The 144179-nt window shown below is 34.5% G+C and overlaps 5 protein-coding genes, 2 long non-coding RNA genes and 3 pseudogenes across 8 annotated transcripts in view; 8 read left to right on the top strand and 2 right to left on the bottom strand.

Moving 5' to 3' along the window:
* Positions 1 to 285, top strand: part of LOC137811171 (putative disease resistance protein RGA4) — a 5971-nt gene extending 5686 nt beyond the window's left edge. For both annotated transcript variants that reach the window (XM_068612798.1, XM_068612797.1), the window contains exon 3: positions 1 to 285. This exon is cut by the window's left edge. The gene's annotated coding sequence lies outside the window, so the exon portion shown is untranslated.
* Positions 1 to 2201, bottom strand: part of LOC137811173 (uncharacterized) — a 4140-nt gene extending 1939 nt beyond the window's left edge. Inside the window, exons 1-2 of the long non-coding RNA XR_011081039.1 lie at positions 1980 to 2201; positions 1414 to 1509 (exon numbers count right to left, since the gene is read on the bottom strand). This is a non-coding gene — a long non-coding RNA (uncharacterized lncRNA). The remainder of the gene's footprint in view (positions 1 to 1413; positions 1510 to 1979) is intronic.
* A 16512-nt stretch (positions 2202 to 18713) lies between these two features.
* LOC137809304 (uncharacterized) lies at positions 18714 to 25044 on the top strand. The gene is made up of 9 exons (XM_068610434.1): positions 18714 to 19116; positions 19444 to 21895; positions 22063 to 22240; positions 22326 to 22532; positions 22602 to 22862; positions 22963 to 23646; positions 23728 to 23805; positions 24622 to 24717; positions 25036 to 25044. Exons 1-9 carry the CDS (start codon positions 18714 to 18716, stop codon positions 25042 to 25044), a joined length of 4368 nt encoding a protein of 1455 aa, XP_068466535.1.
* Positions 25045 to 26899: 1855 nt separating this feature from the next.
* Positions 26900 to 30535, top strand: LOC137811172 (putative disease resistance protein RGA4). The gene is made up of 2 exons (XM_068612799.1): positions 26900 to 30283; positions 30368 to 30535. The coding sequence occupies exon 1, from the start codon at positions 27025 to 27027 to the stop codon at positions 30256 to 30258; it is 3234 nt and encodes a 1077-aa protein (XP_068468900.1). The 5' UTR covers positions 26900 to 27024; the 3' UTR covers positions 30259 to 30283; positions 30368 to 30535.
* Positions 30536 to 35939: 5404 nt separating this feature from the next.
* Positions 35940 to 39511, top strand: LOC137811169 (putative disease resistance protein RGA4). The gene has a single exon (XM_068612796.1). The coding sequence runs from the start codon at positions 36104 to 36106 to the stop codon at positions 39392 to 39394; it is 3291 nt and encodes a 1096-aa protein (XP_068468897.1). The 5' UTR covers positions 35940 to 36103; the 3' UTR covers positions 39395 to 39511.
* Positions 39512 to 76408: 36897 nt separating this feature from the next.
* LOC137811168 (uncharacterized) lies at positions 76409 to 78327 on the top strand. Its single transcript, XR_011081038.1, has 2 exons — positions 76409 to 77107; positions 77248 to 78327. It is a non-coding gene; the product is annotated as an uncharacterized lncRNA (long non-coding RNA).
* Positions 78328 to 79720: 1393 nt separating this feature from the next.
* LOC137811167 (putative disease resistance protein RGA4) lies at positions 79721 to 83655 on the top strand (annotated as a pseudogene).
* Positions 83656 to 103774: 20119 nt separating this feature from the next.
* On the top strand, positions 103775 to 112513 carry LOC137809303 (putative disease resistance protein RGA3; annotated as a pseudogene).
* Positions 112514 to 114997: 2484 nt separating this feature from the next.
* LOC137809302 (uncharacterized) lies at positions 114998 to 119703 on the bottom strand. The gene is made up of 3 exons (XM_068610433.1): positions 118809 to 119703; positions 115410 to 115555; positions 114998 to 115129 (listed from the first exon to the last, which is right to left on the bottom strand). The coding sequence occupies exons 1-3, from the start codon at positions 119701 to 119703 to the stop codon at positions 114998 to 115000; spliced, it is 1173 nt and encodes a 390-aa protein (XP_068466534.1).
* Positions 119704 to 127310: 7607 nt separating this feature from the next.
* On the top strand, positions 127311 to 131027 carry LOC137811166 (putative disease resistance protein RGA3; annotated as a pseudogene).
* Positions 131028 to 144179: the final 13152 nt, after the last annotated feature.

Raw genomic sequence — 144179 nt, 5'->3', positions numbered from 1 at the left:
TGTATCTTGGAATCGACAGGACTCCCTACCTTGTACTGTTTGGTTTTGTGCAGAGAAGTTATTAGATCTTCATTGTGTTTAAAATTTACATACTAAGCTGGATTTATTTGTTATTGGCGTACGTTCCTAATTGGTTGCTTAGTGTTCTACTAATAACTAAGAGCTAGTGTGTTGTTTACATAAGAAGAATCTGTATTTTCTCAATGACTTTGTGGTTGCTTAGTGTTCTACTAATAACTAAGAGCTAGTGTGTTGTTTACATAAGAAGAATCTGTATTTTCTCAATGACTTTGGTAGAACAATGAATGACTTAGACCATTAATAATTACTCTTAACATGATTGTAGGCAGGAAAGGAAATGGTTTGATCAGTCTCACTGTGGATCACAATTTATTATAATGTTATATGTCATAAATATCATTTTAGCTGCACCTATAGAAGACTGATAAGTCTGATCTAACCTTGAGTGCCACTGCTAGGTATGGAATTTTTCCTCTCCTAAATTAGATAAAAATTAAGTAAAAACTGGAGAAAATGTAGTTCTCGGCAAAATTAGCTTTATTTCACAAGAGATCATCTACATGGCTAACACAATATAATTAGGCTCAGGTTGAAATCCAAATTCTTAGGAACATTATCAGCATGAGATCCCTTTTAATAATTTCTTACAATGCAATTTTCCTATTGTTTTTTTTGCTAAAAATCTGCATATATTGTGTACCACTCCTACTCAAGGAAAAACCTTTGGTTTTGATGCCAGTCTCCAAAACCCAAATTTATAGTTAACATCTACCTTGCTTCCTCCATCAAAACTATAATGCCCACAGAAAACATTATTTAAGAATAGATTTTATGTCTCTGGTACGCACATCGAGGACCAAATTAAACATGAACTCAATGATGAATCTTAATGGAAACCTATCCTTATAAGAAAGTCCCCCGTCTTGCCTTCATGAGTTCTCAAACAATAAAATATTCCTCTATACATGTTTTTTATAGGTTAGAAACAAGCATATGAACGGTTAAACCTGGTTAGTAACTATAAGATTTCCCTATCTTTATAGCTAAACCCAGTTTGGTAACATTAAATTATTGTCGTGACTGAGAATAGATCATCTAATCTGCCATTGTTGTCACTCCTAACAAGTACAAAGTAATCTAAATAAAATATTCCTCTGAACTGAGAATAGAGTAATTTGACATTGTTGTTACCAAGTACAAAGCAATTGAAATGAAATTTCATCTCTCCAACAAAAAGTATTCTAAATGAAATTGAATCATCCTCATTGTCCAACAAAAACATGTCAATCTTCCAATAGACTTCATCAATCACCTTCGCTCTACCTAGCTTAACATGCATAGATTTCATCAATCAATATTTGTCTAAGCCATACAAAACAAGAATATACTCACGCAAAAAGAGAAATGCCTTCTTTATCTCGTCCTGACTGGCATATTCAGGAACACCAAGAACTCGGCAGTAATCTCGGTCAGCCGAAGAAGACAATGCTGGAACAATACAAGCAGAAAAGGGAAATCAAATGAAAACCTCAACGTATAAGGCATCACAAATCACCAATATTAATAAAAACAATGCAATTCACGTTCGATTCAACCAAACCTGTTGCATGGAAATAACGACATCTAAACTAAACGGTATTCTCGAAATCAGAGACTCCTCTGTTTTCGTGACAAAACCGCAACTGAAACATTTAATTCCGTAAAAGAATTGTAGAAAAACTAATTATTATGCAAAATCAAGATAAATTCAAAACGTGCCCCGAGCCAGCAAAAACGATTGGCCAATCGACAAGAATTTGCTGAATGATGATTCTCCTTTATCCACGAGCAATTCTGAGGTGACAGACGAAAGCAAATGGCGCCGATAGTGCATTGGAAGAATCGATAGTGTGAACAACGCCAGAGAAAAAGGAAGAGAGATTTTGAATAGTTTTGGGCTTTTTTGTTCCTCCACTTACCGGCGTTAAACGCGTGAACATTCTCTTTCTCTTTCGCGTGAAAAGGCTTGTGGATTAGTAATATCGCTGCGCAATAGAGAGGGAGAGAAGGGTGTGAGGCCAAAAATCTGCTTAAAAGAGCATCGGAACATCGATCAAGTGTTCTCGGCGACTATTCCAGTGGCAATGATGCGCGTGCTCGGAGTTTACCGCACCGGGTTTAGGTTCGGGCTTAACGTTAACGGCAGCCAAATTTTTAAAAAATATTTATTTATTTAAAAATAAATTTGTTAAGAAAGTCTTTTATTTTATTTAGATTTTAAAATAATCCTTTAAAATTTAATCAAGTTAACAAAACTTCGTTATTTTATTAAGATTTTAAAATAAATCTTTGTTAATTAAATTCATTGACCGGATTATATTCATCTTCACCAAATAATCTCTGTTGAATTTTTTTCTTCATAATATATATTTTTTTATTGCTTTTTCTTTATAATTGCTATGTAAATTCAATAATCACTATGTCATTATTATTATTCATTTTATAAGTAAAAAAATTAATTAGCTTTTTTATTTACTAATAAATTATCACATTTTACATTTATTCTTTTATAAATATTTTTGTTCTTAGTGATCTTTGATAAAGTATCTTCTTACTTAATTTTTTTATTATCTTTAATTAGTTATGTGAGTGCAATCCTCCACAAGACCAATAATAAATATAATTTTATATTTAATTATATTTTATATTTATTTTTATGAAAAATGAATTTTATTTTGATTGTTATTATTTGTTAACATCTTTTTAAGTTATAAGTTGTCTAAAAAATTTGGTTCACTAAAATCTATATTAATTTTTTTTATAGAACGTTTATATATACATTATATTATTTAGAGGTTAGAACCTAGTTCAAAATTGTATTTTTTTAATAAGACAATTTATTGCTTCATATTGGAGTGGCGTTTCTCTCTCTAAATGAATAAATTAAGGTTCTACATATTTGTAACTTTCATTGACATATTTAGAAGATAAAAGAAAATGATAGAATGTTGCATTGTTTCAAAGATTAATTTATTAATGGGTTATGGGTTTCCTTGTTGACAACTTATTCTTGAGTTACAACAAGAACAAGAAGAGATTCCATCATTAAGGTGATAGAATCTTTTTGAAGATGTTAATCTATTTTTTAATACATTTATATACTTTTCATTCTACTCTGGTAAACTTCAAAATAAAATATACCTGCAATCACTATATTTAAAATTGGTTATTGGTTAAAACCATCTCCAGATAGTAAATTATTAGAAATACATTTATTATGATTTCTTCTACTTTTAAAGCCTCAACTAGAAAGTAACTGATACAAACATACCTTTAAATTTTGAGAAAAGATCTGAAAAGTGATTATTACTTTTATAGCCTGAACTAAAAACTAATTGATAAAAACATACCTTTGAAATTTTGAGAAAAAAAATCTGAAAAGTGATTATTAAAATTAATTGTGATTGAATTAGGCAGTATATTAAGATTTATATATAACATCTATTTTTGTAAAGGAGACAAAATATTTATTTATTGATATGAATTTTAAGATATTAATTTTTTTTAACATGATGCTTACTACTTTTAGAATTATGTTGCATGATAATTATAATATGATATTTTTTTTTATAAATAATATGTTACTTAATACTTATAACATGATCCAATATATTTTATCTTTAGTTAAAAGTAAATCTTCAACGAATCTCTTATATTAAGGATCGATCAAGTTGAACATGAGAATAAGTTTTTTACAAGTGATGTGATAGAAATTTAATAATAAGTGATATAATGGTTTCATCAAATCTAATAAGATATATTTTTTAATATACTTTATCATATTAAAAAATCAAATTAAAATTTAATATCATATATCAATTTATAAGATGAAATTTACACTTTCACTTTAATATATATTATAATTCTTATTTTTAATCAATCTCCAAAACGAACATAAAGATAACATAGCTATTGTTATGAGTTTAGAGTTTAATATTTAAAAATAACATATTAGAAAGATTAATTATCAAATACAAAATTTAATTTATTTTTTAATTTTAAATATATGGTCAAGGATAAACAAAAAACTTAAATTTTAAATAAAATATTAACTTTTTGAAACTTGTAAAACATTTTTATATTATAACATATTTTATAAAGTATTGTAAACTTTAAAATGAGTTAAAAAAAAATTTAAAAAAAAATGGTGATAATTTAAAATAATAAAATATGAATAATTTGATTAAAGTAGAAAAATTATAAAACTAAAACTCGCAAAAGACGTATAAAAGTTTGAAGATATAATATGTTTAGGTACACGTTGAGAAATAAGAAAACTATGAAGATTTAGAAAAATGTTGCTTTTTCTCTTAAAGGGTTTGATTGGCTCTAATGTTAGGTTGTCATTCACAATCAACTTTCATATTCTAATTTTTTTATTTACCAAATACATTAAAAATTTATTTTATTAATAATTTATCATAAGAAAGTCATTTTGTGGTTAAGAAGTATAAGGAAATTAGGATATTGATTTAATGGTGCCCATGAACATCTCCAACACACGCCACTCTCTCGGAAATTAATTTGTGAAGGGAGTATTAAAGAGTGATTATAAAAAAAAGTAAGTAAAAACTAGTTTTTATTTGGAAGAAATAGTTTTAGATTTATAAATATTAAAATTTGGAGTATTTTTTCAGAACATGTGTTGAAAGTTTTGAGCTCTTAAAATGTTGAATATTTACCAATTAAAATAATTATCTATTATCTGAAGGTGTGCGACATTTGATATGTCTGAAGATTTTGATTATCAACCATTGTCCAGAGCTGGTGGCTCTACCAAGTAATATAAGTCAACTAACTGCCATTTGGAGGGTCTGAATCGTGGATTGCTCCACGTTACCCTATGACTTACAATGTGTCCCCTCCCTACGAACTTTGGATATATTCGATGACAGGTGTACTTCATCGCCAGACTAGCCAAGAGACATGACTTCTCTTCAAAAATTTCAGATGAATATGAAGCATTAAAAGAAAGAAAACAAAAACTTAATTGGATCACGAGAAGGAGTAAAGAAGGGAAATTGAAAGAAAACATATCGCTCAAGCTAGAAGATTTAGCTCATGTTAAAATTATCCAAATTAAAGCAGTACTAATCTAGCTTGTCCAAGCCAAAACAACACTGAATGACCTAGTCTGAACTAGATTGACTTGCTTGAGCTAAATTTCATTAAATAAATTATAGAACAAGGTTAACACAGAGGTGGTGAAAAAAAAGTGAGGATTTTAGAAAGAAGTTAGTAGAGAAGAAAAAGAAAATTCTCTTCTTAAAATAAGAAATTGCTAGCCCTTCTTATGCAATCTATTATGATAAAATGTATTTTTGGTGATTATATATAATATTATTTTTTCTATGGTCTGAAGCCATGAAATTTGGGTATTTAGGAAAAATAAAATAAAGGGAAGGCATATAGAATGCACAATGATTTCATAAGATGTTAGGATTAGTTAAATAAGTATTTTATCTGTGATAAAGAAATGAATGAATCGCGATCCTGCACGATTCACAAAAGTCAGTGCGTTAGTGTAGATTCAATTACGTATATAGTGAAATAGTAACATAAGTGAGTGCGTGAGTTTAAATGTAATATAATAAATGTATTTTATAAGGTTAACATAAACGTAATAATGAAACAGCAAGATAACTAAGTGAAAATGTTATCTAATAATCAATTTTATAAGGTTAAAATAAATTTAAATTTACTTTATAACATCAATTATAACTTATTTTAATATCAGTACACACAAGACGGTCTATAAAAAAACAGAATAGATCTTAATTTAAAGAAGCATATTAAATGGTGTAATGTGAACAAACATAGACCGTCTAGTATAAAGTAGAACTCTAAATCATAAAAAATATTAAGGAAAACAATAAACTACTTCGTTTGCGTCAAACTTATTCATTATGAATAAATTTCAAAATGTTCAACCTAAACAAAATAATGGAAAAGTTGTTGTTCCTAGGTAAATTTACATATTGTGTGTTATATATTTTTCTATCTTGTTTTGACATTGTGTTCCTGCATGAGGAAAAAATTAAGAAAAAGTATTGATTTCAGTTATGACATTTATTGCTAACATTTGATTTTACTGTCAAGATAATGGCAGAAATGAGAAAAGTAACATGTACTTCTGACCAAATTGAAAAAAATAACATGTTATGGAACACTTTGGATTACATATAAGGATAAGAAGGAAGAACTTTGTTTAGTTATATATCTCTAATAACACTTGTTGACACCTAATTGTATCTTCTACTTGTTTTTTTTCCCTCTTATTATTTATTTTATTTATCTCCATTTATACTGTCTTAATTATTTTTATTCATCTCCATTGTGTTAAGTTTATTAAAATTAATATGGAAAACTTATAAAGATCTCACTTCTTTTTATTTTTGTTATAGGTATCTATTGTATGAATAGATACAAAACTTGCTCAATAAAAAATGTTCATAATGATTTTGGGAGAAGATGGACTCATGAAAAGCTTAGAATATTGAAAATATAAGATAACTCTCTACATTGTAAAACTCCCCCTTTATTCTGTAAGACTTATACGATTTTGTAATATACTATAAACAAATGTCAACCTGTATTGACATATATTGATATATACAAGAGGTTATGTTATGATTATATAATAAATGTTTTATCATATTTATAAATATAATAAAATTAAAACTATTAAGTAATAATAGAATTATAATTTATTATTTAATTAAAATTAATTTATGATAACAAAGGTAATTTAGTCATTATATAAATAATATTTTTTTTCTTTAATCTCTCAATATTTTTTTTAGTATAAAAACCAATATGTTTTTTCCCATCATGTTGATACGAATAAATAAATAAAGAAAATTAAGTGGACTCACCACTTGTTTATTGAGCTATGTGTTTAGGCTAATAGAAGAGTGAGTGAGTATAGTAAAAGAGTGGGTGCAGATTGTAAAGTGACTCACCACTTGGCATGGGAAACATGAGTATGACATGAGAAGCATGTACGTAAACATGAATCTTCCTTAATGGAGAGAATCTTCACCTATTAAGAAGTGATAATTTTCAACCTCTCATTTGAGAGGAATATCTCAAATAAAAGGAAGACACTTGTTAACCTCTCATTTGAGAGGATCATGAACATGGAACATGTGACGTCACGTGTCACCTCGTCATTTGAGAGTTTTTAGGACAAGTCTCCTATAAATAGGAGTTGTACCTCTCTTATAAAGTTTAACTTGGAATTAGTAATGAAATGTTGTTCATTTTTTTGCCATTCTACTTGTTCCATAGGTTAGTTTCCTCCAAGACTTAGCATATATTCTTTTTTAATGAGTTTGTCTCACCTCTCACTTTCACAAATTCCTAACTCCATTTCAATCGATGGAAACTCTTCTTGGGTTTCTTTAATGATTTGACTCCTCAAATCTTCTTCATCATTCATCCAAAGAAAAAATTACAATAATCACTATTAGAAAAAGAACGTTTTTCCATCACAATCTAAGAAGAAGAAACGATAAACAACACATGAAAAAGGTCTTAAGAAAAAAATGTTGTATAGATATAATTATAAACTAATATTTGTTTGTACTTATCAAAATTAAATTGATTTTTTTTAACTTAAATTTAACAAATTACATATTAGAAACCTAAAATTTAAAGTTTCATTATAGTTTTAATTTAATTTTTTTAAAAGTTGACAAGTAAATAAATTAATCCATTTTGTTTTGTTATTGACCCACTATGTTAGCGAGCTATGCGGGACAAGTCATGACAAGTTAACAAGTGGAACCACTTATTTTGATCAATCCACTTTTTCACCTCTACTTACAACTTTTTCACCTCTACTTACAACATCATCGTCTTTATGATAACAAATGTCACCACTTTTATGTTTATAACACCTAAACTATATTATATATAATTATTATTTAATTATAAATTGGGAGTAGATTTTTTTGCAATAATATTTTTTTTAAAGAAAACATTAATCATAACATAATCTCATAGATATAAATGTATGCCAATATTTTTCATCTTTATAATTATTCATAGTATATTATAAAACCATATAGGTTTCACACAATAATAAGAGTTCTACATCATAATAGAACTATCTATATATTTAAATACTTTAAATTCTTCATGAGATTCTAGAGGAGATCTCCTGAAACATTTCTTAATAATTCTTACTAAGCAGGTTTGTTTTGCTTATACTCGTATAACAAGTTCATATCAAAAGAAAAACACAAAAATGAGTGAGGTCTTTGTAAACCTTAAATATCAATCTTAATAAATTTAACATACAATACAAATAACGGGGTTTATGACTGGACCTATAACCATAATAATGGGGGTCTATGACTTGAGTTATAACCATACGACTTAATCTTACTTTATCACACATATGGATCCATATTCCACTTTTGATGATCTACTTTGAACATCAAAAGTTACTTGGGAAGTGATTAGGTAATTGAGTATTTCTCATAAAAAACATTGGTACAATAATAATTATTTTTCTTGAGAATTATGGCCATTTGTTAATAAAAAAAAAATATATTGACTACCTAATATTGACGATGTTGAGCATGTATCGGACAATTCCAAATTTGCCCTATGAATATCATAGTCCAGGGCGCTATTTTGAACTATCCAAATATTCACCTACTTGGAAACATTTTAAATCTCACTCGATTCCCACCTTTCATCCCACAATGTATCAAACTTTGACTTATCAAATACAAAGACTCATATATTAACATGGTTTTAACTCAATGTGACAAATTTTATGATTCTTTCTTCTCAACTAACATATTCTTTAACACTTTCAAGAACCACATAACATAATGACGACGGTTAAGATATGTCATATTTATCTTAACAATAATCTATACACATCATTCAAACATATACAAACAAATATAAAAATAATAATAAAGCATACAAACCACTTTCTTTTATCTAAACACATTAAATAAAAAATAATAATTACTTTTACTTTATTTTTATTATTACTATATATTTCTTTGAATTGAAAAAAATTATATTACAGAAAAATAAAATAATAAAATTCCTTATTATCATTCATATTTTATTTATTTATTTATTTTAATACTTCTTATACATTAGATAGTTCTTTTAGACAATTATTTTTTAATAATTAAATATTATATTTTTGTAATTAATTAAATTTTTAATTTTTTTTAATTTCTTAATTATATTTTTATTTATTTCCTTTAATCATAATAATTTTTCAAAAATGTTTTTAATTATTTTCAATGTTCAGACTTTATATCTAAATAGAAAAAATATATGTATATAAACTTTTAAATAAATTAATAATATATATTTTATTTTTTCAAATAATTTTTTTTAATTTAGATGGGATTTATAAAGTAATATATGTTTAGGTGAAAATTAGTTAGAAATATTCTCTGAATATAATACAGTTAAACAATATTTTTGTTTAAAAATGGATGAGATTCATAGTACTTTTCATTTATTTTTTAGTCAATTTTTTTATTTTATTCTTATCCGTTTATTGCGGGGGGGAATGCTTTAGCATGTGAATGATTACATTTAAAGCTGTCAAACAAAAGTCACTTTAATTTTATTAACAAGAAAGAGTTGCGAAATTTGAGAGCGAAGGAAGAAAACAACAACTTTTTCTTTATTTAATGAAAATTGATCATTTTCTAACATCAACTGTCAGCACTCTTTCCCGTACTTCCTTCTCCTCAACCACAAACAATCATAAAAAAAAAACTCTCCTTCAGGCTTTACTGGAATTTGTGATTGAAAATGGTTGGTTATTAATTATAATTATATTATTATTATTAATTCTGATTTTATTATCTTTAAATTATTATATCGTTATTATTTTATTAATGATCAGTTTATAGGTTATTAGTATTTTTATTTTATAGCTTTCAGTAATTGTAATTTTATTATATATATTATTGAAGTAAATTAAAATGTAAGAATTAGTTTAACAGAGTTTTGCAATCTTATGCAATTACATTCAATCAGTTTCTACAATCTTTTGTCTTCTCTTATTTCCTTCAATTAGTTCCTACAACTGATATCAAGAGTCACTCTGTTATCATGAACTCTACCCAATTATCAATCCCTATCCTTGATGGAAAAAAATTAAAATTGGTGGTGTGTGCAGATGAGAGTTTTGTTTGATTATCATGAGTTATGGGATGTCGTTGAGAGTGGAGTGTCTGCATTAGTTGACAATGCAACTGAGGCACAACGAGTAGTGCATTGTGACCAGAAGAAGAAGGACAAGAAGGCTTTGTATCTCATCCATCAGGGATGAATGACGAGACGTTTGAACAGATAGAGGGAGCAACAACTGCAACTATGTGCAACCTGTATCCAAATACCAAGAAGGAGCTGTTTGCAGATTTGGATGACTCATTTCGCACACAAGTGAAATTCGGTGATGGCAGGTTCGTTCCGGTGACTGGAAAATGGCGAATTCTTATTACATTGAAGAATGGTGATCATAGGTACATCTATGATGTTTTCTATGTACCTGATATGAAAAGTAATCTGTTGAGTATGGGACAGTTAACGGAAAAGGGTTACGTGATGCACATAGTTGAAAATAAATTCTCAATTTTTGATAAAAAAAAGGTAATTTGATTCTTAAAACCTTTTTATCAAAAAACCGCATGTTTCCACTAGATATTCATATGGGTGATTTCAGGTGCTTGAATGGAATAATGAATAATGAATCATGGTTATGACATTTATGCTTTGAGCACTTAAATTTTCAGAGTTTGGAAAATCTCTTCAAAAGAAATTTAGTGAATTGTTTTCCACATATTCATCACCCTGATCAATTGTGTGAGACTTGCATTTTTGGAAAGAATCACAGGATACCATTTGTTAAGGAGCTTTGGCGTGCGAAATTTCCTTTGGAGCTTGTTCATACAAATGTTTGTGGCCCGATGAACATATCATCAATTGGAGGTAATAAAGTATTTTTTAACCTTTATTGATGATTTCTCAAGGAAAACCTGGATTTATCTATTGAAAAGCAAGGATGAGGTATTCCACTACTTTAAAATATTTAAAGCATTTGTTGAAAGACAGAGTGACAGACTAATTAAGATGGTGCATAGTGATGGAGGTGGTGAGTACAAGTCTAATGAGTTCAAGAGGCACTGTGAAGAACTTGGGTTGTAGCATAACATAACATGTCCCTACACACCCCAACACAACGAAGTTGCCGAGAGAAAGAATAGAAAAATCATGGACATGACGAGGAGCATGCTTAAAGCGAAAGGTATGCCAAATTATTTTTGGATTGAGACCGTAACATGTGTAGTATATTTTATAAACATATCACCCACTCAGAGTGTTCCTAACACAACTCCGATTGAGGCATGGAGCGGATTCAAACCCAATGTGCAACACTTGAAGGTATTTGGGTCAATTACTTATGCTTATGTCCCCAAGGCAGCAAGATCGAAGTTGAATGATAAGGCAGAGAATACCATTTTCATTGGATATAAGCATGGAGGATACAAACTGTACAATCCAATGACAAAGAAGGTGATTGTTAGCTGTGATGTTACATTTGCCGAAGATGAGAAATGACAATGGAATGCAGCAGCTGAAATGGATTTGAAAAAACGATATATTTACGTTTTGAATGATGATGTGGAAGATGGAGTCACTCTTGAAGCACCTGAAGTTGCAGCTCCAATTGCAACTATGATGGAGCGACCAAGAAGGCAACAACGACAACCTGTAAACCTTCAAGGAGTTTCCAAGTTTTAACGAGGCATTTTCATAAAGACTTGTGTAATTAGAAGCACTAACGAAGACGACCGCTAACCCAGCACACTCCAACACACAAAAGACATGTGAATCAGCCAGGATGAAGCCTTAACCGGCATACCCTCCCAATACCACTGACTTTAAGGATCGGTCAGGATGAAGCCTTAACCGGCATACCCTCTCGATACCTAATGGCAAGTGTCGGCCAGGATGAAGCCTTAACTGGCATACCCTCCCGATACCTAACCACAAGTGTTGGCCAGGATGAAGCCTTAACCGACATACTCTCCTGACACTTCAATCATACGGTTCGGCCAGGATGAAGCCCTAACCGACATATCCTCCCGACACCTTAACAAGTTTAACTTGTTCAAATTTCGTTATGGTATTAACGAACGCTGACTGTTATATTTTGTGTTGTGATTAAGTATTCAATTAAGACCGACCTCGCGAAATAACTTGCACAAATTTACAAAAACGAAGGCGGTTGATTTCATGAATGAAAAGCAAAGGAGAAGGTCATACCCCGACCTTGGAGGAAAAGGAAATGACGACCACAACCCGACCGAGTAAGTATAAATGTTAAAAACCTAAGCTACAACTTTCAGCATCCTCGCTCGGCGAAAGAGCAGCAGCCTCCCGCAACTTCTCCACCTCTTCTGCCGGCAACATCCGACCGTTAAACACGCCCATGTTGGAGTCGAAGTTACCGGCAGGAGGGGGGCCGTTGTAGAGCAGATGAGCTTGTCGGACGGCTGTTTCAAAACTTTGATTGATCAAGGCCATCGTGTCATCGATGGTCTTATCCAGCTCAACCTCCACCTTTTCCTTCTCCACCTTCAAGGCAACCATGTCGTCTTCCAAGGACGACACCTTCCAACCGGCCTCCTCCAAAGCCTTCTTCACTTCAGCATTCTCTGTTGCCCTCGCGGCCTCCAGCCTCTCGAGCTTTGTGATCCGCTTGGCATCGAGCTCCCTCTCGGCAGCCTGCTCCGCCAACCTTCGCTCATAGGCAGTGTTGGCTTCGATAGCTTGCTTCCAGTTGCCCAATGCCTCCAATAATTCACGCTTGAGGCGCGAGATCTTCTCGATTTGCCGGCTCCGGATGTCCACCCCCAGGTGGGTCAGCATAATCCCTCGGCAGGACATCTTGATCCCGCTTCGGATCAGATCATCCTCCAAAACCGAACGGATCATCTCTTTAGTGGTGGGAGACAGGTCCATCCTCACCCTGTTGCAAAAACGCAAGTCACCCCGAAACAAAGATAGGGGTGACTTGGAAGCGGTGTCGACCGGCACAGCGATGGCAGTGGGAATAGGTCGGTCGCACTCATTAGTTGATGCCAACAGCTTCACGGTGCAGAGGGGGCACGAGCATCTCGCCAGGAGCGCGCACCGTGCGAGCAATGTTTCCCTCCTCGCGCAGTCTTTTCTTTGGATGTTGAGAGGGCCTAGCCTGACCGACATGAGGATTTGACTGGCCCTTTTGTTGAATGGCCTTGTTCTTGAAGGTAGCCAAGGACACACCCGCTTGTGAGGTTTGCTTGTCCTTAAATTCTGCATTAAAATAAGGAAACGTTAAGATACAATTCAAAATCCCCGACCGAAGGCATAAAAAAGTAACATACCCTTAAAGGCCGCTCGACGATCGGGCACAGTGTATAAAGAAATAAGCTCTCGTGCGGGGAGCTTCCTCGGAAGACTGTCGAAGAGCAAGAAAATATCCCGCTCGACGTCAGTTGGATCGGCCGGTCGAAGCCAATCCTAAATCTTTGTTGGTTTCCTAGTCCAAGACATAGGAAACTTCGACTGACCGTCCTCTTCACCTTGAAGAATCGATCTTTGAAATTTTTGTAAGAAGTGGTGTAGGCTTTGAACAAAATGTTGCTCGCCCGGCTGACCAGTGAGTGCCAACTTACGGGGTTAGATGGCTGATAGGTATAGAAGTGTAAGAAGCAGGTAGCCGAAGGGCGTAGGTGGAGGAAGTTACATATCAGGCGAAATACCTGCATGGACGCCCACGTGTTTGGGTGTAGCTGGATGGGGGCTACGTTGAGCGTTTGAAGGACCTCATTGTAAATGTATCAAAAGGAAGGTTGATATGCAAGTCAGAGAAAAAACAGGAGTACATGAAAAAAGAAGGGGTATCAGTCGATGATCTCTCCCAGCAGACTCTATCGGTTGGTGAACCAAAAATCGAAGGCCACGATAGAAGATCGTGCCTTTGCTTTCAAAACGGGAGTTTTGTCTAGAAAATTGGCTATAGAGGTCTCAGTCTGAAAAACAGTCGCGACGCCGAGTACCTCAGGGTTCACCCAAGAAAATCCCTGGGAAGCGCGGGGCCCTTCAGGGGAGTCCGACCGGTTGGAAGCACCTTCCGGATCGTCACCCCTGACTTCCTCCATCACAGGGGGAAGCATTTCGTTCCCCCCTACCGAGATAGTCTCGGATGTGGAAGAACCAAATTAAGATGAAGAAAGGGATGAAGATGAAAGGGGTATGGGAACATACGGACGAACCGAAGAAGAAGACGTAGGGTGAGACAAAGCAGACATAACTAATCTTTGGAAGGAAGACAGACGCGACACAGAAGAACGAGAGGCACTCGAGAGTTAGAGCAAGGTTCGGGAAGAAAGCGTGAAGCTTCAACACTTTTAAGGTCTCTATTTATAGTCCAAAAGAGTCTTGGGAGACGAAGCGTCACAATTCCCTCAACCGTTAGATCAAGGAGATCCAACGGCTCACAACGCTCGCCGCCAAAAAACCCATCATAAATGCACATCACGTCACCCCCTCAGACGTTGTCAGACGTCGCGTCGCCACAACAACCACCCGACACTTCACCATTTAGACTTTTCGGCACGGTCATCCCTCGAGCCTGGGGGGCAAGTGTCTTGGTATAGACCCAGACGACCGTCCAAGACATTCCAAGTGAGTGGTCGGTCGTCCCTAAACCAACATGACCAAGACTTCAATGTCGAGTCAATCCCAGCAGACCATTGTTGTAGACCTGTCGGTCGATGCTAATCCCAACAGTCCAGGTCAGCGGAGTTAACCCGCAATTAGAAGCTAATTAGAAGGCCTAAACACGGTCCAATCAACCTAATCCGGCCTAACAGGTAAGGCCCATTAGGACCATATAAATAGCACAGATTCCAAGAATCAGGTACGTCATCATCTACAGTGCTCTGACAACCGAGCGCTTGCATCCTTTGCTGACTTGATCGTCGAAGTGCCTTCTGCTGGTACCATCCGAGCTTGTGCAACCGAACGACTGCTAGGAGGAAGGAAGAACTTGAGGAACAGGGAGCTGCGTGGAGCCAGACGACCGACCGAGACCAAAGAGTGAAGAATAGTTCTCTAGACCGTGTACCCGTTCGAGAATAGAATCAATCCGATCAAAGATATTCCATTCCATGGTCAAGAAACACTACTATTAAGGAATGACATTCTAAAATAAAATAAAAAAATCAAATGAAAACTAAATTAAAATGTTTAACGACTGACAATAATCTTGACAAATTAAAATAGTGCTGTATCTGTTATACCAATTCTTTGCCTAATCCTTTGTTGGTTTCAGCTGTTCAAACAGCAAGTATCCCATACTCACCCTTCCCTGCAACATAATCTTTGCCTTTATGTTCCTAATGTCAAGTACATGTTAATTGCCATGAAATTTTCAAAAATTATTGATACTGTAAACAAATGCTTTTTGGCTACGTTGCCGCTTCTCTTATATATATGTTTGATATATTTGATTTTTGAGGTTGAATTACTTAGAGGGTTCATACACTTATGTTATGCCAAATTGAAACTTCAAAGTTTGCCACTTTTCTGTTGAATTATTTGTTTAGTGCCATATATTCGTTTCTCTGATACAATGTACTATGTTCAAACCATCATATACATGCATTTGCTGATTGTGATGTAATATTTCATTGAAGCTGAACATTTTTACAATTAGTTATATTTTTAATTTACTTTTGAAAATGTATAGCATGAAGCACCAAAGAAAAATAAAATATTCATAAATGATTCATGATAAATCATTCAAAATCATGATAGGATATATTGCTGACATAACTATAGGGAAATGTTGCATATGTTTCTCAAAGTGTAAATTATTTTTTGAAGTTAAATAATCTTCAAATAAATTTTGCATTAGCATTTTGTAATTTCTCATAATACATATCTATATATTATATATATAACATAAAATTGTTCTCACCATCGGATATTCATACATATTTATATAAAGTTAAGATAAAATAAATAAAACTCGTATGGATTTTAATTTCAGTCACTTGACTTTGATACATATTTTTTTTTTCAGGAACAGTGTATACGTGTGACTATATCATTATGTCATACATATAACTTTTAATCATAATAGAAAATTGAGAGAGAAACTCTGACTGAGAAACAAAACCCAAAAATCACATAAGTCATAAAGATATAACTATTCAATTCCGAGTTTTTTATTTTATAAAATAATAACTTCTTTTTTATTTTTTTGCAATTTGGTTAATGAAAGATCATATTGAAGAAGAATATTAAAATATAAGATGAGGGATAGAAAATTCATGTTACATGTCTTTTAATTGAATTTGTAATAGTTCTAATTTAGAAAAGTTTATCAATAAATATCATGAGACTTTATATATTCAAACTTGAGAATTAGTAAAATATAGTCTTGTAATTAACTTGATTAGTAATAATTAGAGTTAGTTCATGCACATAACTATTCATTATCACATGAACCAAGAGAATTGTACTTTGTATGTATTTTAACTACAAATTTTAGCCAACTAGTTCCATCTCTTTCATACCTTAGTAACTTCTTGAACTCACCTTCACATCCTATAAATAAAATATTTCTCTATTGTATTCTTTATATTTGAAACTTATTATTAAATAAGCTTTGAGTTTGTTGAAAATTCAATTTTATTAACTAGGTTCAAAGTGAGTGTTTTCCATTAGAGAAAGAAAATGAGTTGATTAAACCAGGAGGATGAGATTTTCAAATCTTTTTTTTAATAATATCCTTTCTTAGAATTTAAAACTTCTTTAAGATATAAAAAATTAATGCAATTATTATTGAAAGCAAGATTGATATAAGAATTGATTGTAACAATTTTTCTTTTTTTTTTAAATTGTTTCAACTCGAAAATGAGAATAGAATTAATTTGATAATCTAAAATTCATACAAGAATTAGATAACAATATAAATAGACGGATAAAGTAAGAGAAATATCACATAATATATTTATTTTGGTTCGAATTCAACCAATATTACCTCTAGTTCTCAATTTTTCACTCTTGAAAAAATGGTTCCATTATCAATCAAATCAAATGATCAAATGTTTGTGCAAAACAACACACCAATTAGAAACACGATGACAAAAATAAACTCTTGAGCACTCCTAAGGATATCAAACACTTTAATGATATCAGCCTTAATCCAACCTTAAATTTCCATGTCTTCCTTCTGTTGAGAACTTTGAAGATGATTGATTCTGTAGATGAGGTGGATGAGTTGTAATTCTTCACAGAATCTCCTTACCCTCTTACTGCTTTGTAATATTTTAGGCTTAGACACATTTCTTCTTATAGAATGACTATGTTGTATGGATTTATTCTTTTATGGATACTTGTAATTTCAATAACATATCTATACCTTTCTATGTTATCACTTTTCTCATGTAAATCAATCTTTTTTTTCACTTAAACCACTTCAACATATTGGAACCTCACAAGATTCAAACCATCAATCATCAATATTTGTTTTACATTAGTAGATACACTAGTACAAAAAACTTCATTAACGACTCCCTTTAAAGACGGTTAGAAAAGAACCATCGTAATAAGCGAGGCGGTGGCAGTTTCGTAAATATATTGAATTTTTTTTGGCTTTTTAACGACGGTTATAGCTTGAACCGTCGTTAAATGTGGATGAGGACGTTTTAACGACGGTTCCCTGAACCGTCGTTAAAAGTGAGTTGTTTTTTTAATTTTTCCCTTACCAGCGCGCCTTCCCTCTCTTCATTTTCACATTCCAGTTTCCCTCTTTCTCTCATTCTCACCCGCACCCAGTACCTTCACGCCACCGCCAGTGTCGCCGCTCCACCGCCCGCGCGACCTAGCTCTCCACCCTAGACCTCGCGCTCACACCGACAACCACCGCGCCGCCCCTGCTACTCGCGCGCCCCTACTACTCGCGCGCCCCTGTGCGCTCCGTGCCGGCCCAGCTCCCCGCGCCGCCCTAGACTCGCGTGCGCCCTAGCCTCGCGCGTGCCCTGCCGCGATTAGCACTCACCCGCGCCGCCTAGCCTCGCACGCGCCTTGCTTTGCCGCGACTAGAGCTCACCCACGGCCCCCTGTGACCAGCGTGGCCTCACGCTGCCACAACCCTGCAACCAGCGCCGCCCCGCTCAACACCAGCGCCATCTTGCTCTACCCCTGCGACCAGTGTTTATATTTTGAGGTTAGTATATGTTTATTTATTATTTAATTATGTATTAAATTTTGATTTATTATATTTTGAGAGTGTTTGTTCTGATTTAGATATTGATTTTATATATTGAATGTACTAAGTCTGAGTCCGAGGGTGTCCGACCTTCGGCAATCTGAATTTAGTTTTTCATGATTAGATATTGATTGCATATATTGAACGAATTTATTCTGAGTCCAGAGGTGTCCGACCTTCGGCAGTTTTGATTTAATTTTCAATGATTATATATTGTTTTGACATATTGAACGCATTGGTTCTGAGTCCGGAGGTGTCCGACCTTCGGCATTTTTGTTTTATTTTTTCATGATTACATATTGAAAGTATTGGTTCTTAGTTTAACAGTTCTATGGATCGGAGTTGGATTAATACATCACGAATAAGTGATACTTACGAAAAAGGGGTGGAAGAGTTCATACAATTCGCAGAACATAATGCCGTTAGTTATAATAATGGAGTAAGGATAAGGTGCCCTTGTATCAATTGTTTAAATGGAAGGATATTGACTGTTTCTGAAATTAGAGAACATCTTTTGTGTGATGGATTTTTGAAAAGTTATACGACATGGACGTGGCATGGTGAATTGTTAGACTTGCCAAGTGTGCACGGAGGTTCGGAGGAAGTTCATTTCTCAATGGATGATAGATTAGAAGACATGATTCGTGACGTGGGAGCAGAATCATTTGCTAATGTAGTTTTTGAAAATATGTCTAATGATGCAGAGACTCCTTTGTATCCTGGTTCAACTAACTTCACACGATTATCAGCAGTGTTAAGGTTGATGAATTTGAAGGCAATGAATGGATGGACCGACAAAAGTTTTACAGAATTGCTTCAATTGCTTAAGGACATGCTTCCAGAAGGAAATACCTTGCCCAATCGAAATTATGAGGCGAAAAAAATACTTTGTCCAATGGGTATGGAGTATAGAAAAATACATTCATGTTCTAACGATTGTATTTTATACAGAAATGAGTATGAAGATTTAAGAAGATGTCCCAGGTGTGGTTTGTCACGCTATAAGGTTAAGGTTGGTCAGAATGATGAAATTGATGAATTGACAAAGGAAGGTCCTCCTGCTAAGGTTGTTTGGTATCTTCCGATAATTCCAAGGCTTAAGCGTTTGTTTGCAAATGCAGATGACGCTAAAAACCTTAGGTGGCATGCAGATAATAGAAAATGTGATGGATTACTTCGTCATCCTGCTGATTCTTTGCAGTGGAAGAATATTGATAAAGAATTTCCTGAATTTGGAAAAGAATCAAGAAACTTAAGACTTGGATTGGCAACTGATGGAATGAATCCCTTTGGAAATTTAAGTAGTAATCATAGTTCATGGCCCGTTTTGTTAGTGATTTACAACTTACCTCCTGCGTTGTGTATGAAGCGCAAATACATGATGTTATCTATGATGATCTCTGGTCCAAAACAACCTGGAAATGACATAGATGTTTATCTTAATCCATTGATTGAAGATTTGAAATTATTGTGGAATGAAGGGGTTGATGTGTTTGACGCGTTTAAAAATGAATCTTTCCGATTGCATGCGATGTTGTTTTGTACTATCAATGACTTCCCTGCATATGGGAACTTGTCAGGTTATAGTGTGAAAGGCCATAGAGCATGTCCAATATGTCAAGACAAGACATCTTATGAGCAGTTGAAACATGGAAGAAAAACCGTGTATCTTGGGCATCGTAGATTTCTAAAGAAATATCATCCGTATCGTCGATTGAAAAAAGCTTTTAACGGATACCAAGAACATGACATTTGTCCCACTCCCTTAAGTGGTGTTGAAATTTATGAAAAAATCAAAAATGTTAATGTGACTTTTGGAAAAATGAAGAAGAAGCAAACGGTGAGTGAAATATGGAAGAAGAGATCAATCTTTTTTGATCTTCCGTATTGGTGTAAGTTGGATGTTAGACACTGTCTAGATGTAATGCACGTAGAGAAGAATGTGTGTGACAGTCTAATAGGAACACTTCTGAACATTAAAGGCAAAACAAAGGATGGTGTGAATGCACGTCTGGATTTGATTGAAATGAATATACGAGAGGAATTGGCACCGAGAGAAGTTGGTAAACGTACATACTTGCCTGCAGCGTGTTACACTTTGTCAAAGAAAGAGAAAACAAGTTTTTGTGAATGTCTTAAAGGTGTTAAGGTACCACAAGGCTACTCTTCAAATGTGAAGAGTCTTGTATCTATGAATGATTTGAAACTAATTGGCTTAAAGTCACATGATTGTCACGCTCTGATGCAACAATTATTACCAGTGGCTATTCGTGGAATCTTGCCCAAAAATGTTAGGCATACAATCACTCGACTATGTTCATTTTTCAATTCCATATGTAGTAAAGAGATTGACTCTCAGAAGTTGGATGAACTTGAAGAAGAAATAATTGTTATCTTGTGTCAACTCGAGATGTTTTTTCCTCCATCTTTTTTTGATATTATGGTACACTTGGTTGTTCATCTTGTAAGAGAAATCAGATTGTGTGGGCCAGTTTATATGCGATGGATGTATCCAGTTGAACGATACATGAAGATTTTGAAGGGATATGTGAAGAATCAATGTCGTCCAGAAGCTTCCATTATTGAAAGATACATTTCAGAAGAATCTATTGAGTTTTGTTCCGAGTACATGTCAAAAGCCAAATGTATAGGAGTTCCTGAAAAAGCTTGGCACTCTCGTAGATTCATAAGTAAATCTTCAAGAGGTGTACATGTCATAAGCAAATCTAGAGAAGAGGTTCTGCAAGCACACTTGTATATCTTGAATAACACTGATGAGGTGTTACCATACTTAGATACACACAAAGACATTGTCAAATATAAAAATCCAAGACAATCAGAAAAATGGGTGTTAATTGAGCATAACAAAACTTTCATGTCATGGTTTAAGCAACAAATAATGAATGATCCATCAGCATCTGAAACATTAACATGGCTTGCAAACGGTCTCAAATTTGATGTTTTATGTTGTTCTGGCTATGAAGTAAATGGTTGTTTGTTTTACACAAAGTCTCGAGATGATAGGAGTACAGTGCAAAATAGCGGAGTCACCTTGGAGGCAGAGTCTATGCAGTTTTCAACTGCAAAGGATCAAAATCCTGTTGTGGGATCAATGCCTTATTATGGTGTCATAGTAGAGATTTGGGAAGTTAATTATACCAAGTTTACTGTACCTGTTTTCAAATGCAAGTGGGTTGACAATAAGACTGGTGTCAAAGTTGATGAATCAGGAATGACTTTGGTTGACTTTCGAAAGATAGGTTATCATGACAAACCATTTATAATGGCACATCAAGCTTCCCAAGTTTTCTATATCCAAGATCCTACGTCTGACCACTGGTCTGTTGTGCTACATGGAAAAAAACAACATAATGACCCAGAAGATACAAACAATGACATTTGTGAGATTGAATCACTTACAAGAACGACCATCAATAAAGAGTACGAGGATGTTGCTGATGTTGTACATGCAACTCGAAATGATCATGATGAAGGAATATATATTTGTATGTACATGTGATTCATGTTTAGTTTTACAATATATTTCATTTTTATTATATTTCATATTCTTGATGCTTATTATATTTTTTTGATAACAGGAACATGGCAGATGATAAAGTTTCCCATTCAAAAACTGGTAGAGGACCTACAAGATTGAAGAATATGTTTAAGAAGATTAGTAAAGATGACAAAATACCTTTGTCTATTGATATCCACACTGGTGTGCCCACTAGGCAACATGCAAAGAAATATAGGAGTTATCTCGGAGTACTTTCTCGTGAAAGGATCTCTATCTTAACTCAGTCTTGGGATCACGTGACTGACCACGAGAAAAACATGATTTGGCAAGATATTCTGGTATGTAACTGTTTTTACTTTGCTAAATCTAAAGTTCTTTTATACTTTGTTTTTGTTTATGAACTAATTCTTTCAAACAATGTAGACACATTACAACATCCCGAATGTGGAAACCTTGAAAGCGAAGGTTCTTTCAGATGTGGGTGTCAAGTTTCGTCAGTTTAAATCAAAATTGACAACAGATTATATATATGGGAAAAGGAAAGAAGAAAATCCTTGTGCAAAATATGCATCCATTGATGAAGAAACTTGGCAGCAGTTTGTCAATATTCGACAAACTGAAAAATGGCAGGTTAGTATCACTTTTATATTTGAATATAGTTTATATTAACGTATTACTAAATTTTGAGTGTTATGATAGGAGGTTCGAAACAAAGCAAAAGCCAATCAGGCACATAATGATACCCCACACCTATTGTCTCGTGGTGGTTATAAGTTGCTAGAGCAGAGGATGCTTGAAGAAAAGATTAAAGCACGTTCTACTTCCATTGAGGAAATGAATAGTGTAGATTCTTTAAGACCTCCATCCCCACCACTCCGACATGAGATGTGGAAGGGTGCCCGTATAAACACATTAGGGACATGGAGTTCTAAGTCTACAGAAGAAACAGTTGAACGCATTGTAAGTTTGACAATTTCTTTTCAATGTGTTATTTTAAATTCTATGTGTTATTTTAAATTCAATGTGTTGAAGTTTGTCAATTTCTTTTCATTTGTTTTAGGATTCTCTTAATGAGCAATCAACACAGGGGACTTTTAAACCATGTGGTCGCAATGATATTCTTAATGTTGCTCTCGGACGACCTGAACACCCTGGACGTGTTCGTGTAGCTGGATATGGGGTTGGGATTCGGTCATACTTTGGACCTCCATCACACAGCAAGGAACAATTGTCCAATGAACCTAGCCAAGAGTATTTACTACAACTACGTGAGCAGTTAAAGGCTGAGGTAACTCAAGAGCTTAAAGAAAGCTTCATGGAGGAGTTTAGTGCGCGAATGGAAATGGAGTTCAAAAAGCGGTTGGAGGGTTTAGGACACTCACAGCAACCACCTACTATGGTAGAAGATGAACCACCTCCGCCTCCTATTAAGAAAGTCAGCACTAAAGGGAGTTGTTCGGCAGTTGATCTATCAGGGGATGACTTTGGCTCAACTAGCCAATGCGAATTATATGTTGAGTGTAATTCCTCAACCCGATTCGTTGCCTTGGGTAAGTGTTATGAAGGGGTCACAATGTTACACAATGTGCCTCTTTCTTCTAATTTGATGAAGGTCACGGTGGAGAAGGTCCTTTATGGTGATCTTGCAGTTCCTGTGTCGACATCAGAGGTGACAATTGTGGCAGAGGCATTACATACTTTCGTTGCCTGGCCTAGACATCTCGTCAGACCTATAGACTCTATGGTATATATTTGCACTAATACTAATACAATTATGATATATTACATTCTAACTAATTTAAGTATTTTTTGTTTTGATGAGTAGCAGGAATCTAAGACAAATTTGCCTCTGGGAAAGAAGAAAATAGTCTCCATTGATGATCCTCTGGCGGCATTGGTGGAAGTTGCTACAGCTTTAGATACAACCGTCTTAGAGGTTCCATGGGATGCCAATGTTTTTGGAAGGCATAGTAATCTACCGTTGTACGTTCACATGTCTGATTTGTTGGACCTTGCATCCGGAGATCAAGAGATTAAGATAACAGTTCTGCAATTATGGATGATGTAAGTTCAAATTTTAAATTCTTTATACTTTTGATTTATTAAATATACTAGTACTAACTTATTGAAATTTAGGTATCTTTCTGGATTATGCTTTGATGAGGGGAAACATAATATATATGGGTTTTTAGACCCTCAAATCACTCAATCAATTGGAAACAAGAAGTCGGAAACACAAACATACATCACCACTGCCTTAAAGAATGGTGGAAAACACATTTATTTTGCTCCGTACATCCATGAGTAAGTTCTTATTTATTAAATAAGTTTTAATAAATTATTGAAATAAGAGAAACTAATTAACTGATTTGTTATACAGGCGTCATTGGCAACTATTGATCATATCTGTTCAAGATCATACCGCTGCATGGTTTTGCTCTTTGCATAAAAAACCTCCTGCCTATTTTAAAAACATTATAGATAGGTACGACAGTTTCATTTAACATTTATTATTACTTATATATTATATAATGTTATGTATTCTAACATGAAATCTTATTATTTTAGTGCTTACTCTGGATATAATATGTTGTGTGGGAGAAGAACTTCAAATGCACAAAAACTCACTTGGATGTACCTTAAGGTATTTAAAGTATATTTGTTCACTTAATTTAATGTGTTTCACTCATTCATTTAATACATTTATTTTCACATGCAGTCCAACAGGCAACCTCAAAATTATGAGTGCGGTTATTATGTTATGCAGTGGATGTTGACTATTTTACAAGCTGAAATTATGAAAGGTTGGGATAAGGTAATACCTCAATACAATAAACACTTTAAAATTTGAGATTTATTAATCATGCACTAATTCAAAATATTTCAAATGTCACAGTTGTTCAACGACCAACACCCGCTAGATTTAGAAGCATTGGAGTATGTGAGAACAACATGGTCAAAGTATTTTGTAACCATGTATAACACTCTAGTATAGATAAATCATTACAATGACAAATTTTTTCATATATTACCAAACTTTTTTGTATTATGTTATAATTTGTTGTATGTAATTTTTATATTTAAATTATGATTTGAAATGTTTTTATTTTCTGGAATTGAAAACTTTATGCAGGTTATTTGAGATTTTTTAAAAAATAAAATTTTTTATTTTTTTTAAACAGTACTTATAACGACGGTTCCTAGAGGAACCGTATTTGAAAGTCACGTAATTTTTTTTTGAAAAAATAGAAACCACTTATAACGACGGTTTTCACAACCGTCGTTATAAGTCCATACCTTTTAACGACGGTTCCCAGAACCGTCGTTAAAAAATCATATCTTTTAACGACGCCTGTAATAACGACGGTTCTGGAACCGTCTTTAAATGTCGATTTTAACCGTCGTTAATTTACCTTTTTGTACTAGTGATAATTATATTGAATATATTTAAATGTTTTTGGTGAAACACAAATTTAAAATAGAAAACTGTTTGAGAAATTTTAATAAAATAACTTAAAAGGCGATTTAACCAGAAAATTAAATTGATCAGAAATATAAAAAAAGAAACTGATTTAATGTTGCACTCCTTTTATTAAAAATGGAGTATTCTACATCAAACTTTGTGTTTGAAATTCTCCAACAAAATAAAAGAATAAAGAGGAGATATAAAATTGTTTTTATATTATTAAAACCCTAGTTTTCGAAGTAATTTACAGAAAGAATTTTGGAGTGACTTTTGATCATAAACCAGGTACCTATTCACATCTTGGGGTCAAAATCACTGTATCAAACTCTTTATGTAAAGTTCTTGACATTTTCATGTTTTACACTCCTATAAATTATCACATTTTGATGTTAGTCTTTTATAAATATTTTTGTTCCTACTGGTCCTTGATAAACTATTTTCTTATTTAGTCTTTTTTTTATTGTCTTTCATAGTTTTGTGATAACATGACCCTTAGCAAGACATCATCACTTAAATAAGACCAACAAGTATATTTTTATTTAGTCCTCGACAAATTATATTTTGTATTTAGTTCTACAACTGTGACTCAACTGTGACTCATCATCCAATTCTTGTCTATGATTATGTTGTCTTAGAGGTAAAAACAAATTAAATTGATGAGATAAAAACAAATTCTCTAATAAAAAATACAAAATTATATACCAACTTGAGGAAACAAAGCAAGTAATAATTCAACAATTAAATTGATTGAATAAAAACTTGAATCTAAGTCTAGATGCGATAAATAGCACGGATAAATCACAAGAAGAGATAAATAATTACTGTTTGAAAACTAAGCTCAAGTTCTAAGGTGTTCTGTTGTGTTAATGTGTTTTATTATTTTCCCATAATAAATTCTACTGTAATGTTATTACTATTGATGACATTATAAATTCTAAACCCTCCACAATCGTCATAATTATATATATTATTTTTCTTGTTTTCTATGCTTAAAACATTACTAGTACTTTTACTGATCACCATTGTCATCAGAATAAATTTTTACTGGTACAATTTTTGTTGTTTACTATGCTTAAATCATTACTAGAACAAATTTAAATTTAAATTTAATTAAGAATATCTAAATATATGAGGTAGTTAAAATTAAAATATATTATTATTATATTATTAACTTAATTTTCCTAATACCTAATAAAAAAATATGTTCATATAAAATTTAAAATAAATTATTAATATATGTTATCGTGTTTCAAATAATTTTTACAGTTTCGATGGGTTTTATAAAGTAAGAAATTTGAAACTTTCGAAATCAATTATTTAAAATCTCTTTTCAATAAATTTATCAAACAACACTTAATTATAATTATAATCGGGTATATATATATATATATATAATCAACTACAAAATTAATCCTAAATTTGTCGGTGAACACTGTAGCATGACAATTATTACATTTGAAGCAGTCAAACAAAAGTCAGTTTATTTATTTCCCACCACTCTGTCTTCTCAATTATTTTGCATATCCAACACAACTTAAGCACAGAAAATTAAATGAGTTTCAAATCAGTGCAACAAACATTTTTAAAGAAATTCTTCATCACTCTTATCTACCTCTCTTCTCCAACCTTTCCTTTATTCAACTCTCCTTTCTTCCTATGGCCGAGGTTTTACTGGGAGTCGTCATTGAAAATTTGGGATCTTTTGTTCAAAAGAAACTCGCAACTTATTGGGGTGTTGACCAGCAGACTCAGAAGCTTTCCAGCAATCTCACTGCAATCCGTGCTGTCCTCAGAGACGCTGAGAGAGAGCAACTAAGAAAGCATGCTGTGAAGAATTGGCTGCAAAAACTCACAGATGCAGCATATGTGCTGGATGATATCTTGGATGCATGTTCAATTCACTCCACAAAGATGCACTCTCATGATCGACATACTTCATGCCTATCCCCTCTCCATCCTAAGGACATTTTCTTTCGTTTTCATATTGGAAAGCGGATGAAAGACATCACTCAAAGATTTCATGACATTCATCAAGAAAAGAGCAGCTTTAATTTAGAATCTGGGGTCACCGAGGTGGAAACAGTGGATGATGATTGGCGCCAAACTAGCTCTGACATTACAGAACCTACACTCTATGGCAGAGACCAGGATCGGGAGCAAATTGTAAAGTTTCTTCTGGAAGATGCCAGTAACAGTGAAGACCTCTCCGTCTATCCCATAGTTGGTATGGGTGGACTCGGCAAAACAACACTTGCCAAGCAGGTCTTCAATGATCACAGGGTATGCAACCATTTTGACTTGACAATTTGGGTTTGTGTTTCTGATGATTTCAACATCAAGACAATACTACAATCCATCATAGAATGTTGCACTGGACAAAACCCCAATCTCAATACCTTAGAAGCAGTGCGGAAAAGGGTTGAAGAAGTGTTGCAGAACAAGAGGTATTTACTTGTTCTTGATGATGTGTGGAATGAAGACCAAGAGAAATGGAAGCAGTTGAAGGGGAAGTTGTTGTGTGCAAGGGCAGCAAAAGGAGCTACCATTTTGGTCACCACTCGACTCCAGGAAGTTGCTTCTATCATGGAGACGCATCCTGCTTACCATTTGACAGAATTGTCAGGAGACGACAGTTGGTCATTGTTCAAACACCATGCGTTTGCTCAAAACAGAGAAGAAATAGAAGAGCTTGTGGCAATTGGCAGAGTGATAGTGAGAAGATGCGTTGGTTCGCCACTTGCAATCAAAACACTGGGAAGTCTTTTGCGTGATAAAAGTGAGGTAAGCCAGTGGGAAAATGTAAAAGAAAGTGAGATTTGGAATATACGAGAGGAAAGTAGTTCTATGACAAGCGAGGAAAATTCTATCATGCGTGCTTTGAAACTGAGCTATTCTAATTTGGAGTTGTCTCTTAGGAGATGCTTTTCTTTTTGTGCAATTTTCCCCAAAGATTTTGAAATAGGCAAGGATGATCTAATTCATCTCTGGATGGCTAATGGGTTTATTAAATCTGAAGGAAGTGTAGAAGTGGAGGATGTTGGAAATAAAGTGTGGAAAAAATTATACCGTAGATCATTTTTTCAAGAAGCAAAGTCTGATGAGATTGGTATGATTAGAAGTTGCAAGATGCATGATCTATTTCATGATCTTGCCCAGTCTATTATGGGTGAAGAATGTGTGGTTATTGAGAAAGGAAGGTTCACTCAGTTGCCAACTAGAGTTCACTATCTAAACTTGTTAAATTATAAGGTGTCTGTTGATATTACTGCTTTCAGGAAAGTTGAATCCTTGCGGACTTTTATGGATTTTGGTGATATTGGCCTGGTGCCATCAAACAATTGTCTTCGAGTGTTACGTACACGTCATTTTTCGTTACTCAAGGATATAGGACATTTGAGATACTTGAGTTTGGAATGGAGTTTGGGATCAAGCTTATATAACATAAGTTTTCAGTTGCCGAAATTGCAAATATTGAAACTGGAAGGCTTCCGTGACCTTAGGCTGCCCAAAGAATTGACGCAATTACAGGATCTAAGACATATTATGATTGATGAGTGTGATGTAAAAGAGATGCCTCCGAATATTGGCAAGTTAAGGAATCTAAGAACACTGAACACTTTCGTTGTGGGATCAAAGGCAGGGTGTGGGTTAGCAGAGTTGCATAGCTTAAAGCTGGGAGGCAAGCTGAGCATTGAAGGCCTTGAGAACGTTCCCAATGAATCGGACGCTAAAGAAGCAAATTTGATTGATAAGAAGGACTTGAATGACCTAAAGTTGTCATGGGGTGGTAGTGCTAATTCAGAAGGTAGTAATGTGAACGTTGAGAGAGTACTGGAAGCCCTGCAACCTCCCTCAACTCTGAAGAGTTTTTGGATGGAAGGATATAAGAGGAGACAGTTATCGAGTTGGATGAGAAATTGTACAGTTCTGAGAGACTTGGTGTTAGTTAAACTCTTGGATTGTGACAACTGTGAGGAGCTTCCTCCACTTGGTAAACTACCACAATTGAAAATACTAGACGTGCGGGGAATGAAAAATGTGAAGTGGATAGGTGGTGAGTCGTATGATGGTGTGGAGGAGAAGGCATTTCCATTGTTGGAGAAATTGAGTGTGGAGAAATTACCAAAATTGGAGAGGATGTCGAGGGAAGAAGGAGTAGAGATGCTCCCTCGTCTTTCTGAATTAACAATTGATTGCGTCTCCAACCTTAAATTTCCACGTCTTCCTTCTGTTGAGAAGGTATGTATTTGCGAAGCGACTTCTTTCATGGAAGGGGTTGTGGAGAATATGCCTTGTTTAAAGACCTTGTTTGTTGCAAACATTAAAGAACTGGTGGTATTACCCGACCAACTACAGCATCTAACCATTGAAAATTGTAATGATTTGGAGTATTTTTCAGAACACGTGTTGGAAGGTCTGACCTCACTTCGAAATTTGAGTATTAAGAACTGTAAGAAATTAAAATCCCTATCTGAAGGTGTGCGACATTTGACATGTCTGAAGACTTTGAGTATCATGGATTGTCCAGAGGTGGTGACTCTACCAAGCAATATGACCCAACTAACTGCCCTTCAGTTTGTTAGAATCGAGGGTTGCTCCACATCACCCTATGGCTTACAATGTGTCCCCTCCCTACGAATTTTGGTTATATTATATTGTATGTGTACTTCATTGCCGGAGTGGGTGGGAGACATGACTTCTCTTCAAAATTTAAGGATTTGGTACTGTAGGGAGTTGAGGTCAGTACCGAGTAGCATTCAACGCCTCACCAACTTGTCTTCTTTAGAAATATACGGATGTCCTTATCTGGATAAGCGGTGCAAGAGGGAAACGGGAGAGGATTGGCAGTACATAAAGCATATTCCAGAAATAAAACTCGTCACACTCTGAGAGGAAAAGACTTCAACATTTAGTGGTAAGTGAATGATTGTATCATTTTCTTTAATTTCTCTTCATTGTGTGAGTCTATGCATACATTAATGTTCGTAATTGCGTGCAGAAAGCATCGAGCGATCATCTCGCTCATGGAACTGCTTCAAACCTGCCATCAAAGTAGATGAGTAAATGACTGATAAATTTATAAAATGCAGATTTGAAATTTCCCTTTATATTATTAATGTGCTTCAATTAATCAACTGTTGCTGTTATTCTGTACAGCTTTGAGTGATATTGGTGGATGAATTGTATATATTGGTGCTGAGTTTAACAGTGCCCTGTATGCTACAATCTCTGAAAACATCAACTTGGTCTGCCTTCTACCTATGTCTTTTATTTTTTTATGATACCTTTAAGTGCCTGTAAGCAAAGGTGCATTCATCATGTACATCTTTTAGTACGAAGATGGGATTACATTCTACCAATCATTCATCCATTGCTATCCTAAAGTCAGGATTTCTAACTACTGCAGGATTTAATGTCTAAAATTTCTCTGCTATGATCCTGCTGCTTATATTTCACACTTCCATGAACTATACTCAAATAAGATTAAGGGGCCTTAAACACCAAAATCTCTAGCACTTCATAGAGAAAAGTCCCTTTGTTCCATGTTTTTTCGCTTCACACTCATCATGCATCATATCCAAAACTGCATGCTGTTGCTCTGTATAGCTTTGACTGATATTGGTGAATGAATTGTATATATTGGTGCTCAGTTTAACACTGCCCTCTATGCTACAATCTCTGTAAACATCAACTTCGCCTGCCTTCTGCATAAGTCTTATATTATTTTTTTTTACTGATTGCGTATTGTTTAATGGATTGAATAAATTTTTCTTATACAAATGAATGTTAAAAAAATTTGAATGATTATTTAATGCAAACTCATTTATTTAACCTAGATTTTGTGGGACAAATACAGTTTATAAAAATTAAAATCCATTTAAAATACAGAGTACACAAAGTTTTATCATGCAAATTTTTGTGGATAGAGACTTGTGGACTTAAAAAGAGAGACTCATCTGTACGTAAAATATACAGTAATTAAAATATAGTTGAACAAATATGACTCAGTTATTTCCAGTTCTAAAATAAAGGGTCTTTATGATAAATTATTTGACTATAATAGTTTTTATATTTAAAGAATTTTTTTAGTTAAAAGTATTCTTTAAAAGTCATATGTTCAGGTATAAATAACTAAAATGTTACTTTTTTTATTTCTATGTAGTAGTGCTTATATGTATGTTTTATTATTCACTCAATTGTTTATCGTTGTATTATAAATTACAACAGAATTAAGAAAAAAGTTATAAAATTTTGTGATTGATTTAATTAATTATAATAAGTTAAAATTATTTTTTAATTAAAATTTGTAAAATTATTATTTTGTCATTGTGTTAAAAAAAATTAGAATGAGAGTTGATTACTTATTTATATATATTATACGACTTTACTTAAAATATTTCCCCCGTGATATGAGAATTCGGTTGAAAAATAATTATAAATTATTTGACACTGTGCTTACATATAAAAATGTAAAAAATATATATTTAAAAAATAAATTTGAAGATTAAATAACTTAAAAAAATTCAAATTAAAACCGTAATTTAAATAAGTGTATATTAATTTCAAAATATTTTCATAATCATATTTACACCTTAACTTAAATTCATATAAATTTTAATCTCTATAAATTTCAATCTCATATATACAAATGGTGGATTAACCTATTTTCCATTTCGAATCAATTATTCAGATTGGAAATGATATATATGTTATTTGATCAAATTTCTTTTCTTTTTTTCAAAGACATATAGAAACAACATATTCCATTGAAAATTATGTTTTCTTTTTAACTAAACACACACTGTGAAATCAATACCAAAACAATTGATTATTTATAGAAAATATGTACATATTTCATACAAATTGTTTTTTAAAAAAGTGAAAATCTAAGTTTTAGATTAAAAAGCCAACTTTAAATTCTATTAAAATGTCATATTACATTTACTGGTTTGCTTAATACAATTATCTAACTTCTCTATAATTGAATAAAAGTTTTATTGTTATACAAAAAATCATATCATTCTTATTAACTTAATCAAATCAAATTTAGTTATTTTTAATAATCATAATTTTTAAACTTCAAAGTTTCTTATCTTATTGGATTGAATGTAATCAATAATTTATAATATGAGAATTATTTATTATTTTATTAATTGGATCACAACAAGACATAAACTTTTGGTATATTATAAATGATTTTTTTTATCGGCAATAATAACAGTGCTATAAATGATGAGTACCTAGTAAAAGTGTGTAACAAATTAAACTATGACTATTTAATCTTCATGCAAACCACATTTCAACCATGGATGACGTGTATGGAAATAAAAGTGTTTGAGAGTTTACTGGTTGATGTTTATACCAATACAAGAAGAAGGGATTTTTAAAAAGGCAAGAGTATATTTTTAATGTCATCTCCTCTAGATGTCTTTGCACGACTTTCTTCACACAAATGCAAGGATTGCTCCTCTAGATGTATTCACTCTCGTGTCTCCATTTCTTTGCACAATTGCTCATACACACTAAAGAGTAACTTATCTCTCTTTTCCAAAAAAACACTACTCCTTGAATACAAACACAATGTAAATTTGGATGTGAAAAGTCTTATTTTATTTTATTATGTTTTTTTGGTAGACACATGATACAAGAAAATGATTAATTTGATAAGTTAGAACACTTATCACATGCAATACGTTGCTAAATAGACATATGCACACTATGAAGAAGAAGAAAATATAAACAAACAAATATGCATGAAAAGAGGTCCTAAGAAAAAAAAAAGTTTGTATAATATAGTTACAAACTAATATTTCTTCGTACTAATCCTAATTAAAATGAAAATGTTTAACTTAAATTTAACAAATTAGATACTAGAAACTTAAAATTTAAGTTTCGTAATAATTTTTTTAAAGTGAACGAGTAAATAAATTAGTTTATTTTACCTTGTGAGTGACCCCTTTATCTTGATCCAATAAGTCCAATTCCCTTTCTCACCTCTACTTACAACACCACCATCTTATTATCTTATTATTATTATTATTATCATTGTTATTATTGTTGTCACCATCATAGTTGAGGCAGCAACTTGTTTCATGGAAGGGGTTGGGGGAGAATATGGGTTGTCTAAAGAAGCTGCTAATTGCATCCATGAAAGATCTGAAGGTACTGCCATAGCAACTGAGTAGGGTGTGGGTGCACTACAGGAACTAAGGATATTGGGATGTGAGGAATTGTGATCAGTACCAAGTAGCTTTCAATGTCTGAAGAAGCTGTACAACAGGGAAACGGGGAAAGCATGGGTAAATTTAGTTTGTTTGACTATATGGTTGAGTATGAGTGTGTCATGTCCAAGTGACCAGAACTCTTTTTCTATTCTCACAACTGCATCTTTCATTGTTTGTGATTGCATCACATGAGCAATCTTTGGATTCTACTTCTTAAAAATATGAGCAATCTCTTCGTTGCATCGACTTGAGACTGAGTGACTGTGTACAATGATTAATGCATTAGTAGTTTTTTATCGAATCAATTCTCTTGGCTCAAGGTTGTGTACTATCATATATTCCCTATTAATCAACTATTGAATCATTCATATTGATACGAGTTTTACACCTATAATCTTCTATTAGTTTTTGTCTCATTGACTTAAGGTTGTGTACTTAAGATTTGTGTTGATATAGTATGATTGAAATCAAATGATTATTCCTACATGTTTGTGTCTTAAATAAACAGTTCAGGATACACTAATCTCGAATGTCTTGAAACAAACTCTTGATAAATTAGATCACTCTAGTCATGCCATCCTAAAACTTAGGGGATAAGTCAATAACGTTTGAACTTGTACATCACACTTGTTGGAAAGATCATAATTAATTCTCCCCCTTTGGTGTAGATACAAAATGGACACTTGCACAAGCAATAAGCAAACAAAGAAAATAGAACAAAATAGAATAATGACACTCATGTTTCCACTAAGAAAGTAGGATTACAATAATTGTTTCTCTCACTCTATAAGGATAACACTCAATTTCACCTAACAAAGATGGAATACAATGTTTCTCTAGCATCTCACTAGGATTTATAATCTCACATTATGGTGGATATCAATTCTCTCAATGTTGTTCTTCTCTCTTGCTTGCATCTCTTTCTCACAAGTTCCCTTTATATAGAGAAAGAGAGGAAGACTTCTTCATAGAAAAATAATGGATAATTAATGTTTGTCTTATTTTCAAAATACCTTGAAATACTATCTTCAACTTTCTAGGCTGAGCTTCAAAGTCTTCAAAGAGATATAATTTCAAGACTTTGGAATGTCATCATTGAATATACTCAATGGATCAATTACCAATATTCATTGGTTATGTCCCCCATTAAATTAAGGAGGGAGAGATTCCCAACAACATTTAACTACGAAACTAAACAAAAGGGAGGATTCACTTTAAAGGCAGAAATCAAAAAATAAAAATTAATTAAAAATAGAAAATGAGATAAAAAAAATTACATTACTCTTTCTTTATATAGTTTTCTTTATATAGTTGCAAAGATTTACAAAGAATAGATTTAATCTATTAAAATAGAAAAATCGATATTTATAAATATAATTTATTAATATTTATATTTTTAGTATAATAAAATAAATTATATAATATGAAATAATAATAATATAGTAATAATAATTAGAGCTTTATATGTTCTTTTTAGTTTCTTTTTCTCTTTATAATTATTTTATTTTGCCTTTATACGAAAAGTTAAACCTTTTCAAGTGATTCTTTTGTAAAAAAATAATAGAATAATGATTGTTAAAATAATAATATTGTTATTATTAAAATAAAAACAGTAAAACATTAGTAAAATAAATCTTGATAATAGATTTATAAAATAATTATAATAATAAGATAATTGTAAACATAAAATAATATAAATAATAAACAAGAATAATACAAATAGACAAAATGAAATAACCATAATAATAATAATAAAATTATATTTTATTATTTATTAAAATTAATTTATGATAACAAAGGTAATTCAGTGTTTATATATAAATATAATTTTATTTTTTTTATCTCAATATTTTTATTATTATAAAAACCAATATGATTTTTTCCCATTATATGTTTTATGCGGACATGAATAAAGAAAGAAAATGAATACAAATAATTTATTAAGAGTCCCGATCGTGTCACATAATAGTCAATCTAATAAACACGTGGACAATAGAATTAATAATTGTGCAAAAAAAGCCTTAAAAAATATTTTGTTAAATAATTAAATAAAAAAAAATTGTTGAATGATCAAAACAAAAATCAATAATATATTAAGCTGGGAAAACTATTATTATTTTGACTTACTGATGAAAAGAAGCATAGATGAGATAAAATATGATAATACACCTATTCAGCATTTGGTAGTACAGTCGGCAGATAACGAACCCCACATAGAGATAACTTACACATAATTTGAAAAAGTATTTTCCCCTAATTAATAACTTATAAATAATTCTGTATTTTTATTTTATGAAATATATTAGACAAAAGAGTTGACTCATTCTATGAACACTCTTCGTCAACAAAAGCAAAGAGGGGCCACTTGGGAAGGAAGAAAACAACTTTTTCTTGCCAATTGATCATTTTCTAAGATCATCACAAAATATCCTTCCAATCACTGTTAGCACTCTTCCCCGTACATCCTTCTCCACAACCACGATCATCCAAAAAAACTGTCCTTTCTGCAAATGGCTGAGGCTTTGCTGGGAATTGTAATTCACAACTTGCAATCTTTTGTCCAAGACCAACTTGCAACGTTTTGGGGTGTTGACCAACAGACTCAGAAGCTTTCCAGCAATCTCACCGCAATCCGTGCTGTCCTCAGAGATGCTGAGAAAAAGCAAATAACAAGCGAGGTCCTCAAGAATTGGCTGCAGAAACTCACTGATGCAGCATATGTGCTGGATGATATCTTGGATGAATGTTCAATTCACTCCACAAAGATGCACTCTGATGATGGACATAGTTCATGCCTATCCCCTCTCCATCCTAAGGAAATTCTCTTTCGTTTCAATATTGGCAAGAGGATGAAAGACATCACCCAAAGATTTCATGACATTCATGAACAAAAGAGCAGGTTTAATTTAGAACTTGGGGTCACCGAGGTGCAAACAGTGGATGATGATTGGCGCCAAACTAGCTCTGACATTACAGAACCTACACTCTATGGCAGAGACAAGGATCGAGATCAAATTGTGAAGTTTCTTCTGAAAGATGCAAGTAACAGTGAAGACCTCTCCGTATATCCCATAGTTGGTATGGGTGGACTTGGCAAAACAACACTTGCCAAACAGGTCTTCAATGATCACGAGGTATGCAAACATTTTGACTTGACTATTTGGGTTTGTGTTTCTGATGATTTCAACACGAAGACGATACTACAATCCATCATAGAATGTTGCACTGGACAAAATCCCAATCTCAATACCTTAGAAGCAGTGCGGAAAAGGGTTGAAGAAGTGTTGCAGAGCAAGAGGTATTTACTTGTTCTTGATGATGTGTGGAATGAAGACAAAGAGAAATGGAAGCAGTTGAAGGGGAAGTTGCAGTGTGCAAGGGCAGAAAAAGGAGCTACCATTTTGGTCACCACTCGACTCCAGGAAGTTGCTTCCACCATGGAGACGCACCCTGCTTACCATTTGACAAAATTATCAGAAGACGACAGTTGGTCATTGTTCAAACACCATGCGTTTGGAGCAAACAGAGAAGAAATAGAAGAGCTCGTGGCAATTGGCAGAGAGATGGTGAGAAAATGCGTTGGTTCGCCACTTGCAATCAAAACACTGGGAAGTCTTTTGCGTGATAAAAGTGAGGTAAGCCAATGGGAAAATGTAAAAGAAAGTGAGATTTGGAATATACGAGAGGAAAGTAGTTCTATGACAAGTGAGGAAAATTCTATCATGCGTGCTTTGAAACTGAGCTATTCTAACTTGGAGTTGTCTCTGAGGAGATGCTTTTCTTTTTGTGCAATTTTCCCCAAAGATTTTGAAATAGACAAGGAAGAACTAATTCATCTCTGGATGGCTAATGGATTTATTAAATCTGAAGGAAACGTAGAAGTGGAGGATGTTGGAAATAAAGTGTGGAACAAATTATACCGTAGATCATTTTTTCAAGAAGCAAAGTCTGATAAGCTAGGTATGATTAGAAGTTGCAAGATTCATGATCTATTTCATGATCTTGCCAAGTCTATTATGGGTGAAAAATGTGTGGTTATTGAGAAAGGAAGGTTGACTCAGTTGCCAACTAGAGTTCACTATGTAAGCTTGTCAAATTCTAAGGTGTCAGTTGATATGACCGCTTTCAAGAAAGTTGAATCCTTGAGGACTTTTATGGATTTGGGTGATATTGGCCTGGTGCCATCAAACCATTGTCTCCGAGCATTGTGCACAACTTCTTATTGGTTGTCCCCAGTCAATGATTTAGCACATTTGAGATACATGAGTTGGAATAGGGGTTCGGGAGCAGGCTTACATAACTTAATTTGTAAGTTGCCGAAATTGCAAATATTGAAACTACAAAATATGAAGCAACTTAGGCTGCCCAAAGAATTGACGCAATTACAGGATCTAAGACATATTGTGATTAATAATTGTGAGTCAATATCAAAGATGCCTCCGAATATTGGCAAGTTAAGGCATCTAAGAACACTGAACACTTACGTTGTGGGTTCAAAGGCAGGGTGTGGGTTAGCAGAGTTGCATAGCTTAAAGTTGGGTGGCACGCTGAGAATCGAAGGCCTTGAGAATGTCCCAAATGAATGGGATGCTAGACAAGCAAATTTGATTGGTAAGAAGGACTTGAATATCCTACACTTGTCATGGGGTGGTAGTGCTAATTCAAAAGGTAGTAATGTTGACATTGAGAGAATACTGGAAGCCCTGGAACCTCCCTCAAGTCTAAAGAGTTTTGGGATGAAAGGATATCAGGGGAGACGGTTATCGAGTTGGATAAGAAATGGTGCAGTTCTGAGAAACTTGGTGGAAGTTAAACTCTTGGACTGTGAAAACTGTGAGGAGCTTCCTCCACTTGGTAAACTACCACACTTGAAAAGGCTAGAAGTGAGTGGAATGAAAAATGTGGAGTGGATAGATGGTGAGTCGTATGATGGTGTGGAGGAGAAGGCATTTCCATCGTTGGAGAAATTGAAGGTGGAGAATTTACCAAAATTAGAGAGGATGTTGAGGGAAGAAGGAGTAGAGATGCTCCCTCGTCTTTCCCAATTACATATTGGTGGCATCTCCAACCTTACATTTCCATGTCTTCCTTCTGTTGAGGAACTTCGTGTTGAGAAGATTGACGAAGCGGCTTCCTTGATGGAAGGGGTTGTGGAGAATATGCCTTGTCTAAAGACCTTGTTTATTGGAAACATTAAAGGACTAGTGGTATTACCTGACCAACTCAGCGGGTTGGGTTCACTACAGGAACTACACATTCAATGTTGTTATGATTTGGAGTATTTCCCAGAACATGTGTTGGAAGGTCTGACCTCTCTTCGAATTTTACACATTTTATTATGTTATAACTTTAAATCCTTATCTGAAGGTGTCCGATATCTAACATGTCTGGAGAGTTTGAAGATCAGGTATTGTCCAGAGCTGGTGACTCTACCAAACAATATGACCCAACTAACTGCTCTTCGGATTATCTCAATCATGGGTTGCTCCACATTACCGTATGGCTTACAATGTGTCCCCTCCTTAAGAACTTTGAATATAACAAATTGCACGTCTACTTCACTGCCGGACTGGCTGGGAGAGATGACTTCTCTTCAAAACTTACACATTTGGGACTGTGAGAAGCTGAGGTCAGTACCGAGTAGCATTCAACGCCTCACCAACTTGTCTCTTTTATATATAAGCGAATGTCCATATCTGAAGAAGCGGTGCAAGAGGGAAACGGGAGACGATTGGCAATACATAAACCACATTCCAGAAATACAACTTTTTTCCAAAACGAAACCGACTTTTTTGTGGTAAATTCAAGAGTGTTTTGTTTACTTCTCTCCCTAATGTGTCACTCTGTCCTTCAAAAATTGGGTAGCCTTTTGCGTAGTGTATATACTGAATAATAAAACAAGGTTTCAGTTTTACCCACTTTTATGTTTGATGTCTTCCCATTTCATAAAATGTATCTTATGATTTAGCTTAGACAGTAATGTTTTTGTCCAGATAAAGTAGTAAAAGGAAATCAGTTTTTTTATATGCACTTTCTAGGTGATATAATGCCTGTTATAAAATCATCTTATTCTTTCTTTAACCTCTTTTTTTTTCTAGAATGAAGATATGGCTCGTATTCTTTTTAATGCTCTACCAAATTCATATTAACACTTCTAGGATGTTATTTCGTTTGGAAGAGATCAAACAATCACTTTTCATGTGCAGTGCTCAATTCAAATAAAGAAATCTCAAAAAGCGGAAGATATGACTACTAAAAATAATGCAGAATGTTTGAATATTATGTAGGGCAGATCAGAGAAAAGAAATTCCAAACTAAACAAGCATAGATCTAAATCCATAAATCAATCACAAAGCAAGTTTAAATGTTTTCATTGTCATAAGAAAACATGCCTTAAAAAGGATCTACCCTGAGAGAAGAAACAAAAACTCAAAGAAATTTCAAGATTAAAGTGATACAAACACAGCTACTACAGAATATGAATTGTAGTGTCCTGATTTTCTCAAATTCTGAGATTAAAAATTTGATCAAAGATATTCCATGGTCAAGAAACAGTACTATTAAGTGTAAGCAATATATATGTTTGATTAAAAGTTTTGGACACAAATCAATGCTAAATTATCATCATTTTGTTTTACACAAGTTATTAAATATAGATGTTATTCTAGCTACTCATTTGAAATGTCTATCTCACTCCAAATGTCACATTGGCCCAACTTTTATATTTGTGAAATTTTTCTTTGAATATGATTTTTGTGACCAAACTTACTACATTGCTCCCTTGTTTTCTTATCTTATGTATCATCTCCCATATTGGATGTCAGAACTTTGAAGATGACTGACCGTAGATGAAGTGGATGACTTGTATTTCCTCACAGAATCTCCTTACCCTCTTAGTGCTTTGTTATATTTTAGGCTTAGACACATTTCTATGTTGTCTGGATTTATTCTTTTACGGATACTTGTAATTTCAATGACATATGTATACCTTTCTATGTTATCACTTCTACGTTTCCTTACCATTAAAAGGCACAAAGTCTAGTGCTTTTTTAAACCTTCAGATTGCATCACACACAACTTCAACTTCTCCAACTTCAAATTCAGAAATGAGGTTCTTCATTCTTCAATTGATTAAAGAAAAAGCAAATATCAACTTATACACCCAAAATAACATAAAGCGTAAGTGGAGAATGAACTTCTTGTATCTATAAGCAAAGGTGCATTATTCATCATGTACGTCTCTCGTCTTTTAGTACCAAAATGGGATTACATTCTACAAATGATTCATTCATTGCTATTTTAAAGTCAGGATTTCTAACTACTGCAGGATTTAATGCACAATCTCATGTCTAAAATTCCTCTGTTGTGATCCTGCTGCTTATATTTCACACTTTCATGAACTATACTCAAATAAGATTAAGGTGCCTTAAACACCAAAATCTATCTGTATGCGTAAGACATGTACTATAAAACTTTCTATAATGCAATTATTTTCTTTAATCTTGCTTTTCTATTATAATTGTTATGTGAACCAATATGTTAAACTTTTTTTATGAGTTTGAGTTGAGGTTTTTAAATCTTCGTAAACATCAAGTTTACATAGACTTTTGGGTTGACAACCTTGATTATGATAGAACAAACACATATATAAGCTAAACAAAATATAATGAGAACATAATAATAATGGAAACTATACTTATTTTTATAACATGACAACCAGATATCAATTTAACCACATCATGTGAAAGAAGACTACCATATATAAAATTTGGCTGCTGATACTTACAGGCTTACCAAATCTGACAAAAGACTAATCTGGCCACTTGCAAGCCTAGACTTCCCAAATTACTGAAATCAAGATTGAAACAAGGATAAAATAAACAAATTTAGGAGAGGAACTAAATAAAAAATGATTGTAGAACTATTATCTGAATAAGAAACAAGTTGTAACTTTCACCGTTTTGTTTTTCTTTTTCTAGTTTCATAGAGCATGAGTTGAAACCATAATGCCCTGCCTACCAAGCTATTAAGGGTAAGCAGTATTAATAAGCCTAAAACGTGATTGCCAGAATGAAAACAGAATAAGGGTAGCACCAGACTTTTAGAGTTTTAGTTTATAAATTCCTTAAACAAAATAATTTTACGAACTCCAGTTTACTTTAAAAACGTTGAATTAAATTTGACATCTTATAATGTCTAAATATAGCAATCCAGATTTCGTAAGTAAATATAGTATAGTAGTAGATTCTATTCATTAACAATGCTCAATTCAAAATAAATAAAAAATTATCAATGCTCCAACAGTGATCTAAAGATCATATAGGAGGTCCTAGAAGCATTAAGAGGCCAAGTGAAGCATTCCTAATGATTATCATAAGTATTAGTTGAAATTAATGGCGTTGACATGCATATCCATTTTTTATTTAATGATTATATCCATTTTTTATTTAATGATTAAAACATAACTTCTACTACCCCACAGATAATTCTAGCATACCTTCTTCTGTCTGGACATTGGTTGATCAACCAAGAGTTGCTGAAGTGCACCAAGATCACTGGCACTGCAATGCAGTAGGTGCAAAGTTACCCATGAAACAAAATAAATGTAGTGCAATGCAGAAAATGCAAAGTACAGAATAAAACATTGGACAACATAAATACAGGCATTGGAAAATGAGGGCAAGTTTTTCATGAATAAAATACATGATGAATGTAGCTATCTCAATGTATATAGAATTGGATGCAAGAGCAAATTGGTATAAAATTGGTTTTGAATTTGTTTAGGATCAAATATTGTTTACTGAATTGTTTTGAAAGTGTAAGTGGTAAGAGATATTTGTGATTGTTTGCTTAACATGTACAAAATTCTATTTTTGAATGGTTTATTTAACATGTATAAAATTTGATTTTGAAAAAATTGCTTACTAACACTAGTATGGACACTCATTAATTTGATTCAAAATAACTGCGTAGGCTTAAAATTTGGATTTAATTGTTTGTGTGTGCAATTCTACAAGGATATATCTACTAGGCGGCAAGATATCATTTGAGAAACAGAGCATATCGATAAGAAATGGCTAGTTACTAAGTTTTGTATGGTCGCGGTGCTACGAGTAGCAGAAGATATTTGCAATTTAATAAATGGTTTTGGTTGGTAGTTTGTTGGTTTAAAACCAAGTAAAGATGCACTTATGTATTTCTTCTGCCACTGTCCTTTGTCAGTGCCTTCACATATAGAGAATCTTGAAATGAAACTGGAGAATGAAGATAAGTTCATATTCTTTTTAATGCTCTACCAAATTCATATGAACACTTCTAGGATGTTATTTCGTTTGGAAGAGATCAAACAATCACTACCTTGTACTGTTTGGTTTTTTGCAGAGAAGTTATTAGATCTCCATTGTGTTTAAAATTTACATACTAAGCTGGATTTATTTATGTTATTGGCGTACGTTCCTAATTGCTTGCTTAGTGCTCTATTAATAACTAAGAGCTAGTGTGTTGTTTACATAGAAGAATCTCTATTTTCTCAATGACTTTGGCAGAAAAATGAAAGACTTAGACCATTAATAATTACTCTTTGATATGATTGTAGGCAGGAAAAGAAATGATTTGATGAGTCTTATATTATAATGTTATATGTCATATATATCATTTTAGCTGTGAAGAGTTGAGGTCACTACCGAGTAGCATTCAACTACTCACCAACTTGTTTTCTTTAAGGATACGCGAATATCCTTATCTAAAAAACCGGTGCAAGAAGAAACAGCTACTACAGAATATGAAATTGCAGTGTCCTGATTGTCTTAAATTCTGCGATTAAAAATTTGATCAAAGATATATCATGGTAAAGAAACACGACTATTAGGTGTTAAGCACAAATCGATGTTAAATTTTCTGGACACAAATCAATGGTAAATTTTCTGGACATAACGGAATTTTCTGGGCACAAATCGATGTTAAGCACTCATCATGAAGTGTCAAATTTCACGATACAAGTATTTGATAATGGGTATGATTATTTCGTTTACTTTAGTTGGTAATCTTTTACTGTGACGTACGGTTGCTTACCAATTGCCAATGGGCAAGTTTCCGATGACAGCATGCTAGTGGATGTGATTTTAAGTATGTTTGTAGGACTTTTATTTATCATCATTTTGTTTTACACAAGTTATTAAATAGAAATGTCTGTCTCACTCCAAATCTCACATTGGCCCAACTTTTATATTTGTCAAATTTTTCTTTGAATATGATTTTTGTGACCAAACTTACTACATTGCTCACTTGTTTTTTTATCTAACGTGTATTCCATACAGGATGTCAGAACATTAAAGGTGATTGATTCCTTATATGAGCTCACAGAATCTCCTTCAATACTAACTCCTAAATTTTACTCAAATGTATTTTTCTTCAACCATGAAATCTTATCCTCTTAATGTTTTGTAACATTTTAAGCTTAGAAACATTTCTACTTATAGAATGACTATGTTGCCTTATTCTATTTTATGTAATTTCAATCACATGTAAAACAATCTTTTGACTTAATCTACTTTAACATTTAGGGACTTGTAAAATTCAACCATCAATCATCAAAGGTACTTTTTTACCGTAGTAGATAATTATATTTGAATGTTTTTTGTGAAACACAAATTTGAAATTACCTGAACCTGATGTTCTCCGTACCATGAAAATGAAATTTGCGAGTCATACGAGAAACAAGAAGGTTCTTCACTCTTCCATTGATTAAAGAAAATGCAAATATCAACTTATACACCCAAAATAACATACAGCGTAAGTGGAGAATTATCTTCTTGAAACTGTGTATTGTAATTTGGAAGACAGCGATAATAATTTCACTTTCATATGAATGAATCATATGACTATATATACGATATTATTGCGGAAAAAAAAGAAAAATTGTTCTGCTCTCACCGGTTTATGGTTTTTATGTTACATGCTTATGCTGTTATTAATAAAAATCTTTATAATACGACATTCAATTTTAAATTATCATAGAGTACTAATGTAATACTACCCAGCATTAATACAACACATTGTATTTTCTCTGTTAAGGAATTCCAATTCATGAATAGTAGCAGATCATATGCTTTCTGTAGAATTCAAAACTTCTATTTTTTCACATGAGTTCACTAGATATTACACAACAACAACAAAGTAGGTATACGAGAGATACCTGATACAATTGATGCCATATAAAGAATAGTATCTATATGAAAATTTTCTATATAATTAACTTAGCAAAATCAGATTATTGAGTTACCAATTTTCCATCTGATAAATGAAATCGACCGATTCTTGACTTAAATTATAGAATGAATCAATGTTTTGTAGAGGGTGGCTCTGAAGTCGTTCCCTTAACTTCTGCTTCTGGATTTACGATTCTAGCCACTCCAGAGGTTCCAGAGTTTGTCATCTTGAACCTGTGTTGGATGAAGGCCATAGCTTTTTCTGGCATATCAAAACCTTCTCTTTGTCAACTCCATACTCAGTCTTTTCTTTGCAACATATCCATTATTCTTACAACAGGGACCAAGAACACTGAAATCAGGTTGACAAGATTAACTCTTATACAAATCTTCCTATTTTGGGCTGGACTCTCTGGGCTTCTCCTCAAGGCAGATACTCTCGGCTTCTCCTCACATTGGCCGCTCTCGGCTTCTTCTCACATTGGCTACTCTCGGCTTCTCCTCACGTTGGCTGCTCTCGGCTTCTCCTTACGGCGGGTACTCTCGGCTTCTTCTTCACACAGATGGGGGGTGTACCTGCAAATCGCTCCGATGCCAAAGTCAGAAATAGGTTAACGTTTTTCAGATAAAAATCACTCTTACCTTTTTCTTACGTTAACCTCCTATTTATAGGATTTCTTTAATGGGCTTTCCACTTTAACTTTGGACTTTCTTTCCACACCATTTTATTATTTACGCACCCCCTAATGCAGGTTTCTATCTTATTTGGTCCTTATTATAATAATATTTATATTTTGTCTTATTCTTTTATTGTATAACCTCTCGGTTATGTGTAGTATCTAGCTTTCGGCTAAAGCTTATCAACACATCACTTGTGTATAACCTCTCGGTTATGTTTGGTATTTAGCTTTCGGCTTAACCTCTCGGTTTTAGCCTACCAGTACACTGGCCCCCTAGGCATAAAGAATTTAATTTAAAGGTTTTAAGAAATAAAATAAAATTGTTTATGTCTAAAATTATGGTTTTGAGATATGATTTGATTTGAATTAAATGCCTCGTTTACTGTGTTTTGCTTTCTCAGACTGAATGATTTGACATCAAGACTCTTTGAACCCTTAGATGATTGATTTTTTGAACGGCTTGGAAGGGTTGTGACTTTTCAGTATCTAGGGTTTTGTTTATATTATAAATAGGCAATGTATTCAAGCTGTTATCATTTTCTACGGTTTGTATTGTTTGCGGAGAGCTAGGACGTTTGAAGTCTTCTTTCTTCAAAGGTAACAATGTCTAATCCGAAATCTTCTTCTAGTTCAGATGATCTGAGTGATTTTTCAAGCGCGGGTGGTGAGTCCACTGGTCGAGTGGTACGAGGAGAACAAGATCTTGAATCAAAGTCTTCTTCTGCTACCCTTTTTTGTATGAAAGACTCAAATGATGTCGTTATCGCAACTGTTGCCGAAAGAGTTAGAATGATTTCTCCAAGGAAGACTCTTCGTCCAGGTTACAACTGGGTTAATCCTAAGGTCCGAGACTTCTTCTCTCGATATCGCTCTGCTAATGAGCTTCGTGATTTTGTTTCTAATTCTCAGATTATTCTGATTTTGAGAATGATATAATTTCCTTTCGGCGTGTGGGTGATGTTGATAATGTCTGTCATGGTCGAGAGGGCGATAACAACGATTTTTTTTATTTTTATGCTTGCTTTTTTAGGGACCTCCATATTCGATTGCCCTTGAATGATTTTCAAATGGGCGTTCTTAACATTCTTAATATTGCTCCCACCCAGCTTCATCCTAATGGTTGGGCATCAATGCAAGCTTTTAGTATTTTGTGTAAATTGTTGTCACTCTCTCCCAGCCCTAGATCTTTTTTGTATTATTATAGCTCTCAGCCAGGTAAACGACCGAGTTGGTTGTCTTTGATTAGTAAGTCTGATATTTGCTTTCTTAAGCCTTTTACGTCGTCATATAAGGATTTTAAAGGAAATTTTTTCAAGATCCTAATAGAGCCCGAAGGAAGAGAGTGTTTTTTTGATGGGGACACTCCAAAATTTCCCTTGTATTGGACGCAAGATCCATTAAGGTTCAATTCGTGGTCGTGCCACTCGATGAATGCTGCTGATCGTCGTGTTATTGAAGTTTTTGGTCATTTCTCGTATCGGATTCCCACTCGCGCTTTACTACAGTTATATACTTCGAAGAGTCCGCAAGAGGATTTCATCGGTATGTGATTGTTTCGATTTTTTCTTGTTTTATAGCATGAGGTTTTTAACTTTGCTAAATTTTTCATTGGTTTTCAGCATTAATGGCGGCCATCGATCCGAAAGGTCGTTCATATTTTACAAAACTTCTTAACAGAACTGGCGATGTTACTCCGCGGCATAAAAATGTGGTCAATCCGGTATTGGAGGTGGAAACTGCGGAACCTCCTTCTCGTACTGAAGCCCCTGAAACTGCGAAGGATGACCATGTTGCTGGTCCTTCGAAAAAGTCCAAGAAACGTGGTAGAAGTAGCAAAAAATCACATTCTTCTTCTCGACGCCATCGTCATTGTGAGGATATTTCAACTGAGCCTCTTCCCGAATCCATTTTTGGTGCTTCTATGAAGTATGCCAAGTTTGTTCAAACTTCGTTTACTGAGTTTTCATACAACCTGTTGAAAGCTGAGGACTATGCTTCTTTAGCTGATTCTATCATCGAGCTTTCAAGTAGGACGCTTTTGATTGGTAAAATGCTGAAAGCAAAGAATGGCAATTGTGTGACTCTTGCTGAATTTGAAAAATTAAAGAATGATTTTGCCGAGAGTAATGAGAAAAATGCTGCACTAAGTTTGCAATTGGAAGAGATGAGTTTGCAGAGCAAGCAACAAGGGATAGAATAAGAAAATCTTGAGAAACAAGTTTCGGATTTGAAGGTTGCGAGTTCAAAAATTGGTGAAGAAATCAATGATCTTCGTAATAATAATCAACTTCTTGAGAAGAAAGTTTCGGAGTTATCTTCGGTGAAGGATTGTAATACCAACACTATTAAAGGTATGGAAGATGAAATTGAGCAGTTGAAGGTGGATGTTTTTGAAGCTCAAAACTTTATTTTGGCGCAGCATAAGCTAGGCTTTGTAAAGGCTTTGGCACAGGCAAAGTATTTCTACAAGATTCCTATAGATGAAGGCAATTTTGATGTCATGAAAGATTTCTATAATGGTAACTTAGTACCTGTTAATGAAATTTTTGAGGATGATGCTGATGATGTTGATGCTGAGAGCTAGACGGATATATGCTCTTATTTTTGTTTATAGCTCTCGGTTTAGTTAACGAGAGTGAATTTGTTTTGGAATGCTGATCCATGTATGAATATTTGCATTCTTAATGTAATCCCTTTTTTGAAACCTTAGTACGTATAAAGCTTATCGGTTTCTTTTTAATTTGTGTTATTTTGTTTGTTATTTATTGGATATTACTTTATGTTTCTCATTTTTCGGCTATTATTGAACTCGTGGTCGTGCCTCTCGGTTGCATGATTAATTTTGTTTTTCAGTTACAAATAAATGTTACGATAAACCTCTCGGTTTTAACCTCTCGATGCTTAATCTTTCGATTATTTTATTGAAAATGTTTTAAATGCCATATTTTGGTTACGAGTGCTTAACTATACTTCTCAATTTCGATAACCTTAAAATAAGACTACCTTTCGGTTTTCAAAGCACTAAGACTACCTTTCGGTTTTTATAACTTCAAAGCACTGAGACCACCTTTCGGTTTTCAAAGCACTGAGACTACCTTCCGGTTTTTATAACTGCAAAGCACTGAGACTACCTTTCGGTTTTTTTAACTTCAAAGCACTGAGACTACCTTTCGGTTTTTTTAACTTCAAAGCACTGAGATTACCTTTCGGTTTTTTATTTTAAAGCACTGAGACCACCTTTCGGTTTTAGTATTGATTTTTAGTTTAACCGAAAGAAAACAACTTCCTTGTGATTTAGATTGTGATTTATTCTTTCGATCGAAAATACTTTTGTCTCACGTTTTCGGCTTTAATATTCGGCTTATTATGTTGTGAAGTATATGTTAGTCTAATTTATTCGATGTAGCAAACATTCGCTATTTGTTTTTTCGGCATCACTATTCAACAATTATGTTGGATCACGAGATAATAGTTTATGGCAAGAGTATTTACATGAAATGATTTTACCTGAAGTGAAAGCATTTGAAACCGAAAGAATTATATGAAAAATTTTTGCTGGGGAGGAATTTCTCTTGAATTGTAAACATTTAGGACCAATGGTTTTATTAGGCAATATTCTTTCGGGAGGGATTTCACTTGAAGTGAAAGCATCCAAGACCGAAAGCAATATAAGTATGTGTTCTTCGGGTGGGTTTTCACCTGGAATGAAATCATCCAAGACCGAAGGTATTATGAATATACGTTTTTTCGGGTGGGTTTTCACGTGGAGTGAAATCATCCAAGACCGAAGGTATTATGAGTAGATGTTTTTTCGGGTGGGTTTTCACGTGGAGTGAAATCATCCAAGACCGAATAAATGAAAGTGAACGAGATAAATTGTCACTTGATATCACTTTCTCTTCCAAAGTTTCTAATCTATAAGCTCCATTTTGCAAATTTTCTAATACCCTGAACGGACCTTCCCAGTTAGATGCCAGCTTTCCATGTCACGGATCTTTTCGTGCATTAGTTCGCATTCTCCATACCAAATCCCCATCTTTAAAGTCTCTTAATTTTACTTTCACATTGAACCTCTTCATCGCTCTTCTCTTTACTGCTGCCTCTTTTATTTTTGCTCGCTCTCTAAGTTCTTCAATAAGATCAAGGTCGGTCCTCAAACATTCATTGTTAATATTCCTGTCCTCTATTTGCCTTCGTAGTGTTGGTTCATTTACTTCTACGGGTAGCATTGCATCCGTTCCGTATGTGACATTGAATGGTGTTTCACCAGTTGAAGTTTGTGGTGTGCACCTATAAGCCCATAATATCTTTGGCAACTTCTCTGCCCATAAACCTTTAGCGCTTCCTAACCTCTTCTTTAACTGTCTGAGAATAACTTTGTTTGCAGCTTCTGCTTGTCCATTCGTTTGCGGATGTTCAACTGAAGTGTTTGTTGACTTGATCCCCAAATCTGCATAAAATTCCATAAGTTTTTTGTCAATGAATTGTCGGCCATTGTCAGTTATAATGGTGTGTGGGATTCCAAATCGACATATTATATTTTTCCATACAAACGTTTGAACTTGCTGAGCTGTTATCTTAGTCAATGCTTCTATCCATTTTGTAAAGTAGTCTACAACTACTATCATGAACTTAGGTTGTCCTCGTCCAAGTGGAAATGGACCAAGTATATCAATTCCCCACTTTGCAAATCGCCATGGAGAAATAATTCCTTGCAACTCTTGTGCTGGTATATGATTTAAACTTCCAAACTCTTGACATTTCTTGCATGTTTTAACATAGATTTCGCAATCTTCTCGGAGTGTTGGCCAGTAATATCCGGCTCTGCAAACTTTTGTTGCCATTGTCCGAGCTCCACAGTGTAATCCACAAATTCCTTCATGAAGTTCTTTCACTACATACTGAGCTTGCTCTTTTGAGAGACATTTTAACAAAGGCATTGAATGTCCTCTTTTGTAGAGTTCATCTCCAATTAAGACAAAACTAGCCACATTCTTTGTCATTTTTGTATCCAGTTCAACACCTTGCTCTTGGTTCTTTATCACTTCTATATATGTTTTTATCCATTCATCTTTTGATGTTGCAATATGGAAGCATTCCTCTAAACCAACTGTCGGATGACTGAGGGTTTGTTGTATGACTGAGTTATGTTGTAGTTGTCGTTGTTGACTTGCTAATTTGGATAATGAATCTGCTTTCATATTCAATTCTCTCGGAATATATTTTATTTCGACCTTATTGAAGCATTGCATAATATTTAATACCTTATGATAATATTGCATTAATAATGGATCTTTTACCTGATAATCTCCTCGTACCTGTCCCACTGAGAGTTGAAAGTCACTTTTGCAAATGACATTTTCGACTCCCATGTCTCTGGCCAATAATAATCCTGCAACAAGAGCTTCGTATTCGGCTTGGTTGTTGGATGTTCTGAACTCGAATCTCAATGCCATCTCTATTTGGAAGTTGTCTGGTCCTTCAAGTACTATCCCTGCTCCGCTTCCTTTTTTGCTTGACGCGCCATCTACATATAATGTCCACTGTTCCTGTTGTGCTGTTGTCGGCATCTGGATGATGAAATCTGCAAGGGATTGGGCTTTGATTGGTCCTCTTGGTTCATATTTGATTCCATATTCTGAAAGCTCCATTGACCATGTCACCATTCTACCTGCAAGTTCTGGTTTTCTCAAAATTTTAGATATTGGATAATCTGTCCTCACAATTATCTGATGATTATGAAAATATGGCCGAAGACGTCTCGCGGCGTACACCAGTGTTAAGGCAACTTTTTCGACCTTGGGGTATCTGGTTTTGGCATTTTGGAGGGATCTACTTACAAAATATATTGGTTTTTGCTCCGGGTTCTCTTGGATCAATGCTGCTCCTATGGCTTCATTTGAAGTTGTTAAGTACACTATGACGGGTTGGGTTGACACAGGTTTAACTAAGATTGGTGGTTCAGCTACCATACTTTTGATTTGAGAAAAGGCTTGTTCACACCTCTCACTCCACTCAAAGGTTTCGAATTTTTTTAACAGGTTTACTATCGGTTTAGTTTTTTCTGCCAATATTGGTAAAAATCTTGACAATGAGTTTAGCTTTCCAACTAGTCTTTGCACTTCCTTCAAGTTTTTTGGACTTCCTATCTTCATTATTGCTTCGCATTTATCATGATTTGCCTCAATTCCCCTATTGGTTAGCATGAAGCCCAAAAATTTTCCACCTTTGACGCTGAAAATGCATTTTTCTGGATTGAGACGTATATTGTACTCTCTTATGCGTGCCAACACTTCCTCAAGGTCTTCCAAATGTTTCTCTACCTCTTCTGATTTCACAACCATATCATCAACATAAACTTCCATGTTCTTTCCAATTTGATCTTTGAACACCTTGTCCATCAAGCTTTGATATGTTGCTCCAGCATTCTTCAAACCAAAAGGCATGACTTTATAACAATAATTTGCAGTATCTGTGGTGAAAGTTGTTTTTGGAATATCCGGTTCATACATTTGTATTTGATTATACCCTGAATAGGCATCGAGAAAGCTCATCATCTCTTGTCCAGACGCCCCATCTACCAATCGGTCTATGTTGGGTAATGGATATGTATCTTTCGGGCAGGCTTTATTCAAGTCTGTATAGTCTATACACATTCTCCATTTTCCATTCGGTTTCTTAACAAGTACCACATTGGATAACCATGTCGTGTACTGAGCCTCTTTAATGAAACTAGCTTGCATCAACTTCTCGGTTTCTTCAATTGCTGCCTTTCGCCTTTCTTCTCCCAACTTTCTTTGTTTTTGAGATACCGGTCTCGCTTCTCGACACACAGACAATTTGTGACAAATTACCTCTGGATCAAATAAGTCTTTGTTGTTGCGTAACACTGTGATGAGTTTGTTCAACAATTCTTCGGGCAAACTTCCACTTATATAAGTGCATTGCTTCTCGTCCTGGCCCAATACCACAGTTGTGGTCTTTTCTTTTGGTTCTAACCTTTCGTCATTTAATCTTGGGTCCAAATCTGCCATTGCCACCATTCTTTCAGTATCTTTATTTGCTTTCAAATTCATCTTCAAACCCGTTGCATAACACTCTCGAGCATCTTTTTGATTGACATAAACCGTTGCTATCTCCCCCTTCTCTGTTGGAAATTTCATGGCTAAGTGTGGTGTTGAGACTATTGCTCCCAACTTGTTCAAAGAAGATCGCCCCAACAACACATTGTATGATGTAGAAGCATCCACCACCAAGTACCTGATTTTGATCTTTTTAGTTTTACTGCCTCTTCCAAATGTTGTCATCAAATCAACGTATCCTTTCGTGCTAACTCTCTCCCCCGAGAAGCCAATGATTTGTTCTCGGAAAGGTACAATATCTTTTTCTCTTAAATGCAACCTCTTGAAAGTATCCCAAAATAAAATATCAACTGAACTCCCCTAATCAACCAAGGTTTTCATGACGGCATATTCGGCTATTTCTACCGTTATCACCATAGGGTCGTCGTGATCAGGATCAATTTCTTGAAAATCTTCATCTGTAAAAAGCATTGGTGGCAAAGTTCTTCTTTCGAAAATATGATTAATGGTTCTGATACTTCTCCAATGTTGTTTCCTTGCTGATGAGGATTCCTTTCCAGAGAAACCACCTGAAATTGTGTTTATGAACCCCCTGACAGGCCTTCCCAGACTTCGCTCCCTACTTCGCCTTACTGACTGCGTGTTTTGATAAGCTCTATCATTTCTTCCTTCCGGCCTTCCACCCCTTCTATCATATCTCTTTTCTACTCTTTTATTTTCTCTTCTTTCAAATCTCTCCACCCTTCTCTCTCCTATCTCACCCCCTCTCAAACCTCTCTCCGGACTTAACCTCAGTCTTGTATTTCCTCCTCAAACAAAACGTTTCAACTGCCCACCTTGAATTAATTCCTCTATCCTATCTTTCAACCCAATACATTCTTCTGTATGATGACCATGATTTTTATGGTATTCACAATGTTTAGTGTGGTCTGCCCTTTCCGGTGTTCTTGCTTTTCTAGGTGGTGGTATTATCTCTGCCGCCATGGCTTCCTGCAGGACTCTTGTTCTGTTCGTATTTAAAGGTGTGTATTGCTAGAACTTTCGGCTTCTAAATTCTTCTCTAGCTCTTCTAGCCACAGGTCCACTTTCTCTTTCTATCGCCTTCTTTTCACCTCCATCAACCCTGACTTGATTTCAAAACTCTCTCAACTCTTCCATTTGCATGAATTTCGATGCTCGTTGTCTTAACTCATCCAAATTGGTCGCGGGTTTCTTGCAAAGACTGTCAGCAAATGGTCCTGGTTTCAACACTGTTATCATATGATGCATGGTAACCTCTGGGCTGAGATTTCGAATTCCCAGGGCAACTCTTCCAAAGCGTTCCATGAACATCCTCAACGACTCTCCCTTCTCTTGCCTTATGTTTACCAAGGCAATCGAGGTTAAATGATGAGGACGACTGGTTGCGAACTGAGCACCAAACTTTTCCACCAATGTATCAAAACAGTCTACACTTAAGGGTGGGAGACGTGTGAACCAACTTAACGTTGCACCTCTCAACGTCGTAGGGAACACCCTGCACATAACAACATCGTTCCATGTATATAAACTAATTTGTGTGGTATATATTGCGATATGTTCATCAGGGTCTGTGCTTCCGTCATATTTGTCAATAGTCATATTTTTCCAATTGTCAGGTAGTGGAGTATCAACTATAACGTCATATAAGGGATGTTTTCTTGAAGATGCCGCTGCGAAAACTTCAGAATTTTCGAGCAATCTTCTTTTTGTTTGGGAACTTTCATTATGATGAATCCTCTCATTCACTTGTGCTCTCAGCTCAACGGTTTCAAAGGATGAGTTCAAAACTGTTTCTTCTTGTAACTTTCTCCTCATGAGTGCATTTTCGGCTCTTAACACACTTAGCTCTTCTTCATTACTTTTTTTTAACATCTCAAACTCTTTCTGTAGCTGTACCAACATTGTCATTGGCATGCTAACATCATCTGCCTGCTCCCCTCCTTGTTCTTCTCTTTGATTCATCTTGTCTTCTACCTTTTTCAACTATTTCTCGGCCCCATGGTGGGCGCCAAAATGTTCTTACAATAGGGACCAAGAACACTGGAATCAGGTTGACAAGATTAACTCTTATACAAATCTTCCAATCTTGGGATGGACTCTCTGGGCTTCTCCTCAAGGCAGATACTCTCGGCTTCTCCTCACATTGGCTACTCTCGGCTTCTTCTCACATCGGCTACTCTCGGCTTCTCCTCACGTTGGCTGCTCTCGGCTTCTCCTTACGGCGGGTACTCTCGGCTTCTCCTTCACACAGATGGGGGGTGTACCTGCAAATCGCTCTGATGCCAAAGTCAGAAATAGGTTAACGTTTTTCAGATAAAAATCACTCTTACCTTTTTCTTACGTTAACCTCCTATTTATAGGATTTCTTTAATGGGCTTTCCACTTTACCTTTGGACTTTCTTTCCACACCATTTTATTATTTACGCACCCCCTAATGCAGGTTTCTATCTTATTTGGTCCTTATTATAATAATATTTATATTTTGTCTTATTCTTTTATTGTATAACCTCTCGGTTATGTGTAGTATCTAGCTTTCGGCTAAAGCTTATCAGCACAACACTTGTGTATAACCTCTCGGTTATGTTTGGTATTTAGCTTTCGGCTTAACCTCTCGGTTTTAGCCTACCAGTACATCCATCGCATGCCCTTCCCAATAGTTGCAACAACATCCACAAAATAAGTGGACTCTCGAATGATAGCATGGCCACCAAGTCTTAAAATTCGGTCCATCTCCAACAGCACATACTTCATTTCACATCTGTTAAGGAACAACTATTGTCAGAAACATATTCAATAATCGAAGTTTAGAGTGAGTCCATATTTGAGTTACTAATGAGAGTAAACAAGTTTACATATTCACCTGTGGTTTTCTGCACTGAAGAATCCATCAAGATGAAGGAGATCATAGGTTCGAGGATAGGTTGAGAAAGCCTCACACCTATGAAATAATAAAATTCAAATAAATATCATACCATAGGAAATGACACAAAGACATTCATAAGTAATAACCTTATGGTTGATAATGAAAAGTTCAAACTTACCAATCATGGAAGGTTCCAATAAGGCCTCGATCATAAACCACAGGGAGTGTGTTGGGACCATAAGATGAGACCACATAAATGACCTAAAGGGGATCATTGATCAAGGTGCAGCAAAAGCTCCACACACTGTATTCATGTCCATCACATTTCTTATTTTGTCAGTGCCAAGCTCAAGCAGCAACTTCTTGTAGGAAGCAACTTATTTTGTCATCACACTTTGGTGGGTAGGTCTCTTTAGGAAGCTTCAAATAGCAACTATTATCCTTAGCCTTCTGCCATACAACAATGTCCTCCTTTTTATTGTACAATGTAAAGCACATTGAAGTGAGTAAGTTCTGCAAGTTTTCATAATCTGATTTTTGCTCGGCAACGGTTGTGTTCCATCCACGCCACCTGTGCTCGTAGTTGACAGGTGGATCAGACAAAACCCAAAAGCCACCGGAAATATAATGATAAAAACCAATCAAACTGAGAAATACACTCCACTGTTTTTAGGAAATCACTATGCATGTTAGTTGTCAACTAAAGATCCAGCCCATAGATGATGGAGATGTGCCTTCATATTTTCGGAATTTGTTGGTGAATGGCGGAAGCATCATGGATTGAAGATAAAGCAAGGTCCTCCTAGGAGTGGTGGTGACCTTGGAGGTGCATGAGAGGTAGGATTTGAGAGTGGTGAGGCCAACTCTACTTGGAAAGGGGAAGTTTGTGAACATTAAAAGCCTAACCTAGGAGGTTTTGGGCAAGAAGTGAAATTGGCACAATTTGGCAGCAATTCACTAAGTATATTAATCTTGAATTTACATGACCCAAACACCTCATTATATAGCAAGTGAGGGCTGGATTTGAACAAGAGAATTGGAGGGAATTTCAAATGAAAAAGAACTTGAAAGTGGCGCCTATTTTACACTTAGCACACGGAGCACATGTAGCATATTTAACATGTGATGGAAAAAATTTAGCACATGTTAAATATGGAATATGTAGAAAATGTGCCTTGGTTAAAATTAGGTGTTTTAGAAATCCTAATTTAACCAAGGTTGGTTTTTAGGTGCCATATTTCATCTAAGGAAAAATTACAAATAAAATTCCTATGCTAATTTTTACAAGAATTTAAAAACTATTCTACACTAGAGTTTATGGCATGTAAAATGCGTCCTCTTGAACCCTCTTGACCATAACTCTAGTGGTTGCCTCAATTTGACATGTTTGGTGGCCTTTCAATGGATTGGTGTTGGGGCCCCTTCCATCATCCCCTCCCTCTTGAAAAGGATTTGTCCTCAAATCCAAGGCTTCGTCCTCGTCATTAGTAGGGGGATGTATGTGTCTGGATGGTGTCCATTATCTCCTCCTTCTTGAGAAAATGTATCCTCAGATCCACAGGTCGATCTCGGATAGCAGACTCTTACTTTGACAACTATGCTCGTCCTCCCAGATCAAACGTCCATCTATGGGAATCATCAAACAAAGCAAATGTGTTAGTTTGAGGAGTTGTATAAAAATCAATTCTATTAAGTTGCCATTCTTTTTGTTTTTCTATTGTTTTTGACAACTTATCATAATATTTCTCTATTTGTTGTTGTATTTGTTCTTTAATCCTCTCATGCATTTTTTTAACAAATTCAGCTTTGGTAACGCCTTCCTTATGCACAAAAGTTTGTGGGTTAGGAAAGGGTAACAAATCTAAAGGAGTAAGAGGGTTAAATCCATATACAACTTCAAATGGGGAAATATTGGTAGTCTTGTGAACTACTCTATTGTATGCAAACTCAATATGGAAAAGATACTCATCCCTAGAGTTGTGGTTGTCTCTCATGATTATCCTAGACATAGTAGAAAAAGCTATATTTTCAACTTTGTTTTGACCATTCGTTTGAGGATGACTAAAAATTGAAATTCTCAACTTAGTTCCAAATTTCCCCAAAAGAGTCCTAAAAAAATGGCCTATAACTTTTGGACCTCTATCCAAAACTATGCTTTTAGGTAATCCATGACATCTTACCGCTTCTCTAAAGAAGAGCCTATCCACAACCATAAAAATGGAGTCAAAACCTTTTGTTGTCCTAGGAAGCTCTAATATAAAATCTAGGCTTATGTCTTCCCATGGAACATTTTCAAAAGGTAAAAGAGTATAGAGTTCATGAGACATTGCCTTAGATTTCATTGGAACACTGAGATGCTAAATGATCATTACCAAAACATTTAAAACATGGAATTTCTCTAGTTTGAGTGTGTGAGATATGCACGTATTTGGGTAGGTTTTGGGAAGGTTCTAGAGATGTTTCTTTTATATGCTCTTCCCCTCTTTGGACCTCTTTCTTGTCATAAGATACAGAGTTTGAACTTTGTTTTTGACTTGATTGTTTTCTCAAAATTTGTTTTTCAACTTTAATGCTAAGTTGAATCAAGTCATTTAAATCTTTATAGGGTAAAAGTTCAACTTTGTTTCTTATCTCAAGTTTGAGACCACTTAAAAACCTAGATATGGTGGTATGGTTGTCCTCATTAATCCCTGCCCTTATTATATATAGCATCATCTTTTGCCAATATTCTTCTACACTTAGATTTTTTTGATGAAGTCCTTGGAGTTTGTCCATTGACTTCCTAATGTGGTAGGAGGGAATATGGCGGTGTCTTAAAGCTCCCCTAAGATCATTCCAATACTCTATGGGAGGGTCATTATGAAGGTGCCTTTTTCTCCCAAGGGCATTCCACCAATACATAACATTATCTTGAAAACTTAGGGTGACTAAGGGTACCTTTCTTTCTTCACTTACTCTATGGCAAGCAAACAATTGTTCTACCTTCATTTCCCAATCTAGATAGACTTCTACATTTTCTTTCCCATGGAAATAAGGTAGATCTACCCTAACCTCCTTAGTGCTTTCTTTTCTTTCTTTTCTAGCTCTCCTAGGGAGTGGTTGATAATATTCATTAATTCTAAAGCTTTGTTCCCAAAAGAATTGTCTACCTTAGAGCTAGATGCATGAGAACTTCTTTTTGATTTGTTGTATTCATTCCTTTCTTTAACCATTTTCAACTCTTCTTGCATCAAAGAAAAATGAGTATCACTTTCTTTGAATTGGGCCTCATATTGTATTTGTCTATATGAAAGTGCTTGAACACCTTGTGCTATTTTTTCCAAAAGATTTTTAAGGATGGTTCCTTCACTTTCATTAGAAATGCGAGATGGAGAAGACATGGTTAAAGACTTGTGTTCTAAGTATTTTACCTAAAAAAAGATAAGGATAGTAGTGAAGGTAGCTTTCCAGGAAAGAGAGGTGAGTCACTAGGACTTCTTAAGTACCAAGTCTTTCCTTGCCAAAAACTATCCCTCAAAACTTGTCACAAACCTTTTTTTAAGTAAACTACGTAAATCACAAGTAGAAATGAAAACACAATTTTATGCAAAGAAAACAATGCAAAGCAATTAACAATACAAAACAAGTAATTAAAGCAAAACAATTAACTAAGCACAAATTAAAGATTGCTAACTAAAAAACTTTAAACTAGACGAATCCTAAGGTGAGGCTTCTAGACACTTGGAGTCATTGAAGACACACTCACCGTCTACACGTAATTATTCCACTAATTAATCAAAGTTGAATGTAATTACAACTCAAAGGAAATACAAAGGAAATTTAATTACACAAAATAAAACTCAGATTTCCTTAACTATGCACTCTTTGGCTTGTGGTTGATCTTCCTTGATGTGTATATTTTTGTATTTATATTTGCTGCAGCTCCTTGCCTTAACCTCTTATGATTAGCAAATTAAAATCTTCAAAACAGTACCTACTAAGTAGGGATGGACTCACCACAAGGTTAATTCCAACTTAACAAGCACCAATTTGAATTTTTGTTCACCAACAATTAGAGGTCAAGAAGTTAAAGCAAAGAACAATTCAAATTTAAAAAATAGGACAACAACAAATTGATTGATTTATAGGACACAACTAGAAGGAATATTGAATAAATTTGACAAGAAGGCACTCAACAAAAGGTAGCACACAAATTGAACCAAGAGAATGACACTAGAAATTATTAAAAAAAAATCAAAACAGTACTACCGGAAATTTTAGGTACAAAAAGCATGACTTATAAAATTTATGCTGAGCTGGCTATTTGAAATCTGATTCTGAAATTTGAACCACAAACAATTCAAGGTCTTAGAAAACTTTTGGCGCTGGAATCACACCAAAATTATGCACCAAATAATTGTGATAAATTTTTCAAAATTCTTGTCAAATTACAGATTCTGTTGGCGCCACGATGTACACATTTTTTGTTTGATTTATCATTTTTTTTTCTATTGTGTTTTGATCTGATTTTTTTTCTTGATTTTATAATACATTAATCTGTATAGATCCAACATATTTTTTCTTCAACGTATTTTAATTTCATAATAAAAAAAATAGACACTTCTGGAATTAAAAACAGATTGAAGAAACTTCAAAAACACAATGGAATGGATGTATATGAATTTGTATGGATCTAACACACAAATATGAACTCAAAATTAAAAAGAAAAATGCACCAAAGGATCAAACAAACTCAAAATAAAACTGGACTCAAATCAAATCAAGAAACCAAAATTATCAAAAACAACACTACATGGAATTGATGACAATTTTAGGAGAAACATGACTAGACAAAACACAATTGGATTCAAAAATTAAAATGACTCAAAACACACAATGAACCGATTAGAATTGCAAATAAGACTCAAATAAACCAAAAAACAGAACAGCAACACAAATCTATATGGGATCCTACACAAATTTGACAATTAGAAGCTCAAGAACAATTTGAACACAATGCACCGATTGGATTTCTCCAAACAGCACCTAAATCAAATTAAAATGTAAAAAACAGCAAGACAATAAGGAAAACTTGAAGAACAACACGAAAACAAGATGAACACAAAAATTAAAATGAAATAAGGCACTTAGCTCTTGAAGACCATGACTCTAGATACCAAATGATGGAGATGTACCTTCATATTTTCGGAATTTGTTGGTGAATGGCGAAAGCATCATGGATTGAAGATGAAGCAAGGTCCTCCTAGGAGTGGTGGTGACCTTGAAGGTGCATGAGAGGTAGGATTTGAGAGTGGTGAGGCCAACTCTACTTGGAAAGGGGAAGTTTATGAAGATTAAAAGCCTAACCTAGGAGGTTTTGGGCAAGAAGTGAAATTGGCACAATTTGGCAGCAATTCACTAAGTATATTAATCTTGAATTTACATGACCCAAACACCTCATTATATAGCAAGTGAGGGCTGGATTTGAACAAGAGAATTGGAGGGAATTTCAAATGAAAAAGAACTTAAAAGTGGCGCCTATTTTACACTTAGCACATGGAGCACATGTAGCATATTTAACATGTGATGGAAAAAATTTAGCACATGTTAAATATGGAATATGTGGAAAATGTGCCTTGGTTAAAATTAGGTGTTTTAGAAATCCTAATTTAACTAAGGTTAGTTTTTAGGTGACATATTTCATCTAAGGAAAAATTACGAATAAAATTCCTATGCTAATTTTTACAAGAATTTAAAAACTATTCTACACTAGAGTTTATGGCATGTAAAATGCGTCCTCTTGAACCCTCTTGACCATAACTCTAGTGGTTGCCTCAATTTGAGATGTTTGGTGGCCTTTTAATGGATTGGTGTTGGGGCCCCTTCCATAAATAGAGGTAAAAGTGCATGAGTCAACATTATAAATAGAATCCTTGGTTCAAGAGTGAGGTACATTTTTCATATTCTACCAGAACATACATAAATCCTAGCACTGACTTAAATGTCAGATTGCAATCGTAGGTACCTCGACCGGCGGAACACCAATAGCGAAGGAAGGAAGCTTGAAGTAAATCAAAGATCACTGGTACGTCAGCAACTGTGTTAACTGTCAAAGGGCTATGTAGGCCCCTCATTCCCAGTACAGATTCAATTGGCGCCCACCGTGGGTTCGAAGTAGCAATTTTAATCTCCTACCGCAAATCGATCAACAATGGTATCAACAAGGAATAACGCCATCGACCGCATGTCGGACGAACAAGCAGCCATGATTAGAGCCCTTCAAGCACAAATGGAGGAGTTGCGTCAAAAAGGTATTGCGGACCAGCTACGCAATGAAGAAAACCAACGCCAATACGAAGAAGAAATGTCTCAACTAAAAGAACAAAATAGATGCTTGCAACAACGACTTGAACACTATGAACGAGAAGGACAATACCAGGCACCACCGAATAGTCAGACCACTTCGACTCACCATACTCCACAGCCTCCACCTACTCTCCAGACTCGTCAAACCCACCAAAGCTCCATAATGCCTACCACTCCAGATAATGAAGAAGACATGAGGGGCAACCCTTTTACAGATGAAATAATTGATACACCATTCCCAGCTAAGTGGAAAGGTCTAAATATCAAGCTCTATGATGGTTCGACTGACTCATATGTACATCTGAATGTCTTCAAAACCCAAATGACCCTATATACAACAGACAAGGCAGTCTGGTGCAAAGCATTTCCAACCACTCTACAAGAAGGACCACTCAACTGATTTACATGATACCTCCCCACTCAGCGGCAAACTTTAAGATTTTAACCTCAAAGTTCATCATGCAGTATGCAACCAGTCGACCCCATCACACGTCCTCCTTATCCCTTCTAAATGTAAAGCAAGAGAGAGAAGAGTCCCTGTGGCATTCATGGATAGATTTAGCAAGGTACGTAGGAACATCAGAAACTTAAACCCTGAGATAGCTATGCACCATTTGGTCGGGGCAATTCGACCATGCCGATTCACCGAAAGCCTAATCAAAAGACCAGCCAAAAATATGGACGAACTGCGGAATCGAGCAACCAAACTCATGCAAATTGAAGAACATATTGATTATCATAGGAATCATCAAGCTGAAAACACTAACAAAGGAAAAGAAAAGGAAAAAAGCAACTGACCCATGTTCGACCGGATGGATTGTTTTAGAGAAAACCAAGGACCTCAGTTTAGTAATTATACTCCTCTGACTGTTCCAAGAGGAAAGATTTTAGATGACGCTCTACAAGCCGAATTGATTCCAGCATTAAGGCCATCACAAACTCCATGGAATACCGACACGTCCAAACGTTGTCAATACCATCGTAAATACGGTCACACAACCGAAGGATGCCAGACATTAAAACACAAAGTAGAACACTCATCCAGGCTGGACATTTCCGTCAGTTCATTAAAACTGATGTCTCTACGCACTGTCGATCTCCCCAAGGGGAACGACTGACCCCAAAAGAACATTGCGATCGACTTGGACGAGGAGACTTGCGTCGTCGTGACAACAATCAGCGACCCACTAGACATAGAAGAAGTGAAAGTCCAGTCCCGAGGATTTGACCTCAGAGTGAAAGTCCTGAGAGTAGAAATCAGACTAAACGAAGAGTCCGAGAAGTCAATTACATTGTTGGAGGTTTTGCAGGAGGCAGATGTTCGAATTCAGCCAAAAAGAAACATCTTAGAGCTATTCAATCAATCCACTCCACGTCAACTCAGAAACGACCCTGAATGCCTCCAATAACATTCACTGATGATGATTTTACTGCGATAGATCCAGCACAGGACAATCCCATGGTAATTATGGTAGAAATTGATACATTTGCAATTACCAAAGTACTAGTAGACCAAGGTAGCTCCGGAGATATCCTTTACTGGAGAACCTTCCAAAAAATGAGAATTTCAGAGACAGACATTCAGTCCTATAACGAACAGATTGTTGGGTTCTCAAGAGAACAAGTAGATACCAAAGGCTATATCGACCTATATACCACATTCGGTGAAGAAGGGGGACTTAATAAAACTATTAAGGTTAGGTACTTATTGGTTAATGCCAATACCTCATATATCATATTGCTCGGTCGTTCTTCCATCAACCATTTGAGAGCAATCGTCTGTACTCCACATTTAGCAATGAAATTTCCCTCTGCCACTAGAGATATTGCGATAGTCCATGTTGATAAAAAAACCGCTCGGGAATGTTATGTTGCAAGCTTAAGAGTAGAACCTACTAGAAGGTTATACAAAACATCATTGTGCGGTCAATCACCCAGAAGACGAGAACGATCGTCAGAACAACACTCACAGGAGAGACACTTCAGAAGAGACATGGTTGCACTCGTAGATTTGGATCATAGACTTGATGATCCTCGCATGGAGCCCGGTGAAGATCTTCAAACTTTACCCCTCCACGATGATACACACAAGACGTAGATTGGGACGTCTCTAAAGTCGAACGACCGTAAATTGATCAACACCACTTTAATGGATAATGTCGATCTGTTTGCTTGGACAACAACTGATATGCCTGGAGTAAGTCCAGAAATTATCACATATCGTCTATCTATTTACAAAGAAGCAAGGCCGATAGCTCAAAAGAGATGTAAGTTGGGAGAGGAAAGGCACAAAGCCGCCCGCTACGAAACAACAAAATTAATGAAAGCTGGTTTTATTCAAAAAGCACACTATACTACTTGGCTAGTTAATGTGGTGATGGTTTAGAAATCCAATGGCAAATAACGGATGTGTGTGGATTACACTGATCTCAATAAAGTATGCCCCAAAGACTCTTATCCTCTACCCACTATCGACCGATTCGCTGATGGAGCCGCAGGTCATAATATTCTCAGCTTTCTCGACACCTACTCGGGATACAATCAAATCCAAATGCATCCAAGAGATAAGGAAAAAAACAACCTTCATGAATGATTCCGAAAATTTCTACTATGAAGTCATGCCATTCGGCCTCAAGAATGTCGGTGCCACCTATCAACGGTTGATGGACATGATTGGCAGAAGCATCAAAGTTTATGTGGATGATATTGTTGTCAAATCTAATTCATGCGAACAACACATCAACGACTTAAGGGAAGTCTTCCAAGTGCTTCGAAAACATGGCATGCGTCTTAACCCAGATAAGTATGCATTTGGTGTCGAATGAGGAACATTTTTAGGCTTCATGCTCATACACTGCGGCATAGAAGCTAACCCCGAAAAATCTAGAGCCATAGCCAAGATGCGAAGCCCAAAAAATGTCAAAGAAGTTCAGAGGTCAGTCGGACGACTGACTGCATTATCCAGATTTGTGCCAAGATTAGCGAAAAAAACTAAACCCATTATTCAACTATTGGGCAAAGCGTCAAAGTTCCAATGGATGGATGAGTGCGAGACAATATTCCTCCAGTTGAATACCTTCTTAGCCTCCCCTCTGATCATCCAAAAGCCAATTTCCAAGGAACCTATTATTGTTTACCTTACTGTTTCAGAAGATGTAGTTAGCGCAGTCTTAGTCCAAGAAGTGGAGACCGAAGAACACCTTGTTTACTTTGTGAGTCGAGTACTTCACGGGGCAGAAAGTACAAATCAAATGATAGAAAAAGTAGTTTTGGCCCTGATTACTACTGCACGACGCATGCGTATGTATTTCCAGAATCATCGAATCATAGTGAAAATTGATTACCCCATCATGAAGATATTGGCGAAACCAGATCTGGTCGGACAAATGATAGGATGGTTCATTGAATTATCAGAATTTCATATCCAATATCAACCTAGGGGAGAAACCAAGTCACAGGCTTTAGCTGATTTCACAATTGAATTTAGCCCTCCTCAAAACCAAGAAAGTAATTCTACATGGATTTTGCACGTCGACGGTTCTTCCAATAATCGGTCATGCAGCGCAGGAGTGGTACTAGAAAGACCAGGTAACATTCTTATCGAACAAGCCCTAAAGTTTGAGTTTAAATCTTCAAATAACCAGGCTGAATACGAGACAATTATAGCTGGTCTTAATCTTGCAACAGATTTGGAAGTAAAGAAATTGTTATACAAAAGTGACTCACAGCTAGTGGTCAGATAGTTAATAGGAGAGTTTGAAGTACGTGAAACACTTTTACAACATTATTTCCATTTCGTGCAAGAATTAATCACAAAGTTTGAGGAAGTTAAAATTCAACACATACGCCGAAAGGATAACGTCCGAGCATATATGCTTTTCCGTCTTGCCACCGCCATGAAAAAGGGGCTTCACCGGTCAGTCGTTTACATAACGCTAGTTAAACCTAGCGTAGGTTCCGAGGAATGCTTGACGATCGACACCCTACTCGATTGGATGACACCCATCAAACAATTCTTGATAGATGGAACGCATGACATACATTCAAAGAAAACATTGAGGCGACAAGCGGTACATATCCTCTTAATAAATCAAGATCTTTACCGACGAGGCTATACTCGTCCACTGCTGAAATGTCTTTCTCCTGAACAAGCCACATATGTTAGGCAAGAAATACACGAAGGGATATGCGGCACCCATTTAGGAGCACGAATGATGGCTGCTAAAGTATTGAGAGTAGGTTATTATTGGCTGACCATACAGGGTGATTACACAAAATATGTACGAAAATGCGTGAAATGTCAAGAATATGGAAGTTTATTCCACCAGAAACCTGAAAATATCCACTACATTCTTTCCCCATGGTTGTTTGTCAAATAAGGAATGGACATTATTGGACCATTCGCTCTGCGCAAAGGTCAATGCAAATTTTTGCTAGTTGGTATAGACTACTTCAAAAAATGGATAGAAGTCGAACCCTTAATGGCAATCACCGCACGAAATGTCAAAAATTTCGTTTGGAAGAATATTGTATGCTAGTTCGGTCTACCTCACGCTATTATTACTGACAACGGTCATCAATTTACTGATCGAGAATTGGCCCAGTTTTACGAGAAACTTGATATCAAACATGTCACGACTTCAATAGAACACCCTCAGACTAACGCCCAAGTTGAGGTCGCCAATAAAGTCATCCTCAACGAGTTAAAAAAACGGCTCGACCCCGCTAAACAAAAGTGGACTGGAGAACTTCTTGAGGTCCTGTGAGCCTACCAGTGTACACCATAGTCTACAACTCAAGAAATGACATATAGCCTAACCTACGGTACAAAAGCTATGATACCTGTCGAAATAGGGGAACCTTCCCTACGTCGGCAAACACTAGATTTGAACTTGAACAAAGAAAGCTTATTGGTTGGCCTCGACCTCATTAATGAACTCGGGGATAAAAGCATAATAAGAGAAGAAGCATGCAAATTGAGGGCGGCCAAACAGTATAATTCAAAGGTAAAACCAAGAAACTTTCACCAAGGAGATTTAGTATGGCGAATGCGCAGCGATGCCCGAAAGGCGGAAGGTAAATTCTCCAGCAATTGGGAAGGACCATTTCGAATTGCTGACACAGCAGCAAGAGGTGCTTATCACTTAGAATATTTATAAGGAAAAACTGTACCAAGAACATGGAATGCCACACATATCAAATTCAATTATAGCTGATAAACATTATTAGTGTACTCTTTCTTCGCTCGGTTATTTTATCCCTAAGGAGGGTTTCAATCGAGAAGGTTTTAAGGAGGCACTTTAAACATTCCAGTATTTTATATCTTTCTTTATTTTTTTCATCACATCCGGTCGGTCGGAAATAGTTATCCTCCTGCTAACTCAATCAAATCTCACTAATTGTGACCAGAAACCAAATATATATTGAGAAAATAATCTCAAACTGTGCATTTTTTATCGGTCGAACCGATCAGTATTATTATTATCGCATCAAGCAATCAACACAACAATAACATCGCCTAATTGATAAGTGTCAAATTTCAGTAATATTTCATATTAAAATGTAGGCACTTATGAGGATTTATTGCTAATTTACATATAAAATAATCCCTAATTTATGAATTTATACCTTTTTACATTTTTTATGAGCTTTATTTGAATAAGAGCATTTTGTTCCCAAATTTGGATTTAATTGCATATTTTTAGGGAGGATTGAAGATTTGGAGAATAGGAGAATAATTTGAGCTAAAAAGAGAAAGTTGGAAGGTCCCATAATGGAAAAGATGCAAAGAAAGATTGAGCCTTTTTTATGTTTTATCACTTAGCCCATTAGTGCGACACAAGAAGCGACCTAACCCTAGAAAACTAGGATAAATAGGGGGCTAGAGGCTCAAATCTAGCGTGCCAAATTGAGAGGAAAACACCATAGAGTGAATTGTAACCCAATTGGCAGAATGGAAGGTGCTAGAAGTATGCGTGGCTAATTCTACCCTTTGAGATTCAGAGTAATCTGCTTAAACTCTTATGTATTGAAGTGATATCTTATATATTAATATTCAGTTCTTGATTGATTATTGGTATTGTTGTTTTACTTTTAACTTTCCGTGAAAAATTGAGAATCTTAAATCTGACCGAGAGGTATTTTTAGGGTTCCGACCTAAACATCAATACTTAACATATTTGAGTGTTAAAGATAGACTTGAAATGTTAATTGCCATTAACGTCTGATTGTGATTTCTAAGTTGTTTTTATAGGTATGCGAGATATCGATATTTAGGAATCATTCTTAAGAATTTTATATGCGAGAGATCGATATAAATGAATTTTCTACGGGCATCAATTTCAATCAAGGAACTTAATATTGACATGCTAATCAAAATACATGAGAGTGAGAGAGATTAAACCTAATCCCTATTTTTCCAACTGAAGCAACTAATTCTTTGTTTGTTTTCTTATTGATCAGTGCCAAGACACTCAATTCAACACTCTTTTTATTGTTCTGTTGTTATATTTAACGAATATTGTATTTGATAATTTACTGTTCCTTGTGGGATCGATATCCGTCCTTAGGAACAATTATTACTTCTGACAAACGCGGTGCACTTGCCATAAAAATTCATCACTAATGCGACTAAAACAAACGAGATAACACGCTTCAGGCGGTCTAACACGACTCGCTCAAAGTTATCTTACCGTTCTAGCAGTCTGAAACTCATTATTAGCTTGTTCAAAAGTTATTTTACTATTCCTTCGGTCCGAAACTCAAAATGAAGTTGTTTATCAGTATTAAGCAACTTTAACTTATCAATATCGTTCCATTCTTTAAGGTTATCCTTAAATAACTTTAACTTATCTTTGAATTTAGATATACTATTGCCCTGCATGTTGTATAACCTCCATTTCTCCTTCACAAAGTCCTTGAAACCAGGCTCCATCCACCATGCATTAATGGTCCTAAAAGGTTTAGGACCCCAATCTCTGACTAAATACTTCACCACTAAAGCACAATGGTCGGAAACCACCCTTGGTTGTATACATTGCTTGCCTGATGGCCAAATTTGAAGCCATTCTTCGGAGACAAGAATTCTATCTAATCTGCTTTTAGATGTGCCATCTGATTTATACCAAGTATATTGTTTTCCTACACTTGGTAATTCCACCAGAAAATTCGTTTCAATAAAACGATTAAAGCCAATAATCTCCTTTTTTTTTACTAGAACTCCCTCCGATCCCTTTCCTTTCGTCATCCCTTCTAAAAACATTAAAATCCCCACAAAAGCACCAAGTCATACTCTGATGTGAACTCTTTAAATACGTCAGAGCTTCCCATAAAGCAACCTTATCACTTATGTTACATGTTGCATATACATTAATTACGACACATAACTTGTTTGATTTAAGGTGTTGTCCCATGATAACAATGAAGCCACTTCCTACTACATGGTTTTCATATCAGAATGCTTCCTTGTGCCACAAAGATAAAATGTTCCCTGCTTCATTTACTCCTTCGTTATGTATGCACTCAACATTGTTATCCCCCCATAACAAAAAAACATCTATTATCTGATAGATTAGTCGTTTTTGTCTCTTGTAAGCATAAGAATTTTGCACTCTCCTTAGCAATAATGTGTTTCGAGTAACATGCTTTAGTGCCCCCTTTATACCTCTAATATTCAAATTAACAATAATCATAATTCATCGTTTATGGCACCCTCCTCAAGCAACTTCTTAATTTCATTATCCATGACCTCCAAACCTTCCAATTCTCTAATGACCACCTCTTCATCTTCTGAACACTTCATTCCCAAGTGTTTACCCAACCCCCACAGCCTAAAAGATTCAACATCATTTTGTTTTATCCTCAAACGATGAATACATTTAACAATATCACTGTTAGATTAAGCATTAGAGCATAGACTTAACCTGGATGAAGAGCTAATCCCATAGTGAACAGTTCCGAGTCCTCCCTTGGACCTCCACCGTGGACGTAAATATTGTTGAACCAGATGCTTTGATGTCTCCAAATCCTAGTGGAAAGCTTGAAGACCTTGTTGTTGTGTGTGTGTCTAGTTGTTTGAAACTTGTTAATTCACTCCTTATGTTGATCCAAGCTCAATCGAATCTTTAACATTTTGAAAAGATGGATTTTCTAAAAGGAAGTGAATTTTCAACAAGTTGAAATTTCGATTTAACAGGTTGTTTGACACAGTGGATTTTAAGCTTTGTCTTTGCCTTTGCTGTCAAACAAAATTCAACAGGTTGAAATTTCGTTTCAACAGGTTGTTTGACACTTAGCAGATTTCAAACTGATTTGGAAAAGCTCTGTCTTTGCCTTTGCTGTCAAACAAATTTTAACAGGTTAAAATTTCAAAACAACAGGTTATTTGACACTTAATGATTTTGAATGTTGTCTAAAAACATTCAATCAGTTATTTAAAAAAACCAGCCGACTGTTTTGCTGAAAACCTTAACAAAATGTTGTTAGGTGGTTTTTCTATTTTGAATGATTCCAACTGCTTTTGGGCTATTGTTGTAAATTGTTTTAACCATTTGATTGAAAGATAAAAAGGTGTTTTTTACGCTCCTATGTTTAAAACGAAGAAAGAGATCAATCAAAAACAGTTTTGAAAGAGCTTTGGATCATCTCAAGTGTGTGGAATAGGATTGGGTCTTGTATTCTGATCTTTGATCTTGTGATTTACCCAGGTGTTTTCTATTCCCTTCCTTCTTAATAATTGTATTTTTGTATTGGTGTTTCCAAGAAGTGTTCTGTGTTCTTGGGGGATCAAGATCAACATTCTTGGAGTGTGAAATCCTGTAAAGTTAGTGAGATTCTGGCTTGAGGTGTGTGGTATTGCAAAGAGGGTGAGTGGGCTTTGTGGGATTCAAAGTCACCTCTTTGTGGTTGTGTAATTTGTAATCTGTGATTGATTAAATAGTGAATTCTTAGTGGTTTCCGAGGACTGGATGTAGCTCAGGTGTTGAGTGAACCAGTATAAACATTCTGTGTGAATCTCTCTATCCTTACACTCTTTAAATTGCTTTAAATTTGTTTTGATAAAACTGCTGATAAAAACAACCGGTTATTTCGTAAAAACAACAGGTTGAATTTCTGCATCAAGCTTAAAACAATTTCATATTTGGCTGGATAGTTTTTCCATTGATTAATTCTTCATAACCTTTCACTCTATCTTCAATACTGGCGAAAATCTTTCAAAAACAATTCACCCCCCCCCCCCCCCCTCTTTTTATAGCCCTATAATTCTAACAATTGGCATCAAGAGTAAGGTTCTTGAAAGTTATTCGAGTTTTGATCCTAAACCTTTTTTAAATGGCTGAAAAATTACCCTTTGGGGAGGGTGCTTCAATAAACCGGCCACCTCTGTTTTGTGGATTGAATTATCAATTATGGAAGGTTAGAATGAAAATCTTTGTTGAATCAAGAGGAATTTGGGATGCTATTGTAAATGGCCCATTTATTCCTAAAGTTAAAAACAGATAATGTTTTCATTAAGAAACCTTGGTCCCAATGAACTGAGAGTGAAACTAAAAAGGCTCAATATGATTGCATTGCTAAGAATATCACCTCTTCTGCCTTAAATTCCAATGAGTTTTTCAGGGTCTCAAAATGTGCTTTTGTAAAGGAGATGTGGGACATCCTTGAGGATTTCCATGAAGGTGCAATTGAAGTGAAGAATAGCAAGGACAAAAACCAGCCATCAAACATGTACAATACCAAGAATGTTAATGAATTTAATTCTACAAATTGTACTTGTTTTGGATCTGGTAAACAGGGACACATCAAGGTTGAATGTCCAAGCAATGTGATCAAAGAGAAAGGGAGTTACAAGAAGTATAAGAAGAAAGGCAAATCAAGAAGAGCATACAATGATGATTCATCTTCAAGTTCTTCATCAAAGGATGATGAGGAAGTCAATCCTTGTTTCATGGTAAAGGAAGAATCTGAATCAAGCAGTGTAAGTTCAAGCTCCTCCATTGATATTGAAAATTATAGTGAACTTCTTGAAGCCTTCAATGAGATTCGTGAAGAAGCTAATAGGTTGGCCCTTTTAAACAACCGGTTGAAAGATTTAAACAACTGGTTGGAAAACAGAGTCAAAACTTTGCAAGAAGAGTTGAACAATTCAAAAACAGATTTTGAAACTTTGGAAATGATTTACAATAATTCTTCTTGCAAGTGTGATTCTAACTTTTGTGAAAATTGTGAATCACTTGAAAACAAAGTGCACTACCTTTTAAAAACCATGGACAAGTTTTCCAAAGGCCAATCCAATCTTGAAAACTGATCTTGCTTCTCAAAAATGTGTTTTTGGCAAAGTTGGATTGGTATTGTCTAGAGCTGGTGACTCTACCAAGCAATATGACCCAACTAACTACCCTTCTGACTGTCTCGATCATGGATTGCTCCATATTACCATATGGCTTACAATGTGTTCCCTCCCTAAAAATTTTGCGTATAGTAACTTGCAGGTTTACTTCATTGCCTGAGTGGCTGGGAGACATGACTTCTCTTCAACAATTAGAGATTTTTAAGTGTAGGAAGTTGAGGTCAGTACCGAGTAGCATTCAACGCCTCACCAACTTGTCTCTTTTATAATAAGTGAATGTCCTTATCTGAAGAAGAAGCGGTGCAAGAGGGAACGCGAGAGGATTGGCAATACATAAACCACATCCCAGAAATAATACTCTCATTCCGAGAGGAAAAGACTTCAAGATTTTGTGGTAAGTGAGTGATTGTATCATTTTCTTTAATTTCTCCTTACTGTGTGAGTCTATGCAACCATCAAAATAGATGAGTAAATGACTGATTCCACATCCCAGTACCCTAGCTAGATAAATTTATAAAATGCAGATTTGAAATTTGCCTTATATTATTAAAGTGGTTCACAAATGTGTTACTGTTTTATTCAATTAATCACCTGTTGCTCTGTATAGCTTTGACTGATATTGGTGGATGAATTATATGTATTTGTGCTGAGTTTAACACTGTCCTGTATGCTACAGTCACTGAAAACATAAACCTATAATCAAAGGTGCATTCATGATGTACATCTTTAAGTACCAAAATGGGATTACATTCTACCAATCATTCATCCATTGCTATCCTAAAGTAAGGATTTCTAACTACCGCAGAGTTTAACCTCTACTATGATCTTGCTACTTACATAACATTTTCACACTTACAAATGCACAATCTTAATTGTGTTAATTTTTTTTTAATTATTTCTAAGTTTTATATATAAATAACTTACTAAATTAAGATTTTTCCTCGTATACCACTATTTTCACTTTTATTTTTTCATCTTAACATTCTTTTATTTTTATTTTTTTATTTAACATCCTTTTATTTTTATTTCTCTATATAGCATCTAGCACTGTTTCAAAAGTAATAAGAAATTAATAAATTAAAAAAAATTGAGATATTTTATATATTTTTGTTTTTTTATTGTTGTTGTTTTTATTTTCTATATTTTTTTATTTTTTTATTTTTCTCTTCTCATTTTAAGCAAGTGTAGCATTTGCATTAATTTTTTTAGTGAATTTAAATATTTATAAAATTTAAACAGAAGAAAATTTAAAATTTAAAAATAAAAAATTAAATATATAAAAATTTATGAAGAAATATCAATACAAAAGAAAAGAAAATAAAATATTTTATTGGTATTTTGATGTAAGTAAATATTATGGGTAAAATAAATATAAAATTGTAACATTATTTTGCTTTTTTTCTATTTTTTATAGTAAATTTGAATTGTGGAAAATAAATTATAATAAATTTGTAAATATATTTTTATAATAAAAAATTCAGATGAAAAAATTATAATAAATTATAATGTTGGTATTTTTGTTTGTTAAAAAGATATTAAAATAAGTAATAGTAAAAATTAAATAAAATTGTTTGGATATTTTATAAAAAAATTATTAACTAAATAAATGGTTTAAAAAAATATAAATAAAAATTACATTATTCATTGATGATATGTATGTAATAATTAAAAAAATTAAGTAAATAAATTTATTATTAGGTTTAATAAAAAAATGTATAAATTATAATTTTAAAATAAAAAATTTTAAGAAAAAAATTATATTTAAATTGAAAGATTATGTAAATAATGAGATATATATAAATATATGTCATAAATTGTAATAATAAATATTATATAATCATATTTAATTATAAATAAATATAAAAAATTATAAAGAGAAATGAAATTTGTAGTGAACACTAATTAAAATACAATTTATATATTAGTTAAAGGTGGAAAAAAGAAAATATATGAGATTTAAATAACATAAATGTGAATTGTTTTTAAATGTTTCATGTTTATTAGTTTTAATTGTTGTTAATTATAGAAATGATGTAGTATATAGTGAACATAAAAAAGAAAAAAAATTAGATATGATCATTCATTTAATATTTTCTTCAATGGTACATTAAATAGTTTGTGCAAAATGAAATATAATTAATGACGAGAAGTGGACACTCTCGAGTAATGTTGGGACACATCATTATTACTTTTTATTTCTTCAATAATTATATTTTTAACTATTTTAAACATTAAAAATATTTTTTTACAACCAATACATTTATTTTTTTAATGCATCCCAAATTAAAGTGATCAATTATTTTTAATTTATTAATTATTTTTAAAAATTATTTTATTTTAGTGTTTATCACATATTTCATTTCTCTTTATAATTTTTTTATATTGATTTATAATTAAATATGATTATATAACATTAACTATTATCATTTATGACATATATTTATATATAATTCATTATTTACATAGTCTTTCAATTTAAATATAATTATTTTCTTAATTTTTATTTTAAAATTGTAATTTATACATTTTTCTTTTTATTAAACCTAAGAATACTTAATTTTTTTTATTATTACATACAACATATCAATCAATCAATGAATAACTTAATTTTTATTTATAATTTTTTAAACCATTTAGTTAATTTTTTTTTAAATATCCAAACAATTTTATTTAATTTTTACTATTACTTATTTTAGTATCTTTTTAACAAACAAAAAATACCAACATTTAATTTAGTACCAACATTATAATTTTTTTATAATTTTTTCATCCGAATTTTATTATAAAAATATATTTACAAATATATTATAATTTATTCTCCACAATTCAAATTTATTATAAAAATAAAAATAAAAAACAAAATAATGTTACATATTTACATGTATTTCACCAATAATATTTACCTACATCAAAATACCAATAAAATATTTTATTTAATATATCAATAAAATATTTTATTTAATTTTCTTTGTATTGATATTTCTTCATAAATTTTTTAATCTTCCAAAAATCCCCTTAAAATCTATATGTCTTTGATGCAAGTCTTCCTTAAAATACTATATGTCAAACTAACAGAAAACCGTGAAATCGGGTCAACCTTCCACACCCATCTAGCTTCCCTACCCAAGACGAGACGTAAGCCTTGAAGCTTCTGCAAAAGCTGAAATTCCTGAGTCTTTTTCCAATCGAACAAATCTCTTCTCCACTTAAGAACCCAATTCTAAGAGCTGCAATCCCACACCCCAAAAGAATCCAAGTGATCTTCATTGCTAGTGCTTAAGAACAATTTTGAAATTCTACTCTTCAAAGCTCCAGAACTCAACCACACATCGTCTCAAAACAAAACATTATTTCCATTACCAATTGTCCACTTGAAGCAATCCTCAAAATTTCTTCCCCACTCCTCCATCTCACAAATCCCCTTCAAATCTCTCCATCACAAAGACTCATTGTAAGAACTCTTATTCTCTTTCAGACTCCTCCAACTGCCGTATTTTGAATCAATAATCTCTTTCCAGAGCCCTCCCTTGTTAGAACCCAAATGCCAAATCCATTTTCTCAACAAGGCCACATTGAATAACCGAAGGTCCAAAGTACCAAGACCATCAGCTTCCCAAGGCTCACAAACCTTTTTCCAAGAAACCCAAGCAATCTTCTTTCCAGCCGACCCTTAACCCCACACAAAATTCCTCTGTAATTTCATGATTTCCTTCAACTGCGAAAAAGGCAACTTAAACAAAGAAACGTAAAACAATGGAATGGAAGAAAGAACAAACTTAATCATACAAACTCTCCTTGTTAGTGATAGGAATCTACCTTTCCACCTACCCAGTCTGCTTTTCATTCTTTCTAACTCGTCGACCCAAAACGCACTTCTCTTATGACAACCTCCCATGAGCAACCCCAGATACTTAAAAGGAGTATTCATCACGTCACAATTAAGTAACACAACAAAACGTTGGATCTAAGACTTATCCACTCCCAACCCACCAATCCTACTTTTCAAGAAGTTAACCTTAAGGCCAGAAGCTAACTCAAAGTAATTCAACATTACTTTAATAGTGAACACGCTTTTATTATTGGCTTCACAAAAGAACAAAATATCATTAGCGAATTGGAGCATATTCACCTTTACCTTCTTAACCCCGATCTCCAAACTTTCAACCAAGTTTCACTCGACTACTTTCCTTAACACCCCTACCAAACCTTTAGCCACAATAAAGAACAAAAAAGGCACAAGAGGATCGCATTGACGAATACCCTTCTGAGGATAGAATTCCTTAGTTGGAGTGCCATTTAATAACACCGAAACAGAAGAAGATTTCAAGCACGGTTTGATCCTTCTAATCCATTTATCACAAAAATCCAACCTACCTAAGGTATAAAAGATGAACTCCCAACAGGCCTTCTCATAATCAACTTCTCGTAATTACCACTAGGTCATCCTGATGGGGAGACACATCTTCGAGATCGGCTTTCGTAAAGCAGAGGTTAGGGGTCGTGACTGATTTTAGCTCCATCGTTTCGAAAACTAGGTCCGCTCTGGAGTTGCGTTTCCGACTAGCTGCGGTTAGTCCTCCCGCTGAGAAACCCCCGACGATTATTGAAATCTCCCAATGGGAGTTACATGATTGTCGTCCTGTTGCTCCATTATTCAGACGATTTCACCCTCTGCTTCAAGTCACAAAAATTTCCTGAGGTGACCTCTTTCTATCGACCCCGCCAGTTAGTGTCGCAGCGCCTGGCATTCTTTCGTATCATGACTGCGCGCTTGATGAAATGCGCACCAAGCAGACTTTTTGGGACCCAAAATGCGATCAGTCTTCCTCGGGAACTCTAATTTGGAGGATACGGCTCGGTCGTCCAACAGGCGAGCTAGAGGTACAGTGAGGTTCAAGGTGGGCTTAGGCGCAGGCGGTGGTAACCATGGTGCATTCCTTCCTGCCTCCTCCTTTTGGGCTACATAAGGTACGTACCTTTTCTCCGACCACTTGACAACTTGTTCGGTTTGCCTAGGCTGAGTTTCCCGAATCCGTTCTTTGTATCTTCCCTCACCCCGTCGCTCGCCCAACTTCTTTTTTCTGATGGCCTCTTTTTCGTTCTCTTAGCAGGGAGTCGCTAAAAGGATTTGGACCTTTTACAAACGCGTCTACCACCATAGGTTCTACACGCATGATAATGTTGGCCATGAATAGTTCTTCGAAAATCTAAGAGAACTCCTAGAACGAACTTATTGCCCCGTCGGGGATTCCGATAAACCAACGCAGATTTGTTCTCGTGAAAGTTTCCTGCAACATCTTGCATCGGCCCGCATCTGAGCCCCCAGAAATCAGCATTTGGGCTTGGAAAATCTTTAGGTGGGTTTTCGAGTCCTCGACTCCCGAGAATGGGGCATTTTGGGCATTGCGATATGATGTGGTATGGGTTCCTCCATGATGTCCTGGCTGAATGGTCGGGGATCCGCCTTTCTTCTCCTTCCGACCAGATATTCGGCCACTTGTCTCAGTCGTTGCTGAAATGTCCTCCTCAAATATTCATTTGCTTTTTGTAACTCCTCGTTCGTTTTGAGGGCTTCTTCCATCAGTCATCTTGCGGCTTAGTCTCAGTTGTTCAGCCAGGAATTCCACACGGAGTCACTTCTGCTCTGCTTAGAATTCCTAAACTTGCCTCCTAGATTTCTCGTTTTCACATTGCAAAGTTTGCATTGCCTCTACCACCTGTTGCAGAATGAATGCCTCTCCACCTTCTGGCATCTGTGTCTGCCTGGTCCTCATGATGTGGTTTCTGACTCTTCTCTCCAGTTCTTCTAGTCGTGGGCGCAGTTTTAACGATCCAATGGTGGACGCCAAATGTTCTCACCGGTTCGAGGTCGGTCGGAATCTGTACGAGCTCTTGGTTGTCTCCCTTCAAGCTTTAGCGATTCAACCTTCAGGGAACAAGGGGAGCTCTTCTTGCGATGACACCCTGACGCTCAAGTCAATGAGAGCACAAGATATGCTTTATGTAGTGAATATAATGCGAAGATATGAGTTGAGATACTCCATGTGAGTGATAATCTATTTATAAGTCTTTGTGGCCCTGGACCTTTGTCTCCAGTTCTTCGCAGCATTAATTTCCTGTATTGTGGTAACTTGTCATAAAGTTTTCCCATCACGTGATATAATCGCAGAATATTCATAACGTAATAAGGAATATCGCGTCAGCATTTAGTGTAATAAGGAATATCGCTTCAGCATTTATAGTGTAACCAGGAATATTATGAGTGTCATCTATTATATACGTCAAGAGCTCGTTCGACCCATTGATCGGGTCGACCTAATTCCTAGTGACTTCACGGGACGGTACACAACCCCTCATCCTTGTGCCAAGCTGGCTAGTCACAAAGGTTGATGTCATGCTTGATAACCATTTCGGTCGATTCAATAGGCGGGTCGGTGTAATTCCTAGTGACCTCGTGGGACGGTACAAAACCCAATCCCTATTTTTCTAATTACTTTCAAAACACTTTTTATTATTCTGTTTTATATTTGGTGAATATTTTATTTGATTGTTCAAGTATTCCTTGTGGGATCGATATCCTTCCTTAGGGACAATTATTACTTCTGACAAACGCGGTGCATCATAAAGTGTTTGATGTCGTTGCCGCGGAACAATTTAATTATATAATAAATATTTTATTGTATTTATAAATATAATTATTAGATTAAATATATATTATATTTTTATATAATAAATTTTATTAATATTTATATTTTCGGTATAATAAAATAAATAAAATTGTTATATAATATAACATAATAAAAATATAATAATAAGAATTGTTAAAATAATAATTTGATTATTAAAATAATAATAATAACAATACAATATTAATAAAAAATAATATTATTAATAATAAATTTATAAAATAATTATAATAAACAATAATAATAAAAAATAAATAAAATTAATAATAATAAGAAGAAGAAAATAAAACTAATTTATGATTCAACATAGATATTTTAGTCATTATATATAAATATCCTTTAATTTTTCTTTTGATCTATATATATATATATTTATTATAAAAACCAATATGTTTTTTCCTTCATATATATGTTGATACGAGTAAAGAAAGAAAATTAATACAAATAATTTATTAAACATAATAGTCAATCTAATAAAGACGTGGACAATAGAGTTAATAATTGTGACAAAAAACCTAAGATAATATATTTTGTTAAAGAATTCAATTAAAATAAAATTTATTGAATTATCAAAACAAAAAATCAGTAAAATATTAAGTAGGAGAAAATTATTTAAGCTGGCAAACGAAACTATTATTATTTTGACTTAGAGATGAAACATAGATGAGATAGAATATGATAAGAATAGAAGGCACTCAGCAGATAACAAAACCCCCATAGAGATAACTTATACATAATTTCAAAAACTATTTTCCCCTAATTTTGATAACTTATGTATAATTCTGTATTTTTATTTTATAAAATATTTTCGACAAAAGTGATAAATATGTGGAAAAAGTTGGGAAATTTGAGCTGAAATAATAGAGAAAGTGAGTGGACAAGTCGGTGTGGTTGGTATGCAATTAATATGGTTGGTATGCAATTAATATGGTTGGTTTGAGTTCACTCATCGTATCAACATTCTTCGTCAACACAAGCAAAGAGGGGGCCACTTGCCAAGGAAGAAAACGACAACTTTTATTGCCATCGCCACCAATTGTCAATTCAACTGTTAATGAAAATTGATCATTTTCTACGTTAGCACTCTTCAACGTACTTCCTTCTCCACAACCACAATCATCCCAAAAAACTCACCTTTCTGCAAATGGCCGAGGCTTTACTGAAAATCGTGATTGAAAATTTGGGATCTTTAGTTCAAAACCAACTTGTAACTTATTGGGGTGTAGACCAGCAGACTCAAAAGCTTTCCAGCAATCTCACTGCAATTCATGCTGTTCTTAGAGACGCTGAGAGTAAGCAAATAATAAGTCATGCTGTGAAGAGTTGGCTGCAGAAACTCACAGATGCAACATATGTGCTGGATGATATCTTGGATGAATGTTCATTTCAATCCAAAAAGGTGCTATCTGATGACGAGCGAAATTCATGCTTGGCCCATGTGCATCCCAAGGACATTCTCTTTCGTTTTCATATTGGAAAGAGGATGAAAGACATCACCCAAAGATTTCATGATATTAATGAAGAAAGAAGCATGTTTGAGTTACGTGATGATGTAACAGAGAAGCAAGCAGTGAATGATGATGATAATTGGCGCCAAACTAGCTCTGACATTACAGAACCTATAGCCTATGGCCGAGACCGGGATCGAGAGGAAATTGTGAAGTTTCTCCTGGAAGATGTCAGTAACAGTGAAGAACTTTCCGTATATCCCATAGTTGGTATGGGTGGACTTGGAAAAACAACACTTGCCAAGCAGGTCTTCAATGATCACAAGGTATGCAACCATTTTGACTTGACAATTTGGGTTTGTGTTTCTGATGATTTCAATGCGAAGACGATTCTAGAATCCATAATAGAGTGTTGCACTGGAAAAAATCCCAATCTCAAAACCATAGAAGCAGTGCGGAAAAAGGTTGAAGAAGTGTTGGACAGCAAAAGGTATTTACTTGTTCTTGATGATGTGTGGAATGAAGACCAAGAGAAATGGAAGCAGTTGAAGGGAAAGTTGTTGTGTGCAAGGGCAGCAAAAGGAGCTACCATTTTGGTTACCACTCGACTCGAGGAAGTTGCTTCCACCATGGAGACGCATCCTGCTTACCATTTGAAAGAATTGTCAGGAGACGACAGTTGGTCATTGTTCAAACACCATGCGTTTGCTCAAAACAGAGAAGAAATAGAAGAGCTTGTGGCAATTGGCAGAGAGATAGTGAGAAAATGCATTGGTTCACCACTTGCAATCAAAACAATGGGAAGTCTTTTGCGTGATAAAAGTGAGGTAAGCCAATGGGAAAATGTAAAAGAAAGTGAGATTTGGAATATACGAGAGGAAAGTAGTTCTATGACATGTGAGGAAAATTCTATCATGCGTGCTTTGAGACTGAGCTACTCTAATTTGGAGTTGTCTCTGAGGAGATGCTTTTCTTTTTGTGCAATTTTCCCCAAAGATTTTGAGATAGACAAGGAAGATCTAATTCATCTCTGGATGGCTAATGGATTTATTAAATCTGAAGGAAATGTAGAAGTGGAGGATGTTGGAAATAAATTGTGGAAAAAATTATACCGTAGATCATTTTTTCAAGAAGCAAAGTTTGATAGGCTTGGTATGATTAGAAGTTGCAAGATGCATGATCTATTTCATGATCTTGCCCAGTCTATTATGGTGAAGAATGTGTGATTATTGAGAAAGGAAGGTTGACTCCGTTGTCAACTAGAGTTCACTATTCAAGCTTGTTAAATTCTAAGGTTGATATGACTGCTTTCAAGAAAGTTCAATCCCTGCGGACATTTCTGGATTTGGGTCATATTGGCCTGTTGCCATCAAACCATTGTCTCCGAGTATTGCGCACATGTTCTTCTTTTTTGTTCCCACTCAAGGATTTAAGACATTTGAGATACTTGAGTTGGAATTGGGGTTCTGGAAAAGGCTTACATAAATTAATTTGTCAGTTGCCGAAATTGCAAATATTGAAACTACAAAATATTAGGCAATTTAGGCTGCCGAAAGAATTGACGCAATTACAGGATCTAAGGCATATTGTGATTGATAATTGTTATTCAATACAAGAGACGCCTCCGCATATTGGCAAGTTAAGGCATCTAAGAACACTGAGCACTTTCTTTGTGGGATCAAAGGCAGGGTGTGGGTTAGCAGAGTTGCATAGCTTAAAGCTTGGAGGCACGCTGAGAATCAAAGGCCTTGAGAACGTCCCCAATGAATGGGATGCGAAACAGGCAAATTTAACTGGTAAGAAGGACTTGAATATCCTAGAATTGTCATGGGGTGGTAATGCTAATTCAGAAGGTAATAATATTAACGTTGAGAGAGTACTGGAAGCCTTGCAACCTCCCTCAACTCTGAAGAGTTTTGAGATGAAAGGATATCAGGGGAGACAATTATCGAGTTGGATGAGAAATGGTGCAGTTCTGAGAGACTTGGTGGAAGTTAGACTGTTGGACTGTGACAACTGTGAGGAGCTTCCTCCACTTGGTAAACTAAGACAGTTGAAAAGGCTACATGTGAGTGGAATGAAATATGTGAAGTGGATAGATGGTGAGTCGTATGATGGTGTGGAGGAGAAGGCATTTCCTTTGTTGGAGAATTTGTTGGTGAGGAATTTACCAAAATTGGAGAGGATATTGAGGGAAGAAGGGGTAGAGATGCTCCCTAGTCTTTCTCATTTAACAATTATTGGCATCTCCTCCAACATTAAATTTCCACGTCTTCCTTCTGTTCAGCACCTTAGTATTTGCGATGCGACTTCCTTCATGGAAGGGATTGTGGAGAATATGCCTTGTCTAAAGGCCTTGGACATTGAATGGATTAATGGAATGGTGGTATTAACCGACCAACTCAGCGGGTTGGGTTCACTACAGAGACTAATCATTGAATCTTGTGATGAGTTGGAGTATTTTTCAGAACATGCGTTGGAAGGTCTAACCTCTCTTCGATATTTGAGTATTTACAAATGTTATAACTTAAAATCCTTATCTGAAGGTGTGCAATATTTGATATGTCTAGAGAGTTTGAGTATCGAATGTTGTTTTGAGCTGGTGACTCTACCAAGCAATATGACCCAACTAACTGCCCTTTGGACTGTCTCAATCAATAATTGCTCCACATTACCCTATGGCTTACAATGTGTCCCCTGCCTACGAACTTTGAATATAGATGTTTGCATGTTTAGTTCATTGCCTGATTGGCTAGGAGACATCACTTCTCTTCAAGAATTAAAGATTCATTATTGTGTAAAGTTGAGATCACTACCAAGTAGCATTCAACGCCTCACCAACTTGTCTTCTTTAAGTATACGCGGATGTCCTTATCTGACGAAGCGGTGCAAGAGGGATACGGGAGAGGATTGGCAATACATAAACCACATTCCAAAAATATTACTCGACCCATTCCCACTCCGAGAGGAAAAGACTTCAAGATTTTGTGGTAAGTAAATGATTGTATCATTTTCTTTAATTTCTCCTTACTGTGAGTCTGTGCATTAATGTATGTTCGTAATTGCGTGCAGAGAGCATCCGGCGAGGATCATCTCGCTCATGGAACTGCCTTCTACGTAAGTGCCTGTAAGCAAAGGTGCATTCATCATGTACATCTTTTAGTACCAAAATGGTGCAGATATGTTTGTTTGTTATTTACTTACATGTGCATTTGATCATTTGTAACCCACAACTTACTTTACGTGGGCAATGAGTTTTGTTTTTTTGGAAAATTTTTGGTCTAAGTTTTCTACACCCAACCTCTTCGATATATAGGTTACATGAATTTTAGGGCTAAGCTTTATTATCAAGATTAATTCAATCAAAAAAATTATTTTTTTTTATTTGATTGATTGCATGCGTATTCTTTAACGGATTGAATAACCTACAGATTTTGTGGGAGAAATACAGTTTGTAAAAATTAAAACCCATTTAAAATATAGAGACACAAATTTTTATCATGCAAATTTTTGGGGATAGGGACTTGTGGACTTAAGAAGAGAGACTCATCTGTACGTAAAATATAGAGTAATTATAGAGTAATTAGAATATAGTTGAACAAATATGACTCAGCTATTTCAGTTCTAAAATAAAGGGTCTTTATAATAAATTATTTGACTGTAATAATTTTTATATTTAAAGAATTTGTTTAGTTAAAAGTAATCTTTAAAAGTCATATGTACAGGTATAAATAACTAAAATGTTACTTTTTTATTTCTATGTAGTGGTGCTCAAATGTATGTTTTATTATTCAGTCAATTGTTTATCGTTGTATTATAAATTAAAACAGAATTAAGAAAAAAATTATAAAAATTTGTGATTGATTTAATTAATTATAACAAGTTAAAATTATTTTTTTAATTAATAAATTTTGTAAAATTATTATTTTTTCATTGTGTTAAAATATTAGAATGAGAGTTGATTATTTATATATATATATTACGACTTTAGTTAAAATATAACTCCCGTTATGATATGAGATTTCGGTCGAAAAATAATTATAAATTATTTGATACTGTGCTTACGTATAAAAATGTAGAAAATATATATTTAAAAAATAAAATTGAAGATTAAATAACATAAAAAAATTAAAGTTAAAACCGTAATCTAAATAAGTGTATATTAATTTCAAAATATTTACATAATCATATGCAGATTTCTTAACTTAAATTCATATAAATTTTAATCTCTATAAATTTCAATCTCATATGAATTAACCTAATTTCCATTTTGGATATGTACCGCTTAGTAATCGGACAAGCCTCGACAGGTCGAAAACACATTTAAAACAATTATGATATATGGAACATATATTATAAAATTCGAGTAACGCCTTAGCCTTAAGAAATTAGGGAACTTCCTTAGAATCAAGTTAACGTTGATATATGATAAATTCAACACCATCACAACAGATGCCCATAACTAAATATTATAAATAAACCCTCCACATAGGTGTAAGAGACGCTTTGAATCAGTCAGTTTTTAATATACACTCTGTATATTGAATACTTACTTGATTGTCGGAATAACTTTTTCAAGTCTACCTCGACTGAGCACCAACAATTAAAGAAAGAGACTTGAAGTGAGAAATAAGGAAGCAACCAAACGAACAAGACGTCAACAATTTGTACAACTAATTTTAGGTTCTATCTAGGTCTACTTTGTCTATACAAGCACATAATCAATAAATTGGAAATGATATATGTTATTTGATAAAAAAAAATCAAAGACATATAGAAACAACATATTCTATTGAAACCATATTTGATTATGTTTTTTTAACTAAACACTGTTAAATCAATACCATAAAACAGTTGATTTTTATAGAAAATATGTACATATTTCATACAAATTATTGTTAAGAAAACTGAAAATATAATTTTTAGATTAAAAAGATAACTTTAAATTCTATAAAAGTGTCATATTATATTTATTGGTTTACTTAATACAATGATTTAACTTCTCTATATTTGAATAAAATTTTTATTGTTATAAAAAAATCATATAATTCTTATTAACCTAATCAAATCAAATTTAGGTATTTTTAATAATCATAATTTTTAAACTTCAAAGGTTTCTTGTGTTATTGGATTGAAGGTAATCGATAATTTATAATATGAGAATTATTTTTTATTTTATTAATTTGACTACAACGAGAACATAAACTTCTGGTATATTACTCCTTGGTTATAAATGATGAGGAACAGGTATGAAAGTGAGTGTAACAAATTAAACTACGACTTTGATCTTCATATAAACCACCACTCTGATTTTAGTTTTCTAAATTTGAAAATTTCACTGCAATCATTTTCCAGCCAAGAAAATTGTCATGCAAAGAACTGAAATAAATAAATAAAAAATTCATAATCAATCATAAGTCACATGTACGCTAAACTATGTATGCTAAACTAAATGTGTCAATGTTACCACTATCAACCATACAATGTTGAAATAAAAAAATTGCTACCATATTACCATTATCAATCATACAATGTTAAATGATTTACACATTGCAACCATAGATGATGCAAAGTAAAAACATGTATGAAAATAAAAGTGTTTGAGTTTACTTGTTGATATTTACATCAATACAACAAGAAGGGGTTATTATGGCAAAGGTATATTTCTAATGTCATCTCCTCAAGATGTCTTTGCACAACTTTCTTCACACAATGTAAGGAAAACCAAATGTATTCACTCTCAAATTTGTGTCTCCTTTTCTTCGCACAATCGCTCATACAAACATGAGAGTAACTTACCTCTCTTTTCGCAAAAACACTACTCCTCGAACACAAACACAATGTAAATTTGGGTGTGAAAAATCTTATTTGATTATGTTTTCCTGCTAGACACATGATACAAGAAAATGAATACTTTGATAAGTTGGAACACTTATCACATGCAATAGGTTGCTAAATAGACATATGCACAAACAAATATGCATGAAAAGAGGTCCTAAGAAAAAAAAAGTTGTATAAATATAATTACAAACTAATATTTCTTCATACTAATCATAATTAAAATGAAAATGTTTAACTTAAATTTAACAAATTACATATTAGAAACTTAAAATTTAAAGTTTCATAATAATTTTTTAAAGTGGACGAGTAAATAAATTAATCTATTTTTTCTTGTGAGTTTGGTCCATTAATTCCAATCCACTATCTTACCTCTAGTTACTACACCACCATCTTATTATTATTATTATTATAAATCTCGGATGCTAGGTGCTTCTCTTGGTGGGGTGATAATAAAGTAGGTTGGATTCACAATAAAGGAGAAGAGGGGAGTGGAAGCTTGTTGTCCTTGTGGCATAAAGAAGTCTTTAGCTATGAAAATCACCTGATGGGGAAAGGTTTTATTGTGGTCATCGGTCTACATCTAAAATCGTCTTCTAGGTGTGTTGTGGCCAATGTTTACTCCCCCTGTGCATTGAATGCAAAGAAGACCCTATGGGAGGAGCTCTCCAATGTCAAACTGGCTTCACAAGATTCAGTCGGGTTCTTTTATGGTGACTTTAATGCTGTGAGAAGTAGAAGTGAAAGGAAAGGTATCAGGGATAAGAGAGATCAGTCAAGAGAGATATCTGGCTTCAACAATTTCATTGAATCCAATTCCTTGTTTGACCTGCCTTTGGTTGGTAAGAAGTTTACGTGGTTTAAACCTGATGGAACAGCTAAGAGCAGAATTGATAGAGCGTTAGTCACGGAAGAATGGTTGCAGAAGTGGCCTATGTGCAAACAGTATGTTCTTCGAAGGGAGGTTTCTGATCACTGCGCACTGGTGATTAAATCCGTGGAGAAGGATTGGGGACCCAAACCCTTTAGATCGATTGATGCTTGGTTCCAGGAGAAGGGGTTCAACATCATGGTTAAGGATAAATGGAAGTCTTTCTCAGTCCAGGGGAACGGAATAGCAAAACTGAAAGAGAAAATGAAACTTCTCAAGTCAGATCTGAAAGTGTGGAACAGGGAGGTGTTTGGCAACCTTCATACCACAAAGAGAAGGATCCTACAGGAATTGGAGGATCTTGACAACAGAGATTGTAATGGGGACCTTGAGGAAAGTGAAAGGTTAACCAGAATGGAGCTGACTAGCCGTTTGGTAGAAAACGATAAGAAACTTGAATCTCTCATATGCCAAAAGGCTAGAGCAAGTTGGTTTAAGATTGGGGACGCGTGTACTAGGTTCTTTCATTCATCTTTGAGATGGAGAAGACTCAGGAATGAAGTGAAGGGTGTTCAGGTGGGGGACCGGTGGTGTGAGGAACCAGGCACTGTTCGATTAGAGGCAAAGAAGTTGTTTGAAGCTAGGTTCAATGCTACGAAAGATTTAGGGGTAAGGTTGGATGAGGTAGAGTTTAAGACCCTAACCACAATGGATAATGAGGGGCTGGTGGCTGGTTTCACTGAGAAAGAGATTAAGGACGCTGTGTGGCAATGCGAAGGTTCTAAGAGTCCTGGTCCAGATGGATTCAATTTCAACTTTATCAGGAAAAGCTGGGACCTAATTAAAGAGGAGTTAATGGAAGCAATGGTTTTGTTTCATGCGACTGGGAACATCCCGAAGGGCTGTAACGCTTCGTTTATTGCGCTAATCCCGAAGGTGAGGGACCCCTCTAAGCTTGAGCAATATAGACCAATCTCTCTGGTAGGTGTCATTTATAAAATCATTACAAAGGTACTGGCAGGTAGAATGAAGAAGGTGTTGCCTACAATAATAGATGAAAGCCAATCAGCTTTCCTGAAGGGCAAAGGGATCTTAGATAGTGTGCTCATGGCCAATGAAGTGGTAGAAGATCTTAGGAAGAAGGGGAGAAGCGGCATTTGTTTAAAGGTGGACTTTGAGAAAGCGTACGACTCGGTCAGATGGGATTTCCTTTACGATATGCTACACAGGATGGGGTTCCATAATGTATGGATCTCTTGGATTAGAGGATGCCTTGAATCAGCCACTGTGTCTGTGCTAGTCAACGGGAGCCCTACGGAAGAGTTTAAGCCATCTAGAGGGTTGCGGCAGGGCGACCCCCTAGCACCTTTCCTTTTCATAGTGGTAGCAGAAGGCCTTGCAGGGCTAGTAAGACAAGCCTTGAAGGCTAATATGTTGACGGGCCTCAAGATTGGAAGGCAGAAGGTGGAGATGTGTATTCTCCAGTTTGCAGATGACACTCTCTTTCTATGTGAAGATACCATTGACAATGTGGTAACCTTGAAGGCCATTCTGAGGGGCTTTGAGCTAGCCTCAGGACTGAAGATTAACTTCCATAAATCAAGGCTAGCAGGTATTAATGTACAAAGCAATGTTATAGTATGCTTCACTAAGATTTTGAACTGCATTCAGATGGAGGTACCCTTCAAGTACTTGGGACTGGAGGTGGGAGGGAACCCAAGGAAGAAGCAGTTCTGGGAACCAGTTCTAAACAAGCTTAAAGCAAGGCTCAGTGCTTGGAAGGGGAGGTTCTTATCCTTGGCAGGGAGGATTTGTCTAATTAACTCTGTTCTAACTGCCGTCCCATTGTACTACCTCTCCTTGTTCAGAGCACCGGTTTCGGTGTGTAAAAGGATTATAAGCATTCAAACAAGATTCTTGTGGGGTTGGGGGAAACTGTTTAAGCCAATTGCTTGGGCTAGTTGGAAAGACGTATGCAGACCAAAAGAGGAGGGAGGGTTCGGGTGTAAGGATATACGCTTGTTTAATCAAGCTCTCTATTAAGGAAATAATAATTATAAAATTATATGCAATTATTGTATGCAATATTTGACGATATTGTACCCAATTATATGCAATTAATTTAATAATTATAGAATCTCATGATTAGTATCCTACCTAATTAGATTGTAATTTGGGAGAGAGAAACTCCTATATATTTCCTATACATGAGTGATGTAATATACACATAAGAGAATAAGAAACGTCTTTTCTTCTTACCATTTTTTATCATTTTTTTATATGGTATCAGATCCATTTCGAGCCTATCCTAGCGAATATTTGTTGGGTTTATCAGTCCACCCGCTATCGGGCCGTTATCGGACCACCCATAACATATATCTCCACGCATGAGTTGGTAGCCTCGGCGTGAGGGGTGTGTTGGAAATCCCACATCGACTAGAGATAAGGACATTTCATAATATATAAATGGGTGCAAACCTCACCCCTATGAGCCGGTTTTATGGGGTTGAGTTAGGCTTAAAGCCCACTTCTTAACATGGTATCAGAGCACCGATCTTGGTGCCCTGACAGTCTCTCCACGTTTGTTAGCTCTGCAGGTCTGCTTGCCCATAACTCCTCTTCTAATTCTGCTTTTACAAAACCATGGATTTTGGATAGCGGAGCAACCCATCACAAGATAACCAGTTCACTAAATTGTTGTGTCGTTTTTACTCCACATGGTTGTGTTTTACAGGACTTGGCTACGGGGAGGATGATTGGCTCGGGTAAACAACACGCAGGCTTATACTACATGTCCCCTCTTCCAAACCAAGCCCACGCATCTCAAATATCGACCGATCCTGATTTATGGCATAAGCGCCTTGGACATCCTTCTCCAGCGTGTCTACAACTTGTATCTTCCCTACTACCTATCCCTATCAGTAAAAATCTTATTCCCATTCATAATCATTGTAGTATTTGTCCCAAAGCTAAACAGACAAGGCTACCCTTTCCTTTAAGCACAATAAAATCTCATTCTCCATTTAATCTATTGCATTGTGATCTTTGAGGTCCTAATAAAACCCCAACTCATTTTGGAAAACGTTTTTTTCTCACTATAATAGATGACTATACTAGATGTACTTGGCTATTTCTTATGAATCAAAAATCTGAAACCCAACATCTCTTAGAGTCATTCATTACATTTGCACAAAATCAATTTCAGGCATCTATTAAAACCATCCGCGTTGACAACGGACTGGAATTTATTTCAATGTATGATTTTTTTCTCAAAAAAGGTATTGAATGTCAACGCACTTGCGTTTACACTCCTCAACAAAATGGGGTAGTAGAACGCAAACATAGACGTGTTTTAAACACAGCACGAGCCCTCCTATTTCAGTCCAATTTACCATTAGAATTTTGGGGAGAATGCGTTTTAACCGCCACATATATTATTAATCGCTTGTCATCACCTTTACTAAAAAATAAATCACCTTCTGAGCTACTATATAATCAACCACCTTCACTTTCTCACCTAAAAACTTTAGGTTGCCTCTGTTACGCAACTGTTGTTTCACCTAAGCAAAAATTTGATCCGCGTGCCCGACAATGCATCTTCATTGGTTATCCTCACAGTAAAAAAGCATACAAATTATTTGATATAGATGCAGACACTTTTTTTACAAGTCGGGATGTCATCTTCCATGAAAGTGTTTTCCCATTCTGCCAACAGTCACAGACACAATCCTCACCTCCACTACAAGGTATTTTGCCCACTATTGACATTGACTTACCCACTCCTGTCCAACATTCACTCGATCAACCTTCTTCTCTTACTCATCACAATGCACCTGAACCTCCATCAAACCAACCTTTTTCTCCTACTCGTCACAATACACTTGAACCTCCATCAAACCAACTCTCTTCTCCTACTCGTCACAATGCACCTGAACCTCCATCAAACCAACCTTCTTCTCCTACTCGTCATAATACACCTGAACCTCCAGTAGACCAACCTTCTTCTCCCATGCCAAGAAGTTTAGCACCCATTACCAAACCTTCTCCAACCGACCTTCCTGTTCGACGATCCAGTCGCACATCAACCCAACCTTCCTGGCTTCAAGACTACGTAACGGGATCCCAAGCCAATCATTCGACCACTGCCCAAGACCGATCGAATGGAACCAGGTATCCTATGCATCATTTTCTTTTTAATTCACGATTTTCTTCTACACATAGTGCATATCTTGCTAACATCACAGCCACCAAAGAACCTCACACTTATGCTCAAGCTATCCTTGATCCAAATTGGCAAAAAAGAAATGGACGAAGAGCTTTCCGCCTTGCAGCTAAATCAAACGTGGACCTTGACATCATTACCTGCTGGACAGAAACCCATCAGATGCAAATGGGTCTATAAAATAAAGTACAACTCAGATGGTAGCGTCGACAGATATAAGGCGCGCCTTGTCGCAAAGGGGTACACTCAGATTGAAGGTGTCGACTATTCTGAAACTTTTTCACCAACAGCAAAATTAACAAATTTGAGGTGACTCCTCACCATTGCAGCAACCAGAAATTGGTTTACTCACCAGCTAGATGTGCAAAATGCCTTCTTACATGGCACATTGCATGAAATTATTTACATGGACTTGCCACCCGGACATCATCGACAGGGGGAGAACATTGTATGTCGACTCAACAAATCCCTTTATGGTCTCAAACAAGCATCTCGAACATGGTTTTCAACATTTTCTCATGTGATTAAATCTGTAGGATTTCAACAGTCCAATGCAGATTACTCTCTATTCACAAGACAAAATAACTCATCATTTACTACCCTTTTGATTTATGTGGATGATATTCTTCTGACAGGAAATGATTTGACAGAAATTCAGCGTGTTAAAGATTGTTTATTACAACAATTTCGCATTAAAGATCTTGGAGACCTAAAATATTTTCTAGGGATTGAATTTTCCCGTTCCAAAGCTGGTATTTACTTGTCCCAGATAAAATATGCGCTTGATATTTTGCAGGATACGGGACTCACAGGTGCTCGTCCAGACAAATTTCCAATGGAACAATACCTAAAACTAACACCAGACGATGGAGAGTTATTAAAGGATCCAGTCAAATACAGGCGACTCGTGGGACGACTGATATACCTCACGGTTACTCAGCCTGACATAGCATTTTCGGTTCGGACCCTAAGTCAATATATACAGGATCCATGGAAACCTCATTGGGATGCCGCAATTCGAGTCCTAAAGTACATCAAAGGATCACCAGGACAAGGATTATTATTGCCATCCGAAAACAATCTGACATTGACAGCTTATTACGACTCAGACTGGGGAGGTTGTCAGACAACTCGGAGATCATTATCTGGATATTGCATTTTTCTTGGTTCATCTATTATCTCATGGAAGTCAAAAAAACAGACAAACGTATCAAGATCATCAGCGGAAGCAGAATACCGCGCAATGGCCAATACTTGTTTGGAGATAGTTTGGTTGCGATATCTGTTGCAGGATTTAAAGGTGCCATGTAACTTGCCAGCTCAACTTTTCTGTGACAATCAAGCGGCATTACATATAGCAGCAAACCCAGTATTTCATGAACGCACAAAACACATTGAGATAGACTGCCACATTGTGCGAGAAAAATTACAAGCTGGGATAATCAGTCCTTCATATGTACCGACACAATATCAGCTCGCAGATATTTTTACGAAGGCATTGGGCAAGGAACGATTTTTGACGCTACGACACAAGTTGGGTGTTCTTGATCTTCACCTACCAACTTGAGGGGGAGTATTAAGAAAATAATAATTATAAAATTATATGCAATTATTGTATGCAATATTTGACGATATTGTACCCAATTATATGCAATTAATTTAATAATTATAGAATCTCATGATTAGTATCCTACCTAATTAGATTGTAATTTGGGAGAGAGAAACTCCTATATATTTCCTATACATGAGTGATGTAATATACACATAAGAGAATAAGAAACATCTTTTCTTCTTACCATTTTTTATCATTTTCTTATACTCTCCTAGCTAAATGGAGATGGAGGTGTGTTTCGGAAGAAAAAGGAAGGTGGAAGAAGTTGTTGGAATCCAAATACAATCTAGGAATTGATAGTAGTCAAACACCTGTCAAGTCCCAGTCTTGGTGGTGGAGAGACCTTTCCAAGATGTGTAAGGAGGGAGAAGGAAAAGGGTGGTTTCAAGAAGAGCTAGGTTGGGTAATAGGCTGTGGTGACAAAGTCAAATTCTGGGAGGAAGTGTGGGTAGGAAGTGTTGACCTTAAATCCCTGTTTCCGCGTCTATACTCACTATCTCTAAACCAAGGCCAAACAGTGGGCGAGTTAGGAGAATGGATTGACTCGGAGTGGAGATGGAGAATGAGGTGGAGGAGAGATAGATTTGAGTGGGAGTCATCTCTGGAGAGGGATCTTACTGCACTCCTATCTGGGGTCACTCTGAAAAAGAATGTCCAGGACATCCAAGTGTGGGGGAAGGAGGTACCGGGGTTGTTTTCGGTGAACTCTGCTTATGAGTGTTTAGCTAAGCATGATAGAGGCAACCAAAGTGAAGTGTATAAGCTCTTGTGGAAGGTGAAGGCGTTCCCAAACGTGGTAGTGACAGCCTGGAGGGTTTTGATGGGTAAACTTCCTACAAGAGCGAGTTTGAGTAGGAGAGGGGTGATGTTGAACTCAACGGTGTGCCCTTTGTGTCAGTTAGAGGAGGAGACTTGTCAACATCTCTTTTTGGAGTGTCATCATGCCCAACGGGTCTGGTCTCCTTCGTCCAGCATAATGATTTAAGGCTGCATTTCCAAAGTTTCCACTTGTTTCAAGATAGCAACAAGCAAAATAAAATCTGGAAAGGGGTATGGGCAAACATCATTAGATGCATCTGGGATCAAAGGAACCTGATTACCTTCCAGCAAGGGGTAGTAGATGCAGAGGAGATTTTTCAGAGGGCTCAACTCAAGTCTTGGCTGTGGATGAAGCATAAAGCGCATTCGTTTTCTTATTCCTTTGTTGATTGGGTTCTCAATCCAACAATCTGCATTAAAAGCTGCTAATTGGAAGGAGGACGCACTCTTTTTTCTTGTTCTGTTCAGAGGTGATGGATTTGGAAAACCTAGACTGTTAGGCTCTCCATGTGAAGTATTTGGTTTGGTAGGACCCTGTTATGGAGCAGGATTGAGTTCCTTGGGGGTATGAGAGAGTATGTCTGGACAGCGGGAATATGTAGTGTTGTAACCCGTTTCGGGGTGGTTTTTATTGTGGTGAATGCAGGAACATGTTGCTTGCTGGAAATGGAGAGCATCTAGGTAAGGAAAGCAAGTATGTTGGTATGGTTGTGGTGCCCCAGCAGTCAAAGAAGATGTACAATGCTGCAGTGTAGTCCAGGGTAGTAGCTGCTTATTCTTAGACCCAGTCAGCTCTAGCTGGAGATGTTCAGATATGGTCGATGAAAGTGTTGTGGAGGTGGCAGCTGCTGCTGGAGTCGTGTCACGCACACCAGGTGTGGCAGCAGCTGAAGTAAGGCTTTTAGTAGGGTGTACAAAAACAGATTGGAAGTAAGACTTCTAGCAGGATGTACAAAAACAGTTTGAAGCAGTAGAGCGATGCTGTCGTGCAGTGAGTGCAAGACACGGTCCTGCTATTAGTGTGGAAGTGTGGCGTTTAACCTAGTGCTACATCATGCTCTTGGCTGGTTTGAAGTGGATGGCTATGAACATAAGGGCTTGTGTGGCTGCTGGTTGGAGATGGATAGAGAGGTTACTTAGAGCTGGAGTTATAAGTGGAAGACTCTATGTTGTTTAGTGGTCCTTTGCTGGTCATTCTTTGGTGCTCTCTTTGTTGACAAGTATATTAGTTGATAAAGTGAGGCGTGGAGGTCTTTTTGTGAAGGGTAATGGGATAAAGGTGAAAGGTAGGAAGTATAGGTGTGGATGTAGGTAAGGGTGTAGGTGAGGCCAAGGTGGTGTAGCGGTGTTTGGATGCCAAGGTGTATAATGTACTGCTGCTTTTGTGTAGCAATTATTTAGGTTGCTGTCATAACCGTGTAGGTCCTCTGTCATGATGATGCAAATTGGTTTGTTGTTCTGTGATTACAGTTTTTTAAGCAGGTTTTGCCACACAACGGTTGTCTCCCCTAAGCCATAAAGGGGAGTGTAACTATGTGGTTGATGTATACGGGTTGGGATACCCTGAAGTATCCCTCTTAATTTTATCTATTTATTGCTGATAAAAAAAAAAATCTTATTATTATTATTATCATTGTTATTATTATGTTCACCATCATAGGTGAGGCAACGACTTGTTTCATGGAAAGGGTTGGGGAGAATATGGGTTGTCTAAAGAAGTTGGTAATTGCATCCATGAAAAATCTGAAGGTACTGCCGGAGCAACTTAATTAGTAGGGTGGGTGCACTATAGGAACTAAAGATATTGGAATGTGAGGAATTGAGATCACTACCAAGTAGCTTTCAATGTCTGAAGAAGCTGTACAAGAGGGAAACGGGGAAAGCATGGGTAAATTTAGTTTGTTTGACTATATGGTTGAGTATGAGTGAGTCATGTCCAAGTGGCCAGAACTCCTTTTCTATTCTCACACCTGCATCTTTCATTGTTTGTGATTGCATCACATGCACTCCATCTCTAGATTCTACTTCTTAAAAATATGATCAATCTCTTCATTGCATCGACTTCAGACTGAGTGACTGTGTACAATGATTAATACATTAGTAGTTTTTTATCGAATCAACTCTCTTAGCTCAAGGTAGTGTACTATCATATATTCCCTATTAAGAAACTATTGAATTTTCATATTGATACGAGTTTTACACCTATAATCGTCTATTAGTTTTTGGCTCATTGACTTACGGTTGTGTACTTAAGATTTGTGTTGATATAGTATGATTGAAATGTAGTCAAATGCCTATTCCTACATGTTTGTGTCTAAAACAATCAGTTTATGATACGCGAATTCCGAATGTCTATAAAGAAACTCTTGATAAATTAGACCACTCGATTCACGTCATCCTAAAACTTTTTGTGGTAAATTCAAGAGTGTTTTGTTTACTTCTCTCCCTAGTGTGTCACTCTGTCCTTCAAAAATTGGGTAGCCTTTTGCGTAGTGTATATATTGAATAATAAAATAAGGTTTCTGTATCCCCACTTTATGTTTGATGTCTTCTCATTTCATACAATGTATCTTATGATTCAGCTTAGTCAGTAATGTTTTTGTCCAGATAAAGTAGTAAAAGGAAATCCGTTTTTTTTATGTGCAATTTCTAGGAGATATAATGCCTGATATAAAATCATTTCTAATGTTTTTTTCTCCTCATCTCAGGATTATGCTGAAGTCTTTGTTGTGGCTGATCTGGATTACATGCATGATGCTATGAATAAGCTTAACAGTGATTCTAAGAAGATCAATCCTCATGCATGCATCATTCTTTTAATATTTCTTTGCTTTTGTTCTCCATGTAGTCAGTGATGGTACTTTCCAAAGTGATTTCAAATTGTTATCTGCTATATAGTGTTCCATGTGCCTCAAATTGGTATAGTATTTGGTTTTGAATTTGTTTAGGATCAAATATTGTTGACTGAACTGTTTTGAAAGTGTAAGTGGTAAGAGAGATTTGTGATTGTTTGCTTAACATGTACAAAATTTTATTTTGAATTGTTTATTTAACATTATAAAAATTGATTTTGAAAAAATTGCTTACTAACACCAGTGTAGACACTCATGAATTTGATTCAAAATAACTGTGTTGGCTTAAAGTTTAGATTCAATTCTTTGTGTTTGCATTTCTGCAAGGATATATCTATTAGGCTGCAAGATATCATTTAAGAAACAGCATATTGATAAGAAATGGTTAGTTACTAAGTTTTGTATGGTCACGGTGCTACAAGTAGCAGAAGATATTTGCAATTTAATAAATGGTTTCGGTGGTAGTTTGTTGTTTTAAAACCCTGTAAAGATGCACTTATGTCTTTCTTCTGCCACTGTCCTTTTTCATTTTTCAGTGCCTAATCTTGAAATGAAACTCTAGAATGAAGATAAGGCTCGTATTCTTTTTAATACTCTACCAAATTCATATGAGCACTTCTAGGATGTTATTTCGTTTGGAAGAGATCAAACAATCACTTTTCATGTGCAGTGCTCAATTCAAATAAAGAAATCTCAAAAGCGGAAGAGATGAAAACTAAAAATAATGCAGAATATTTGAATATTATGTGGGGCAGATCAGAGAAAAGAAATTCCAAACTAAACAAGCATAAATCTAAATCCTTAAATCAATCTCAAATCAAGTTTTAATGTTTTCATTGTCACAAGAAAGCATGCCTTAAAAGGATCTACCCTGAGAGAAGAAACAAGAACTATAGCAACATTGCTTCTTCAATTGGTGGTCCCACTATAGCCATTTAATAGGTGAACTTAGCTTATCTTAGTTTTTCTATAGCATTTGAGACAGGTTGATTATTCTTAGTCAAAGAATGTGTACTGGTATTTACATGTTCATTATATACTTACCTTCGATGTCCAGAAACCTGTCTAGGGAGTACCATTGACATGGTTCATCGACTTTCTCTGTGTAACCAGCTTCCATTGCCAAATAAGTCTTTAAAAAGTAAAATTAAAATATTATACAACTATACATGTTTGAAAGTTATGCTGGGGCTATAAGACTAAAACTACCAAGAAAAACTAACATACAATGAATACTACTTTTTCCAACAAAATAAATAAAAGAATATTATAACTCTTTCCTATCAATGCATGCCTACACCATGCTTTGCCAAGGGAACGGTGAGAGTGTTTGTGATTTCTTTTTTGGACTATGTTCCTAGTGTAATGGCGAATGTGAAGTACATGTTAAATGAAATTTTAAAAAATTATTTGTTTTTATCAATAAAAAATAAAATAAAATTAAGAGGAATACTTCAGGATCTCAATCCTTATATAAGAATCGGCAATCACATGAAAAGAAGACATAACAAAACCAACCCATAGATTTTGATTTGCCATGGTTGCTGCAGAATTTTCCACAAAAAAAAAAAGCCTAAGCAGTAGTCAGAACCCTTTTAATTTGCCATGGTTGCTACTAAGAAAAGTAGAGAAAAGTGGCAAATTTGCTTCCGAGGATTCCATGTATAAACTTCACTGCTGCCACGCATAAACATTAGTCCTTCAAAAATTATTGATACAGTAAACAAATGCTTTTTGGCTACCTTGATGCTTCTCTTATATATGTCTGATCTATTTGATTTTTGAGGTTGAATTACTTAGAGGGTTCATACACTTATGTAATGCCAAATTGAAAGTTTGTCACTTTTTTGTTGAATTAATTGTTTAGTACCATATATTCGTTTCTTAGATACAATGTACTATATTCAAACCATCAGATACATGCATTTGATTGTGATGTAAGAACAAAACCGAAAATTCTTTTAAAGACAAAACCGAAATGAAACTCCGAATTTTAGAATGGACAATACATCAGATGCAGTGATAGACGCTAGTGATGTTATCTCAAGAGACTTGTATGTATTTTGGAATCGAAAGGAATCCCTACCTTGTACTGTTTGGTTTTGTGCAGAGAAGTTATTAGATCTCCATTGTGTTTAAAATTTACATACTAAGCTGGATTTATTTATGTTATTGGCGTATGTTCCTAAATGGTTGCTTAGTGTTCTATTAAAAACTAAGAGCTAGTGTGTTGTTTACATAGAAGAATCTCTATTTTCTAAATGACTTTGGTAGAACAATGAATGACTTGGACCATTAACAATTACTCTTGACATGATTGTAGGCAGGAAAAGAAATGATTTGATCAGTCTCACTGTGGACCACAATTTATTATAATGTTATGTGTTATAGATATCTTTTTAGCTGCACCTATAGAAGACTGATAAGTCTGAACTAACCTGTGCTTGGTATGAAATTTTTCCTCTCCTAAATTAGATAAAAATGAAGTAAGAACTAGAGAAAATGTAGTGCTCAGCAAAATTAGCTTTATTTCACAAGAGTTCAGCTACATGGTTAACACAATATAATTAGGCTCAGTTGAAATGCAAATTCTTAGGAACATTATTCAGCATGAGATCCCTTTTAATAATTTCCTACAATGCAATTCTAGCCTCCCTATGTCCCTTCTTTTCAAAGTAAAAACCATGAGATCCACTCTCCTCACACCAGTGGCTGCCTTTGCACATATCGAAACCATAAAAACTGATTTTATATTATCTTTTCCTCAATCATTGTCACACTTAAGTTACCACCAATATCTTTTCTTAACCAATCATCCTCTATTATGTCCTTTTTTTTACAACAACACATTCATCTTAACAAACTCATTTTTTCTTCTCTAATTTCTCTCTCTCACTATTTCTTAAAAGCTCAAGATTCACAATAGAGTATAATTAATCCTACTATCATACTGCAATACGAAAAAACTTCTCTTTTAGCTTGGTAGGAGATTTGTGCTCTCATACAACTCTCAATGTTTTCTCCTTTGATGACATCTTCATTAATTTCCTAAAAATTCTGTAATATGTTAGACATTTCCAATTTCTACTTTCAAGTAATTTTTCTATTGTTTTTTTGCTAAAAAATTGCATATATTGCATGCGTAGTACCCCTTCTCAAGGAAAAACCTTTGGTTTTGATGCCAATCTCCAAAACCCAAATTTATAGTTAACATCTACCTTGTTTCCTCCATCAAAACTATAATGTCCACAGAAAATATCATTTAAAAATAGTTTTTGTCTCTTGAACGCACATCGAGGACCAAATTAAACATGAACTCAAAGATGAGTCTTAATGGAAACCTATCCTTATAAGAAAGTCCCCGTCTTGCCTTCACGAGTTCTCAAACAAAAAAAATATTCCTCCATACATGTTTTTTATAGGTTAACAAGCATATGAACGGTTAAACCTTATTAATTATAAGATTTCCCTATCCTTATAGCTAAACCTGGTTCGGTAACATTAAATTATTGTCGTGACTGATAATAGATCATCTAATTTGCCATTGTTGTCACTCCTAACAAGTACAAAGTAATCGAAATAAAATATTCCTCTGATCGAGAATAGAGTAATTTGACATTGATGTTACCAAGTACAAAGCAATTGAAATGAAATTTCATCTCTCCGACAAAAAGTGTTCTAAATGAAATTGAATCATCCTCTCATTGCCCAAAAAACACATGACAATCTTCCAATAGACTTCACCTTCGCTTTACCTAGCCTAACATGCATAGATTTCATCAATCAATATTTGTCTAAGCCATACAAAACAAGAAATGTCTTCTTCATCTCGTCCTAACTGGCATATTCAGGAACACCAAGAACACACCAAGAACTCGGCAGTAGTCTCGTTCAGTGGAAGAAGACAATGCTGGAACAATACAAGCAGAAACACATTATATCATTTAGAGGTTATAACCTAGTTCATGTATTTTTAATAAGACAATTTAGCTTCATATTGGATTGGTGTTTCTCCCTCCTAAATGAATAACTTTAGGTTCAACAAATTTGTAACTTTGATTGACATATCTAAAAGATAAAAGAAAAGGATAGAATGTTGCATTGTTTCAAAGATTAATTTACTAATGGGTTATGGATTTCCTTAATGACAACTTATTCTTGAGCTACAACAAGAAGGGATTTCATCATTAAGGTGATGGAATTTTTTTTGAAGATGTTAATATATTTTTTAATACATTTATATATTTTTCATCCTACTTTGGTAAGCTTCAAAATAAAATATACCGTGAAGAAGCAATCACTATATTTAAAATTAGTTATTGGTTAAAACCATCTCGAGATAGTAAATTATTAGAAATTTTGAAACTTGAACTGATACAAACATCATTACAAAAAAAAATTAATATTATCTACAAATTTTAATCCACGAATCTGAGTCCGTAGGTAAATTCAAGACATTACCCACAAATTCTGAATTCGTAGGTAAATTCAACATTACCAACCAACTATTACCCACAAATCTTATTACCTACCAACTTTTACCTACGGATCTCTGTTACCAACTATTACCCACGAATCAATATTACTTACGAACTATCACCCACGAATTTCTATTATCTACAAACTATTATCATAATAATTATATATATAATATTAAAAATATTATTATAATATGAAGAATTATAAAATCATAATTAATATTCATAAATAATAATAACCATAACTAATAAGTGTACATATTATTAATATTATAAAATTAATAATATTAATATAATAATTTAAATAATATAATTAGTATTATATTAATAATATGAATAATATTAATAATAATAATATTAATGATATTAATAATATAACAAAATTATTAATATTAGTAATAATAATATTTAATAAAATTAATAATATTTAATAATATTAATAATATTAATATTGATAATTATACTCATAAGTAATAATAATCTTAACATGACAATAAAACTTGAGTGGTGTAATGATTAAAGCTTTTATGGACCTTGTTCAAGGAACTTGGCTTCAAGTTTTACCAGGGTTCTGTTACCTACGGATTTTTTCCGTACATAAATTGAATTTTTCGTGTAGTGATCATTAAAATTAATTGTGATTGAATTAGTCCGTATATTAAGATTTATATATAACATCTAACATATTTATTTATTTATTGATATAATTTTTAAGATATTGATGTTTTTTTAACATGATGCTTAATACTTTTAGAATTAAGTTGCATGATACACTACAAGAAAATCACGACATAGAAACCAATTTTTAGAGACCAAAATAATTAGTTGCAATAGTAACTAAATTAGAGACCATTTTAGAAACTAAAACAAAAATTGGTTTCTAAATTAGTTTATATTATTTTCTATTATTGTTAAATAGTTTCTAAATTGGTCTTTAATTAGCAACCAAGGTTTTAGAGACTAAATTTAGAAACTAAATAATTGGTAGATAAAACATTGGTTGCTAATTAGATATTTAGTCTCTAAAACCTTGGTTGCTAATTAAAGACCAATTTAGAAACTATTTAACAATAATAGAAAATAATATAAACTAATTTAGAAACCAATTTTTGTTTTAGTTTCTAAAATATGGTTTCTAATTTAGTTACTATTGCAACTAATTATTTTGGTTTCTAAAAATTGGTTTCTATTTGATGATTTTCTTGTAGTGATAATTATAATATGATCACTTTTTATAAATAACATGTTACTTAATACTTATAACATCATCCAATATTTTGTTATCCTTAATTAAGGTGAAATCTTCATCACAATCTCTCGTATCCAGGATTGATCAACTTGAACGTGAGAATAAATTTTTCAAGAATAAATTTTTTATGAGTGATGTAATAGAAGTTAAATAATAAATGATATAATAGTTTCATCAAATCTAATAAGATATATTTTTTTATGTACTTTATCATTTTAAAAAGGAAGATAAAATTTAATATCACAAACAAATCTGTAAGATAAAATTTACACTCTCATTTTATATATATTAAAAATATAATTTAGTCTTATTTTAAGTCAAGGTTGAATCTCTAAACATAGATAAAATAACATATAACATAGGTATCGTTATGAATTTAGAATTTAATATCTAAAAATAACATATTAGAAAGATTAATTATCAAATACAAAATTTAATTCATTTTTTAATTTTAAACATATAGTCAAGGATAAAGAAATAAGACTATCTTTTTGAAAAACAAAATAAACAAAAAAACTTAAACTTTAAAAAACTTGTAAAACATTTTTATATTATAACATATTTTATAAAGTATTGTAAACTTTAAAATGAGTTAAAATACAAAAGTTAAGAAAAATACGGTGATAATTTAAAATAATAAAATATGAATAATTTGTGTAAAGTAGAAAATTTGTAAAACTAAAACTCAAAAAAACCTGTAAAAGTTTTAAGATATAATATTTTTAGGTACGCATTGAGAAATAAAGAAAATATGAAACATGTTGCTTTTTCTCTGAAAGGGCTCTAATGTTAGGTTGTAATTCACAATCAATTTTCATATTCTAATTTTTTTACTTACCAGATACATTACAAATTTATTTTATTAATAATTTATCATAAGAAAGTCATTTTGTGGTTAAGTATAAGGAAATTAGGATATTGATTCAGTGGGTGTTGATTTAAAATTTCTATTCTCTACATTTTTTTCTTTGTTACATTTAGTATTTTAAAATTATTTTTCATCTATTTCTCAAATAAATAATGCTAGGAGATGATTTTTTTTGTCTATTTTTAATTGTTTTTTTTAAATAAACAAATCTTAAGTACGAATAGCTTAACTATGACTTTGTAATTATGTTTTAGTAACTCAAACAATTTTGAAGTTGGAGGTATACATATATTCAATAAATGATATATTCAAGAAATGATTAACTTCCGTAATGAATTCAATATATTTTGGGATCACAAATTATTCTTGACGTGCAATAAGAAGGATTGCATAGGGTTGGAATTTTATTTTAAGATGTTCATCTACTTTTATTCTCTCTCTTTTTTTTCACAGTATGAATATATTTATATACTTTTCATTGTAATCATGTAAACTTCAAAATAAGATATACTTTGCTTATATAATGAATATAGTCGTGTAAATGATGCATAATTATATTCCAATCATTCTGCCCAAGAAAATTAAATTATATAAGAAATTCTTTCTAACCAAAATATTATTGACTCATCGTTGCCTCTCTTCTCCATAATCAATCACCAACCTTTTCTTCATTCAAATTCTCCTTCCTTCCAATGGCTGACGCTTTGCTGGGAACTGTGATTCAAAACTTGCAATCTGCTGTTAAAGACCAACTTACAACTTATTGGGTGTTGATCAACAGACTCAAAAGCTTTCCAGCAATCTCACCGCAATCCGTGCTGTCCTCACAGACGCTGAGAGAAAGTAAATAACAAGCCATACTGTGAAGAATTGGCTGCAGAAACTCACAGATGCAACATATGTGCTTGATGATATCTTGGATGAATGTTCACTTCAATCCAAAAAGGTGCTCTCTGATGATGGACGAAGTTCATGCTTGGCCCGTGTGCATTTCAGGGACATTCTCTTTCGTTTTCATATTGGAAAGAGGATGAAAGACATCACCCAAAGATTTCACGACATTAATGAAGAAAGACGCATGTTTGAGTTACGTGATGATGGTGTCACAGAGAAGCAAGCACTGGATGATGATGATGATGGTTATTGGCGCCCAACTAGCTCTGACATTACAGAACCTAGAGTCTATGGCAGAGACGAAGATCGAGAGCAAATTGTGAAATTTCTTTTGGAAGATGCCAGTAACAGTGAAGACCTCTCCGTATCCTATAGTTGGTATGGGTGGACTTGGCAAAACAACACTTGCCAAGCAGGTCTTCAATGATCACAGGGTATGCAACCATTTTGACTTGACAATTTGGGTTTGTGTTTCTGATGATTTCAACACAATGACAATACTACAATCCATCATAGAATGTTGCATTGGACAAAATCCCAATCTCAATACCTTAGAAGCAGTGCGGAAAAAGGTTGAAGAAGTGTTGCAGAGCAAGAGGTATTTACTTGTTCTTGATGATGTGTGGAATGAAGACCAAGAGAAATGGAAGCAGTTGAAGGGGAAGTTGCAGTGTGCAAGGGCAGCAAAAGGAGCTACCATTTTGGTCACCACTCGACTCCAGGAAGTTGTTTCCACCATGGAGACGCATGGCGCTTACCATTTGAAAGAATTATCAAGAGACGACAGTTGGTCATTGTTCACAAGCCATGCGTTTGGACCAAACAGAAAAGGGCGGGAAGAGCTTGTGGCAATTGGCAAAGAGATAGTGAAAAAATGCGTTGGTTCGCCGCTTGCAATCAAAACACTGGGCAGCCTTTTGCGTGATGAAAGTGAGGTAAGCCAATGGGAAAATGTAAAGGAAAGTGAGATTTGGAATATATGTGAGGAAAATTCTATTATGCGTGCTTTGAAACTAAGTTATTCTAATTTGGAGTTGTCTCTGAGGATATGCTTTTCTTTTTGTGCAATTTTTCCCAAAGATTTTGAAATTGACAAGGAAGATCTAATTCATCTCTGGATGGCTAATGGATTTATTAAATCTAAAGGAAACGTAGAAGTGGAGGATGTTGGAAATAAAGTGTGGAAAAAATTATACCGTAGATCAATTTTTCAAGAAGCAAAGTATGCTAAGCTTGGTATGATTAGAAGTTGCAAGATGCATGATCTATTTCATGATCTTGCCCAATCTATTATGGGTGAAGAATGTGTGATTATTGAGAATGGAAGGTTGACTCAGTTGCCAACTAGAGTTCACTATGTAAGCTTGTCAAATTCTAAGGTGTCTGTTGATATTACTTTTTTTTTTTTTATCAGCAATGAATAAATAAAATTAAAGGGGATACTTCAGGGGTATCCCAACCCATATACAAAAACCACAAAAGGACTTCCTATCTCTCCTTTATGGTTGGAACAAAACAACCTTAAAGTGAGAAAAACATACCCAAAAATATACCCAAGCAAGATCGCCTGTCGCCAATGCTTCTCGCCATGTATGCTTTGACCTAAGTAAACCCTGCTCTCGAGGAGGATCCACTCGGGAAATCCCCATCTCATTGCTCTTATTAAGGTTAACAGACATCTTTATCGAACCAGCACAAACCCGGCGATGTGTCTACCTCAGTGATTTTCAGTACCTGATCTTCCGTTCTTCGAATACGGCAATGATACACAACTTCACCGACCACCGACTACGCGCTCATGGAGATCGCCGCTTCATCGACCGGCGATCATGTTTACCTTTGCCTTCGGCGACCACCGACTAGCGCATGGAGATCGCCATTTCATCGACCATGGAGGTCATGTTTACCTTTGCATAATTTCGACGACCACCAGCTACACACGCATGGAGATCGCCGTTTCATCGACCGGCGATCATGTTAACCTTGTATAACTTCGGCGATCACCGACTACACACATATGGAGAACGCCGCTTCGTCGACCCGCGATGACCTTTGCATAACTTCGACGACCACTGACTCCACACGCATGGAGATCGTCGTGTCATCGACCGGCGATCATGTTATCCTTGTATAACGACCGGCGACCACCGATTACACACGTATGGAGAACGCCGCTTCGTCGACCGACGATCATGTTGACCTTTGCATAACTTCGATCGACCACAGACATCCCCTACAATCCTTACTCCATACCAGTCCATACATGCACCATGTTACGTAACAGTCATATACCCCGTTAATTATAGAGCTCCCCAGGCCAAGGCAACAATCTCTTCGAGCATGCCCTAGCCATTCCGCCGAGCGAACAGAACCATAGCCTCCATCCATCCCAGTCGCGCCTTAGCTTGCGCCTATTGAACACAGCACCTACAACCCAACGATCTTACCACAAATGCTAACAGGCCTACAGATCTTCCAATCTTCCACAAACCCTTCTGCCTTTCCTGGACCGGACTTTACTTTGGAGGTCCATTACTTATAGCTCTTGATACATAAGATTGGGTTTAAAACCCAATCCACAAAAGAGTAATTGAACCTGCATACCTTATGCTTCATCCACAGCCATGATTTCAGTTGAGCTTGTTGTAACATCTCTTCAGCATCTACAACTCCTTGCTTGAACGCGACCAAGTTCCTATGTTCCCATACACTCGTACTATAGCAGTCCAGATACCTTTCCAAATCGTCTTGTTTGTTACTGGCCTGAATCAAAGTGAAACTTTCAAAGTGATTACTCAGACCATTGTGTTGAACAGAAAGGATGCCTAGCCATCTATGACATAAGTCCCAAACACGCACTACCACTTGACACTCAAAAAATAAGTGATGGCTGGTTTCAATTTTAGAATGGCAAAACTCGCATAAAGTGGATTCCATCGTCACCCCCCTCCTACTCAGGCATTCTCTAGTTGGTAGTCTATCCAGTAAGGACCCCCACGCAGTGGTCAGAACAGAGGGAAAAGCCTTGGCCTTCCAAAGGAGGTCAAAAACAGCATTGCAGGTGCCATCTCCTCTTATGCTCGCATAAGCTGATTTCACTGAGAAACACCCCTTATCATTGATCCCCCATACCCGAGTGTCTTGCTCCTGCCGTGTAATAACAGCCCTAGAAATATATGAGACTAGGTCTGTTTCCATCACCGACTCCCACTCGAACCTGGCCCGCCTCCATCTTAAGTTCCATCGCCAGACGTCCCCTTCCCACATGACTACCTCTTCCACTGTTTGACACTGATTACATAATATGGTGTAAAATCTGGGGAACGCGGATTTGAGATTGGTATTCCCAACCCACACGTCATCCCAGAATTTCACTCTGTCACTGCACCCTATCCTCCAACCCATTTCAGCTTGGAACCATCCCTCTCCTCCTCCCTCCATACAAACTTTATGTAGGTCCCTCCACCACCAAGACTGCAGCTTTAATGGTTGGTTAGTCCCCTCACCACCTCCTCCATATTTCGACTCCAAGACATCCTTCCATCTTCCTTTTTCATCTGAGAGCCACCTCCACTTCCATTTTGCCATCAGAGCATAATTGAAATCACGTATATCTATGATCCCCAGCCCTCCTTCCTGTTTTGGTTTGCACACATTTTCCCACCTGACCCATGAGATCGGTTTCTTTTCCTTCCCCCAGCCCCATAGGAACCTTCTTTGAATACGCTTGATGTTCTTACAAACCGAAACAGGTGCTTTGAACATGGAAAGGTAGTGCAGGGGTACTGCTGTAAGCACCGATTTAATAACACAGATTCTACCTGCCATTGATAAGAACCTCCCTCTCCACGTGCTTAGCCTGCTCTCCAACTTATCAATGACTGGCTCCCAGAACTTCTTCCTCCTCGGGTTGCCTCCCACCTCAAGCCCTAAATACTTGAAAGGTACTGTCATCTCCGCACAATTCAAGGTCCTCAAATAACAGCGGATGTTGTTCCTATGCACATTAATACCTGTAATCCTGGACTTGTGGAAGTTTATCTTGAGGCCTGACGCTACCTCAAACCCTCTAAGGATAGCCTTTAAAGTCACCACATTACTAAGAGAGTCCTCACAGAAGAAAAGAGTGTCATCAACAAACTGTAAGATACTTATCTCAACCTCTTTTCTCCCGACCCTCAAACCAGATAGTAAGTTAGCCTTCACAGCTTGCCTTACCAACCCTGACAAGCCTTCCGCTGCTATCAAAAAAAGAAAGGGGGCAAGTGGGTATCCCTGCCTCAACCCTCTCTCAGGTTTAAATTCGTCTGTCGGGCTTCCATTCACCAGCACAGAGATAGAGGCACTTTCCAGACAGCCCTGGATCCATCTGATCCACTTTCTATGAAACCCCATCTTTCCCATCATATCGTACAAAAACTCCCATCTAACCGAGTCGTACGCTTTTTCGAAGTCGACCTTTAGGCATAGCCCACTTTGCCCTCGTCGTCTGATGTCCTCTACCACTTCATTAGCCATTAGAACGCATGGCGCTTACCATTTGAAAGAATTATCAAGAGACGACAGTTGGTCATTGTTCACAAGCCATGCGTTTGGACCAAACAGAAAAGGGCGGGAAGAGCTTGTGGCAATTGGCAAAGAGATAGTGAAAAAATGCGTTGGTTCGCCGCTTGCAATCAAAACACTGGGCAGCCTTTTGCGTGATGAAAGTGAGGTAAGCCAATGGGAAAATGTAAAGGAAAGTGAGATTTGGAATATATGTGAGGAAAATTCTATTATGCGTGCTTTGAAACTAAGTTATTCTAATTTGGAGTTGTCTCTGAGGATATGCTTTTCTTTCTGTGCAATTTTTCCCAAAGATTTTGAAATAGTCAAGGAAGATCTAATTCATCTCTGGATGGCTAATGGATTTATTAAATCTGAAGGAAACATAGAAGTGGAGGATGTTGGAAATAAAGTGTGGAACAAATTATACCGTAGATCATTTTTTCAAGAAGCAAAGTTTGATAAGCTTGGTATGATTAGAAGTTGCAAGATGCATGATCTATTTCATGATCTTGCCCAGTCTATTATGGGTGAAGAATGTGTGATTATTGAGAAAGGAAGGTTGACTCCGTTGTCAACTAGAGTTCACTATGCAAGCTTGTTCAATTCTAAGATGGTTGTTGATATGACTGCTTTCAAGAAAACTGCTTTCAAGAAAACTGCTTTCAAGAAAGTTGAATCCCTTCGGACTTTTCTAGATTTGGGTGATATTGGCCTGGTGCCATCAACCCATTGTCTCCGAGCACTATGCACAACTTCTTATTCAGTGTTCCCAGTCAAGGATTTAGCACATTTGAGATACTTGAGTTGGAATTGGGGTTCTGGAAAAGGCTTACATAAATTAATTTGTCAGTTGCCGAAATTGCAAATATTGAAACTACAACATCTCTACCACCTTAGGCTGCCCAAAGAATTGACGCAATTACAGGATCTAAGACATATTGTGATTAATAACTGTTATTCAATATCAGAGATGCCTCCGAATATTGGCAAGTTAAGGCATCTAAGAACACTGAGCACTTTTGTTGTGGGTTCAAAGTTAGGGTGTGGGTTATCAGAGTTGCATAGCTTAAAGCTGGGAGGCACGCTGAGAATCGAAGGCCTTGAGAAGGTCCCCAATGAATGGGATGCTAAACAAGCAAATTTGATTGGTAAGAAGGACTTGAATATCCTAGACTTGTCATGGGGTGGTAGTGCTAATTCAAAAGGTAGTAATGTTAACGTTGAAAGAGTACTAGAACCCTGCAACCTCCCTCAAGTTTAAAGAGTTTTGGGATGAGAGGATATCAGGGGAGACAGTTATCAAGTTGGATGAGAAGTGGTCCAGTTCTGAGAGACTTGGGGGAAGTTACACTCTTGAACTGTGACAACTGTGAGGAGCTTCCTCCACTTGGTAAACTACAACAGTTGAAAAGGCTAAAAGTGGGTGGAATGAAAAATGTGAAGTGGATAGATGATGAGTCGTATGATGGTGTGGAGGAGAAGGCATTTCCATCGTTGGTGGAATTGAGTTTGGAGAACTTACCAAAAATGGAGAGGATGTTGAGGGAAGAAGGAGTAGAGATGCTCCCTCGTCTTTCCCTATTACGTATTGGTGGCATCTCCAACCTTAAATTTCCACGTCTTCCTTCTGTTGAGAAGGTATCTATTTTCGAAGCTGCTTCCTTGATGGAAGGGGTTGTGGAGAATATGCCTTGTCTAAAGACCTTGCATATTATTAGAGGAGTGGTGGTATTACCCGACCAACTCAGCGGGTTGGGTGCACTACAGGAACTACACATTATTTCTTGTGATAGTCTGGAGTATTTTTCAGAACACGGGTTGGAAGGTCTGACCTCACTTAGAAGTTTGATTATTACCAACGGTGAGAAATTGAAATCATTATCTGAAGGTGTGCGACATTTGACATGTTTGGAGAGTTTGAGTATCATGAATTGTCCAGAGCTGGTGACTCTACCAAGCAATATGACCCAACTAACTGCCCTTCGAACGGTCAGAATCCACCATTGCTCCACGTTACCCTATGGCTTACAATGTGCCCCTCCCTACGAACTTTGGATATATTCAGTTACCCGATCTACTTCATTGCCGGACTGGGTGGGAGACATGACTTCTCTTCAAAAATTAGAGATTGGGTATTGTGAGGAGCTGAGGTCAATACCGAGTAGTATTCAACGCCTCACCAACTTGTCTTCTTTAAATATACGCGAATGTCCATATCTGAAGAAGCGGTGCAAGAGGGAAACGGGAGAGGATTGGCAATACATAAAGCATATTCCAGAAATACAACTGTTTTTCCAAATGAAACCGACTTTTTGTGGTAAATTCAAGAGTGTTTTGTTTACTTCTCTCCCTAATGTGTCACTCTGTTTTTCAAAAATTGGGTAGCCTTTTGCGTAGTGTATATATTGAATAATAAAACAAGGTTTCAGTATTCCCCTCTTTTATGGTTGATGTTTGGCATATACTGTACCAGCTTCTCATTTCATACAATGTATCTTATGATTAAGCTTAGTCACTATGCTTTTGTCCAGATAAACTAATAAAAGGAAATCAGTTTTTTTATATGCAATTTGCAGTTGATATAATGCCTGATATAAAATTATTTCTATTCTTTCTTTAACCTTTTTTTTTCTCCTCACCTCAGGATTTTGCTGAAGTCTTTGCTGTGACTGTTCTGGATTGCATGCATGATGCTATGAATAAGCTTAACAGTGATTCTAAGAAGATCAATCCTCTGGTATGCATCATTCTTTTAATTTTTGTGTGCTTTTGTTCTCTATGTAGTCATTGATGGTACTTTCCAAAGTGATTTCAGATTTTTATCTGCTATGTAGTGTTCTATGTGCCTCAAATTGGTATAAAATTTGGTTTTGAATTTGTTTAGGATCAAATATTGTTTACTAAATTGTTTTGAAAGTGTAAGTGGTAAGAGAGATTTGTGATTGTTTGCTTAACATGTATAAAAAATTATTTTGAATTGTTTCTTTGACATGTATAAAAATTGATTTTGAAAAAAATGTTTACTAACACTACTGTGGAAACTCATTAATTTGATTCAAAATAACTGTGTAGGCTTAAAGTTTGGATTCAATTGTTTGTGTTTGCAATTCTACAAAATATATCTACTAGGCTGCAAGATATCATTTGAGAAACAGAGCATATCGATAAGAAATGGTTAGTTACTAAGTTATGTATGGACACGGTGCTATGAGTAGAAGATATTTGCAATTTAATAAATGATTTCGGTGGTAGTTTGTTGTTTTAATACCCGGTAAAGATGCTCTTATGTAGAGTGGTGTTGTTGGGAAATAACAAGTTGTATAAGAACTGACAATAAAAAATGAAATGAAAACCAAATTAAAATGTTTAAGATCTGACAATAATCTTGACAAATTAAAATAGTGCTGTTTCTTGGCAGGCTTATACCAATTCTTTGTTGGCTTCAACTGTTGAAGCAGCAGCAAGTATCCCATACTCACCCTTCCCTGCAACATAATCTTTGCCTTTGCCTGCGAAATATAGCATAGCAACGTTGCTTCTTCAATTGGTGGTCCCACTATAGCCATTTAATAGGTGAACTTAGCTTATCTTAGTTTTTCTGTAGCATTTGATACAGGTTGATTATTCTTAGTCAAAGAATGTTTATGGTATTTGCATTTTCATTATATTTGTGGGCTGCTGTTATATACGGGTTTTTGGCCATAATGAGGTTTTTTTTTTTTTATTAAAATATGGTCCGTTTAAAAAAATTACAAATTTAGGCAAGTCGTGTCAATTTGGCACGATTTCATATGTACAAATCGTCCCAATTTGACACGACTTTGTCATGTCATACTGAAGTCGTGCCAACTTGACACAATTTCTGCCACGTCATTTTTTTTTTATATTTTATTATTTATATATTGGGTAGTAAGTTATGTAATGTTAAAAATTAATTTGATACATAATTTTCTAAGAGTCATAGTTTTAAGGAACAAAAAATTGGATAATCGTGTATCACAATTATTCATTTTGTTATGAAGTAATAATTTTTTTTATCACAATTCAAATAATACATTTTTTAAACTTGTTAATTTTTTTAATGTCATTTATATTAAAATATAAAAAGGTATAATTACTGTAATTATTTTGAAATAATTAAATAATTTAAAAATAATTATATAAATTTTAAATAAGTCAAATAATATAAATAATTTGTAATTATTTTGAAATAATTAAATAATTTAAAAATAATTATATATCCAGTTTTGTTTTCCTTAAAACTAACACCCTTAGAAAATTATGTATCAAATTAATTTTTAACATTACATAACTTACTACCCAATATATAAACAATAAAATTAAAAAAAAAAAATTATGACATGGCAGAAGTCGTGCCAAGTTGGCACGACTTCCGTATAACGTGGCAGAAGTCGTGTCAAGTTGACACGACTTCAGTATGATAGGGCAAAAGTCGTGCCAAGTTGGTACGACTTTAGTATGACATGACAGAGTCGTGTCAAATTGGAACAATTTCTGTGTATGAAGTCATGCCAAATTGGCACCACTTACCTAAATTTGTAATTTTTTTTAAACGAACCCTATTTTGGTAAAAAAAAAAAATAACCCCATCATAATCAAAAACCCATTATATACTGATATTTTGGTACATAATAGCACCAGGGAAGTGTTGGTTTTAGCTACTTAATCACATAAGCCAATATTTGTCTAGTTGTTGTTTTCTACTTACCCTTAAACACCCGAACGCATTGTCTAGTTGTTGTTTTCTACTTACCCTTAAACACCCGAACGCATTGCATTCAATATTATTGATTTCTTTTTACTCCTTTTCATGTTATTTCTACATCTGAAATTTTTTAAAATAGAAGATAATAATACTTCCATCGGTACCATGCAACTAAAGCAGAGGAATCCCTACCTTGTACTGCAGAGAAGTTATTAGATCTCCATTGTGTTTAAAATTTACATACTAAGCTGGATTTATTTATGTTATTGGCGTACGTTCCTAATTGCTTGTTTAGGTTCTATTAAAAATTAAGAGCTACTGTGTTGTTTACATAAAAGAATCTTTATTTTTTCAATGACTTTGGTAGAACAATAAATGACATGGACGATTATAATTACTCTTTAACGTGATTGATAATTACTTTAAATAAAGTTGTAGATAGGAAAATAAATTTTTAATTGATCACAATTTCTTATAAGCATGTTATATGTCATACATATAATTTTTAATCATAATAGAAATCATAGAAATCTAAGAGAAACTCTAATGGAAAGAAACAAAATCCAAAAGTGACATAAGCCATAAAAATAGATATTCATTTCGGAATTCTTTATTTTATAAAGTGATAACTTCTTTTTTGTTTTTTTCAATATGGTTAATGAAGATATGTTGAAGAAAAATATTAAAATATGAGATGAGGGATAGAAAATTCATGTTACATATCTTGTTAATTGAACTTGAGATAGTTTTAATTTAAATTTTTTTATCAATAAATACAATGAAACTTTATACATTGAAACTAGAGACTTTGTAAAATATTGCCTTGTAATTAACTTGATTAGTAGTAATTAAAGTTAGTTGATGCACATAAGTATTCATTATTACATGAACCAAGAGAGTTGTACTTTGAATGTATTTTAACTTCAAATTTTAGCCAACTACTTCCATCTCTTTCATACCTTAGATAACTTCTTGAACTCACGTTCACATCCTATAAATAAAAGAATTTTCTATTGTATTCTTTATATTTAAAAATTATGAAATAAGCTTTGAGTTTCTTGAAAATTCAATTTTATTAGCTAGGTTCAAAGTGAGTGTTTTTTATTAGAAAAAAGGAATGACTTGATTAAACCAAGAGGGTGAGTGAATTGATTTTCAAATTTTTTTGTTTAATAATCTCTTTTCTTATAATTCTTTTAAAACTTCTTTAAGATATAAACAATTAATAAATTATTAGTGGAAACAAAATTGATATAAGAAATGATGATAACAATAAAATGAGAATGCAATTAATTTGATAATGTAATTCATACAAGAATTAGATAACAATATAACAATATAAAGAGATGGATAAAGTAAGAGAAATATCACATAATATATTTATTTTGATTCGAATTCAACCAATCCTACATTTAATTCTTAATTTTTCACCCTTGAAAAAATGGTTCCATTATCAATCAAATGTTTATTCAAAACAACACAACAATTACAAACACCAGGATAAGAATAAATTGTTGAGTACTCGTCAAGAGGATATCAAACACTTTAATGATATCAATCTTAATCAACTTTGAATATGTAAATGTGTATAAAACTTTTCATAATACATATATTTTCTTTATTGATTTTCCGTTATAATTGCTATGTGAACTCAATAATCACTAGATCATTATCATTATTCATTTTATTGTGTTAATATTTGATTTCCAAGATATGAGAGAATTCCCAAGATACACACTAAAACCAGTCACTGATTGTCTTGAATCACTGCACGTGCCCCAATCACTATCACAAAAGGCTTTGAGATGAACAGAAGTAGTGGAAGAGAAAAATAGACCAAGACTTGGAGCCCCTTTGATATATCTGAGAATTCTAATTGCTGCATTATAGTGAATAATTGTAGGCTTAGCAAGAAACTGAGAAAGTTGTTGCACAGAAAATGTTATGTCAGGTCGGGTATTAGTGAGATACATAAGCCTTCCAATCAATCTTCTGCAGGCTTGAATATCTGTGAAAGGAATACTTCCAGTAGAAGAGAATTGCTCATGATTATCAATAGGAGTGGGTGCAGGTTTGCAGGCTAAAAGACCTGCATCGGTTAATAATTCCAATGCATATTTCCTTTGATTTACCATTATTCCTGTCTTACTTCTGGCTACTTCTAGACCAAGAAAGTATCTTAAATTCCCAAGATCTTTAATCTTGAATGTCTGATTCAAGGCTTGTTTAATTCGAACAATCTCTTCTTTATCATTTCCTGCCAATATTATATCATCCACATATACCAATAATGCTGTAAAAGATCCTTCAGAAGAATTAATGAACAAGGAATGATCATTCATAGAGTGAGTATATCCCATAGAAAGCAAAAATGACGACAGTTTGGCAAACCATTCTCTGCTGGCTTGTTTAAGGCCATATAAAGCCTTTTTTTAGTTTACAAACTTTTCCTAGTGGAATAGAAGTCAATCCAGGAGGATCAACCATGTATACATCTTCTTTCAAATCTCCATGTAAAAAGGCATTGTTTATGTCTAATTGTTTAAATTCCCAATTATAAATAGAAGCTAAAGAAAGAAGCAACCTTATGGTGGTCATCTTTGCTACTGGAGAGAAAGTATCGAGGTAGTCAATGCCTTCTGTTTGTGTATATCCCTTTGCCACTAACCTTGCTTTATACCTTTCAATTATTCCATCAGCCTTATATTTTATTTTGAATACCCATTTGCAACCTATGGCAGCTTTGTTCTGAGGCAGAAGAGCAGTCTCCCAAGTTTGATTTGACTCTAAAGCAGATATCTCACATTGTATAGCTTTTCTCCAACAGTCATGTTTCACAGCTTCAGAATAAGTGTTTGGCTCAACATGTGAAGAAATAGACATAACAAAAGATTTGTAAGAAGGTGATAAATTGCTATAAGACAAAACAAAATTCAAAGGATATTTAACACTTGAAGATGTACTGGAAACATTAAGATTACAATGATAATCCTTTAAATACTCAGGTGATTTTTTTATTCTTGTGCTCATTCGGATAGATGGATCTGATTCAGAATTTTGTTCTATATCATGATTTTCATTGAGGTTTTGGTCTATATGGGAACAATCTTCTTCTGAAACCTCAATTTGTGACTCACAATTATTATCACTACTATTTTCAACATTATCACAAGGTGTATTATCACAAGGTGCAAGAATGGCTTGTGATGGCTGACTTAAGACAAATTGATCTTCAGCAAACAAAATTTGATCATTAACGTCGGGATTGTTAGTTTCATTGCTAGTATCTTGAACCCTTTGGTATGGAAAAACATGTTCATAAAAGACAACATCCCTAGACACAAAAATTTCTCTTGATTGAATATTCAACAAAATATATCCTTTTGTCCCCCGTTGAAAGCCAATAAAAACACATTTTGATGCTCTTGGATCAAATTTTCTTCTATTTGTTGACAAGGTGCTAGCATAACATAAAGAACCAAACACCTTTAATCCATTAAAATTTGCATCAGTTTTGAAAAGCATTTCATGAGGAGAAGAATAGTTTAAAACAGGTGTGGGAAGCATGTTTATAATATGCGCAGCATGTATCACAGAATATGACCAATAAATTTTGGGTAAATGAGATTGTATCATAAAAGCTCTTGCTACATCTAATAAATGACCATGTTTCCTTTCAACTATACTATTTTGTTGTGGAGTATTGACACATGATGTTTGATGTATTATTCCTTTACTGACAAAAAAATTAGTCATGAAAAATTCAGTTCCATTGTCACTTCTTATTATTTTTATTGTTGTCTCAAACTGTGTTTGAACAAAAATAACAAAATCTTCCAAAACCTTAACAACTTCAGATTTTTGTTTCAAAAGAAAAATCCATGTGTACCTCGAATAGTCATCAACTATGGTCAAAAAATATTTATGACCATGAATTGATGGTATTGAGTATGGTCCCCAAACATCTACATGAATCAAATCAAAACATTTTTTTGATTTAGATGTACTAATAGGAAAAGAAAGTCTTTTTTGCTTTGCAAAATGACAAACATCACAAACAAAAGATTTGTTATATTTAACAAAAGGAAATTTATTCTTGATAACATCAATACATTTATTTGAAATATGACCTAATCGAAAATGCCAAAGGGTTTCTAGATCACTAGCAATGACATTAACAGTATTGATGGTGTGTGTACATTCAAGGGGTTTAATTTGAAATTTCTGGTAAGATGGGATCCTGAGTATTTTTTTTTTTTTTTTATCAGCAATGAATAAATAGAATTAAGGGGATACTTCAGGGGTATCCCAACCCATATACTGTAACCAGTAGTGGACTTCCTACATCATCCACAAAAGAAGCTCTCCTTTATGGTTGCAGCAGAACAACCTTAAAGAGAGAAACCATACCCAAAAAATATAACCATCAGGTTACCTCAAAGCAACACTCAACTATACCGAACCTCCCAGGACCCAAGTCGCATACTTTCACCTCGCCACGCGACTACCCACATATGGAGAACGCCGCTCCCTCGACCAGCGATCTTGTTGACCTCTACAATACTTCGGCGACCACCGACTACACACATGGAGAACGCCACTTCATCGATCGCGATCATGGAGACCTAAGGTGAACGTCGTTTCCTCGACCGGCGATCATGTTGCCCTTTGCATATTCGACGACCACCGACTACACAGTGGGGGTCGTCGTTCCTCAAACGGCGATCATGTTGACAGCGCCGCTTCACCGACCGGTGATCATCTTTGACTTTACATACCTTTGGCGACCACCGACTACGCACGCATGGTGATCGCCGTTTCCTCGACCGGCGATCATGTTGCCCTTTGCATATTCAACGACCACCGACTACACAGTGGGGGTCGTCGTTCCTCAAACGGCGATCATGTTGACAGCGCCGCTTCACCGACCGGTGATCATCTTTGACTTTACATACCTTCGACGACCACCGACTACGCACGCATGGCGACGACCACCGACTATCAATCGACGATCATGTTGCCCTAAACCCTAAACCCTAAACAATTACCAAATGGGATCCTGAGTATATAAAGTCTATCTTGCGTCTTAGCGATTCCAATCATCTTCATTGTTATTTTGTCATGAATGTGACAACCATTAGAGTCAAAGGTAAGAACACAAGATAGTTTATCAATCAATTTTGCTACGGAAAGAAGATTAAAATTGAAGCAAGGAATGTACAAAACATTGTTTGTGACATGATTTTGATTGAGAAAAACACTTCCAGAATAATTGGCAATGACTTGATTTCCATTTGGTAATTTGACATAAATAGGATCAATTTGATGATATGAAGTGAAATAAGTTAAAGATGAACAAATGTGATCAGTAGCACCACTATCAATAATCCAAGAACTAAAAGAAGAAATAAAATTATTACCTGTTTGATTGGAGGGAATAATAGAGACTTGATTAGAAGCATTGCCACTGGATTTGGTCTGTTGTAAAAGAGCTAACAATGTTTGATACTGCTCAGGAGTAAAACCAATTTGTTGAGACTCCACTTCTGACTTTGAACCTTCATGATTCTGATTTTTGAACTTGAAATGAGGTGGAAAGCCATGCTTTTTATAGCATGTATCAATGGTATGCCCTGTCCTTCCACAATGACTACAAATTTTGGAAGTATATCCTCTTCCATTGCTTCCTCTTCCGTATCCAGCACCTCTGCCATAGGTTGTAGCATTGTTTTTATAACCTCCTTTGCTAGTAGCAATCATTGCCTTGGATTGATCACCAAATATTTGCCTCTCTTGTTGTGTAACAAGAGAGCAAACTTTATTCAAGGATGGCAAAGGGTCCATCAATAAAATTTGAGTTCTCACAGTCGAATAATTATCATTTAGCCCCCTTAGAAATTTGATAATCTGGTCTTGTGTTTTATATTTAGAAACATTCACAAGAGTATTGCATTTAGAGGCACATGAAGAAGCGGATAGCGGGCAGAAAAGACCAAGTTCATCCCAAAGAATTTTTAACTGAGTGAAATAGTTTGTAACAGTCAACTCACCTTGTTTAAAAGAAGAAATCATCTCTTGGATATCAGAAATACGAATCATGTCTCCTTGTGAGAACCTTTCCTTTAAATCATTCCATATGTCAAAGGCATTGTCCATACAGATGATGCTCTGTGCGATGGATTGAGAAACAGCCTTGAGAATCCACAAAACAACCAACATATTGGCTCTCTGCCATGTTGGAAACAATGATTTGGTACGATTGGGAGCTTCTATAGTTCCATCAATGAAACCTATTTTGTTCTTTGAAATTAAGCTAATTTGAAACGAACGAGACCAATGATGATAATTTGGTCCATCAAGAATAATAGGGACAATAAGAACGGAAGGATTATCTGATGAACTAACATGGTAAGGTGAACTAAGATCTTGTGAGGGATCATCAACTTCACCCATGAATAAATGTAGCAAGCAGAGCTCTGATGATCAGAGCTCTGATACCATATTACAAAATAGAACAGAGATGAACAAAAGGGGAACAGAGATGAACAAAAGAGTAAACTGAAGACAAAGGATATGAGAATGAATATCTCTTCTTTCTTATTATTCAAATCAAAACAAATGGGTCTGAATATATACAAGTAGTACAGTCATTCTAGGGTTTAACTAAAGAAGGAAATAATCAATATTAAATACTAGAATCATAACACACAAACATAAAAATAAAGGTTATTCCCTTCTATAAAGAGAAATAACTGATCATTAGAAAAGACACCCAATTATTCTTCTTTTCTATACAGAGAAACAACTGATAATTAGAAAAGAGACTCCCAATTAATATTAGGATCCTTCTGTATCTCTGGTATCTGTATCCTTTAATAGTTAAAAAATTAATTATTTTTTTTATTCACTAGTAAGTTATCACAATTTATATTTATTCTTTTATAAATATTTTTGTTCTTAGTGGTCTTTGATAAATTATTTTCTTACTTAATCTTTTTTATTATCTTTCATTAGTTATGCGATAATGCAATCCCTATAAGATTAATAATAAGTATATTTTTATATTTAGTCCTACTTATTATTATTTTTTTCTATAAAAAAATAATTTTATTTTGATTGCTATTATTTATTAACATCCTTCTAAGTTATAAGTTATCTAAAGATTTGGTTGACTAAAATCTATATTCAAAAAGTTTTATAGATCGTCTAGACACATTAGACCATATTTAGTAGAAGTATAGTGATTTAAGATTTCCTATCATAATCAGAACTTCTAATAAGACAATTTACTGTGTCAAGTTAACTTTTAGCATGAGTTGACGTTTCTCGTTCTTAGATGAATCACTATGTACATGACTTAACAATAGTTATTTGACACATTCCCTTTGGAAGTTAGTTTGACAGTTTTATTTATATAAATATGTCTTGTAAAAAAAATATTTTTAACAACTTAGAATTGAAAGTTCACTCTAAGATAGATTTTATATTGTTATTTCATATTTTTTCTTAAAATTTTTTTAATTGTGAACGTAGATTGCGTTTGAGTCAAACTATGTAAATTTCTCCGTTAATTATTCATTTACTTTTTTTTACTTATCTTTTGTATATATGTTCTTGTCGTTTATTCGTTATTATCTAGTGATTATCTGTGTTAGACAGACCAGTAAATTGTAAGTATTTTCTTACAAATTATTTGTTAAATAATTAAGTTAACTAGAAAGTAAGAATAATATTATATATATATATAAAATATGGGATATAAATAATGTTGTTGTTTACTTTTATTTAGGGTTTATGTTATTTTTTTTTTCTAAGTCCTCCAAAATAATCAACCATGGAACCTAAAGAATATGAAGATGGACAGATCAAGTATTTTTTAGGATATTAATCTTTTTTTTTTAGTTTTACCGTCAAATTAGAAAATATTAAAAAAATCAAATTTTAATATAAAGAAATAATATCATTACATTACATTGATTATTTTTTTTCCTTGAACAAAATAAATTTAAATAAACACACACACACACATATATATATTTATATATATATATATATATATATATATATATATATATATATTTATATTAGTTCTATTCAAACCTTTTTTATTTTTATTATCAAATAGAAAAAAATTTAAAAGAAATAAAATATATAAACTCTAATTAAAAGGAGACAACACTATTTGCATATCTCTCATTGATTATTGATTTTACTTTTTTACAAACAAAATACATGTCATCTTTCGGATAAACAAGAAAAACCTAAACAAAAATAATTTTTTTTGTGAAATACTGAAATGAGTGAAAAATTATAAAAGAAAAAAGCCATGTAAAAATATAATAAGGATGGAAAAAATACACATGATACGCATGTCAGACTTACTATGTTTCAATTAACAATACGTCATTTTACTAAAGTAATTAAAAAGACATTTAACAAACATGCTACTTTAAAAGAAACATATATTATTCAGATTGGGTTAGCCAAGTATTTTTTCAAATTTTCGTATAATAATTATAATTTTATTAAAATTTTAGTTATATTCGTCATTTTATTTTTAAATTTTTAGTGGAAGTTTTCTACACCCAGCCTTACAATATATAGGTTAAATGAGTTTTATTTGTAATCTTTGTTAGCTAACCTTTATTATCAATATTAATACAATTCAAAAAGAATTTTATTAGTTGTACATTGTCTAATAGACTGAGTAAATTGTTTTTATACAAATAGATATTAAAATAACTGAATGTATATTTATGAATACAAATTAACTTATTTAAATGTAATTTGTAAAAATTAAAGTTCATTCAAAATGCATACGACAGAAACAAAAAAAATTATATCATGTAAAACAAAAAATTGTATCATGCAAAATTTGTGTAGATATAGAGTTACGACAGAACAGAGACTCATTGGTTATTCAACCCACCTTTTTTTCATTATAGAGTAATTACAGTCAAAAAAAAAATTATATTAGCATCGATAAAAATAAACACAAAAATAAAAAAATCAACGTTTAAACATCGGCTATGTATCAATTAATAAAAGATAAAATGTTAAAATTATAAAAGTAAGATTAATTTGCATAGGTCTCTAAAAGAAAATGATTTAACATAAATAAATAGTTAGCGAGAAGACGTAATAACATCAATTAAAATGATATAAAAAAAATAACAAGTTTTGTAAGTTATATTAAGAAAATAATAATTATTAATTTATAGACAACTAATTTAATAATTATAGAATTCGAATCTCTACATAATTAACTTGTAATTTAATTTAGAGAGAAAAGAGAAAAGTAGAGAAAAGTGTCCATACACTTATATATATTTGTTATACATGGAGTTATGTAAATACACATAAGATAATAAAGAAATCTCATTTTTTTCTTATCATCTTTTTATATACAATTTTTTTATATGGTATCAGAGCACGATCTTGGTGTTCTGACACCCTTTCCATTTTTATCCACTAAATAAGAAATTATGTCTGGCAAAGAAGACACAGTAACGAGTTCGATGGAAACATGTTACAAGGTTACACTGTCGAACAAATTGGTACAAGGCTTGCGACATAGGCTATTTACTCGCTCAACAATAATGATAAAAGTGACCATGACACGTTTATAAACACTACAGGTTTGTTTGCCCATAACTCGTCTATTAATTATACTTTTACGAATCTTTGTTGGCTTCAACTGTTCAAACAGCAACAAGTATCCCATACTCACCCTTGCCTGCAACATAATCGTTGCCTTTGCCTGCGAAAGAAAGCAACATTGCTTGGTCTTATTGTTGTTGGTTTGTTGAGGTACTACTCTTTCCTATCAATGCATGCCTACACCATGTTTTGCCAAGGGAATGGTAAGAGTGTTTGTGATCTCTTTTTTGGACTATGTTCCTAGTGTAATGCCCAATGTCAAGTACATGTTAACTGCCATGAAATTTTCAAAAATTATTGATACACTAAACAAATGCTTTTTGGCTACCTTGCTGCTTCTTCTTATATATGTTTGATATATTTGATTTTTGAGGTTGAATTACTTAGAGGGTTCATACACTTATGTAATGCCAAATTGAAACTTCAAAGTTTGTCACTTTTTTGTTGAATTAATTGTTTAGTACCATATATTCGTTTCTCTGATACAATGTACTATATTCAAACCATCAAGATACATGCATTTGCTGATTGTGATGTAATATTTCATTGAAGCTGAACATTTTTACATTTACTTCTATTCTTAATTTACTTTTAAAATATAGGATGAAGCACGACAATTTATTATAATTGTGTTAAATGTCATACATATCATTTTTAATTTTAATAAAAACCACAACCAAGAGAGAAACTACCGAAATAAACAAAACCAAAAGTTACATAAGTCATAAAGAAAGAATTATTTATTTTTTAAAGTGATAACTTCTTTTTATCTTTTGCAATTTGTTAATGAATATCATGTTGAAGAAGAATATTAAAATATAAGATGAGGGTAGAAAAATTCAACATGATGTTTTGTTAATTGAATTTGTAATAGCTCTAATTTTTAAAAAAAATTATCAACAAATATAATGAAACTTTATACATAGAGACTTGGGAGTTAGTAAAATATAATTTTGTAATTAACTTGATTAGTAGTAATTAGAGTTAGTTGATGCACACAACTATTCATTATTAAATGAACCAAGAGAGTTGTAGCTTTGTATGTATTTTAACTTCAAATTTTAGCCAACTACTTCAATCTCTTTCATACCTTAGATAACTTATTGAACTCGCTTTCACATCTTATAAATAAAATATTTCTTTATTGTATTCTTTATATTTGAAACTTATGAAATAAACTTTATTTTGTCAGATTGGGTGTTTTGAAAATTCAATTTTATTAGCTAGGTTCAAAGTGAGTGTTTTTTAATTAGAAAAAGGGATTGATTTGATTAAATCAAGAGGGTAAATTAATTGGTTTTCAAATCATTTTGTTTAATAATTTCCTTTCTTAGAATTCTTTTAAAATTTGTTTAAGATATAAAAAATTAATATAATTATTAGTGGAAGCAAGATTGATATAGGAATTGATTGTAAAAAAAGTATTTCTATTTTTTAAGTTTTTTTAAACTATTCCAACTCCAAAATGAGAATGCAATTAATTTGATAATCTAGTTCATACAATAATTAGATAGCAATATAAAGAGATGAATGAAGTAAAAGAAAGATCACATAACATACTTATAACATACTTATATTGGTTCAAATTTAACCAATCCTATGTCTACTTCTCAAAGTTTTCCTCTTAAAAAAATGTTTCATTATCGATCAAATAAAAATGTTTGGACAAAACAATAGAACAATTACAAACATTTTAATGATACCATCCTCAATCAACTCTGTAGATGTAAACGTGTCCCAAAAAAAATTATTAAATATAAATCAATTTTAGAGATTAAAAATAATTAGTTTTATATTAACTAAATTAGACACATTTTAGAGAGTAAATTTTTTTTAGTTTCTATTATGATTAAATAGTTTCTAAATTATTATCTAATTAGTTACCGAGATTTTCGCTACCAAATTTAGAATCTAAGGAAATTATCATATATTTATTCTTTTATAAATATTTTTGTTCTTAGTGATCTTTGATAAATTATTTTCTTACTTAATCTTTTTTATTATCTTTCATTAGTTATGTGATAATGCAATCCCGGCAAGATCAATAGTAGGTGAATTTTTATATTTAGTCCAATTTTTTATTACTTTTTTTTATAAAAAATATTTGTATTTTCATTGCTATTATTTAAGTTATAACTTGTGTAAAGATTTGGTTGACTAAAATCTATATTCAAAAGTTTTAAAGACTGTCTAGACACATTAGACCATTTAGAGGTTAAAATGTACAGTGGTTCAAGATTTTCTATCATAATTGAAATTTTTAATAAGACAATTTACTGTCTCAGGTTTTAGCGTGAGTTGGCGTTTCTCATTCCAAATTGAATCACTGTGTACATAACAATTATTTGACGCATTCCCTTTAAAAGTTAGTTTGATAGTTTTATCTATATAAGTATGATTGATCTTGTTAAAAGAAAAATTAACAACTTAAAATTGAAAATTCACTTTAGAATAGATTTTGTATTGTAATCTTATATTCTTTCTTAATAAATTTTTAATTGTAAATGTAGATTGAGTTTCAATCAAACTATATAAATTTTTCTGTTGATTCATTTACTTTTCCTTGTTTACCTTTTATATGTTTTTACAGTTTCTTCATTATTATCTAACGTTTGTCTGTGTTAGACTGACCAATAAATTGTAAGTATTTTTCCTTACAAATTATTTGTTAAATAATTAAGTTAACTAGAGAGTAAAAGTAACATATTTTCTTTTATATATATAATCAGTGGGATATAAATAATGTTGTAGTTTACTTTTATTTAGGGTTTATGTTATTATTTTCTCTAAGTCTTCCAAAATAATCAACCCTGGAACCTAAAGAATATGAAGATGGACAGACTCAAGTATTTTTTAGGATATTCAACCAATTCTACATCTAGTCCTCAATTTTTCACCTTTGAAAAAATGGTTTCATTATCAATCCAATGTTTGTACAAAACTAACACAAGAACACAAGAGTGAAAACACAAAGACAACAATAAATGCTTTAACACTCCTCAAAAGGTTATCAAACACTAAAATAATATAAACCTCAATCAACTATGGATAACAAAGAGGATATGTGTCCTATCTACTTGTAACCATTTTAAGAGGATCTTAGCATTATCCACTCTTTATTCACCTAGGAAGGTAGTCTTATCAACTCTTGTTACAACCACAAACAAATACTATAACAAAGCCAATCTCAAATACAATATTGGAAACACTCCAACAATAACAAGAATTACAAAACACTATTGGAACAACCCAACAAAGGTAAGAAAGAGTTTGTTCAAACACTACAACAAAATCATTAAATAAAAACCAATTTTAGAGACCAAAAATATAATTAGTTGCTACATTGATTAAATTAGAAACTATTTTAGAGATTAAAAAAATTATTGATTTCTAAATTAGTTTCTATTATTGATAAATAGTTTTTAAATTCGTATCTAATTAACTATCAAATTTTTTGCTACCAAATTTAGAATTTAAATAATTTGTAGTTAAAATATGTGTAGTTAAGATTTTGTTTGATATAGTATGATTGAAATGTAGTTGATTGATTATTTTTGTATGTCTGTGTTTAAGCCAAACAGTTGTAGGATACATGAATTTCGAGGAGACAAATTCTTGATAAATTAGATCACTCGAGTCGTGTCATGCTAAAACTTGAAGGATAAGTCAATAATGTTTGAATGTGTACACTTCACTAACTATGAACCCAAAGGAAAAACTCACTTTAAAAACTTTAAAGGTTCCTTTGTTTCGATAAATGGATTTCATGATAGATAACAAAAATAAAATAAAATAAAATAATTAAAAATAAAAAATGAGATAAAAAAATTTACGTTACTCTTTGTATAATTGCTAAAATTTACAAAGAATAATAGTTATCTATATATGTATATGAATATTTTATATTTTTACATAACCAATTATATAAATACATAATTGATTATATAATAAAATTTTGATGATATTTATAAATATAATTATTACATTAAATATATAATATATATTTTTATTATAATAAATTTTATTAATATTTATATTTTTGGTATAATAAAATAAATAAAATTAATTATATAATATAACATAATAAAAATATAATAATAAGAAATGTTAAAATAATAATTTGATTATTAAAATAATAATAATAACAATAAAATATTAATAAAATTTAAATTATTAATAATAAATTTATAAAATGATTATAATAATAAAATAATTGTAAACAAAATAATAAATAATAAAAGTAAAAATAAATAATAAAAGTAATAATAAGAAGAAGAAGAAGAAGAAAATTTGAGCTGAAATAATAGAGAAAGTAAGTGGACATGTCGGTGTGATTGCTATGCAATTAATATGGTTGGTTTGAGTTCACTCATCGAATGAACACTCTTCGTCAACACAAGCAGAGACAAAACTTTTATTGCCATGGCCACCAATTCTCAATTCAATAAATGATCACAAAATCTTATCCACTCATTGTTAGTACTCTTCCCCGTACTTCTTTCTCCACAACTACAATCATCCAAAAACCTCTCCTTTCTGCTAATGGCCGAGGCTTTACTGGAAATCATTATTGAAAATTTGGGATCTTTTCTTCAAAACCAACTTGCAACTTATTGGGGTGTTGACCAGCAGACGCTGAACCTTTCCAGCAATCTCACCGCAATCCGTGCTGTCCTCAAAGACGCTGAGAGAGAGCAACTAAGAAAGCATGCTGTGAAGGATTGGCTGCAAAAACTCACAGATGCAGCATATGTGCTGGATGATATCTTGGATGAATGTTCAATTCACTCCACAAAGATGCACTCTCATGATCGACATACTTCATGCCTATCCCCTCTCCATCCTATGGACATTCTCTTTCGTTTTCATATTGAAAAGCGGATGAAAGACATCACTCAAAGATTTCATGACATTCATCAAGAAAGGCTCAGGTTTGAATTACGTGTGGGTGTCACTGAGAAGCAAGCAGTGGATGATGATGATGATTGGCGCCAAACTAGCTCTGTGATTACCGAACCTATATTCTGTGGCAGAGACAAAGATCAAGAGAAAATTGTGAAGTTTCTCCTGGAAGATGCTAGTAACAGTGAAGACCTCTCCATCTATCCCATAGTTGGTATGGGTGGACTTGGCAAAACAACTCTTGCCAAGCAGGTCTTCAACGATCACGAGATAAGTAAACATTTTAACTTGAGAATTTGGATCTGTGTTTCAGATGATTTCAATGCGAAGAGAATATTGCAATCCATCCTAGAATATGTCAATGGTCAAAACCCCAATCTCCATACTTTAGAAGCAATGCGGAAAAAGGTTGAAGAAGCATTGCAGAGCAAGAGGTATTTACTTGTTCTTGATGATGTGTGGAATGAAGACCAAGAGAAGTGGAAGGAGTTAAAGGGGATGTTGCAATGTGCAAGGGGAGCAAAAGGAGATGCCATTTTGGTCACCACTCGACTGCAGGAAGTTGCCTCCATCATGGGGACACATCCTGCTTACTATTTGAAAGAATTGTCAGGAGACGACAGTTGGTCATTGTTCAAACACCATGCGTTTGGACAAAACAGAGAAGAAATAGAAGAGCTCGTGACAATTGGCAGAGAGATAGTGAGAAAATGCGTTGGTTCACCACTTGCAATCAAAACACTGGGAAGCCTTTTGCGTGATGAAAGTGAGGTAAGCCAATGGGAAAATCTAAAGGAAAGTGAGATTTGGAAAATACGTGAGGAAAATTCTATTATGCGTTTTTTGAAACTGAGCTATTCTAATTTGGAGTTGTCTCTGAGAAGATGCTTTTCTTTTTGTGCAATTTTCCCCAAAGATTTTGAAATAGATAAGGAAGATCTAATTCATCTTTGGATGGCTAATGGATTTATTAAATCTGAAGGAAACGTAGAAGTGGAGGATGTTGGAAATAAAGTGTGGAAAAAATTATACCGTAGATCATTTTTTCAAGAAGCAAAGTATGATAAGCTTGGTATGATTAGAAGTTGCAAGATGCATGATCTATTTCATGATCTTGCCCAGACTATTATGGGTGAAGAATGTGTGATTATTGAGAAAGGAAGGTTGACTCAGTTGCCAACTAGAGTTCACTATGTATGCTTAAATTTGAATGGCTCTATCGATATGGCTGCTTTCAAGAAAGTTGAGTCCTTGCGGACTTTTGTGAATTTTAGTTATAGACGCCTGGTGCCATCAACCCATTGTCTTCGAGCATTACGTACAAGTTTTTCTGTGTTGTCTCCACTGAATGATTTAGCACATTTGAGATACTTGACATTGTGTGGGGATTTAGAGGCAAGGTTGCTTAATTCAATTTGTCAGTTGCCGAAATTGCAAATATTGAAATTGAAAGATGTCTTTGACCTTAGGCTGCCCAAAAAATTGACGATATTACAGGATCTAAGACATATTGTGATTGATAAGTGTGATGTAAAAGAGATGCCTCAGAATATTGGCAAGTTAAGGCATCTAAGAACACTGAGCACTTATGTTGTGGGATCAAAGGCAGGGTGTGGGTTAGCAGAGTTGCATAGCTTAAAGCTTGGAGGCAAGCTGAGAATCAAAGGCCTTGAGAACGTCCCCAATGAATGGGATGTTAAACAAGCAAATTTGATTGGTAAGAAGGACTTAAATATCCTACGCTTGTCATGGGGTGGTAGTACTAATTCAGAAGGTAGTAATGTTAACGTTAAGAGAGTACTGGAAGCCCTACAACCTCCCTCAACTCTGAAGAGTTTTATGATGAAAGGGTATAAGGGGAGACAGTTATCGAGTTGGATGAGAAATGGTGCAGTTCTGAGAGACTTGGTGGAAGTTATACTCTTGGACTGTGACAACTGTGAGGAGCTTCCTCCACTTGGCAAACTACCACAGTTGAAAAGGCTAGACGTGCGTGAAATGAAAAATGTGAAGTGGATAGATGGTGAGTGGTATGATGGTGTGGAGAAGGCATTTCCATCGTTGAAGGAATTGATTGTGAAGAATTTACCAAAATTGGAGAGGATGTTGAGGGAAGAAGGAGTAGAAATGCTCCCTCGTCTTTCTCAATTAACAATTGTTGGCGTCTCCAACCTTAAATTTCCACGTCTTCCTTCTGTTGATAAATTTTATGCTGCAGACATTGACAAAGGGGCTTCCTTGATGGAAGGGGTTGTGGAGAATATGCCTTGTCTAAAGACCTTGGAGATTGAAAGGATTAAAGAACTGGTGGTATTACCCGACCAACTCAGAGGGTTGGGTTCACTACAGGAACTATTTATTGAATCTTGTGATGATTTGGAGTATTTTTCAGACCATGTGTTGGAAGGTCTGAGCTCTCTTAAAAGTTTGAGTATTTACTAGTGTGAGAAATTAAAATCACTTTTCGAAGGTGTGCGACATTTAACATGTTTGGAGGATTTAAGTATCTGGTCTTGTCCAGAGCTGGTGGCTCTACCAAGCAATATGAGCCAACTAACTGCCCTTCAGACGGTCACAATCGGGGGTTTCTCCACATTACCGTATGGCTTACATTGTGTCCCCTCTTTACGAACTTTGGATATAAGGGATTGCACGACTACTTCATTGCCGGACTGGTTGGGAGACATGACTTCTCTTCAAGAATTACAGATTTGGAACTGTGGGGAGTTGAGGTCACTACCGAGTAGCATTCAACGCCTCACCAACTTGTCTTCTTTAATTATATGCGGATGTCCTTATCTGAAGAAGCGGTGCAAGAGGGAAATGGGAGAGGATTGGCAATACATAAACCACATTCCAGAAATACAACTGTACTAAAGATTTTGTGGTAAGTGAATGATTGTTTCATTTTCTTTAATTTCTCCTTACTGTGTCCTGCATACATTAATGTTCGTAATTGCGTGCAGAGACCATCCGACCTTTTCTGTATCATAATTGCTTCAAGCCTGCCTTCAAAGTAGATGAGTAAATGATTGATTCCACGTGCCAGTAGTCGAGCTAGATAAATTTATAAAATGCAGATTTGAAATTTTCCTTATATTAATGTGGTTCACAAATGTGTTACTGTTTTCTTCAATTAATCACCTGTTACTGTTGCTCTTTATAGCTTTGACTGATATTGGTGGATGAATTGTATATATTGGTGTTGAGTTTAACACTGCCCTGTATTCTACAATCTCTCAAAATATCAACTTGGCCTGCCTTCTACATAATCATATTTACACATTTCTTAACTTCAATTCATATAATTTTTAATCTCTATAAATTTCAATCTCATATATACAAATGGTGAATTAACCTATTTTCCATTTCCAATCAATAATCACAAATTGGAAATGATATATGTTATTTGATCAATTTGTTTTCTTTTTTCATACAATGATCTAACTTCTCCATATTTGAATAAAAGTTTTATTATATAAGAAAGTCATATCATTCTTATTAACTTAATCAAATCAAATTTAGTTATTTTTAATAATCATAATTATTAAACTTCAAAGTTTTATGTTATTGGATTAAAGTTAATTGATAATTTGTGTACTGGACCAGACATTAGGCATCGGACATCGATACCTGTGGAACAGGTCGGCTCGATGGTCTGGTCGAGATAGTGGACCACGTAAGTGGTCCCCAGAGATATGTGTGTTGAAACCTGTGTATAAATGAAAAGCCTAGTCCGCAAGAAAGTGCATCTGGTGTGTATAGTACATTTGGGTCTAACACAAATAAATATCCCTTAAGACGACAAGGCCCAAGAGCGCTAGGGTTTTCAGGGGAAAGTTGCATGCATGATACGTAAGGACTAGGGCACCTACAATAATAGATGGGCCCCGTAATGCTGGTACATGAGTTAGTACCCTGGCGGCCATGCTGTTAAGATTTGCACTCCAAAAAGGAAGATTCTGTGCGGTTGTTGCGCTAAGATTGTGTAACAACAGAATGTCCTCGAGCAAACCTAATTTTACTAGAGATAAGGCTCTGGTGAGAGAAGAGTTGTTACAATGAGGTAACCTAAGCAGTCTATGAAAGGGAGTTGAGATCCCTGGTAAAGATACGCCGTTTCTAAGACTGAAATTGTTTTACATACTTATTGTTCTTTAATCCTTACTGACTTGAGCGTCGAAGTACAAACGACCGTAAGGGCGCCCTTTTGTCTCTGCAGGTAAAACATTCATTAACCAAGGGAAGTACAAATTCCAGAAGAGACCAAAGGAGCCTGAACCGACAATCAACCAGTGAGAACAATTTGTAATATGAGAAATATTTATTATTTTATTAATTTGACCATTGACCTTCCTATGATGACTCTATGAGATGAAGAATTTTTGGAATACTCATTTAAAGAAAAAGTTGATTCATATAGGTTTTTTTTATACAATGACTCACCAACTTTTCCGGCTTCCCATATTTCCTGGCTTTAGCCAACATGACAGACCTTATGGATCATCAATCACGCAATAAAGAAACAATCAATTCACCCAAACCATTTTTTACAATACACATAGACTTCAAGTATGAAATAAACTTAATATAAGGTTGCAACCAACAACAAATTTTAGCCTACCAGAGAAACAACACCATCCCATCATCTACCTTTCCTCTAGCCTCTAATCCATGCATCTATCTATATTCAATACCCTTGTTTCTCTCTTTCACCCAAAAACAATTTCATCTTCATCTCTCGTATTTCAGAAGAACAAAAATTTTCACCAAGGTATGTGGGTTTTTCAGGTTTGTTTCTCTCTGTTCAAGTTTCACACATACAAATAGGAAAGACAAAACCTTTTTACCTCTTAACCTCTTCTCTCTTTCTTGGCCGTCTCTTTTTCTTTCATTCAATTTATTTACCCACTCTCATTCTTTTACAATTCTTTCACAAACAAAACAATGCAAATTCTTCACGCACCGTATCAATTTGAATTTGGATCATTTAATCTTTCTAACGTTTCTAAAATTATCTTTTATTCCGGAATTGAAAATTTGGAATTCAAAAAATAAAATTAAAAAAAAATTGAAATGCAAAAAATACAGGAAAATAAGTTCCTGGAAATGCATTTTGAAAAAGAAAAAAAATTCAGAAATTCAGAAATATGTTCCAGAAATTAAAATCTGAATATGTATTTCAGAAAAGAGGTTTTGAAAATAATTTTTTATCCACACTCTTATTTCATTTAAGAATATTTTTATTATTTTACAAAAACATTTTTGTAAATCGGGTGCAGAAATTGATATGGGACAGGACGAATTTGCCACAAAAACAAACGTGATACCCTTTGCAATACATGACTCAAAATAAGATGAGAAGATACAATGCTCGCTTGCGTGAATATGTCCAAGTAGAGTTGTTCAAATAAATTGCTCCATTCTTTTTTATTTTAAATACAGCTTATGCAATCTGATAGTTGAAACTAGATTCGAGATTTTATATCAGATTGTACAAACTGATTTCGTTTTATCATTTACAAACCGATTTGTATAATCCGGATTCAATTTCAACTACTATACAAGCTTATATTCAAATAAATAAAAAATTGAATTCTGGAATGGCCACCTTCATAATACAATATTTTCTTCCTTTCTTTTCCGTTATAATCTCAACAATCACTAAGTCATTAGCATTATTCATTTAAAAAACTTTAAATAGCTTTTCTATTCGCTAATAAATTATCACATTTTATATTATTCTTTTTATAAATATTTTTGTTCCTACTGGTCTTTGATGAATATTTTCTTATTATTAGCAATACGTCGTCATTTAAAAAAGACTAATAATAAGTATATTTTTATACTTAGTTCTACTTTTTATTTATTTTAGTCTTTTATAAAAAAAATATTTTATTTTTATCACTATTATTTGTTGGTATCCTTTTAAATTATAACTTGTGTGAATTTTGGTTCAGTAAAACTTATGTTTAAAACTTTTTAGATTGTCGTACAACTTATGTTTAAATGTTTTTAGATTGTCTAGAAATATTAGAACTTTTAGAGAGGTTCAAATGTTTAGTGATTCAAGATTTTTTGCCTTTGTTGGAGATCTCACATCGACTAGAGATGAGAACATTTCATTGTATATAAGTGGGTGCAAACCTCAACCTTATGAGCTGGTTTTATGGGGTTGAGTTAGGCTTAAAGTCCACTTTGTAATATGGAAGAGAATAATTTGGTGTCTTTTCTAATTATCAGTTGTTTCTCTTTATAGATATGAATAACCTTTATTTTGTCTTTGTGTGTTATGATTCTAGTATTTAATTATTGATTTTTTCCCTCTTTAGTTAAACCTAGAATGAGTGTGTACTACTTGGTATATATTCAGACCATTTGTTTTTATTTGAATAACAAGAAAATGAGATATTCATTCTCATATCCTTTACCTTCCTTTTACTCTTTTAGTCATCTCTGTTCTATTTCATAATATGGTATCAGAGTCATTTCAATCTTATCCTAGCAAGTGTTTGTTAGGCTTATCGTGCCACCCGTTATCGGACCACCCATAATATGTTTATCCCACGCACGAACTGTTGAGTTAGACTTAAAGTCCACTTTGTAATAGTCTTAATCCAAACTTCTCATTAATCATTGTGTATATGACTTAACAATTATTTGTGTGTTCCATTTTTAAAGTTGGTTAAGCAGTTTCACTTATATAAATATGACCTTGTAAAAAAAGTTATCTTTTTAAGTTAGAGTAAGAGTTTACTTTGAGATAAATTTTGTATTGTAATTTTATTTTCATTCTTAATATAGATTTATAACTGTGAACATAAACTGAGCTTTAGTCGAAATATGTAAATTCTGCTTACCTTTTATCTATGTTTACAGTTTTTTCATTATTGACTAGCGTTTTTCTATGTTAGACAATCCAAAAAATTGTAAGTATTTCTTTATAAATTTTTTGTTAAATAATTAAGTCAATTAGATAGGAGAAATAATGAAGGTGATATGAATAATATTATTTACTTTTATTTAGGGTTTATATTATCTATTTTTTATAAGTGTTCCACAATAATGAATCTTGCCTAAAGAATATGAAGATGGAGAGGCAGAAGTAATTTTAGGATATTAATTTTGGTTTTGCTCTGGATTGGATAATGGACATAAATGCTCTTTTTCTTTACGGTGCTGTGCCTCTCCATAATGTAATAGTGGGTGTTTTCTATCTTGTTTTGACATTGTGTTCTTGCATGAGGAGAAAATTAAGATAAAGTGTTGATTTCAATTATGACACTTATTGTCTAGAGAATGACGGAAATATTTTTTTTATTAGTAGATGGCCATAATTTTTGAGAAAAATAATTATTATTGTACCAATGTTTTTGATGAGAAATACTCAATTACCTAATCACTTTCCAAGTAACTTTTGATATTCAAAGTAGATAATCAAAAGTGGAATATGAATCCATATGTATGATAAAGTGAGATTAAGTCTTATGGTTATAAGTCAAATCATAGACCCCCATTATTATGGTTATAGGTCTAGTCATAAACCCTTATTGTATGTTAAATTTATTAAGATTGATATTTAAGATATACAAACCTCACTCCTTTCTGTGTTTTTTTTTTTTCTATTAAAGTATACGGATACCAGAGTTACAGAAGGATCCTAATATTAATTGAGAGAGAGTTACAGAAGGATCCTAATATTAATTGAGAGTCTTTTCTAATTATCAGTTGTTTCTCTTTATAAAAAAATAATAATTGAGTGTCTTTTCTAATTATCAGTTATTTCTCTTTATAGAAGGGAATAACCTTTATTTTATCTTTGTGTGTTATGATTATAATATTTAATATTGATTATTTCCTTCTTTAGTTAAACCCTAAAATGAGTATACTACTTGTATATATTCAGACCATTTTTTGATTTGAATAATAAGAAAGAAGAGATATTCATTCTCATATCCTTTGTCTTCGGTTTACTCTTTTGTTCATCTCTGTTCTATTTTGTAATATGGTATCAGAGCTCTGCTTGCTACATTTATTCATGGGTGAAGTTGATGATCCCTCACAAGATCTTAGTTCACCTTACCATGTTAGTTCATTAGATAATCCTTCCTTTCTTATTGTTCCTATTATTCTTGAGGGACCAAATTATCATCATTGGTCTCGTTCATTTCAAATTAGCCTAATTTCAAAGAACAAAATAGGTTTCATTGATGGAACTATAGAAGCTCCCAATCGTACCAAATCATTGTTTCCAACATGGCAAAGAGCCAATATGTTGGTTGTTTCTGTTGATTTTGGCTTAATCCCGAGTCCCACATCGGTGGGTTCATTGTTTGGGAAGGAGGTTTGAGGGTTATAAATTAAACGCTCCTCCTTCACTGTTAAATATCCCAAGTTGTAATATCTTCTCCCATAATAATAAAAGCAGGCTATTTCAGGTGTGCTCGGAGATTAGGCTAAACAGGCCGAACTCCGTTAACAATTTTCTGGTGTGTTTTTTTCCTCTTTATCTCTTTTATTATTCCGCTTTATTTATTCAATATTATTTGTCGGGTAGCTCTGTTAGGGTTTTGTTTTAGTGGGAAAATTACCCGTTTTTCCCAACAAGTGGTATCAAGAGCCGAAGGTTCGCCCTTGGGTTGTTTGAAATTATTTGTAATATTGAATATTATATTTTGAGTTTGTAATGGCAAATCAAGAAGAAGAAGCGAAGGATGTATCCAGAGTTTCGGGCTCCTCGTCATCATGGTCGAGGTTCCCGGAGTCCACTTTGAAATTGGCGGTGGAAATATTTGATGGCACTGGGCATTTTGGCATGTGGCAAGGAGAGGTCTTGGACTCTCTTTTTCAGCAGGGTCTTGATATTGCTATTGAAGGAGAGAAACCAGAAGAGGTAGAGGAGAAAGTCTGGAGCATCATCAACCGGTTGGCATGCGGAACTATTCGATCCTGCCTGTCCAGAGAGCAGAAGTATGCTGTAAAAAACGAGACTTCTACACACAAACTGTGGAAGGCATTGGAGGACAAGTTTCTGAAGAAAAGTGGTCAGAACAAGCTCCTGATGAAGAAAAGGTTGTTCCGATTTGACTACCAACAAGGTACAACTATGAATGCACACATCACTATGTTTAATCAATTAGTAGCAGACCTGTTGAATTTAGATGTGAAGTTTGAGGATGAGGATTTGGCTTTGTTGTTGTTATCATCTCTTCCTGATGAATTTGAACATTTGGAGACTACGCTCCTTCACGGGAAGGAGAATGTGTCGTTAGATGCTGTTTGTTCTGCTTTATATAGTCATGAATTGAGAAAGCAGGATAAAATGAAAACCAAATCAACGACATCAGAAGAAGCATTGGTGGCAAGAGGTCGTCAGCAAAGCCAAACAAAGGGGAGAAGAGGGAGGTCTAAGTCTAAAGGTCGAGCCGTTGCCAAAGATGAGTGTGCTTTCTGTCATGAGAAAGGACACTGGAAGAAAGACTGTCCAAAACTGCAGAAGAAAGGGAAGACTCCACAAGATGCAAATGTTGCAGAATGCAAAAGTGACGTGGAATCAGATATCTCTTTAATTGTCTCGCTTTCAGCATCATCGTATCCAGATGGGTGGCCACCAGAATTTTGCGGGATGTACGGTACGTGCCAAAGTTGAAGAAGAATCTCATCTCATTGGGGGCTTTAGAATCTAAAGGTCTAGTTGTGACGATGCGAGATGGAATTCTTAAAACAACTTCAGGAGCACTGATGATGTTGAAAGGCGTGAGGAAGAACAATCTGTATTACTATCAAGGTAGTACAGTGGTGGAGACAGTAGCGACATCAACTTCTAGCACTAAGAAGGATGCTGAGGCAACGAAGTTGTGGCATATGAGGTTGGGACATGCTGAAGAGAAATCCTTGCAAATTCTTACCAAGCAGGGATTGTTGAAAGGTACGAAGGCTTGCAAACTTGAATTTTGTGAGCATTGTGTTCTGGGAAAACAACGAAGAGCACATCATTTTTGTTCTTCATAGTAAACACCCAAACTCTCCTGGAGTGGAAAGCTCAAGTTGAAAACCAGACAGGAAGGAAGATTAAGGTTCTCCGAACAGACAATGGAGGAGAATATAAGAGTGATCCCTTCCTGAAGGTATGCCAAGATTGTGGCATAGTTCGGCACTTCACTGTTAGAAAAACACCACAGCAAAATGGGGTGTCGGAGCGTATGAACAAGACACTTGTGGAGAAAGTTCGTTGTATGTTGTCTAATGCTGAGTTAGGTAGAGAGTTTTGGGCTGAGGCTGTGACATACGCTCAACATCTCATCAATCGTTTGCCATCATCTGTTATAGATGGCAAAACCCCGTTAGAGGTATGGTCTGGAAAACCTGCAACTGATTATGATTCTTTGCATGTTTTTGGTTCTATTGCATATTATCATGTGATTGAATCAAAGTTGGATCCACGGGCAAAGAAGGCTCTTTTCATGGGCTTTAGTCCTGGAGTGAAGGGATACCGTTTGTGGTGTCTAGAGGCAAAGAAGACGATTATCAGCAGGGATGTTACCTTTGATGAATCTTCCATGTTAAAGAAGGTAAATCCAGAAGGAGCTGATAGTACTCCACAATAGGTGGAGTGTACCCGGAAGCAGGTGGAGTTTGAGCCGACAGTGGTGATCCCAACACGAAATACCACAAGTGACTCTCCTATGGCAGAAGAAGAGTCGGATGAGGAAGAGGTTCCTACCCAAGAATCTCAACAGCAATCAGCGCCAATTGCAGTTAGAAGACAGAAACGAGATATTCAGAAGCCTGCTCGTTTCATGGATATGGTTGCTTATGCACTTCCAGTTGTTGATGACATTCCATCCACTTACCCAGAAGCCATTCTGAGTTCAGAGAGTGGTAATTGGGCAGGTGAGATGGAAGAGGAGATGCAGTCTTTGAAGAAGAACAAGACGTGGAAGCTGGCACAATTACTAAAAGGTAAGAAGGCAATTGGGTGCAAATGGGTATTTGCAAAGAAAGAAGGATTTCCTAATAAAGAAGATGTTCGCTACAAGGCAAGGTTGGTTGCTAAAGGCTTTGCTCAGAGGGAGAGAATTGATTATAATGAGGTATTTTCTCCAGTTGTTAAACATTCCTCCATTCGAATTTTGTTGGCCTTGGTAGCACAGTTGAATTTGGAGCTAGCTCAACTTGACGTAAAGACCGCGTTCCTACACGGTGATTTGAAGGAGGAAATCTATATGACTCAACCAGAAGGATACAAGGTTGATGGTAAAGAAGATTGGGTTTGTAAACTTAGCAAATCATTGTACGGACTGAAACAATCTCCGAGACAGTGGTACAAACGATTTGATAAGTTCATGAAGGATCAGAAGTACAAGAGAAGCAAATATGATCACTGTGTGTATTTGCGCAAACTTGAAGATGGTTCCTACATTTACATACTCTTATATGTTGATGATATGCTGATTGCAGCAAAGAGCCAAGTTGAGATTGACAGGTTAAAGGCTCAGTTGAGTAAAGAGTTCGAGATGAAGGATTTGGGGGAAGCCAAGAAGATTCTCGGCATGGAGATAAACAGGGACAGGGACAGGGGAAAACTTTGGCTGTCACAGAAGCAGTATTTGCAGAAGGTACTACAACGTTTTGGTATACACGAAGATACAAAACCTGTAAGTACCCCACTTGCTCCTCATTTGAAATTGAGTAGCCGTTTATCTCCGACGACTGATGAAGAACGAGAATACATGGCGAAAGTCCCATATGCAAATGCAGTTGGAAGCTTGATGTATGCAATGGTGTGTACGAGACCAGATATTTCACAGGTTGTGAGTGTTGTTAGCAGGTACATGCATGATCCGGGCAAGGGACATTGGCAAGCTGTGAGATGGATTCTACGGTACCTCCAAAATACCTTAGATGTTGGATTGACATTTGAGCAAGATGAATCACTTGGTCAATGCATAGTTGGATATTGTGATTCTGATTATGCAGGTGATTTGGATAAGCGACGGTCTACAACTGGCTATTTGTTTACTTTAGCAAAAGCGCCAGTTAGTTGGAAGTCTACCTTGCAGTCTATGGTGGCTTTGTCTACGACAGTGGCAGAGTATATGGCGATTACAGAGGCTGTGAAGGAAGCAATTTGGCTTCATGGGTTGCTTAAAGACTTGGGAGTTGGTCAGAAACAACTTGAGTTATATTCTGACAGTCAGAGTGCTATTCATTTAGCAAAGAATCAAGTCTTTCATGCACGGACGAAGCACATTGATGTTCGCTATCACTTTGTGCGTGAGATTCTCGAAGAAGAGGAGATTGTTCTCCAGAAGATTCATACTACGGAGAATCCTGTAGATATGCTCACCAAGGTGGTTACAAGGGCCAAATTTGAACATTGTTTAGACTTGGTTAATATCTTGCACATTTGAAGTTGGCGCCCGGAGGCGCAAATTTAAAGCACTACAAAGTTTGTTTTTGTTATGTTTTGAGAAGATTTGTATTAGGTGAGAGTTGAAATTAAGCCAAGGTGGAGATTTGTTGATTTTGGCTTAATCCCGAGTCCCACATCGGTGGGTTCATTGTTTGGGAAGGAGGTTTGAGGGTTATAAATTAAACGCTCATCCTTCACTGTTAAATATCCCAAGTTGTAATATCTTCTCCCATAATAATAAAAGCAGGCTATTTCAGGTGTGCTCGGAGATTAGGCTAAACAGGCCGAACTCCGTTAACAATTTTCTGGTGTGTTTTTTTCCTCTTTATCTCTTTTATTATTCCGCTTTATTTATTCAATATTATTGGTCGGGTAGCTCTGTTAGGGTTTTGTTTTAGTGGGAAAATTACCCGTTTTTCCCAACAGTTTCGTGGATTCTCAAGGTTGTTTCTCAATCCATCGTGTAGAGCATCATCTGTATGGACAATGCCTTTGACATATGGAATGATTTAAAGGAAAGGTTCTCACAAGGAGACATGATTCGTATTTCTGATATCCAGGAGATGATTTCTTCTTTTAAACAAGGTGAGTTGACTGTTACAAACTATTTCACTCAATTAAAAATTCTTTGGGATGAACTTGATCTTTTCCACCCGTTATCCGCTTCTTCATGTGCCTCTAAATGCAATACTCTTGTGAATGTTTCTAAATATAAAACACAAGACCAGATTATCAAATTTCTAAGGGGGCTAAATGATAATTATTCGACTGTGAGAACTCAAATTTTATTGATGGACCCTTTGCCATCCTTGAATAAAGTTTTCTCTCTTGTTACACAACAAGAGAGGCAAATATTTGGTGATCAATCCAAGGCAATGATTGCTACTAGCAAAGGAGGTTATAAAAACAATGCTACAACCTATGGCAGAGGTGTTGGATACGGAAGAGGAAGCAATGGAAGAGGATATACTTCCAAAATTTGTAGTCATTGTGGAAGGACATGGCATACCATTGATACATGCTATAAAAAGCATGGCTTTCCACCTCATTTCAAGTTCAAAAATCAGAATCATGATCAGAGTCATACTAATGCAGTTTTTCATAATACAAATTTCAATAATAATGAGCATAATCATGAAGGTTCAAAGTCAGAAGTGGAGTTTCAACAAATTGGTTTTACTCCTGAGCAGTATACAACAGACCAAATCCAGTGGCAATGCTTCTAATCAAGTCTCTATTACTCCCTCCAATCCCTCCAATCAAACAGGTAATAATTTTATTTCTTCTTTTAGTTCTTGGATTATTGATAATGGTGCTACTGATCACATTTGTTCATCTTTAACTTATTTCACTTCATATCATCAAATTGATCCTATTTATGTCAAATTACCAAATAGAAATCAAGTCATTGCCAATTATTCTGGAAGTGTTTTTCTCAATCAAAGTCATGTCATAGACAATGTTTTGTACATTCCTTGCTTCAATTTTAATCTTCTTTCCGTAGCAAAATTGATTGATAAACTATCTTGTGTTCTTACCTTTGACTCTAATGGTTGTCACATTCATGACAAAATAACAATGAAGATGATTGGAATCGCTAAGACGCAAGATAGACTTTATATACTCAGGATCCCATCTTACCATAAATTTCAAATTAAACCCCTTGAATGTACACACACCATCAATAATGTTAATGTCAGTGCTAGTGATCTAGAAACCCTTTGGCATTTTCGATTAGGTCATATTTCAAATAAATGTATTGATGTTATCAAGAATAAATTTTCTTTTGTTAAATATAACAAATCTTTTGTTTGTGATGTTTGTCATTTTGCAAAGCAAAAAAGACTTTATTTTCCTATTTGATGGCAAATTCATGGAGCTCTTCTCGGAATCATGATCAAGGGTGCGGAAGCTATGGATTGAAATGTGCAAGATCTTCCTAGGAGCTATGGTGATCTTGAAGGTGCATGATGTGTATGGAAAGAGGGAGGTTCGGCCAGCCTTATGGTAGGTGATGAAGATGAAGATTAGGTCCTAGAAACTAGGCAAAAGCAAAGTATGGCACAATGTTGGCAACATAACTTTACTCTCATTAATCTTGAAAATACAAGAGCTAGGCATCTCCTTTTATAGGCTAAGGAGGCCGTAAATCCTAAGCTAATTCCACATGAAATGTGAGCAAAATGAAATGTAAATGTGAGGCACATGGGCACATGGAGCACATGGGTGCACATGGGTTCACATGGCTACCAAAACCGTCCCTTGATTAGTGAAGGCTTCTAGAAACCTTTGCTAATCAAGGTTAACTCCTCCTTAATTCTAATGTGCAGAAAAATAAACATTTGTCCACATGGCTATGCTATTTACACCCCAATTAAAGCTAAACTACACTTGTTGGGCCTTCACGGAATTTGTGCTAGTAAGCCACTCTCCCATTCATAGCTTTGATCCAAGTCTTCTTGTCCTAGACGCTCCTAGCTTGTCTTAGACGCCCCTAGCTTGGTCTTCTTGTCCTAGACGCTCCTAGCTTGGTCCTAGACGCTCCTAGCTTGGTCTTAGACGCTCCTAGCTTGATCTTGGACGTTCTTGACTTGGCTCTTGCTTTTCATGAAAGGTTGTGCTTGGCCCTCTTCCATCACTATTAGTACATCTAAATAAAAAAAATGTTTTGATTTGATTCATGTAGATGTTTGGGGACCATACTCAATACCATCAATTCATGGTCATAAATATTTTTTGACCATAGTTGATGACTATTCGAGGTACACATGGATTTTTCTTTTGAAACAAAAATCTGAAGTTGTTAAGGTTTTGGAAGATTTTGTTATTTTAGTTCAAACACAGTTTGAGACAACAATTAAAATAATAAGAAGTGATAATGGAACTGAATTTTTCATGACTAATTTTTTTGTCAGTAAAGGAATAATACATCAAACATCATGTGTCAATACTCCACAACAAAATAGTATAGTTGAAAGGAAACATGGTCATTTATTAGATGTAGCAAGAGCTCTTATGATACAATCTCATTTACCCAAAATTTATTGGTCATATTCTGTGATACATGCTGCGCATATTATAAACATGCTTCCCACACCTGTTTTAAACTATTCTTCTCCTCATGAAATGCTTTTCAAAACTGATGCAAATTTTAATGGATTAAAGGTGTTTGGTTCTTTATGTTATGCTAGCACCTTGTCAACAAATAGAAGAAAATTTGATCCAAGAGCATCAAAATGTGTTTTTATTGGTTTTCAACGGGGGACAAAAGGGTATATTTTGTTGAATATTCAATCAAGAGAAATTTTTGTGTCTAGGGATGTTGTCTTTTATGAACATGTTTTTCCATACCAAAGGGTTCAAGATACTAGCAATGAAACTAACAATCCCGACATTAATGATCAAACTTTGTTTGCTGAAGATCAATTTGTCTTAAGTCAGCCATCACAAGCCATTCTTGCATCTTGTGATAATACACCTTGTGATAATGTTGAAAATAGCAGTGATAATAATTGTGAGTCACAAATTGAGGTTTCAGAAGAAGATTGTTCCCATATAGACCAAAACCTCAATGAAAATCATGATATAGAACAAAGTTCTGAATCAGATCCATCTGTCCGAATGAGCACAAGAATAAACAAATCACCTGAGTATTTAAAGGATTATCATTGTAATCTTAATGTTTCCAGTACATCTTCAAGCGTTAAATATCCTTTGAATTCTGTTTTGTCTTATAGCAATTTATCACCTTCTTACAAATCTTTTGTTATGTCTCTTTCTTCACATGTTGAGCCAAACACTTATTCTGAAGCTGTGAAACATGACTGTTGGAGAAAAGCTATACAATGTGAGATATCTGCTTTAGAGTCAAATCAAACTTGGGAGACTGCTCTTTTGCCTCAGAACAAAGCTGCCATAGGTTGCAAATGGGTATTCAAAATAAAATATAAGG

The sequence above is a fragment of the Phaseolus vulgaris genome, chromosome 2 (genome assembly GCF_000499845.2).
Source record: "Phaseolus vulgaris cultivar G19833 chromosome 2, P. vulgaris v2.0, whole genome shotgun sequence".
Lineage (NCBI taxonomy): Eukaryota > Viridiplantae > Streptophyta > Magnoliopsida > Fabales > Fabaceae > Phaseolus > Phaseolus vulgaris.
The sequence above is the reverse complement of the archived record's forward strand: the minus strand, read 5'-3'. Positions and strand labels throughout refer to the sequence as shown.

Excerpts from the sequence above, each read along its gene's own strand:
- LOC137809304 (XM_068610434.1), top strand. The coding sequence starts at position 18,714 with ATGGATCGGAGTTGGATTAATACATCACGAATAAGTGATACTTACGAA. Across the intron at positions 19,117-19,443 it reads GTATCCTGGTTCAACTAACT|CTAAGGTTGTTTGGTATCTT; the intron begins TCACACGATTAT and ends AAGGTCCTCCTG. Across the intron at positions 22,241-22,325 it reads TGATTTGGCAAGATATTCTG|ACACATTACAACATCCCGAA; the intron begins GTATGTAACTGT and ends CAAACAATGTAG.
- LOC137811172 (XM_068612799.1), top strand. The coding sequence starts at position 27,025 with ATGGCCGAGGTTTTACTGGGAGTCGTCATTGAAAATTTGGGATCTTTT.
- LOC137811169 (XM_068612796.1), top strand. The coding sequence starts at position 36,104 with ATGGCTGAGGCTTTGCTGGGAATTGTAATTCACAACTTGCAATCTTTT.
- LOC137809302 (XM_068610433.1), bottom strand. The coding sequence starts at position 119,703 with ATGGGTGAAGTTGATGATCCCTCACAAGATCTTAGTTCACCTTACCAT. Across the intron at positions 115,556-118,808 it reads CAAAAATCAGAATCATGAAG|GATCTTTTACAGCATTATTG; the intron begins GTTCAAAGTCAG and ends ATTCTTCTGAAG. Across the intron at positions 115,130-115,409 it reads GATACTTTCTTGGTCTAGAA|CAATTAGAATTCTCAGATAT; the intron begins GTAGCCAGAAGT and ends ACTATAATGCAG.